Source organism: Chiloscyllium plagiosum, unplaced genomic scaffold (assembly GCF_037043375.1).
Source record: "Chiloscyllium plagiosum isolate Xiang-an unplaced genomic scaffold, Cpla_swu_hap1 HiC_scaffold_7, whole genome shotgun sequence".
In the NCBI taxonomy this organism is placed as follows: domain Eukaryota; kingdom Metazoa; phylum Chordata; class Chondrichthyes; order Orectolobiformes; family Hemiscylliidae; genus Chiloscyllium; species Chiloscyllium plagiosum.
The window spans coordinates 13226139-13370317 of record NW_028270145.1 but is presented as its reverse complement, the minus strand read 5'-3'; the positions used below and the strand labels follow the sequence as shown (position 1 = coordinate 13370317).

The window sequence follows — 144179 nt, the reverse complement described above, 5'->3', positions numbered from 1 at the left end:
AACTCCATTGGTTGTGGGATTGTTTCGCTGTGTCACATGTTGTTTCTGCTCCTTAGCATACATGTATTCTTGTTTTGTAGCTGCATTGCATTATCATCTCAGTTTTAGATAATGCCTGACATTGTTTCTCACATTTCTGCATCGCTCACTGAGTTGGTTTCCCCTTAACCAGTTGCTCAGCAATGGCTTGTGTCTGCGCTGGTTGTTCTCAAAGAATGAATCAATTGCCTTCTGTTAATTTAAGGATGTTGAGATTAGGACACACATGCAGTCTCAAAAATGAGGAGCATTCATTGGCAATTATATAGCCATTTTCAATTCTCTTATGCTCTTTGTATTGCAATATTAGCCATAGCATACCTGTGCACTTGAGAATTATTCCATCTGCAACATTTAGGCTCGAAGTTCTGTTTCTTAAGACATGGTATTTGTTAGAACACTGACACTGAAACTTGATCAAACCTAAAATTAATGGGATATCCAATAACATAAGCAAGCTCTGTGAAGCCTATTTTGGATCCTTTCTTCCCCCAGGTGTGTCTTTGATATCTTTTCTTATGGGCATATCTTGTCTAATGTGGGTAACTTTCTGAATGGAGGTTGCTCAACTGCATTTCAGTGAGTGAGCATTTGGCTTTTTGCTTCTCTGAAATGTGTCCTACTTGTGCACAACTTGTGAAAGTGTCCAATAGTATTACATGTTTAGTATTCTTTTGGTCATTGCTGGGCATTGCCCATACCTGTGAGGCTTTGTTGCTCCAGAGATCTGATGCTGATTCTGAAATACATACTCTTTAGCTTACTATTTATCTTGTATACTCATGTGCTTCTTTAGAAAGTCCAATCCTTATAAAGTAAATAGATTTTATTGCTCTCCAGAGGTAGGTTTATTCTTCTCCTTTCAGGATCTGTCTGTGAGTCATTCTGCTTCTATTTCCAGTATGATTTGAATAGCTTTTTCTGAAGTCAAATCCTTGTTTATGTAGGAAATTTGACAAAGACTTATTAATTATTCCAATAACAGCGTTGCGTCTTACAAATTCCATAGTTATAACTTTCTACTAATATGTGAATACCAAAAGTCAAATTATCTATAGATACACATGGATGCTGAACTCTTCTGTTTAATATTTCACTTGCAAGATTTTTTTTTGTTCTTAGATTGAAGTGATTATCATAAATTATTAGAATCTCTTCAAGGTTTGTGTGTCTTCTTCAACGTTTTTAGTAATTATAAGATCATCTACACTAAGATGCACTGAATAAAATGATGAATCAACTTATGCACCTTTGATTGAATTCTGAAATAATTCTATAATTTGAGAAATGTTTTCTCCAAGATATCCAATCCTATGTTTTGCTTGGACCATCTACAACACATTGAATCTTCTTAGGACAATTATATCACCTTACATTCCTTCTTAATGTGTTTCTATATTAAAGCTATGAGTTTAGAAGATTAAGGGGAGATCTAATAGAAACTTACAAGATAATACATGGCTTGGTAAGGGTGGATGCTAGGAAATTGTTTCCGTTAGGTGAGGAGACTCGGACCCGTGGACACAGCCTTAGAATTAGAGGGGGTAAATTCAGAACAGAAATGCGGAGACATTTCTTCAGCCAGAGAGTGGTGGGCCTGTGGAATTCGTTGCCGCAGAGTGCAGTGGAGGACGGGCTTCAAGGCAGAGATTGATAAATTCTTGATGTCACCACGAATTAAGGGCTACGGGGAGAATGATGGTAAGTGGAGTTGAAATGCCCATCAGCCATGATTGAATGGTGGAGTGGACTCGATGGGCCGAATGGCCTTACTTCTACTCCTATGTCTTATGGTCTTATGGTCTTAAATCTAAAACATCTCAGTGCTGTTTCAATTCTGTTGGCTGAGAAGCTGATTACTTTTATTCTTTCACAATATTGTGGTACTTTCTTTGTCTACAAACTCTTGTATTTTATATTATGGCAATACCATATAAAATTCTTTAAATGAATTTTCAAATTTAGTGAAATAGGGAAATTATTATATTACTGTTTCAAGATTTAAATTGTATTAAATAGTAATATGATATCCCTGTACTGCTCACTGCGGTTGCAAAATGGCGATTTTTGCACCTTCTGGTATGTTCTAATGGCTTCTGCAGCCCTGATGGATTTTTTCTGCTTTTAGATAGGGAAAATGGAAGCTTTCACATCTTTAACTGCTTAAGACACAATACATGTCCCCGTGTACAATTTAACAGAAAAGAAAATCTTCTACAGCTATGGTCTGTATAAATCTTCCCACCAAAAATTATTTGCTTCAACAATAAGTATTTTTTGACCGTATAAAAACCCTAAGATTCTTCAAACTTTCTTCTTCTGTTGGACTGTTGCTTCAAATCTTTTAAATTTACTTTCTGTTCCCCATTTGAATAAACTTTACCTGTTTTCCAATGCTGTGGTCTCAGTGTAAATTGATTTTCTGGTACTAGATATGTCAAATGTAGCTATGCATTGTGCAGCCTTCACACAATGGTGACAGTGTTCATTTTAAAGGCTATGTTCTCCTTTCTGTTCTTTTCTTCCCAGCCTGGAAATGTTGGATCACCACTGCCAGAGAGATGAACGGGTCGGCAAATGTGTCCATCCCTGACATGCATGTTATGCTGTAATACATGGCACTTGATAGGCACCAAATGCCAGTGGCACTGAAGTTCATTGCTATGTTTAATTTCTGTACATCCAGCTTATCCCAGGGATCAACAAATCCCTGCAAATATCCCAGACACCTTCCCACCACTGTTGTATAAAGTGATGGAAATAAAAGGATTAACCTGAGCTAAACTGAAACTCTGTCCATTCTGATATAGTACACAGCCACCAGATGGAGCATCAGGTAGATTGAGGAATTCAAACAAACATTTGGTTGACTCTACATGATCTCCCCATGGAGGCACCCATGTTTCTTTCTCCTTCTTGTTACTAACATTAAAATGCCTAAGAATTGATGTAACCAGTATGAAGTCACTGATATGTAGTAAACAACATCTGATCATCTGAGACAAAAGCCTCTCCTATTTTGATTTATTTGTGGTCCCTCTTCCACTACAGGTTAAGGAATAGCTCTTTAAAGCTAGTATAGGAAGGAGTATTCTCGACATGGTAACTCAGTGGTTAGCACTGCTGCTTCACAGCACCAAGGACCCCGGTTTGATTCCAGCCTCGGGCGACTGCCTGTGTGGAGTTTGCAAATTCTCTCCGTGTTTGTGTGGGTTTCCTCCGGGTGCTCTGGTTTCCTCCCACAGTCCAAAGAAGTGCAGGTCAGGTGAATTGGCCATGCTAAATTGCCCATAGTGTTAGGTGCATTACTCAGAGGGAAATGGGTCTGGGTGGGTTACTCTTTGGAGGGTCGGTGTGGACTTGTTGGGCTGAAGGGCCTGTTTCCACACTGTAGGAAATCAAATCTAATGTTTGAGAGCAGAACTATATCCAAACCACAAAGTACCAGTGATTGGCATGCAAATATCATATCATAATACGGCATCACCAATAGACTTTTTATCACTGTTTAGCAACCCCATGCATTACAACATTGACTGATTCCCTTGTTGGAGTGGGATAGAGAGTTTGTACCTAAGCACTGATCTGTGTCATGCTTGTAACAAGGCCAGCCAGGTGGACCTCATAGAATATGAGGTCCCCAATTGGGGCTGTTACTCTGCTCCAATCAGGGAGCCCTGGCTGACAGATACAAACAGAAGTATCAGATGTTCTGTTCATTCTAAGACCTGGCTCTGAGGGAGCTGGATTAGTATCAAGGACTTCTCACATGGAAATAAAGGGTGACTTGGTGACTGGATACTGGCCTGTGTGGAGTTATTTCAACAGCAATGAGAGTGAAGCATATTCCTAAAGAAACTTGTTTGCAACAGTCATCTTTGAGTAGGGGCAAGCATTTCTGGCATCACGCTGTTATCGAGGAAGCTTGACTTGTTTGACCCTGCTATTGAAGTGTGGGCCTGTATGTGGAAAGAATGCATTGGTTTTTTTTTCTGGGCAGATGACATTGGGGCAGATAAAAAGCAACAAGTAATTCTTCTAAATAAAACCTGAGAAAACTGTAGATGCTGTTTCACTTCTGAGAAAGAGTCACCAGACCTGAAATGTTATCTCTGATTTATCTTCACAGATGCTACCAGACCTGCTGAGCTTTTCCAGCAACCTCTGTTTTTGTTTGTGAGTACTTCTCCTGGCAGCTTATGAACGTAGTTTTTTTTTGGTTATTAGGAGCTTAACTTTCCCTGAGGCACCAGATACTAAAACCTTTCAAGAGTTGATGGATTTCGTTAAGGAATATTATGACACCAAGCCTTCTCTAACTTTGAGAAACTGTCATTTCAGTCAGCAATTCAAGAACTGAGGAATCTGTATCAGGATGTTTGAGTAGTTTAAGATGATTGGCAGAGGCATGTGACTTTGGTTTAACCCTCAACTTGATGCTGAGAGAATGTTTGATATCTGGGATTAATGATATAACCATGCAAAAGTGCCAACTAGCTAAAGTCCCAACTGAACTTCAAACAGGCACTACAACTGGCTTTATAGAACATAGAACATAGAAGAATACAGCGCAGTACAGGCCCTTTGGCCCTCGATGTTGCGCCGATCCAAGCCCACCTAACCTACACTAGCCCACTATCCTCCATATGCCTATCCAATGCCCACTTAAATGCCCATAAAGAGGGAGAGTCCACCACTGCTACTGGCAGGGCATTCCATGAACTCACGACTCGCTGAGTAAAGAACCTACCCCTAACACCTGTCCTATACCTACCACCCCTTAATTTAAAGCTATGCCCCCTCGTAATAGCTGACTCCATACATGGAAAAAGGTTCTCACGGTCAACCCTATCTAAACCACTAATCATCTTGTACACCTCTATCAAGTCACCCCTAAACCTTCTTTTCTCCAATGAAAACAACCCCAAGTGCCTCAGCCTTTTCTCATACGATCTTCCTACCATACCAGGCAACATCCTGGTAAACCTCCTCTGCACCCGTTCTAGTGCCTCCACATCCTTCCTATAGTATGGCGACCAAAACTGCACACAATACTCCAGGTGCGGCCGCACCAGAGTCTTATACAACTGCAACATGATCTCAGGACTCCGGAACTCAATTCCTCTACCAATAAAAGCCAGTACGCCATATGCCTTCTTCACCGCACTATTTACCTGGGTGGCAACTTTCAAAGATCTGTGTACATGGACACCAAGATCCCTCTGCTCATCCACACTACCAAGTATCCGACCATTAGCCCAGTACCCCATCTTTTTGTTACTCTTATCATTGGAGGATGTGGCAACTGGAGCAAATAAATTGCAGGGTATTCCAAAGGAAGTGGCCACCCTCACCAATCTGACTGAGCTTGCTGAACACCACATGAGTGAAGGCAATTGCACAGCCTCACCCAGGACATATCGTGAACAGAGGGACTCTCGGGAAGCTCATAGCAAAACCCCAAAACAAAACCAAGCCTCAGCCAAACGGTTAACATCTCCTTCAGAATCTGGGCCAGCAAGCCATTGTAGTTGCTGCTGGTATACAGACAGGCTTTGAGGAGTCAGAGGTATTCCTCTGATCTGATCTTATAGAACATAGAACATTACAGCGCAGTACAGGCCCTTTGGCCCTCGATGTTGCGCCGACCTGTCATACCAATCTGTAGCCCATCTAACCTACACTATTCCATGTACGTCCATATGCTTGTCCAATGACAACTTTAGTATACTTAAAGTTGGCGAATCTACTACCATTGCAGACAAAGCATTCCATATCCTTACCACTCTCTGAGTAAAGAAATTGCCCTGACATCTGTCTTATATCTATCACCCCTCAATTTAAAGCTATATCCCCTCATGCTCGCCGTCACCATACTTGGAAAAAGGCTCTCCCTGTCCACCCTATCTAACCCTCTGATTATCTTATATGTCTCTATTAAGTCACCTCTCAACCTTCTTCTCTCTAACGAAAACAGCCTCAAGTCCCTCAGCCTTTCCTTGTAAGAGCTTCCCTCCATACCAGGCAACATCCTAGTAAATCTCCTCTGCACCCTTTCCAAAGCTTCCACATCCTTCTTATCATGTGGTACTCCAGAACTGTACACAATACTCCAAGTGCAGCCGCACAGAGTTTTGTACAGCTGTAGCATAACCTCATGGTTCCGCAACTCGATCCCTCTATTAATAAAAGCTAAAACACTGTATGCCTTCTTAACAACCCTGTTAACCTGGGTGGCAACTTTCATGGATCTGTGTACCTGGACGCCGAGATCTCTCTGCTCATCTACACTATCAAGAATCTTACCATTAGCCCAGTACTTCGCATTCCGGTTACTCCGACCAAAGTGAATCACCTCACACTTGTCTGCATTAAACTCCATTTGCCACCTATCAGCCCAGCTCTGCAGCTTATCTATGTTTCTCTGTAACCTACAACATCCTTCGTCACTATCCACAACTCCACCGACCTTAGTGTCGTCTGCAAATTTACTAACCCACCCTTCTACACCCTCATCCAGGTCGTTTATAAAAATGACGAACAGCAGTGGACCCAACACCGACCCTTGTGGTGCACCACTGGTAACTGGACTCCAGGATGAATATTTCCCATCAACCACCACCCTCTGTCTTCCAAACTGATATATCTTCCACAATCCCATTCTTCCGCATTTTGTACAATAGCCTACTGTGGGGAACCTTATTGAACGCCTTGCTGAAATCCATATACACCACATCAACCGGTTTACTCTCATCTACCTGTTTGGTCACCTTCTCAAAGAACTCAATAAGGTTTGTGAGGCACGACCTACCCTTCACAAAACTGTGCTGACTATCCCTAATCAAATTATTCTTTTCTAGATGATTATAAATCCTATCTCTGATAACCTTTTCCAACATTTTACCAACAACTGAAGTAAGGCTCACTGGTCTATAGTCACACTGGTCTTGTAGTCACTGTGTTTATGTGGCAAGTCCAGTTGAGTTTCTGGTCAATGTTAACCCCCAGGATGTTGATAATGGGGGATTCAGTGATTGTAACACCATTGAATGTCAAATGATGGTGGTTAGATTGTCTCTTATTGGAGACGGTCATTGTCTGGCATTTGTGTGGCATGAATGTTACTTGTACTTGTCAGCTCAAGCCTGGATGTTGTCTAGATCTTGTTACATTTGAACATAGGCTGTTTCAAAGGAGCAGATGTTCCTTTGATAAGGGACTCACTTCAACATAACATTCCGAGCATCATGTAATATAACTCACAAAGAAAGCGTACATAAAGATCAGGAGACAGTTTTTTTAAGTTCAGAACTCACAGGCTAGTGTCTAAAGCAGTTAAGTTTGAATACCTTGGGTCTGCAAGAATCCAGGTCTTCTTTTGTCATAATAGTTTTTATATTATTTATGTCTGAGTAACATACTTGCATTTGAACAATATCCTTAAGCTTGTATCATAAGAGATTATTTAACCCTTGCTGATTGGCTGTTGTGTTGTATTGGTGGCTGTTTCAGTATCTGAGGAGTTGCAAATGGTGCCGCACATTCCTATTTCTGACATTATGATGGAGGACAGGTCATTGATGAAGCAGCTGAAGATGGTTGGGCCTAGGATACTACCCCAAGGAACTCCTGCAGAGATATCCTGGAGCTAAGGTGACTGATCTCCAACAAACACAACCATCTTCCTATGTCCCAGCTATGGCTCCAACCAGTGAAGTGTTTGCCCCTAATATCAGTTGATTCCAGTTTTGCTAATGTTACTTGATGCCATTCTTGGTTGAATGCAGCCTTGATATCAAGATATCATGTCCCTCTCACCTCACCTCTGGAATTCAGCTCTTTTGGTTATGTTTGAACCAAGGTTGCAATAACACCAGGAGCTGAGTGGCCCTGGCAGAACCCAAACTGGGCTAGTTATTGCTGAGCAGATGCTGCTTGATAGCACTGTTGATGACACCTTCCATCACTTTACTGATGATCGAGAGTAGATTAATGGGCAGTGATTGGACAGGTTAGATTTCTTTTTATGTATAGGACATACCTAGGCAATGTTCCACATTGATGGGCAAATGCCAGTGTTGTAACAGTATTGGAAGAACTTGATTAGGGGAATGGAAAGTTCTGGAGCACAAGTCTTCAGTAGTATTGACAAATGTTGCTGGGGCCCATAACCTTTGCAATATCCAGTATCTCTAACCGTTTCTTGATATCACATGGAGTGAATCGAATTGGCTGAAGACTGGCATCTGAAACATTGGGGACCATTGGGGGAGGCCAAGATGGATCATCCAGTTAGCATTTCTGGATGAAATTTGCTGCAAATTCTTCAGCAGACTCCAGAAGATACTGCCAGATTCAGAGGAATTACGTTAATGAACACAGTATTCCTGTCAATTCTACCACATTGTTTCTCGTCTACTATGTAGAAAATAGCACTTAACTGATTCACCTTCCTGACTTGGAACAATATTGTCATTCCTTCACTGTTGCTGAATTAAATTCCTGGCATTCACTTCTGAGCAGAACTAAATGTGTCCTTACACCTCAATGACTGAAGCAGTTCAAGAGGCAGTTCACCATTATTTCAAGATCAAGTAGATGTAGGCAATAAATGCTGCCATGAATAAATAAAAATAAAGATCCTTTTATTCATTACAATTTGATTTTGAAATTATTTCTCATCTTTTTGGTTGTTTATTCACTATTCTCTGCATGTCATTTTCCCACATTCACTGTGAAACACCCAGGAGTTTTTAATTGGGAGGATACAATAGATTTCTGTTAGAATTTACCTGAGTCCCATCAACCCAGGTCACATCTCAACTTGATGTTCATAAATTGTACATAGCAATTAGTCAGAACAACAGAAATAGCAACCAAGTGAAACTCAATATAGTCCACTCTCTTAGAAGAGGGAGACGATTGGTGGTGAATTTAACCATAGGGTAATCACATTTCAAAGTTGAAAAGGCATGGTCTTTATGGAGACCTCAGCCGGTACATAAAATGAACTTGTTCCAAAAATAGAAATTGCTCGAAAAACTCAGCAGGTCTGGCAGCACTGTAGAGGTAAAGGTTCGATTCCAGTGACCTTTGTCATAACAGAGCTTGGTGTTCCAAAATTACCTCAACACCTCATGTCCTTTACCCACACCACACCCCAGACCCTGTCATGACATGGATTGTTTTCAACATAGTCAGTCCATTTTCACCTCCTTGTGGTCCCCATTATCAGTGTTTTTCCTTCCCTGACCTACCACCATCTATCCCTTCATCTGGGATCTTGAATTTCTCTCTCTAGGCTGTGTTTCCAACTATTTGCCTACTGCTCCATCCCACCCTAGGTCTTCAGCATGTATACCACCTTTTCTAAGCTACTATCAGTTCTGATGAAGGGTTACTGAACTCAAAAAGTTAATTCTGCTTTTTCTCCACAATTGCTGCCAGACTTGCTGAGTTTCTCCAGTAATTTCAGTTTTTGTTTTGGATTTCCAGTGTCTGCAGTTCTTTAGTTTCGTTGTTTAATGAATGTGTTCTGTTGGTGTCACTCGGCATGGTAATCTAAACATCCAGCCAACTGAACTAACGAACCATCAAGTTAGCAACCTGCAGAGACATGTTAGCTCCATCCCAATACTGTGTTGAGTATTGGTCAGAACAGTGAAGAAGACAATTAATATTACTTAACCATGTGGAATTATCTTGGCCATCCCATTCCTTTTCTGGTCGGCATGGAACAGTTGGACTGAAGGGTCTGTTTCCATGCTGTCCATCTCTATGACTCTATTAACTGCTTAACAGTAAAGCTATCAATAAGGTCTTCTTGTCAAGTCAAGAGGCTGGATGTTCCTTTGATAAGGGACTCACTTCAACATAACATTCTGAGCATCATGTAATATAACTCACAAAGAAAGCGTACATAAAGATCAGGAGACAGTTTTTTTTAAGTTCAGAACTCACAGGCCAACACTAGTGTCTAAAGCAGTTAAGTTTGAATACCTTGGGTCTGCAAGAATCCAGGTCTTCTTTTGTCATAATAGTTTTTATATTATTTATGTCTGAGTAACATACTTGCATTTGAACAATATCCTTAAGCTTGTATCATAAGAGATTATTTAACCCTTGCTCATTGGCCGTTGTGTTGTACTGGCGGTTCTCTTCACTGCTGAGATGGTATGTCAGGATTATGCAGTATGGATTTCTATCAAATGACATTACTTTAGTATTTCTTTTAGTGGCATCAGTGGGAAATATGACTTTAATAGATACACCCTGAGAAAGTTCGGCTTATAATGAGTCCTCTTTCTGAAATAAATCAGCATTGCAACTTTACTTATGAGCTGAGGAAACCATTGTCAAGCAAAAGGCAAGCAAGTGCCAGATAAAAGAACATCAAATGAGCTGCTCTAGTGTGAAAATGGGTACGATAGCATCCTGTTGAAGAAAATTTGATTTGTTCAGTTATGCTTAACCATTGTTGTGTTTATGTTAGCAATATTAAAAAAAAAATCTGCTCGTATTACGGATAAAAATTTAAGTGAATTTTTTCACAGTTGATTATTTGTGGCTCAATGGACGAAATACATGGTTTTATATTTTTGTGATAGCTGATTAAATGACCTTTGATGAATATCATGAATTCATTTTCATGGACAATTATGATTCAACCAAATAATTAATAGAAAAACAATTTTATACTTATGTAGATAATTGTGTAATTTTACAGCTAATTATTTTGCTAAGGTAGACAAGCAGGAGGCCGAGAGAATACAGCAAACCAGACAGCATCGGGAGGTGGAGACATCAATGTATCAGGTGTAACCCTTCTTCAGGAGTGTGTGGGGGACGGGGTGTAGGGGGACCTGCAAATAAAAGGTGGGGGGTGTGAAGGGTGGTGAGATGTGGATAGGTGGAGACAGGTAGAGGTACAACCTGGGTTGGTCAATGGGACAGATGAATATGGTAGGTGGCTGGGAGAAGTGGAAGGGAGGGGGAGGGGGCTAGGAAGGGAGTCAGGAGATTGGAAGGGAGGTTATTTGAAATTGGAGAACTCAATGTTGAGTCCTCCGGGCTTTAAGCTGCCTCTACGGAAGTGGAGGTGCTGTTCTCCAATTTGCGTTTTTGTTCATTGTGACAATGGAGGAAAGGGAATGGGAAAGGAAATTAAAATGGGCACTGACTGGGAGGTCCAGTCAGCCCCTGCAGGCCTGGCTGAGATGGCTCGGCCAAACATTCCGTTAGTTTACATTTGTTCTTCCCAATGTAGAGGAGACCACATTGGGTGCACTGGATACAGTAAACTAGGTTGGAGGAGAGGCAGGTTTGGGGCCCTGGATGGATGTGAGAGGGGTGGTATGCTGGGAGGTTTTGCATCTTTTCTGGTTGCAGGGGACGGTACCTGGGGGTTCAGGGGGAGTTGGTGGGGAGAGTGGCACAAACCAAGGATGAGTGATGGGAGCGATTCTTGTGGAAGTCGATGACTGCATCGGTGCTGCATCCTGCACCCAGGCTGAACTGGAGCAGTTGATCGACTTCGCCCACAACTTCCACCCCGCCCTCAAATTCACTTGGTCCATCTTGGACACCTCCCTCCCTTCTCTTGATGTCTCCATTTTCATCTGCAGCAACAGTCTCCAGACGAACGTTTACTATAAACCCACAGACTCTCACAACTACCTGGATGACACCTCCTCCCATCCAATATCCTGCAAGAACTCCATCCCTGTCTCCCAATACCTGCGCCTCATCTGATTGTTCTGACGAGGAGACATTCCATTCCCAAGCATCCCAGAGTTCAATAGATTCGGGGTCGGTTCCTGAGGATTGGAGGGTGGCAAATGTTATACCACTTTTTAAGAAGGGTGGGCGAGAGAAAGCAGGTAATTATAGACCAGTTAGTCTGACCTCAGTGGTGGGAAAGATGCTGGAGTCTATTATAAAGGATGAAATTACTGCACATCTGGATAGTAGTAACAGGATAGGACAGAGTCAGCATGGATTTATGAAGGGGAAATCATGCTTGACTAATCTTCTTGAATTTTTTGAGGATGTAACTATGAAGTTGGACGAGGGAAATCCAGTAGATGTAGTGTACCTGGACTTTCAGAAAGCTTTTGATAAAGTCCCACACAGGAGGTTAGTGAGTAAAATTAGGGTGCATGGTATTAGGGGCAAAGTACTAGATTGGATTGAGAATTGGTTGGCTAATAGGAAACAAAGGGTAGTGATAAACGGTTCCATTTCAGAATGGCAGGCAGTGACCAGTGGGGTACCGCAGGGATCCGTGCTGGGACCACAGCTTTTTACAATATATGTTAATGATATAGAAGATGGTATCAGCAATAACATTAGCAAATTTGCTGATGATACAAAGCTGGGTGGCAGGGTGAAAAGTGATGAGGATGTTAGAGATTACAGGGTGACCTGTACAAGTTAGGTGAGTGGGCAGATGCATGGCAGATGCAGTTTAATGTGGATAAATGTATGGTTATCCACTTTGGTAGCAAGAACAGGAAGGCAGACTACTACCTCAATGGAATCAATTTATGTAAAGGGGCAGTACAGAGGGATCTGGGTGTTCTTGTACACTAGTCAATGAAGGCAAGCATGCAGGTTCAGCAGGTAGTGAAGAAGGCTAATAGCATGCTGGCCTTCATAACAAGAGGAATTGAGTATAGAAGCAAAGAGGTGCTTCTGCAGCTGTACAGGGCCACCACCACTGAGGTCAGACTAACTGGTCTATAATTACCTGCTTTCTCTCGCCCACCTGGAGTACTGTGTGCAGTTCTGGTCTCCAAATTTGAGAAAAGACATTCTGGCTATTGAGGGAGTGCAGCATAGGTTCACGAGGTCAATTCCTGGAATGGCGGGATTACCTTACACTGAAAGACTGAAGCGACTGGGCTTGTACACCCTTGAGTTTCGAAGCTTGAGAGGGGATCTGATTGAGACGTATAAGATTATGAAAGGATTGGACACTCTGGCAGTAGGAAACATATTTCCACTGATGGGTGAGTGCCGAACCTGAGGACACAGCTTAAAAATACGGGGTAGACCATTTAGGACAGAGCTCAGGAGAAACTTCTTCACCCAGAGAGTGGTGGCTGTGTGGAATGCTCTGCCCCAGAGGGCAGTGGAGGCCCACTCTCTGGATTCATTTAAGAAGGAGTTGGATAGAGCTCTCAAAGATAGTGGAATCAAGGGTTATGGAGATAAGGCAGGAACAGGATACTGATTAGGAATGATCAGCCATGATTATATTGAATGGCGGTGCAGGCTCGAAGGGCTGAATGGCCTACTCCTGCACCTATTGTCTATTGTCATGTCCACCTGTTATGAACAATGTGCTTTCCCCCTCTCTGTCGTCCAGACAGCCCTCCACCGCACTGCCTCCATTCCCCACTCCACTGTTCTAAACCTCCTCCCACCATACAGAATAAAGACAGGGTTCCCCTTGCCCTCACCCATCACCCCATCAGTCTACACATCCAACACATCATCCTTAAACACTTCCACATCTTACCACCAAGAACACCTTCCCCTCCCCACCCTTCTCTGCCTTCCACAAGGACCATTCCCTTCGACAGTCCTTGATTTGCACCACTCACCCACCAACCCCCTGAAACCCCAGGTACCTTACACTGCATCCAGAAAAGATGCAAAACCTGCTGGTACACTAAACCCCCTCTCCTCCATCCAGGGCCTCAAACACTCTTTCCAGGTGAGACAGAGATTCGGCTGCCTCTCCTCTAACCTAGTTTACTGTATCCAGTGCTCCCGATGTGGTCTTCCCTACATCGGGGATAAAAAATGTAAACTAACGGAACGTTTGGTCGAGCATCTCAGCCGGGCCTGCAGGGACCAACTGGACCTCCCAGTCAGTGCCCATTTTAATTCCCCTTCTCAATCCCTTTCCGACATGACCATCCTTGGCCTCCTCCATTGCCACAGCACATCAGAACACAATTTGGAGAAACCATACCTCATCTTCCGATTGGTCAGCCTGCAGCCCGGAGGACTCAACATTGAGCTCTCCAATTCCAAATAACCTCCCTTCCCATCCCCTGACTCTCTTCCCAGCCCCTCCTCCTCCCTTCCATTTCTCTCAGACACCTACCGGATTCATTCCTCCCATTGACCAACCAGATCGCACCCTCTACCTGTCTTCACCTATCCCCAACTCACCAGCCTGCGTGCCCGCCCACCCCCTTTATCTGCAGCTCCCCTTACAATCCCCCACCCCCTCCGCCACTAGTCCTGAATCAGAATTATGCCCAAAACATTGACTTCTCCACAACCTCTGGATCTCAGTGATGGTAAGGAGACAGGAACCTAGTAAAGATTTATCTGTCAATAAATTAGTTATTGAATGTATGGAGTACATGTGTCTAAGATGAGGTGCCTGGTTTGCTGTGTCCTCCCAGCCTCCTGCTTGTCTACCTTGGATTCCAGCATCTACAGTCTTTTTATCTCTAACTGAGTGTTTTAAGTTAGGTAGCTGATCAGTGCAAGTGATTACATTTCACAAAAGCATTTCACAAAATGATGGTCTGCTCTGCAGCCCAATTATCTGCGGCTCCTATGGCAGCACTGATTTTTGAATAGTGATTTTTCTCCCCTCTCTCCTCCAAAATGTGCCAAATGAAAGTGATTACTTGCAGAATGTATTGGTTCTTCTGAGCACGGACGCTCAATCACTCGTGACTATGCGTATGTTCAGCCTCCAGAGAGACCACTGCAGAGCAAAGCAAAATACTGATTACTGGCTATTTGGAATTGCACTGCAGTAGGCAGCATCCCATTGGACCATCACAAAAGAACATGATGCCCTAGCCTGTTCCATTGCCTTGCTGAGCTAACCTGATCTTGCACACATACTCCATACAAATTCAGTAGTTAATTTATTGACAGGTAAATTTTTATGAGGCTCCTGCCTCCTTAGCATCACTGAGATCCAGAGGTTGTGGAATATTTGCACTTCGTGTTCTTTCTTCATTACTTTAATTGTTTTCTTTTCTTTATTCAGAAGATGTGGGCTCCGCTGGCTGACCGCGTGTTTATTGCCCATTGAAAATTTGGTGGTGAGGTGCCTTCATGAACTGCTGCAGTCCACGTGCTATGGGTTGACTCACAAAGCCATTACAGATTTTGACAGAATTTTGACCCAGTGACAGAGAATGAGCCGCGATATATTTCTAAATGTAGGTGGTGAGTAGCTTAGAGTGGAAGCTGTAGCTGGCAGTGTTCTCATGTATCTGCTCCCCTTGTCCTTCTGGATGGAAGTGGTGGTGGCTTTGGAAGTTGCTATCTAAGGAGCTTTGGCGAAGTACTGCGATACAGTAGGGCTATCACTCTCGCCTCAACTCTGGAATTCAGCTCTATTGTCCATGTTTAAACTAAGGCTGTAATGAAGTGAGGAGCTGAATGGTCTTAGTAGAATCTAAACTGGGTGTGACTCAGCAGGTTATTGCTGAATAGATGCTGCTTGATAGCACTGTTGAAGACACTTTCCATCACTTTACTGATGATCAAGAGTAGACTGATGGCAAGGGGTATTTGACTGGATTGCATTTGGGCAAAAGTGAGGACTGCAGATGCTGGAAACCAGAGTTTAGATCAGAATGGTGCTGGAAAAGCACAGCAGGTCAGGCAGCATCTGAGGAGCAGGAAAATCGACGTTTCAGGCAAAAGCCCTTCATCGGGAATATAGGCAGGAAACCTCCAGGGTGGAGAGATAACTGGGGCGGGGAGGGGGGGGGGGGGTTGGAGCTGGGGAGAAGGTAGCAAAGAGTACAATGGGTGAATGGGGGTGGGGATAGAGGTGATAGGTCAGAGGGGAGGGTGAAGCGGATAGGTGGGAAGGGAGATTGGCAGGTAGGACAGGTCATGGGGACGGTGCTGAGCTGGGAGGTTGGAACTGGGGTAAGGTGGGAGGAGGGGAAATGAGGAAACTGGTGAAATCCACATTGATGCCCTAGGGTTGAAGTGTTCCGAGGCGGAAGATGATGCATTCTTCCTCCGGGCGTCGGGTGGTGAGGAAGCAGAGGTGGATGAGGTCCATGACCTGCAGGTCCTTGGAAGAGTGGGAGGAGGAATTAAAATGTTGGACCACAGGGCGGTGTGGTTGATTGGTGCGGGTGTCCCAGAGATGTTCCCTGAAGTGCTCTGCGAGGAGGCGTCCAGTCTCCCCAATGTAGAGGAGACCGCATCAGGAGCAACGGATACAATAAATGATATTGGTGGATGTGCAGATGAAACTTTGATGGATGTGGAAGGCTCCTTTGGGGCCTTGGATGGTGGTGAGAGAGAAGGTGTGGGCACAGGTTTTGCAATCCCTGCGGTGGCAGGGGAGGGTGCCAGGATGGGAGGGTGGTTTGTTGGGGGGCATGGACCTGACCAGGTGATCACGGAGGGAACGGTCTTTGCGGAAGGCAGAAAGGGGTGGGGAGAGAAATATATCCCTGGTGGTGGGGTCCGTTTGGAGGTGGCGGAAATGTCGGTGGATGATATGGTTAATGCGAAGGTTGGTAGGCTGGAAGGTGAGGATCAGGGGGTTCTGTCCTTGTTATGGTTGGAGGGGTGGGGTTTGAGGGCAGAGGTGCAGGATGTGAATGAGATGCATTGGAGGGCATCTTCAATTATGTGAGATGGGAAATTGCGATCTCTAACGAAGGAGGCCATTTGGTGTGTTCTGTGGTGGAACTGGTCCTCCTGGGAGCAGATATGGCAGAGGCGGAGGAATTGGGAATACGGGATAGCATTTTTGCAGGAGGTGGAGTGGGAAGAGGTGTAGTCCAGGTAGCTGTGGGAGTCGGTGTGTTTGTAAAAAATGTCAATGTCAAGTTGGACATCAGGAAGGGGAGGGAGGTGTCAGAGATTGGTCCAGGTGAATTTAAGGTCGAGGTGGAATGTGTTGGTGAAGTTAATGAACTGCTCAACTGCCTCACGGGAGAATGAGGTGGCGCTGATGCAGTCATCAGTGTAGCGGAGGAAGAGGTGGGGAGTGGTGCCGGTGTAACTATGGAAGATGGACTGTTCTACGTAGCCGACAAAGAGACAGACATAGCTGGGGCCCATGCAGGTGCCCATGTCTACCCCTTTGGTCTGGAGGAAGTGGGAGGATTCAAAGGAGAAATTGTTCATGGAGATTAAAGCACATCTCAAGTATTGTGTGCAATTTTGGTTTCCTTATCTGAGGAAGGATGTTTTGGTTATGGACAGAGTGCAACAAAGGAATGATTCCTGGAACGCCAAGACTGACATGCGAAGAGAGATTGGATCAGTTAGGACTATATTCACTGGAGTTCCTAAGAATTAGGCCAATCTCATAGAAACCTATAAAATTCTAAGGGGACTAGACAAGAAGGATGTTCCCAATGACTAGGAATTCCAGAAGAAGAGCTTCAGTCTAAAGAATGAGATAGGGCATTTAAGACTGAGATGAGGAGAAATTTCTTCACACAGAGAGTTTTGAGTCAATGGAATTACCTGCTATAAAAAAAAACTGAGGCTAAAACAATAAATGTTTACAAGAAAGAGTTAGATATAGTTCTTAGGGCTCAAGGTATCAAATGGTATGGAAGAAAATGGGAATAGGGTACTGAGTTTTATGATTGATTGTGATCTTATTGAATGGCAGAGCAAGTCTCAGAGGGCTGAATGGCCTACTCCTGTTTCTGTGTTTTATATATATTTAACAATCTCGTGGTGATATCTATGCAGCACAGATCAGGAACAAAGTGATTTTGGATGCTGTGCAAAGAGGAGGCAAGTCAAAAGGTATGTTCAGTCATTTCTACATCTACCAAAGTACATTAATAAATATTTATTGCATTCCTCTCTCTAAAATTGATTAATTTATTTCTATGGTGCAATGTGTGATAGAAAGTGCTTTTGCAACTTTCAGCTTGAATAATTTTGAAAGTACAAATGATAAGTGTCACATGAAAGGATCATTCAGAAACGTTTAGTACAGAACAGTTTAAACCCACAAGCTTCAGCTTTAACACCACTTTTGAAATATAGCATTAAATCAGATTTTCCAGAGGTTCAACTTTTGTTCAATGATTGCCATTTCCAGCATCATTGACACAGTGTTAACAACATTATCATCATAATTATGCACTTTTAGATTAATTCTGTCGTATTTTGTTTTCTGTCGACTTCTATTATGTATTATTGAAGCTTAAAGTAAACAAGGACTTCATCAGTGCAATCAATTTAAAAAGAATAAATCAGCATCTATTTAATTCATTACAAATCACAGAGATTAGATTAGATTCGCTACAGTGTGGAAACAGACCCTTCGGCCCAACAAGTCCACACTGACCGTCCGAAGAGTAGCCCACCCAGTCTCATTTCCCTCTGACTAATGCACCTAACACTATGGGCAATTTAGCATGGCCAATTCACCTGTCCTGCACATCTTTGGATTGTGGGAGGAAACCAGAGCACCCGGAGGAAACCCACGCAGACAGGGGGAGAATGTGCAAACTCCACACAGACAGTCAACCAAGGCTGGAATCAAACCTGAGACCCTGGTGCTGTGAGGCAGCAGTGCTAACCACAGAGCCACCATACTGCCCTTATATTAATAAGCTGAATATATATTGTAAATATATGATGACATCTATTAATAAACAGAATATGTATATAAAAGTCTCAAAGAAGATTTAAACATGGCAATAAATAAATAAAAGGAATTGATGAAAGGTTCTGAAAGCTTGATCAACATGATGAATTTTAAAATAATATTTAATTGTTCGATGAGCAAGGTTGAGTACTTAATGGTTGTAGCATTGCTTTACCCTTTTGTACCTACAGCAAATACAAGGTAAGGCATAAACCAAAAGCCAGAGTTGAATGACATGGGTGGTGAAATAAGGCAAGAGTTATTCTTAAAATTTAGTGGATGTTGCGTGGATTTAAAGATGAGGATCGGAGTATAGCATGTGTGGGAAATCAAAGTTAATCTAGAACGCAGCCACAAGCTTCAACACCTGATTTTCCTGCATGTTTTTTCTGCTGACCCATTCGAACATGTACATAACAGCAGATTAAAAAAAACAGCTCATGGAGTTTCACTGTGATAGAAGCATGGATACGGGTTTTGATACCTGTAGTGAGATGACTTGCGAAGAACTGGGCAGCTTCATAGACGGGGAAGTTTATGAAGAACAATGTTATATTGTCAATCTTTGCTGTGCTCCTAGAAATACTACCTGTCTCATTTATGTGTCACTAATTAAATTATTATATGTTGTTCCTTTTGTACTACTTCACTGCTTACCATGAATAGACCATAAGGCACTGGCATGGTGGTGCTCAGGGATCTCCACAAAAGCTCACTACCATCACTTTGGAAACTCAAATTGAGCGGTCAATGATTGTGTCAGAAAACCATGTTAATGTGAGGACTGATGTTTTGCTGGAAAACTGAATGAAATGATATCGTTTCAAGAGGCACAGGATGTGAGGTGCTGGCATCGTTGGCAGAGAACCAGTGGTTGCGGCGTTGGTGGCACAATGACGTTGGTGAGCCCAGCTCAAGACTCATGGCAGAGGTGGCGAGGGTGACATGGTCATTTTCTTTTCCTTTTCTTTCTGTTCCTTTAACTTTGGCTCTTGTTTTTAAATCTTCCTATTGTATTCTAAGATGGTGCTGAGAAGTGGTGACTCTAGACTTTTCATGGCCCTCCTGCACTCTTGTACTCAGGTACATCAAAACTAATCTAATCTAATTTAGCTTCTCAAAACATACTTCATGTCTCACTGCTAGGCTTTGTGCCTTCTCTTTGACAATATCATAAAAAGAGTTGAGCATTTATAATACTGCATCTAAGTAAGTGCTGTCAGGTTGAGGACCTCTCTTGTCTTGACTTTAGATAATGAATCCAATCACACGTCAACTGGTCCAGTTCGTACTTCTTTATTTCCCAATGATTATTTCAGCTGGCAGTATAAACCTTTCAAAAATATCTTTAAAATAAATGGTCATAGACAGTAATTTTTGTCAGTTGTCACAATTATGTCTTGATAGTTGCAACTTGTTTTTGACAGGCAATCACAACAGACTTTTCAGAAGATAAATCTGTTGACTGACCTGGGCTACTCTCCTGCTTCTAATTTATTACAGAAGGAACATTCCATTTTTATTTGGTGGAACACTTAATGAAGGCTCCCCTCAATAGTATGGATCAAAATCAGGGATACAGGTGTCCCCCATATCCATGGGTGATACATTCCCAGACTTACTGTGGATACCCGATACCATGGATAGTAGTGAACCTGATCATTTAAATGGGAAATTTACCTCCCTTGCAGCCCCCTGGAATTATTTCTGGAAAGTTCCACGTAATATTTTTGGGCTGTGGTAAACCACGGATAACTGAAACTGCAAACTAAATTCACAGATACGAGGGTTCTACTGTAACTGTCTTGGTAGAAATCCATCAAAATCCTCTTCCATCTCAACTTGCCATTAAGTACTGAAATATTCCAGCAAACTTATAAAATACAGACACATAAATTAAGAGTAAGAGTCTTTGGCAATTTGAGCTTGCTCCACCTTTGATCAGATCATGGTTGATCTGATTGTTTCTGTAAGTCCACCTTTCCTGCATAACCCCTATACTCTCAGGTTCCCTCATTCATGAAGCACCTTTCTAATGCTGCCTTAAAACTGTTCAAGAACCCTGCCTCCACCACGCTCCAGGGAATGAAGGTTTGAAATCAGAAAGTCTTTGCGCTTCTGTTCTTTTGATACACCAATTGCAATGAGTAAATGTTTAATAAATTCCCCATCAAACCATTTGTAGACATTTAGCATATCTTACTTCTCGAACATCATCATGCCTATAAAGTGTAAACAGAAATACACAGCAACAAGTTGTTGGGCAGTGTTACTTACAGATTACAAATGCTTAGAATTGATTTAATGATGACGTCTTCTTTTGAAAATTGTAGTTTTGAGATTTTGTGCCCAGTGAACATGAGTGGGTAATATAAGTCCAAAGCAGACTTCAACAGTTTGCATCGTGATTGGATTCAGATATTCTGAACTTTATCCATTGGCTAGTATGGTAGATAATACCATATTATCTATCATATGATAATATGGTACCAGTCATATTTACTGTTATATGTGTGTATATCAGTCATACTCAGTATAATTCAGTAGCAGTCAGTGATATATTAAGATAGGGATGTTACTCTGAATCTTCATGAATCCCTGGAATGGCCACATTGTATTGCATCCAGTTCTGAACCCAACGCTTTAGGAAGAATCTAAAGGTCTTTGACAGTGTGCAGAGAAGATAAATCAGTATAATTCCAGCAATGAGGGATGTTAGAAGCAATGTTTAGTTGGAAAATCTAGAGTTCTTCTCTACAACAAACCAGACTAAAAAAGTAACGTGAATACACAAAAAGGGCATCTTAACTAACTATAAGATCAGAGCTTGCTATATCTATGATTGCCAAGTATAGCAACATTATGCATTAATCTGTAATAAATATTGCTACTTTGTGGCCTATGTCTGAAGACATTTCCCGACTTTGCCTTCTCTACGAATAGTCTGTCTTGAACCCAAACTCACAGCGTATTATCAAATCACACAATGAAGACAGTCAACAAGCTGAATTATCTCCTTATTTGCTGCAATTATTATGTGACTCTTTTTGAATGTTAGATGTGAGTCCGAAGGGACAGTTGATGCTACTGAGTGATTGATAGTGGTCTGCTGCAGTAAGAGGGTGGTGGTATGACGAGTTGGAAATACATTCACTAACTTTGATGATCCACATGTGGCCATTAGACTTTGTACGGCAATCTTGCCAGGTCTTTCAATCCAGAGTCCAAGAATTGACCTTCCTACTGCTCCCAAATTCTTTTGAGGGTTGTCCCATTGCACTCTGAGGAAATATGATACCTACTGACTACCTCCACTACTAATATCTCTAATATTGCATCCATTACTCTGGAACCCTCAACTGTCCTAAGCTCAGTTTTTTTGATAGTTTAAAGGACAATAATATTCTTCAGTGTAATCTTCCCTTTGAGGGGAGGCTGGCTCAACCATATGATTTCTAAACAATGCTTTCTAGCCCTCCTGCAGAGGAGCCAAACGCCATTCCGGTGAGGAAGGTTATGCAGGTTCTATTTAGCCCAAAGGTGCAATCATTGAGATGAGATAGGGACACCAAATTTGCATATTGCACATCTATGTCTGAAAGGTCAAGGACAGGCCATGAATCACAGCCATAGCGCCCGATTATACATGACTATCCAAGTTCTACCCCAATAGCCTTGAAATGATGTGATGATCTCCTTATCTCCTGGCAGATAATCATGAATGGGTAATCATGGAAATGGTCCAAAGGGCACATTTTTGTTGCTTTACATCCATTTGTCTAGGCTTCATGCCGATACCATGCCACGCAAAAATGGTCATGATATGATAGAATATTATATTTAGTTTGGGAGTGATTTAGCGAATCACAAAATGTGGATCTCAAATTCATAAGAAATAGGAGAAGGAGTAGGCCATTCATCCATTTGAAACTGTTCCACTATTCAGTCGGGTGATGTTTAATCTTCAATACCATTTTCCTTCATTATCCCTGTATCCCCTGATAGTTTTAACAAATGGAAGTCAATTGATCTCTATCAGAACATACTCAAGGACTAAGCTTCCAATGTCCTCTGGGGCAAAGAATTCCAAATTTTCACTGCACTCTGCATAAAGTACATCCTCCTTACCTCAGTCCAAAATGATGCGGCCCTTATTCTGAGATTTTATTCCCAGGTTCTAGACCCCACTCCTCAATTCAGCTCTTTAATCTGAATAATCTGACGTCAGGAAAATTTGGGCCATTATTTTGCATCTGCCTCCAATAGAGAAAATAATTTTGCAACTTTATAGAAAAGTAGGAGGCGGAGGAGAAGTTTGATGCAATAAAACTGAATAAAAAACACTGAGGCAATTTGGAAAACTGAAAGCAGAAAGCGAATGCAATGTGAACAGATTTACTTGGTTGCTTGTTTAAAAATGTAAATGGGTAATGTGTGAAGGCTCTGACCAAAATATTTCACTCTGCCACTTACACATTGCTAGAGTGTTAGAAAATTCTATTGTTCGAAGGTGTGAAGAAAGTTAAAGTTGCCAATAACCTGACACGATTATTTGCCACTGGGTTAGTGAATGACAGATAAAACAAATTTGTTGAAGACAAATTATGTTTAGCTTGCTTAGTTGAGTTGTCATTTGAAATAATGGATAGTACATGGTTTTTCAAAGCACAAATTGTATGAAACTCTGAAAGGTTGTGAATCTTGACGAGAACAGTACAAAACTTCTGGTGTAAACGGACAGCCTGATGTTGACCATGCAATGGTCATTGTAAAAATCTATCTGACTCACTAATGTCCTTTGAGGAAGGAAATCTGTCTTCCTTCCATAGATTGGCTGATATATACCTCCAGACCCACACTTAGCTCCTAACCATCTTCTAAGCAATTAGAGATCAGCCAGAAATGTTGGTCTATCCAGTGACACCCATATCCCATGAACAAATTTTTTAAAAGTTCAGTAGAACATCAATGGTCTGTTTAAGTGGCACACACAAGGTGAGTCGATGTTACACAATGGGAAGTAATTTAATTTGAAAGTGCAATGGGGAGAATCAATATAAGTAAACAGAACACCTTTTAAGTGGATGTCAAAACAGAGGGAAAAGACAAAGAGGTTTACACACATAACTTTTAAAGGTCACAAGATAAATCCACAACGCTTTTTGAAACGTACGCATGGTCTTTGACTTTCTAACCATTTTCCTTAACTCCGTTGACTTGGCTTGATCTCTTAATGATAAAATAGCTTTTTCTCACGGAAACTGAACAAACTCACTTCTGAATTTTCTTTGAATTCGCCACAACGGCTCTTGAATTGAAGAACCACTTTCTAATATCACCTCTGAATGGACTGTCTCTGCTCATTACTCTGGATGCCTTTGTAAGGATGTGCTTTTATCTTTCACAAGCATTCTTTACTATGATCATTTCAGACACCAAGCCTAGACCATCCATTAATCTTGAATAGACAGCATAATTTTGGTCTATGCAATAATTTCTTGTAATTTTATCTTTCTTGCCTCCGTATAGTTCTGGTGAATTAAACTGCACCCACTGCAAAGATAAAATAACCTTCCTAAGGAGAAGTGCACAGAGCTTAACACAGTATTCTAAATTACATTCAACTAGAGACCTGTGCAAATGAATCATAACCTTCTCCCCTATCAGTTTACTTCAGCGCTCAAGCTAAAAGCTACCATTTCATGAAAAGTTTAACTTACTCTGTATCTTTACATTAGATACTAGTGATTTCTGGACATTGGACTATCTCTCCTCATTTACAGATCTTGGCATCTCGTCATTGATGATAATATTATTTACTTCATTAACAAAATGGATGATTCAATTTGATTTATTATTGTTGTCACATGTACCGAGATACAGTGAAAAGTGTAGCTTTGCATGCAACACATGTAGGTGCATCGGGGTAACAGTACAGAGTGCAGCATACAGCGTTACAGCTGCAGAGAAGGTGCAGGGAGATAGGTCAACATTAACATTTGAGAGGTCCTTTCAAAAGTCTGATAACAGCAGGAAAGAAGATGTTTTTGAGTCTATTCATATGGCTATTCAAACTTTTATATCTTTTGCCCAATGGAAGAGGGTGGAAGAGCGTATACCAGGGATGGGGAAAGTGGATCCTTGATTATGTTGGTTGCTTTCCTGAGGCAATGGGAAGTATGGATGGAGTCAATGGATGGAAGGCTGGTTTGCATGATGATCTGGGCTATGTTCACAACCCTCTGTAGTTTCTTGCAGTCTTTGGCAGAGCAGTTGCCTTACTATGATACATCCAATTAGGATGCTTTCTATGATGCATTTATAAAAATTGGTAAAAGTCTTTATGGACATATCGAATTTGCTTCGCTTCCAGAGGAAGTAGACGCTTTATTGTGCTTTCTTGACTGTTGCATCGAGTGGGTGGACCAAGGCAGATTGTTAGTGACCATCACTCCCAAGAACTTGATGCTCTTGACCATCTCCACTTCAGCACCATTGATGCAGCCAGGGGCATGTGCTCCACTCTGCTTCCTGAAGTCAATGACCAGCTCCTTCATTTTGCTGAAGTTGACGGAGAGATTGTTATCTTTACGCCATGCCGCTAAGCACTCCATCTCTTTCCTGTACTCTGTCTAGTCGTTGTTTGATATCCGACATACAACAGAAAACTTGTAAATGAGTTGGTGCAAAGTTTGGCCACACAATCATGAGTGTATAAGAAATTCAGTAGAGGGCTGAGTACGCAGCCTGCAGGGCACTGGTGTTAAGGATTATTGTGGAGGAGGTGCTGTTGCCTCTGCTTACCTACTGCTGTCTGTTGGTCAGGAAGTTGAAGATCCAGTTACAGAGAGGGGGAGCAGAGACTCCGGTCCTGAGTTTGGAGATGTGTTTGTTTGGAATTATGGTGTTGAAGGCAGAACTGTAAACAATAAGTAGGAGCCTGATGTAGGTAACCGTGTTCTCCAGATGTTCCAGGGATGACTGTAGAGCCAGGGAGATGGCATCTGCCATTGGCCTGTGGCAAAAGTAGATGAATTGTAGGTGAATATCTTTTCAAAATATCAAGTGCCCTTCAATATTCAGGTCCACAGCATAGCCACCTTACAAGCATGTCTTTATAATGGCTATCAGGATATTACTTTGCATTTCTCTCCGAGCTAACAATTTATTTATTTCCTGTCTTTTTACCATTTATGCAAATGCTGGCTTTTCTTAGCTGGTACATTCTTAAGTTTGCATGTTCCATTCCATCCAAAGCTCTGTCTATCATTACCCAAATTACAAACCTGCTTTATTCCCTCATTGTCTTCCTTCGACTTATGACATCTATTCTTGCATGATCCATTTCCTCCACTATTCAATTTAAAGCCTATCTACCCACATTGTTATGTGACTTCCCGGAGCACTGATTCCAGCGCAGTTCATGTGAAGACCATCCCAATGGTACACACCCTACTTTAATGTGTACTGGTGCCAACGCCCCATGAGAAATGAAAGGCTATCCTTCCACACCAGGGTATGAGCCTCTGACACCAGTCTTATTCGCCTTATGTCAATTTGTTCATGCTCAGGTAAAAATACAGAGATTACACCCTTTGTGGTTCTCTTTTTTCTTTTAGTATCTATAGAAATTAGTAGCACAGTTGTGTAATTAAATTAATGGAGCAAGACAATATTCAGGTCCTCTGCATGGCCACCTTACAAGCATGTCTTTATAATGGCTATCAGGACATAACTTTGTATTTCTCTCTGAGCTAACAATTTATCTATTTCCTTATGGATGCTGGATGCATTTAGATACGCAGCAGTTTTGGGAAACCTGTAATCCTATGGTATGCATGGGACCATACCCACATCTTTACAGGTGATATGTCCAAGTAAATGAACTCCAGGTCCTGACTAATTTGCCTCTGTTACCCTGTGAATGCATTGTGTGCAGCCCTCTGTAAAATGCTGTACAAGACAGCATTACCTGACTGAAATGGTCTGTGTAAAAAAAATTCCACTGAAAAGATATTGTAGCATTTGGAGCTTGGCTTCAGGTTATCCTGCAAGTGACCTTCAGAGTATTGCATCTCTGCTGAAAAATCGTAACTCAAAATACAACTCCTTGTGTACAATTTCAATTGATATTCTCTCTATACACTCTCTGGGCAGATAGTTGACCTGTCTGCTCATCAGGTGAGCATGGTGCCTGACTCTTCTGGAAGATTTGGGCCAATAATACAGAAGACTTTCTGTCTTGTTAGCATTAATGCAGGTGTCTGTAGAACAGGAGTTGGTGCCAGGACTGCAAAAGACATGGAACTGTGAATCACAGCAGAGTTACTAGTTCAGCAGGGTAAGCTTTCTGGGAGCATGGATTGGAATAGGCTCAGTTTGGAAATACAACAGTGATGTAAGTATTTCAGATGGTGGGGATAATCAGCCATTCTAACATTGCTTTAAATATTATTACTGCCTTAGCTTTACTGCAACTTAGAACTAGATCTTTCAATGCCACTGCTCATGAAGTCTCTTCCAACCTCACAATATTGTCTATTTTGCTCAAGATTTTCCAATCCCAACTGAAATAGAAATATGAGTCAAAACAGGGGAAAGTGCCTGTTTTCACAGCAGCTGCTGTACTCAGTACTGCCCTGACACACTCAGCTAATAAATCAGGGCCCCTTCATGTTGAACACCACTTGGAGGAATCACTGAGGGAGGCAAAGGTATACAATGTACTCTAGGTGGAGACTGCAATATCCATCACCTGGAGTTATGCAGCATCAGTACTCACTGAGCTGGTCACGTCCTGAAGAATATAACTTCTAGATTGTATCTGTCACAGGTGTGGGCGGAATCAACCAGAAGGAAAGATTTGCTGATCTCATCCTCCCCTATCTGCTTGCTGAAGATACTCCATGACAATATTGGCAAGAGTGACCACCACCAATTGTGGAGAGTATTTCTGAACTTTGAGGATACTCTCCATTGGATTGAGTGGCACAACGAACATGCAAAACAGGGTTGATTTCAAGTAAATCTAGCAACTCAATGCTGGGTATCCACGTGGTGTGGGGGGGGGGGGGGGGGGGGGGGGGGGCATCAGCAGCAGAAGAATTTTATCTGACTACAAACTGCAATTTTGTATCCTGGCAAATACTCCACTCTACCAGTACCATCAACCAAGTAGGTTGACACTTATTCAATAAAGAGTGCAAGAAGCCATGCCAGGATTAGCATCCTTAAAAATGAGGTGTCAATTTTGTGAAACTAAAAGACAGGATTACTTGTGTGACAAGCAGAAAAAGCAACAAGAAATGGACAAGGCTAAGTGATTCCACAACCAACAAATCAGATCTAAGCTGTGCAGTCCTGTCACATCCAATCATCAGTAGTGATGGACAATTAATCAACTCACTGGAGGAAATACTTACATTACTGTCGTATTTCCAAACCCACTGCAGAAGTAACATCATCCGCATTGAAGGGGGAGCCCAGCACATCAGTGTAAAAGACAAGGCTGAAGCATTTGCAAATACCTCCAGCCAACTGTGCCAAGTGGATGATCCATCTTAACCTACTCCAGAAGTCGCAATATCACAGATACCATTCTTCAGCTAGTCGATTCACTCTACACAATATCAAAAAGTGGCAGGAGTTTCTGGAAATACTGCGAATACTTTTGCAACAGGAGTGAAAAGTTATGCTGCAGAATTTGCTGCTCCCTGGACAAGCTGTCTCTGAACAGTTACTATGCTGGTGTCTACCTGCCAATGTGAAAAGTGCTAAGGTATGTCTTGCACATAAACGGATAAGTCCAACCTAATATGAACCCATCAGATTACTCTCAATTGTCAGTATAGTGATGGCAGGGATCATCAACAGTACAGTCAAGCAGACTTTAGCAATAATCTGGTAACTAGTGCACAGTCTGGTATCTCAGGGTCACTGGGGAGGCATTGGCCTCACACTGTTATCACCAGACTAGTAATCCAGGGACTCAGCTAATGTTCCAAGGATCCAGGTTCGAATCCCGCCATAGCAGATGGTGGAATTTGAATTCAATGAAATAAAATATCTGAAACTAAGATCTACTGGTGATGATTGAACCATTGCCAATTGTTGGAAAAACCCACCTGGATCACTAATGTCCTTCAGGGAAGGAAATCTGCCATCCTCACTAAATCTGGCCTACATGTGACTCCAGACTCACAGCAATGTGATTGATTCTCAATTGCTGTCTGAAATGGCAAGTCACTCATTTGTATCAATCGCCACAAAGAATCAACAAAGAAATGAAATTGGATGAACCACCTGGCATTAAACTAGACACCAGAAAAATCAACAGAAGAAACAAACCTGTTGACCCTGCAAAGTCCTCCTTATGAACATCTGAGGGCTGGTGCCAAAATCGGGAGAGTTATTTCATAGACTAATCAAGTAACAGTCTTCCATAGTTATACTGACTGAATCATATCTTACAGACAATGTCCCACACACCGCCATCATCATCCTGTGTATGCCCTGTCCTACCATCAGAGGTGACAGCATGGTGGTATAAGTCAAGAGGGCATGCAGGTGCAGCACCAAGCATACCTAAAAATGAGTGAAACTACCAGATAGGACTACTTGCATGCCAAACAGCATAAGCAGCAAGTGATAGACAGAGCTAAGTGATCCTGCAATCAATGGATCTAATCTAACCTCTGCAGTACTGCCATATCCAGTTGAGAATGGTGGTGGACAATTAAGCAACTCACTGGAGAAGGAAGCTTCATAAATATCCTCATCCTCCATCATGGAAGAGACTAACACATCAGTGCAGAAGATAAAACTAATGCATTCACAGCAACCTTCAGCCAGAAGTGCCAAGTGGATGATCCATCTCAACCTCCTCCTCAGTCACTACCAGTACAGAATTTGATTCATTCCATGTGAAATCAAGAAAAAGTTAGAGTGACTGGTTACTGAAAAGGCTATTGGCCCTGACAGCATGTTAGCAATAATACTGAAAATTTGTGCTATGGAATTCACCCCTCCATGAGCTAAGCTGTTCCTGTACAATGTGGAAGATGTCTCAGGTATGTTCTGTACACAAATATCAGGACAAATTCAACCCAGACAATTAACCCCGATCAGTCTATTATCCATCATCATCAGTACAGTCATGGAAGGTGTCATCAACAATGCTATCAAGCAGCACCGGCTCAGCAGGGGTTCTGCCAGGGGCATTTAGCTCCTGACCTCATTAAAGCCTTGGTTCAAACATGAACAAAGATCAGAGGTGAGGTGAGAGTGATACTCCTTGACATCAAGGCCACATTCAATTGAGTGTGGCATCAAGCAGCTCTTGCAAAATTGGAATCAATGGGTATCAGGAGAAAATTGTTCACTGGTTGGAGTCATACCTGGCACAAAGGAAGATGGTCATGGTTGTTGAAGGTCAATCATCTTAGTGCCAGGACATCCCTGCATGAGTTCCTCAGGGTAGTATCCTATGCCCAAACATCCTCAGTTACTTCATCAATGACCTTCCCTCCATCATGAGGTCAGTTGTTGGGTTACTTGTTGGGTGTTTGCACAGTGTCCAGCACCAATCCACTGATATGAATGTAGAAGATATGATCAATAAGTTTACGAATGACATAAAAATTGGTGGTGCGACAAATACTCAGGAAGAAAGCCTTGGAATACAGGATGATATAGACATACTGGTCAGATGGGCTGAACAGTAGTTATGACTCCAACCAGCAGAGAGTTTGCCACCTGAAAACCATTGATTTCAGTTTTGCTAGGGCTCTTTGATACGACACTTGATCAAAAGCTGATTTCAATGGCAGTCAACCTCATACCTCCTCTTGAGTTCAGCTCTTTTGTCCATATTTAGACCAAAACTGCAATGAGATGTTGAGTGGAGCTGAGTGGCCCTGGTGGAACCCAAACTGGATGTCAATGAGTGGATTGTTGTTGAGCAAGTGCCTCATGTTAATATTGTCAGCAATATCTATCCATTGCTTTGTTAACGATTGAAATTAGATTGAAGGGGCAGTGAATGGCTTGATTAAATTTGTCCTGCTTTTTGTGTACAGGACACGCCTGGCCAATTTTCCACATTGGTGGGGAAATGTCTGAGCTGGATTAGCTTGGTTCAGGATGCAGCTAATTCTTGAACACAAAATTTCAGTACTATTGGCATATTTTGTCAGTGTCATACCCTTTGCAATATCCAGTGTCTTCAGCCATGTCTTAATATCACATAGAGTGAATTGAATTGGTTGAAGACTGGCATCTGTGAAGCTGGGGATTTCATGGGGAGGCCTAGATGGATCAACCATTTGGCATATCTGGATAATGGTTGTTTCAATTGTTTTCTCTTTTGTACTGATGTGCTTGGCTTCCAATCTCAATGATAGAGATATTTGTGTAGCCTCCTCCTCCTCCTCCTCCTCTAATGTTGTTTAATTCTCTATTAACATCCATGACTGGATATGATAGGGCTGCAGGAGTTAGATCTGCTCCATTGGCTGAGGCTTTGGTTTGCTTTGTCTCTTGCATGCTGCTTATAATTATCAACATGCAACCAATGTAGTAATTTCATCATGTTGGCACCTTATTGTTAGGCATGCCTGGTGCTAATCTTTGGTTTGCTCTTTTGCACTCTTCTTTGAACCAGGGTTGATCCTTCAGATTGCTGGTATTCTAGAGTTGAGAATATGCCAGGCCATAAAGTGATAGATTGTGATTAAGTGCAATTCTGGTGCTGTCAATGGCCCACAGACTTGAGTTGGTGGATCTGTTTAAAGTCTACCCCAGTTAGCAGGGTAGTAGTGCCTTACAACACAAACGATACCCTCAATGTGAAGTTGTCTTCACTAGGACCAGATGACCTAGAATTCTTGTCCTAAACCTTTCTAACACTCAGCCATTTCTGACACTTATTAAAACCATCACAGTCCAAACATATCCTCATGTGATTTGTTGTCAAATTTTGTCCAAAGACCATCTTGATAACTGACTTGGACAATTGTACTACATCAAAGTAGCACAATTAATGTGAATTGTTGTTGAAATAGCACAGTATATATAGACATGAATACAATGGCTAACTATACAACCAGACCTGATCTGTCCCTCAGGCTTGAATCAATTGCTGTACAGCCTAAGTACTGTAAAATCCGCAGCTATGTTAAGGATGCTTTGAGCATTTATTTCAGTTGTTTAGTAACTTCTGTTTGGACTTACATAAATGAAAATGATTGCAAATGTATGGGATGTTTTGTTCCATTTTTGTTTGCGAAGGAAATTGCACTCACAGAAATTGTACATTTACAACCTAACAATGGTAAAATACTGGGGATGCTGGAAATATTAAAAGTACAAGGTGGTCGAGAAATTCAGCAGGTCCAGAGGCATTCCTGTAGCCAGCAACACAGTTAACAATATGACTCTTCTTTGGAACAGAGAGGTGAAACGTGATGAGTTTTACTCTGTGGAAAAAAAATGGAAAGGGACAGATGGGACAGGGGAAAAGTTGGAGAAGTTTAGAAGGCGAGGGGTAGTGGAGATTACAGATGTCACAGAGCAAAAGGTGAAGCGAATCATACTGGTTGTAGGGGAAGGATAGTTGATGTTAATAACAGAATATAGGCCAGCTCAGTTGAAAGCAAAATCAGAAAATCCTGACAACGGGGATGTGAGAAGGAGTGATTGAGAAAGACAGAGGAAACAAACAAAAGACAGTTCATGGTCTTAAGCTGTTGAACACAATGTTCAATCCGGGTGCTTTAAAGTACCCAAATGGAAACTGAGGTGCTGTTCTCCAGCTTGAGTTGTGTTTCCCTGGAACACTGCAGTAGACCTTGTTCAGAAGTATGCGCATGAGAGCAGGATGGTGTATCGAAATAACAAGTGGTTGGAAGGTTTGATCATGCTTGCAGACTGAGTGGAGGTGTTCTGCAAATCTGTCAGCCACTTTGCATTTGGTCTCCCCTGTACAGAAGAGACTGTATTGACAGCAGTGAATACAAGAAACTAGATTGAAAGAAGTGCAAGTAAAATGCTGCTTCACCTGGAAAATGTGTTCGGCACATTGGATTGTGAGAAAGGAGGGGGAAAAGGTGCAAATGTTACACCTCACCTGATTGCTAAAGAAGGTGCCATGCAGGTGTGGGGATGAGAATTTGGAAGTGTAGGAAGAATAGACCAGATCATTACATAAGGAACAGTTCCTTTGAAATGCTAACTGGGAAGGGAGCAGGAGATGTATTTGATGATGGCATCATGCTGCAGATGGTGGAAATGTTGGAGAGTCAGAGTCAATAAAGTGTGGTGCTGGAAAAAGCACAGCAGGTCAGGCAGCATCCAAGGAGCAAGAGAGTCGATATTTCGGACATGACCCTTCATCAGAACTGATGGTAGTCAGTAAGGTGGTCTTTGGTTTGGAAAAAAAAGGCAAACATGTCAAAAGCATTCCTGTGAAAGGTAACGTGATCAGAATAGATGGGACAGCTATAGAAAAGTTGGGAGAATGAAATGCAATCCACACAGGACATTAGGAGGTGCAGTCAAGGTAGCTGTGGGAGTGGGTGGATTTGCAGTGGATATTCATTGTCAGCCAACCCCCAGATAAAGAAACAGAGAAGTTAAGGAAGAGAAGGCAAGAGTCAGAGGTGAACCAATGAGAGAAGAGTGGAAGCATCGATTGAGAAAAATCAGAGTTAATGTTTTGGGTCCAGTGACCCTTCTTCAGAACTATTGGTAACTAGGAGAACGTTGGTATGTATGCAAAGGTTAGGGTAGGGTCAAGGGGTAAGAAGTAAATAATAGATAGAAATTGAGCCCAAAGAGAGAGAAAAAATAGTTGGACAGACAAAGAAATGAGTAAAAGTCAGTCTGGGGAATGAATAACTACTAATGGGGACTATTAGTAGTTGACAGTGTATTGTGTGGAGCAGCAGCTCATGTGATAAAACGGCCTGGTGTGCAGGATTTGGGGAAAGACATTGGGGAAGCTCCTAAATCCCTGAAATTGTTGAACTCGATAATGAGTCCTGAAGGCTGAGGATCTCCAAGTGGAAAATGAGTTGTTGTTCTTCCAGTTTAAGCTGAGCTTTGCTGGAGCACTGCAGCAAGCCTGAGACAGAGATGTTAGCCAAGGAATAGGGTGGTGCGTTAAAGTGGCAGGCAATGGGAAGCTCAGGGTCTTGTCTGGCAGGCAGAATGTCGGTGTTTATTAGATTAGATTACATTACAGCGTGGAAACAGGCCCTTCGGCCCAACAAGTCCACACCGACCCGCCGAAGCGTAACCCACCCATACCCCTACATTTACCCCTTACCTAACACTATGGGCAATTTAGCATGGCCAATTCACCTAACCTGCATGTCTTTGAACCGTGGGAGGAAACCGGAGCACTCGGAGGAAACCCACGCAGACACGGTGAGAACGTGCAAACTCCACACAGTCAGTCACCTGAGGCAGGAATTGAACTCTGGCGCTGTGAGGTAGCAGTGCTAACCACTGTGCCACCATGCCGCGAAGTGGGTCACCCAACCTATGTTTCGTTTCCGCAATGTAGAGGGGATGATATTGTGAGCAGCGAATACCATAGGTTGGATTGAGTGGAGTGCAGGTAAATTGTTGGTCCACCTGGAAGGTATTTCTGGGTCCTTGGAGGATGGAGGGAAGTAGGGGCGACACAGTGGCTCAGTGGTTAGCACTATTGCCTCACAGCGCCGGGGACCACGGTTCGATTTCAGTCTCGGGTGACTGTCTGTGTGGAGTTTGCACATTCTCCCTGTGTCTGCGTGGGTTTTCTCCAGGCGCTCTAGTTTCCTCCCACAGTCCAAAGATGTGCAGGTCAGGTGAATTGTCCATAGTGATAGGTGCATTAGTAGGGAGTAGGTGAATGGTCTGGGTGTGTTACTCTTCAGAGGATGGGTGTAGACTTGTTGGGCTGAAGGGCCTGTTTCTGCACTGTAGGGAATCTAAATCTAAACGGACAGGTATTATACCTTCTGCGATTGCATATGAAGGTGCTGTGGGATGTAGGGACATATTGGGAATGGAGAAAGAATGAACCAGGGTGTCCCAAAGGGAGCAATCCCTGTGGAAGGTTGACAAAGAAAGGGAGGGAAGTATTTGTCTGGTGGTGGCATACTGGTGGAAATAGTGCCTACGATCCTCTGGGTGTCGATGCTGATGGGATGATAGGTGAAGACGAGGGGCACCCTATCACGATTGTGACAGAGAAGGAGGGATGAGGGCCAAAGTGTGGGAGATGGGTCAGAACTGATTGAAGACCCTGTCAACAATGGTGCTGGGGAATCCTCAGTTGAGAAAAATGGTAGACACTCCAGCTTCCAGCATTCGCAGTTTTTGTTTTGGTTTATGTGAGCAGAATGGAATTTGGAATCAAACTTGATTAATCCGTCCACAAAACCCACATCTGTTCATTCACCTGGTTTGACAATTTTAGTAATGGGCTTTAAATTTAATGCAAAAGAGTAGCATTTTTGAACAGGGGGCTGTAGGTTTATTATTACCTGCTGGCTCTACTGAAGAATTATTTAATTCTCTCTCTTCTCCACACTATTTCCTTCTTAGCTTGAGTAATGTCTTGCTTCATACAGGAGATGGCACTGTGGTAAATACAGTCAACAGCTTCTCTTGCTTTCCATGTTACCCAATGAATGATGAGAGAGCCGGGTCCTCACTTTACATTTCCCACTGTGTGGAGCGGATGAGTTTGGACTATCTGCTTTTCAATGCGTTTTCCAACACTGGCTTTATCCCACAAAGACTGACCGCTCTCACCCTCGGAAACTCTAAGAAGAAATATTAGAAATCCAGAGTTAGGTTGACAGAGGAAAGCTTTCAAACTTTTTGTTTGGGGGGGGGGGGAGGATTGAGCTAAGCAGGATCTCAGATCTCTTGCTAGGCTCCGTAAACTCTTTCAGCTCCATCAACGGAATACTGGGAATGTTCTGGAGAGAGGTCAGCCACCCCTGGTAGTGGTGAGGGGGGAATGCAAACGATTCCCGCTGTTGAGCTGTAAAGTCCACCCCAGTCTACCCCTTTGCTTATCGTCACAACTTGACTCATACCCTATCTGCAAGGTTTTGGAAGTGCTGGGAAGGAATGAGAGGAGGTCTGTGTGGGTGATAGACAGTGACTGGGACTGAATAAAGCTTCAGTATTTCTGACCCGCGAGGCGCTCTTGGTCGCTGCAGGATGAGGGGGCGGTCTGCACTGAGAGCCCTCGGAGTGATGTGCTGCTACTTTGGGCTAAATACACAGGTAAGGACCAGGACTAGTGCCTCTTGAGTGTGGTGCAGTCCGGGCAGGAAGCACTATCAGGAGCAAGTGAGGACTGCAGATGCTCGAGATTCGCACTATCAGCATCACGTAACATCCTCAATTCTAGTTGTGTTGGCCGTGATATACTTGGTGCTGACTGGAATGTCAAAATGTGCATTACCAACTTTAAATTTGTTCTTTTAAGTTGCGTCAGGTATATCTCTGAAAAGCCTTTGTTCTGTTTCTGTTTTACAGCATCTACAGTTCTTTCAGATTTTATTTAGCCTTTGTTTTCAGTTAGAATGGTTCAAATTTGTAATACAAATAATGCCAAAATGCGTTAATAGCGACTTCTAAGTCAATCACAGAAACGAAACTTTGATTATCTGTTTGCAGTAGACTTTTTTAAACAAACCGTAGCCGCGTTGATTGTTCCATACCTGAAGGTTTCAGAGGAACCTGACCGATATTTATGAAATCGGAAGAATTTGCTTCTCTTTATAGTTTAATTACCCGTGTGGTAGTGCAATTAAAGCAACTAGAATTTCTTGTTTATCTCAAGGCACCGCCATCGCTGCAAATAAAGTTGATCTTAATTTCTGAAGTGTTAAAAGAGGAACGTTGGCACCTCAGTTAAAAAAAAACATTTTCTTCCGGGGACCCCAGGTGCCCTGTTCCTGTATCACTGTGCCTTGCTTATATTTACATAATTTTTGAGAAAGGGCAGCTGTGGAGGGAAAGGGATGGAAACTGCATTAAAAGAAAAACCAGATCATATGTGGAATCCTTAGGCTAGCGCAGGCTTGCGTCTGTCACAAACATCGTTTTTAACGAATATAAACCTTCATCCGTTTCGATAATTGAATTTGAGAGGTGGGCAATGTGCGAGACAACAGCAGTGAAGTGAAATTGATTGCACAGATATGACGGGCTGAACTACTTCCTGCATTTCTGTGTGATTCTGTGATTAAGCACGCAGTTTGATAATGTGTGGGGGACTTGTATATTCCTTTAATTCTGTGTTTATGCTCATCCGCTCTGCCGGTCCAATAGAGGTACCTGGGGTGGAGGATCAGCTAGAGCAATATACTCCATACGTTCAGAAAGTGCTGGAGAAACTTAGCACGTCTGGCCTCATCCATGGAGAGAGAAACAAGAGTTAACCTTTCAAGCCCAAACTGACTCCTAACGTTAACACTTATTTCTGTCACTACAGATGCTGCTGAGTTTCACCAGCACTTTTTTTTTCACTTGGGATTTCCAGCACTTTAAATTTCCACTACACCAGACATTCGGTAAGGTGCAGTTCTAGGAAGGAGTTGTTGACATATGCCCGTTGTAAACAGTTGGGGAGATTGTGTTTAAATTCGCAGATTTTGTTTTAGTTTATCAAAGTACAAGTGTTGTAGCCTTGTCTGTCAGGTATCCCTTCCATTTACTCCAGGGGATGCAGTTCTCTTGAGAATGGAAGTTCTTTGCGAGCATTTGCAATAGTTTCCTCAGGGATTCACCTCTAAAGCATTGACAATAAATTTCAGACGCGGGAGAATTAAAGCTGAAGGGCACATAAGCTCTCATTTCCCAGTTTTATCATTGTTATTTATTTAAATGAGTCCATGGTGTTTAAACTTTAGGTGCAAAACTTAATTCCAGCCAAACCTCAGTTACGTAAAGGAGTGCTGAGTAGAATACAACAGCAATCCTAAAGATTGATTTCCTTGAGATTTTCTTCAGAATCTTTGACAAGGATTTATTTTGCAATGGCACGGATACACCAAAAGGAGAAAGGACAGTACGTAAGAGAGGAAGAAATATGTTGTTAAAATAAGATGAAATAAGGTAGGGGGCTTATGTGCAGCAAAATCACTCGTATGGTCAGTTTGGATGAATGGACTGTTTCTGTGCTGTAAATTGAACAATTCTTGAGAATTGGGAGGCTGTTAGTGATGTGTCAGCCTCTTGTGGGTTTGGCACTGTGCTCCAACGTTTGATGCTTTGCTGCGGTACTGAGGTTATTGTAGGTTCAGTAAGGACAAAGGTCTGTCGACAGTATTTTGAAAACGAGCGTCAAGTTGGATAGTGAATTCTAATTTCCTGAATGACATTTTTCCCTCAACCAACACCACCGAAATGATTATCTAATCATTCATCTCTTGACGTTCAAGTGCTGACGGTTTTATTTGTTTGTAGGATATGAACATCGTATCCCAATTAATGGGTTACAGGAAGCACGTTGGATGATCACAAGGTTACAGGAAATAGGAGCAGATTTAGGTTATTAATCCCATCAAGCCTGCTCCATCACTCAATAAGATCATGGTTAATCTAATTGTAACCTTACTATCATTTTCCTGCCTGCCCGTCATTATTATTGACTCCCCTGTAGATCAAACATATATCCAGCTCAGCCTCAAAATATTCAATGGTCTGGCCTCCACTGCTTTCTGGGGAAAATGATAGCAAAGAGCCCTGACCCTCCAAGAGAAGTGATTCCTCATTATTTCCCTCTTAAGTGTGAGTGTCGTTATTTTTGAAATTGTGTCCTCCAACTATATTCACCATGAGCTGATGTATCCTCTCACCATTTACCCTGTCAAAGCTTCCTTGGAATCTTACATTTTTTCAATAAGATCACTTCTCATTCTTTTAAATCCCAATGAAAATAGGCCCAACTAACTCACTATTTCCTCATAAAACAGTTCCTCTGTTCCAGAAATCAGCTTAGTGATCCTTCTATAAACTGCTTTCAATGCCCCTTAAGTAAAGAGATCAAACCTGTGCAGAGTACTCAAGCTGTAGCCTGACCAATGTACTATACCATTGTAGCAAGATGTCTGAGTAGTATAAAGCATTCCCCTAGCAATAAAGGCCAACATTCCATTTTTTGTATCTGTATGCTGATTTTTTTTGTGACTCACATGCAAGAACACCCAAACTCTTGCACTACAACATTCTTCCTTTGAATAATATTCTGCTTTTTCCATTCTTCCTGTCAAAGTGGATATTATATTTTCCTGTAGTATCCTACATCTGTCAAATCTTTGGTCAAACCTTTCCTTTGTAAATGTTTTGTATCCTTTTCATAAATTGATTTTCTATCTTTGTATCATCAGCACATTTGGCCACAATATATTCAGTCTCCTCATCTAAAGTCAAAAATAAATTTTAAGTAGACTCCTGAATCCTGTGCAGTCCTCTCATTGCAGTTTGTCAAGGTGAAAGTGATCAATTTATCTTTACTTTGTCTACTTTGTAGCCCCTCCTGTGTCCTTCCTACTGTATTGCCCCAACATCATAAGTTCTTAATTTCTGCAGTGGCATTTTGTCAAATATCTTTTGGAAATATAAATACACATTCTCCACAGATACCCTTTTTGCCACTCTGCTGGTTACTTTCTCAAAGAATGCTAATATATTGACAACAATAATTTTCTCTTTCCCAAAACCAAATTAACTGTCTGGTTGCATTATGTTAAAAATCACACGACACCAGGTTATAGTCCAGCAGGTTTATTTGGAAGCGCTAGCTTTTTGAGCACTGCTCCTTCATCAGGTGGAGCAGCGCTCCAAAAACTACTGCTTCCAAATAAACCTGCTGGACTATAACCTGGTGTCGTGTGATTTTTAACTTTGTACACCCCAGTCCAACACCGGCATCTCCAAATCATGATTGTATGATAATCTTCTAAATACCATAGACATCAACTATAGCAATCAATGGCTGAATATATAGGTCAATCATATCACACCATCCAAGAATGACTATAAAATTCAATATTGAGCTCACAATTCAATGAAAGATTATTGTACATGATAACATTAAATGTTAGAACGACTATTGCACAAAGGAATTTATTCGAAGTTCTTATACAAATTCTACCTTTGACCTCAATTTATATATATAACTAGCAAATCACAACAGATCAAAAAAGACACCAAATTGAGACTCAGTAACTTTGAGGCAAAAAAATGTTCATTCTGTTATCATGGTTATTTGGTTCACGGAGCCTTTTCAATTACCTTTAGACTATAAATATGGTGGCCCAAACAATATCTCCCCAAAGCCTCAAGACATGGATGAATACCTTCACATTGTTCTTCACTTTCTCAGCTTTGCATTAGATCAGCTTCACAAAGCATTCTTGTTCAACAAAGCGGAAAGCTGTTTTATTCAGAACATGCTGATTCCCCAGACATGAGTTACACTGGCAGTATGAACCTACATTTCCATTCTGATAAATCACTATAGGATATGGATGAATCAGAAGTAATTCAAAATGTGTGGCCAGTGAAATTATGTGGCAAATATAAGATCAGTTTCTGCTAACTTACATGTAACTCAATTTATCCTCAATAATAATGATTAAAATCAACATGAGATGGGGAATAATGAACTTAAAGGTGCAAAACTGACTTTGATTAGATAGAAATGTATATCAAAACATAACCAACAGCTGGGCTAAATGCTGAGACCAAACTCCTCACATCCTTTTATGAATATTGAGGGCAACCCTGCCTCCCTTAGGCTGGCTCACCCTTACTTAAACTAGCTAATGTAACTTTGATATTTAAAAAAAGGAGGGAAACAAAAAGCCAAACAATTCAGGCCAGTTGGCTTAACAGGGAAGATATTAGAAGCTATTATTAAAGACATTTTAGAGCTCTGCACCTGGATAGGTTCAGTGTAATCAGGCAGAATCAACACAGTTTTGTGACAGGGAAATCATGTTTAACCATATTAATGGAGTTCTTTGAGAAGGCATGATGTGCTGTGAATTAATGTGATCCAGTGGGCTTAGATATCCAGAGACAATTGAAAAGGTTGTAATTAAAGTTATTGTCATTATTGTGGGAAACAAAAGGTCACAGCATCAGGAGTAACATGTTGACATGGATAGAAAATTGACAAAATAGCAGGAAACTGAGAATGGGCAGAAATTGATTTTGTTTTCTGTTTCACAAGATGTAACGAGTGCTGTGCCGCAGGGATCACTGCTGTGCCTCAACTTTTTATAATTAATATAAATGACTTAGATGTAGGGCCCAAAGCCATGGTTGCTAAATTTTTAGAAGACACAATGATACATGGGAAAGCAGGTTGCAAAGAGGACATAAGAAAATGAAACAGGGTTGTATGGACTATATGTGGGAAAGTGTGAACTTTTCCATTTTAGTGTGTGGGAAGAAAAGCATATTATGTAAATGGTATCCTAGTGAATAGACCGCAAAAGGGAAGCATACAGGGTAAACAAGTACTCTGAAGAAGGGCTTATGCCTGAAACGTCGATTCTCCTGCTCCTTGGATGCTGCCTGACTTGCTACGCTTTTCCAGCAACACATTTTTCAGCTCTGATCTCCAGCATCTGCAGTCCTTACTTTCTCCCCTAAACAAGTAATTAGGAAAGCTAATAGAATGCGAACATTGATTGAGAGGGGATTTCCGTATAAATGTAGAGTCATTTGAGTCATACAGGACATTTATGAGAGAACATTGAGTAAATTGTTGAAAACAATTCAGAAAACATATACCAGACTAATACCTGAAATGAGAGGGCTGTGTTATGAGGAATGCTTGAATCAGCTAGTCTTGTATCCACTGGAGTTCAGAAAAGGAAGAGGAGACTTGATTGAAACATATACGATCCTGAGGGATCTTGACAAGGTGGATGTGGAAAGGATGTTTACTCTTGTGAGACAACCTAAAATTAGGAGCCAATGTTAAAAGTAAAGAGTTTCCCATTTCTGACAGAGTTAAGGAGCATTTTTTTTTTCTCACAGAGCATCATGAGTCTTTGAAACATTTTTCTTCAAATGGCAATGGAAGTGAGTCTGAATATTTTCTCAGCAAACATTGATAAATCCTTGGTAAGCAAGGGGATGAAACATAATCAAGGGTAGATGGTAATGTAGAATAATTAGATCAGTTATGATTTCATTGAATGGTGTAGCAAACTGAAGAGGTGAGGAGCCTACTCCTGCTCCTAATTCTTATGTTTGTAATTTTTTATTTCATGAGCCTTTAATTATTGTGGGTCAAAACCTCCATCCTTCTCTTGGAGGTCATGTGTCACAGAGCAGCAGCCCGTTGAAGACTGGTGGTGTCTCTGTACCATCAGTTGTCACTAAGAGCAGTGGTCACTGCCAATACTGCAGGAGAAAGAAAACACATGAATGCCCCATAAAGCAGGTAAGTCTGTGATCTTGCCAGCATACCCTGGTGAAGGCAATGCTGAGCATGCTGGACATGGCAGCTGAGGAGTGTGTACACGCAAAGAGACAACTGTGAGAGCCTCTTCTGATTGGCATTTCAGTTCCCTGGAAAAGATGCAACTCCTTCTTTCACTGGTCAGCAGGCTGCAATGTCAAATTTGCCAGGTTGCAATTGGGCACAGGCCATTCCACTAATTGTTCATTCTACCTGGCAGCGAGATGAGACCTGTAGGTAGATATTAATTTCCATAAAGCGGAGGTGTTCACTGATGATTGCACAATGTTCATCATCATTTGTGACTCCTCAGATACTGAAGCAGTCCATGTTCAAATGCAACAAGATCTAGACAATATGCAGGCTTGGGCTGACAATGCCAAGTAACACTCATGCCACACAAATGCCAGGCTATGATCATCATTAATAGGAGACATTATAACCACCACCCCTCAACATTCAACGGTGTTACCATCACTGAATCCCCACATCAAAATCCTGGGGGTTACAGAAACTCAACTGCACTGGCCACACAAACACAGTATCTACAAAAGCAAATCAGAGGCTAGGAATACTGCGGCGAGTAACTCACCTCCTAACTCTCCAAAACCTGTCCTCCATCTATAAGGCACAAGTCAGGATTGTGATGGAATGCTCCCAGCTTGTGTAGATAGATGCAGCTCCAACAATACTCAAACGTTTGACACCATCCAGGACAAAGCAGCCACTGATTGGCATCATATCCACTCCCTCAACCATCAACGGTCAATAACAGCAGTGTGTACTATCTACAAGATTCACTGCAGAACTTCACCAAAGCTCCTCAGACAGCACCTTCCTATCCAGGGTTGTTTCACCTGGATTTAGAAGAGTGAGAAGTGACATAATGGAAGATTCTAAGATTCTAAATGGTTTCAGTTACTTCCATCTAGAAGGACAAGGGCAGCAGGTATGTATGGGAACACCACCACCTGCCAGTTCCCCTCCAAGCTGTTCACCATCCGGACTTGCAACTATATTGCAGTTCCTTCACTGAAATTAGATCAAAATCCTGGAATTCCCTCCATAATGACGTTGTGGATCAACCTACCGTAGGTGGATTGCAGCAGTTAAAGAAGGCAGTTCACCACCACCTTCTGAAGGGCAACTATGGACAGGCAATAAATGCTGGATGGTGTCAGCCACAAATAATTTTTTAAAAATTGCTTCATCAAAGGAAAAGAACAACCAATTCATTCGAGTTCTTTGAAGAAGTAACTTGCACTGTGGATAAAGGGGAGCCTAAAGATGTACTGTTCTTGGATTTCTAGAATGCAGTTGATGAGATTTATATTTTAGGAAGGTAACATATTGATATGGATAGAAGATTGGTTGTCTGGCAGAAAACACAGAGTTTGCATACATAGGTCTTTGTCTTGTCTTAGCAGGATATGATAAGTGGAGTGTCACAGAGATCTGTGCTGGGGCCTCAACATTTCTCAATTTTATATCAATGACAAAGATAAGGGGAGTAAAGGCATGGTAGCTAAACTTGCAGGCAACATCAAAATAGGAGAAAGCTACAAGTGCTGGAGATCAGAATCAAGACTGTGGTGCTGGAAAAGCACAGCAGGTCAGGCAACATCCGAGGAGCAGGAGAATCAATGTTTTGGGCATAAGCCCGTCATCAGGAGTGAGGAATGAACTGCTTATGCCCAGAAACTCGATTCTCCTGCTTCTCGGATGCTGCCTGACCTCCTGTGCTTGTCCAGCACCATATTCTCGACCCCCAACATCAAGATAGGTCAGGAAGTATGTTGTGGAGAAGAATTAAGGAGTTTTCAGACAAAAATAGAGTGAGTTAACAGGCAAAAATCTGGCACTTGGAGTACAAAATTGGAATATATGAAGTTACGCGTTTTGGTAGGAAGAATAAAAAATCAGATACTTACTAAAATGGAGAATAACTGCAGAATTCTGAGGTGCAGGGGACTTAGTTGTTCTGGTGTACATGAGTCATAAATAGTTAGTATGTAGGTGCAGCACATAATCAGGAAGTCTATTGGGGTGCTATCCTGTATTAGGATAAAGATTGTATTTAAAACTAATGTTTATGCTTCAGCTAAACAGAGTATTAGTGGGACCACATCTTGAATATTGTGTACAGTTTTGGTCTCCTGATTTCAGGAAGGAAGTAAATACATTAGAGGTGGTTTACATGAGGTTTACCAAATTTCTGGCTGGGTTGTTTCCCCTAGTATTAGAAGAGTGAGAGGTGACTTAATGGAAGATTGTATGATTCTAAATGGTTTTGAGAAAGATGTTTCCTCTTGTAAATCTGTCTGGAACTAGGGGGCACTACTTTAAATTTAGAGGTGCCCTTTTAGGTTAGAGTTGAGAGGATTTTTTTTCTCTCAGAACATTGTACAACTTGAACTTTGTGTCTCAGAAAGCAGTGGAGGCAAGGTTATTAAATATTGTTATTGAGAAAGTACATAAAACAGGGAATGTCACCTTAATGGGACTAGATGAGAATGTCACATTTAAAAACTAATGGATACGTTAGAGCCTGGGTATCCTTGGAGAAGGAGCGTGCGGTCTCCACTAACACCCTGGAGTTGTTCAGGGAGAGGTGGGTGCCTCAGGGAGTGGAGTGCATTATTTCCCCCTCCAACTCTATTTTGATTTAATCCCTGCCCTCCCCTTCAATGTTTGTTCACGCAGCATTGCCCTTTTTTATGAAGGGCACTGCTTGTCAACTGGCCACTTGGGTGTTTCCTTTCTTCCTGGTAGTGGAAATTGAATAAAGATTCGTACACCTTGTGTCTCTCACTGTGTCTCACACCTGCACACACACAACATGGGCGCTGGGGGAAAGGAAAAAAAATAGATACAAGGAGTATCAGACATGCTGTTCACTCGGAGAATAAAAAATAAACATGAGTGTCAGAGACCCCATTTACTCTGAGAGCTGCCTCTGAGGGAGCTGGATTAGATAGAAAGAAAAAATAAACTAATGGATCAGCTATAGTCTTATTAAATGGCAGAACAGTTTTGAAGGGCTGAATAGCCCATTGCTGCTCCTATTTTGTATGTTTGTATGGTTTTATTGAATGGCATAGAAGGACCAGGTACTCCCATTTCTTATGTTCCTGTTCTATACTTTCCATATTCAATGCCATGGAAAATACAGAACCATAACTCCTGTGTAAAAATTATCTCACTACTCAAAACTCACTTAACATTTTAGTCTTTGCTTCTTAGCCACTCTGCGATGCTCCATTGACCTTCACATCCTCCTGTACTGTTAATCCCCATCCCTTCCTTCTCGCATCCCTCCAATTTCCTTTCACTATTGTGATATCTGACATTGCTGCTCACATTGTCCTTGCTGCTATTCTCTCTGCCATCATTACCTTAGTATATGCACTGTTGTTTGAACTTTGAAAATCTGGAAGTCATAATCACTGTCCTTTAATATTTCTAGATCTGGAGGACTTGTCCTTCCTCAATTCAATCCACAAATCCATAAGCAACATTCTCCTATCCCTCAGGCCCAATAAGTTTAAAGACTAGAGTCATAGAGTCATAGAAACATACAGCACAGAATCAGACCCATTGGTCCAAACAGTCCATGCCAAACATAATCCCACCTGCCTGCTCCTGGCCCGTATCACTGTAAACTTTTCCCATTCATGTACTTATCCAAATGTCTTTTAAATGTTGTAATTATGCCTGCATCCATCAATTCCTCAGGAAGTTCATTCCAAACTCGAACCACCCTTTGTGTAAAAAAATTTGCCCCTCGTGCTTTTCCTTAATCTCTGCTCTCTCACCTTAAAACTCCCCCTAGTCTTGAAATCCCCCATCCTAGGGAAAATACACCTACCATTAACCCTACCTATATCCCTCAATATTTTATAAACTTCTAAAAGGTCACCTTCAATGTTCTATGGTCCAGTGAAAAAAGTCCCAGCCTATCCAGCCTTCTTTATAACTCAAACCATCCATACCCAGCAATACCCTGGTAAATCTCTTCTGAAGATTAATAGTGTCCTTCCTAAAACTGGGCGACCAAAACTGGACACAGTATTCCAGAAGAGGTTTGACCAGTGTCCTGTACAACCTGGACTAGTGTTTCTTCTCTTCTGTTAGTGATGTAGTTTCCCAAGTCAAGGGGATAAGTTTGAGAAAATTCCACATTCCGCAATCCTGACCTCAGAGAACTTGACCTGGGTGTTCTCAAGTGGAGAGAAAGAATGCTCCTGCTGCTTGTGGAAACCGTGTGGAGGCAGTCACAGGGCCTGCCCTGTGTGGAAATGCGTTGTGTGAAAGGCACCCATGTTACACCAGAACTTTAAAATGTAAAAAGAAACCCTTTAGATCTCATCCTAGAAACACCCTCGCAATCCCCCCACCCCTACCCCCACCACACAACTTCATTATGCTCCATCCATGCCTACACATGCTAGCCTAAGCTCTTACCTAGCCACCAAGTCTTTTCATAACCTCCATGCAAACCAATGCCATTTCATCCACTTCGATAGATTCTCAGTAGGCTCCATTGTAACTGATGCCCCTTTATCAACACCATGGCTCTCTGTTGCAAACTCAGGCCAATCCATTTTTCCCCATCCACCAACGTTTGCCCTTACACACTCCATCCTAACTCATTCAGTGTTCACCAATGGTATACCTTAGGACACATGCTGAGATTAAATCAATAAAGCTCTACATTTCTGTTAATGAGTTCACAATTTTGCAAAAAAAACCTCATTGATAGAATCCCATTCACTACGTCGAAATTCCTTCAATTATTTAAACCCTTAGAAAAAAACATTAGTTTTCATAGCCCTACATCAAAGCTTTTCTAATCAGTTGGAACTCTCAAACCACAGTGTGCTTTTGGATACTGTACTTAAGAAAATTGCATTTAGTTGAAATTAGCTGTTCTTTAACCTATGCAGCTACTTCCAAAAACTAAAGCACAACCCCCACGCCACCCCCTACCTCAGCCCCATGACCTTTCCCCCTGCCTATTTTCTCCCTGTTAAAAATGTTGGATGCTGTGTTTGGGGGCATGAATTCCAGAATCAGGGCTCTGGCACCATTTTAGTTCAACCAGAGACCCTGTCCACTGCCTCATTGTGAAACCCAGGGCCATTGCCTATTTTTGTCACTGTGATTTGTTATGCAATTTACTGACATTCACACACTTGGTCGCTTGCCAAAAAGTTAAAGCATACATTCCTTCCATCCTGTGACTTCAAATAGCTTTGTTGGCAACATAAGTAATATATTTCAATAATGGTTCCAATGAACAAAAATATATCTCACGTGTGCAAACACGATCTCTACCAATTACAACATGGAGTGGCCACTTCAAGCATTTCATCTCATCAAAAGAATTGTGCGACTGTTTAGAATATAAATACATATTTTACCTTTCTATTGGCGCATTGAGGTTGTCATATTAAGATGAGCTGTTTTTGGAAGATGCTTGAGATGAAAGGTTGCAGTGAAGGAGAACATGCTAAAAGTGAAATGAAACACATGGCACATTTTGAGATTAGGAAGAGATTTTTGTGAAATTCTTCAAAGCATGATTATCTCAAAATTAAAAATTTATGGGAATTGATTCATCTTCACTGTTCAATAAATAACCATTTGATTGTGATGCTGCAGCGTGGTCCTATTCAAAAAAGAGAAATTAGGTGCACAGCCATCCCAGGATTATTTTTCTTCCGATTTCCAAAGAATTTATGTTTGAGCTTACTGTGAATATATTTTAGCAGCATGGACCATTTATACTTGAGTCTGGACAGATTGCCTCTATTAATTAAAGCAAATTATTTAAACAGAATTTTTATGTAGTAATGTTTCTCAAGTGCTGCCTAATGGAGTCAGAAGCATTAGAAATTTATCAACATCTCACAGTTGCTCAGCTAATTACAGTGCAATGCAATTTCCCTTTATACAGTATATTTTTGCTCTTGAATCCTATTGCTTAAAAAAAGATGAGCAAGTGTTATCTACAGGCAACCAGCAAGTCATGACAACTGGGAAGATCTCACAGATTCGCTGCTTAATCTGTCCTGAGAATATGCTATTGTTATAACAATGTTACAGTTGGCCAAGCAGCCTTGGTCCTCAGAGGCAACATTTCAGTGAGGAACTTCACTCATGATTGCAATCCACAATATTTGCTGAAAGTGCACTATAGTTCAGGTAGGATTGAGCTTGAACCTTTTTTTTAATGCAACCAATTTTTCCCAAATCAACTTGTTCAGAGATGCTGTGACCCACCTCTGGAGCAGATGGGACTTGAATTTAAGCCTCCCTATCCAGGAGTTAGACATGTGCTCACTGTACCACAAGACGCCCAACTACAAGCTTGACTGTTGCTTGTACTTGAATTGCCCATCAACATTCCTGTATGATCAATGGATCACTGAGGCAAGGTATTGGAGGATGCCTGGCAACCCTGATTCCACAAGAAGACAGAATATTCTTGAAATATTAAGCAGGCAAGCATCTACAGACAAAGGATCTTACTTTTTCAGTTCAAAAACCATTCATCAGAACTGGAAAAGGTGAGAGGCGTAATATTGGTTTTAAGCAAGTACAAAACAAGTGGGGGAAGAAAGATCAAAAGGGAAGGTTTGTGATAGTTTGGAAAGTAGAAGAAATCAAATGACAAAAGGGTTGATGGCACAAGGCAAATGTGAAAAAAAAGTTAAATGATTGGTAGAGAATAAGAGTAAACATCAGAAAATGATTGCTGGGCTTCTTGCTGAGATATTTGTATCATCGATAGTCACAAGTGAGGTGCCGGAAGACTGGAGGTTGGCAAACGTGGTGCCACTGTTTAAGAAGCACGGTAAAGACAAGCCAGGGAACTACAGACCAGTAAGCCTGACCTTAGTGGTGGGCAAGTTGTTGGAGGGAATCATGAGGGACAGGATGTACATGTATTTGAAAAGGCAAGGACTGATTCGGGATAGTCAACATGGCTTTGTGCGTGGGAAATCATGTCTCACAAACTTGATTGAGTTTTTTGAAGAAGTAACAAAGAGGATGGATGTGGGCAGAGCAGTAGATGTGATCTATATGGACTTCGGTAAGGCATTCGACAAGGTTCCCCATGGGAGACTGAATAGAAAGGTTAGACCTCATGGAATACAGGGAGAACTAGCCATTTGGATGCAGAACTGGCTCAAAGGTAGAAGACAGAGGGTGGTGGTGGAGGGTTGTTTTTCAGACTGGAGGCCTTTGACCAGTGGAGTGCCACAAGGATCGGTGCTGGGTCCTCTACTTTTTGTCATTTACATAAATGACTTGGATGCGAGTATAAGAGGTACAGTTAGTAAGTTTGCAGATGACACCAAAATTGGAGGTGTAGTGGACAGCGAGGAGGGAGATTACAATAGGGTCTGGACCAGATGGGCCAATGGGCTGAGAAGTGGCAGATGGAGTTTAATTCAGATAAATGCGAGGTGCTGCATTTTGGGAAAGCAAACCTTAGCAGGACTTATACACTTAATGGTAAGGTCCTAGGGAGTGTTGCTGAACAAAAAGACCTTGGAGTGCAGGTTCATAGCTCCTTGAAAGTGGAGTTCCAGGTAGATAGGATAGTGAAGAAGGCGTTTGGTATGCTTTCCTTTATTAGTCAGAGTATTGAGTACAGGAGTTGGGAGGTCATGTTGCGGCTGTACAGGACATTGGTTAGGCCACTGTTGGAATATTGCATGCAATTCTGGTCTCCTTCCTATTGGAAAGATGTTGTGAAACTTGAAAGGGTTCAGAAAAGATTTACAAGGATGTTGCCAGGGTTGGAGGATTTGAGCTATACGGAGAGGCTGAACAGGTTAGGGCTGTTTTCCCTGAAGTGTCGGAGGCTGAGGGGTGACCTTATAGACGTTTACAAAATTATGAGGGGCATGGATAGGATAAAGAGACAAAGTCTTTTTCCTGGGGTCGGGGAGTCCAGAACTAGAGGGCATAGGTTTAGGGTGAGAGGGGAAAGATATAAAAGAGACCTAAGGGGCAACGTTTTCACACAGAGGGTGGTAGATGTATGGAATGAGCTGCCAGAGGATGTGGTGGAGCCTGGTACAATTGCAATATTGAAGAGGCATTTGGATGGGTATATGAATAGGAAGGGTTTGGTTGGATATGGGCCGGGTGCTGGCAGGTGGGACTAGATTGGTTGGGATATCTGGTCGGCATGGACAGGTTGGACCGCAGGGTCTGTTTCCGTGCTGTACATCTCTATGACTCTAAATGGGGTCCGAAGATATGATCTGAAGTTGTTGAGTCTGAAGAACCTTAAAATATTGAATCAAAATATGAAGCTCCCACTCCCAATCTTACATTAAGCTTCATTGAAAAGGTGAGGGAGGCTGAGGAAAGAGATGTCAGAATAGAACTGAGGCCGACAATTGAAATGACAGAATGGAATGACAGAATGGAAGGTCTGTGACATGCTTTTCACAAAGCAAGCCAGCAGTTTGTCGAAGAGGCTACACTGTCAGCAATGAATATAGTGCACTAAATCAGAATAATTTCATGGAAAACCAGTTTCACTCTGAAGAAGGGTGTGGGGCCGTGGAGGGTAAGAAAGTGGAGGTAAAAAATAATTGCATCTTCTATAATTGCATTGTGTGGTGTCATGGCTGATGTTATATATGGTACTGGTTCTAAAGGGATTGATGTTCATGTTATTTTGGTTCCACCAATTCTACTGCTATCTCTAGTTTTTTGAGTAAGTGGATGTATCTGTACTAGTTCTGTAAGGTTCTAATGGTTATGCCTGACCAAAATTGTTGTACTTATTGCTATCATGTAGTAAGACTTCTTATTTTCTAAGAACAGTGTATCTATCTTTTTTATTTCTCTTTTTTTTATTTACCCACACACTACCGCCAAACTGCGGTAGTGCTTATTTTTTCCCCAACACCCATGTTGTGTGTGTGCAGGTATGAGACACAGGGAGAGACACAAGGTCCACGAATCTTTATTCAATTTTCCACCACCAGGAAGAAAGGAAACACCCGAGTGGCCTTCACATCAAAGGGCAATGCTGTGTGATCAAACAGTGAAGGGGAGGGCATGGCAGGGATTAAATCAAAATAGAATTGGACGAGGAAATAATACACTCCACTCCCTGCGGCACCCACCTCTCCCTGAACAACTCCAGGGTGTTGGTGGACACTGCGTGCTCCTTCTCCAGAGGCACCCGGGCTCTAACGTAAAGAAGAATGTGTCTATTGTGGTTCATCCTCTATCACTAATTACTAGATCAATCAAGACAAAGCAATGATGAATGAGGATTGTTGATTGTGAACTAACTCAAACAACTTGTACCCAGCACCACCTGCTGGTAGAGGCGCCAAATACCACAAGGTGTCAGCAGTGGCCATCTAGAAAAGATATCACAGATGAGGGTAATGGCGGTGATTAAAGAGTTGGCCAATGTGTTGTAGAAGGAACAATTCCTTAGGACTGCTGGAAGAGGAGGGAAACATCTATTTTGAATGGCATCAAGGTGGAGCTGAAGGAAATATCAAAGAATAACTTAATGAATGTGTTTACTAGTGGAGCAGAAACTGAGGATCACACAAGCCCATTCTGGTTCTGGCAAGACTGGTGAGGGGTGAGTGTAGAAGTCAGTTCTGTTCCGTTTCCCACTGTACAGCTCCCACTGCTTTCCCTCCCTCCCAAAAACCATGATAGGATCCCTTGTCCTCATCTTCCACTGCATCAGCCCTCACATTTAATGGATCAACCTGCACAATTTCCAGCACTTCCAACTTGATGGCACCAGCAAACACCAAACACATCTTCCAACATTCCACAGAGACTGAAATCTCCATGACACCCCAGTCAACTCCTCAGTGACTGCCAACAGGCCTTCCCATTCCTAGGTCATTACCATGAGGAAGTACAGAAAATGCAACGCCTTTGTTTTTCAAAGTCCTCTCTTCCTACTGCCCAAGGCCACAACTGTCCTTTCAACTGAAATAACAGTTTGCTTACACTCGTTCAACTTTGTTTCCTGTGTTCGCTGCTGCTGATGAGGTTTCATATACACTGGTGAAACTGATCCCAGATTTGGTGTCTCCTTTGTTGCACATTGTCATTCAGCCCAGAGTCACGACTCTTAGATTCTGGGTTCCCAGTCATGTTCATTCTTTGCTCCACTCCCTCCCTGACCTTTCTGTCCTCAGCTGTTCCATTGTAAACTCAGGGGAGTTTGTGGAACAACACTTCATGTTTTGTTCAGATATATTCCAGCATCCTGAACTCAGCATTGAGCTCAACAATTTCTGATCATATTATATACATGAATGCTATTTTTTATAACCTTGGATGTTTCCATTCTGCTCAATTGAACTTTGAGACACATGTTATCTTTACTTCTTTACTTGCCCCTTTGCTTTTGCCTTGCAGTCTTTGAGCTTTCATTTTTATTACCTTCTACCAAGACATGGCTTTCTCCTTGCATTCCTTTTTTCCCTGCGTCTCTCCCTCTTACTTTTCCATCTCTACACTTGTTACATTTTTTATAGTGAAAGAGTATCAACTTGAAATAAGAATATGAGCAGGAGTGGGCAATTCAGCCCCTCAAACATCCTCTGCTATTTGATACAATCGCCTCTGCCTCTACTCCACTTTCCTGCTCGCTCTTCAACCCATTACTATTTGTAAATCTGTCTATCTCCTGCTTAAATGTACTCCATGTACCAGTATCCACTGCACTATGGGTTAGTGAATTCCACAGATTGATGACCCTTTAATTTCTCCTTACACTGTTTTAAATCTGCTACCCCTTACCCTGAAACTATAACCTATAAAATTTTTCTGTTTCTTTCTCTCTTTGCAAATGCTGCCAGATCTATTGTGTACGTTTTATATTCCCCTGTTTTTATTACAGATTAGCAGCCCCTCTTCAGTGTTTTCATTTTGGTCAAACTGGGTCAAAGATCCAGAGCTCTCTCCCTAGGTTACCTGCACAATATAGTCTATAGCATTTTACAAAGACAGCTCACCGCTATCTTCTGAGAGCTAGTTAGGGTTGGGCAGCACTTGCTGGCTTTGATAACCACCCTCACATACCCAGAACAAATTTTCAAAATGTACAGAAGTCATGGCTTCAGGAGGATACGGGAAGAAAAGAAAATTGATGTCGAAAGAAAACATTTTGAGAGAAAAAGTTTTTACTTATTTAGTCAGCAAGTGAGTCCTCATATGTTGCATTCCCAAGTCTGGGTTGGACCTATAGCAATGCTGTCTTGGTGATTGTTATAGTTTTGGAAAGAAAAGGCAGGAAGTCAGGAAGTGGTTCCAATTCATGTCATCCTTATACATGCTGCAAAATAATTAAAAATAATTGCTCATTAAACAGAGAAAAGTGAGGTCTTCCCAAAATGTTAATGAAACAAGAGCATCACCTCTTACTTCCTGTCTGATTGAATAGTCTGCATTTCTGTGACTAATTTCTCACTCCTCAGGGGTGATGTACAGTGGCAGTAAGGACAGATGGCACCCCTGTTTACACACTGATGAAAATCGCCTCCAGTCTTAAAAAGATCTTTCCATTCACATGCTAAAAATACCGATAGTTGCAGAACAGTGACTTTAGTTGGTATTCACATTTTGTAATCTTCCTGTAGCAGGGTTAAGGAACAAAACCTTATATACAACTTAGCATTTTACCTTGGACTTTATAAGAAATCATAATTTGTTCAAATCTTCATGCTCAAAAGATTACTAGTGATGTTACTAATAGATAATCAGAAGTTGTTTCATACAGTTTTAATTAATAGACATATTTGTCTTTGATCACAAAGAATTGATTCAAAATTGTAAAATTCAAGTAATGTTGAGAACAATTTTTCCATTTGTGTATGAGATTCTAGTTGCAACAAAACTGTCTCAGTATTGTCACTTTGATTTCTTTATCATGAAAATCTTGTGTGTTTTCTAGATTAATGTTGGTGGTGTAATTACTAAAGAAGAACAGATATACCTCCTTATTGCGGAAAAGGCAAACTGTGATCTACATATATTGAATCAAACTGAAAAAGGTAGGACTTTGCTACAGCATCACATTTGTTTCTCTATCAAGGAGTGACATCAACTTTGAGTTGAATTTTTACCTTTGCAGGCCAGTTTGATAGTGCTAAACCAGCAGGATTCTGGGGACCTGGAGGTAATTCTAGAGAAACAAACTACAGAGCCCAGAGAACTTGGAGAGATAGGCAGCACTTAAGCAGTAAGTAATAAGGTATGAGATGGGGGCAGACTAAGACAGAAGTAATGAAGTCTACATTATGTTTGCTGTCTATGTACGTGAATGAGTGGCATCTGGCAAATAAGGTCTTTGAGTTGCAAGTGCAGGTAGCTACACGGAAATATGAAATTGTAGCTGAACAAAGGTGAGGATCAGGTCCTAAATATTGGTGTTCAGGAAAAATAGCGAAAGAAAGGATGAGGGCTAGCCATATTCATTAAGGAGAGCATTAGAGGGGAGGAAAAACAGGATATCCTGATGTTCAAAGAAAGAAACTACTTAGCTTGAGCTAAGCAACAATAGACTTTACCTTTACATTACTGAGTACATTCTGTGGGCTGCCAACTGATGGGAAATGTAGTGAGAAATAAATTTGAAAGAAAAATGCAGAGAGGTGCAACAACTAAAGACTAATTTTCAAAGAGACTTTGACTATCCAATTGTGGACTAGGATGGAATAAAGGGCAGAGAGGGGCAAATGTTTCTTGAATGTGTTCAGGGTGATTTTCTCCATTAGTTTGTTTTCAGTCCACTGAGGATGGAGGCATTGGTGGATTTGGTTCTGGGGAGAGAGGTTTGTTATGTAGATCTAGTATCAGATTAGGGGGCAATGATCATAATAACACAATGGTATGGTTAGGTACAGAATATAACAAAGAATAATTCCGAATATAAAAATACTTAGTTGGGGTGGGGGGTGGTCAACTGTGATTAGCTGAGAAAAGATCTGACACAGATACGTTGGAATCAAAGATTGACCGGCAGAATTGGAACAGAATAATGGGCTCTGTTTAAAGAAGAGACAGTTTGAGTATGGTCAGGTACATTCCAACGTAGGGGAAAGATCTGGCAAACAAATACAGAGCTAGCTGGATGATGAAAGCTATAGGGAGTAAACAGAATACCAATATATTTGGTATGTCAGGTAGATAACACTTTGAGAACCATATTCAATATGGAATGTTCGAGAGGGAAAGTGAAAAAAAGCAAATAAGAGTATTAAAGTGAGAGAATGAGGAAAGTTTCCAGAAGTCTTCTGTCAGCAGGGATAAAACTGAAACAAGGGTCTATTATAGACCCAAAAATGAATTTATGCATGGAGACTGTGACTTGACTAAGTTAATAAAATGAGTCTTTCCAAAGGAGGAAGAATCAGTTTGAGTCATTGTGAAAGAGGTAACTGAAACACTGGGTAGACTAAACATTTGTATAGTGGTGATTTGAATTGGTTGATTGTCCTTAAAGTTGATTTGGCACCAGGGCTGGAAGAGATGCATCTAAAGAGCTTAAGGGAAATGAAAATAGAAATTGAAGAGGCATCATAAACTTGTAATCCAATGTACACATAGGGGTGTGATCTGGGATCTGGAGAATTGCAAATATTACATCCTCGTTCAATAAGGATGCAAAGATAAGCCAAATAATTACAAATCAGTTAGTTCAATCTTGATAATGCAGAAGCCCTTAGAAAGACCAATTGGGACAAAATTAATGGTCCCTTCGGATATTTGAATTAATTACGATATATCCTCATGTAAAAGTCAAATTCTTTAGATTACGTTTTAAGGTTACATTTATGGTGTCAACTATTACATGGTACATGGATACTACTTTTGAAGGGCTGAAATTCATGCCAGTCAAAATACATACTGTACTATTAGAAGCCCAGTTGATCTCTAAATAAATAAAGAAAAAGACACAATGAATTACAGTAATTATTCACTTTATTATAAAAGAAAACTTATCTTGGAGCGGTAATAACATCATCAGTGCAGCTGAGGGCTAGACTGGAATCCCAGAATGGAACGGGATAGCCAGAGGTGTGGAGTCCCGGAAAGGAGAGGGACGGCTGGCAGTCCGGAGTCCCGGAGCGGAGAGGGACGACTGACAGAATGGAGCCCCGGAGCGGATCAGAACAGCTATACAAAAAGTGACAGAGCGGATTAGTGAGGGCAATGCAGTTGATGCCATGTACATGAACTATCAAAACATATTTGACAAGATGCCAGTCAACAGACTTGTGAGTAAAATTAGATCTTGTGGAATAAAAAGGGACATTAGCCATGTGGATACAAAATTGGCTGAGTGACGGGGATGAGAGAGTATTAGCGAACAGTTGTTTTTCAGACCAGAGAAAGGGGTTCACCAACTGTTCTTATTAAGACACTGCTTTTCTTGCTTTATTTAAATAGCTAGTCTTGAGTGTTCATTGCATAATTTCAAAACTTGCAGGTGACAAAACAAACTTGCAAATATTATGAAATATGAGAAGGATAATTCTAAACTACAAAAGGACAGTCATGCAGTCAAGCAATTAGCAGATGAAATTGAATGCAGGGAAGAGTCATTTGATAAATTTTGGTGGGAAGAATGAGCAGAGGCAATTTAAAATGAAGGTTGTAATTCTAAAGGGAGCACAGGACCTAGACACAAAACATTGAAGGTGTCAGGGGGGTGGCATAGTGGCTCAGTGGCTAATAGTGCTGCCTCACAGCAACAGGGATCCAGGTTCAATTCCCACCTCAGCCGACTGTCTTTGTAGAGTTTGCACATTCGCCCCATGTTTGCATGAGTTTCCCTTGGGTGCTCTGGTTTTCTCCCATCATCCAAAAATGTGCAGGTTAGATGAATTGGCCATGCTAAATTGCCCATAGTATAGGGTTAGGTGCATTAGTCAGGGGCAAATGTAGAGTAATAGGCTAGGGGAATGGGTATGCTGTGGGGTTGGAGGATCCTGAGGCAGAAGATGAGGCATTCTTCCTCCAGGCGCGATGTAAGGCAATGGCGATGGACTAGGCCCAGGACCTGCATGTCCTTGGCGGAGTGGGGAGGGGGAGTTAAAGTGTTCGGCCATGGGGTGGTGGGGTTGGTTGGTGCCGGTTTCCCAGAAATGTTCTATGAAATGATCCACACATTGGCGTCCTGTCTCCCCTTTAGAGGAGACCACATCGGATGCAACGGCTACAGTAGACGATGTGTGTGGAAGTTCAGGTATATTTCTGTTGTATGTGGAAGGATACCTGGTTGAGCCCTGGTTAATGAGCCCTAGTTGCAACAGCACTGGGAATGGGCCTAAATCTTGTGTTACCACCAGCATCACCAGCAATCTCCAGCTTGTTACCTTGAGACAGTTTTTATTCATGATTTTACAAGTTTTAATTTTTCTGTATTTTTGATTGAGGGCTGAAATGGGAAAAGAACTGCTTAAAAGAAAATGAGGAAAACTGCACTTTTCAAAGCAAGTGAGCTGACACTCATTGTCATTGCTGCTCCCACAGTTTGTTCGGGCAGTAGTGGAAGGCTAGTTTGCAGATGCCAAGCTAGAGTGGTATGTATGATGGGAGATTTGGCTGACAATAAATAGTTAGGTAAAAACAATGACTGCAGATGCTGGAAATCAGATTCTGGATTAGTGGTGCTGGAAAAGCACAGCAGTTCAGGCAGCATCCGAGGAGCAGTAAAATCGACGTTTCGGGCAAAAGCCCTTCATCTCTCCACCCTTCAGGCACTCTTCATGTATTCCTGATGAAAGGCTTTTGCCCGAAACGTCGATTTTACTGCTCCTCAGATGCTGCCTGAACTGCTGTGCTTTTCCAGCACCACTAATCCAGAAAATGACAACAAATAGTTGATTGGTCTATTGATGTGTGGCCAATTAGCAATGACAGAAGTCTTCTACATGCTTATAGTTCTGCGATTGGTTCCTGTCAGTTTGGATGAAATAAGCAGAAACCATTGGATCTCCAGAATGCTGGGGGCTAATTCTTCTCTTTGCAGTAAGAACCATCTTAAGCCTGAGGGAAGCCAATTTATTAATCCCTTAGGAGCTCCTACAAAATATGGCTCTAAACCAGTAAAATTTAGAAATTTTAAAAGAGGGAACCAGCCACCTTGTGCCTCCTGCATGCAAGTGAAAGTAGCTGGAGAAGAAGGATCATGAAGCAAGGTCCTGACCATCTCTGGAAACCCCATGAACTGGGACCATTGAATGATCTTCACAGTCTTTCACTCTGCCCTCTGATCTGGATATATCTTTAGTGAGGCTACACAATTGCCCAAGCTCAGTCAAACTGGCCAACGGTGTCCACTTCCATTGGAATACCCGACAACTCATCTGCTCCATTTGCCACATTCACCAATGGTAAAGCCAGTTGTAGTGCCTGTTTGAAGTTCAGTTGGGCTCCAGCTAGTAGCTGGACATTCCTGAAGAAGGGCTTATGCCCGAAACGTCGATTCTCCTGTTCCCTGGATGATGCCTGACCTGCTGCGCTTTTCCAGCAAAACATTTTCAGCTCCAGCTAGTAGGCACTTTTGCATGGTTATATCACCCAGGGCCCTATCATTAACTATATAAGTCGTGCCCTGATTTGCCTTACCAAAATGAAACACCTCACATTTATCTAAATTAAACTCCAACTCCCATTAGCCAATATGACCAAGGACCCATTGTACTTTGACATTCCTGAAGAAGGGATCATGCCTGAAACGTTGATTCTCCTGCTCCTTGGATGCTGCCTGACCTGCTGCGCTTTTCCAGCAACACATTTTCAGCTCTGATCTCCAGCATCTGCAGTCCTCACTTTCTCCTACTTTGACATAGTGTCCACTTCCCCAATTTTGATGTCATCTGCAAATGTAATGACCAAACCTCCTATATTCACATCCAAATAATTTATATCAATGATGAAAAGCAGTGGCTTGTAGCACACTGCTGGTCATACATCTCCAGTCCGAAATACAACCCTCCATCAGTACCCTCTGTCTCCTACTTTCAAATCAATTTTGTTCCCAACTGGCCAGCTTTCCCTGGATTCCATGTGATTTAACCTTGCTAACCATATAGATCATGTCTACCTCTCTGCCTTCATCACTCTTCTTTGTCACTTCAATAACTCAATCAAGCTAGTGAGACACAAATTCCCAGTCAGAAAGCCATGTTAATTCTCACAAATCAAACCTTGCCTTTTCAAATTCATGTAAATCCTGCCCACCAGAATGCCCCCCAACAACTTCATAGAATTTTAATAGTAAGGAAGCAGGCCATTCGACCCAACAACTCCATAAGACCCGCTGAAGATTATCCCATCCAGATCCACAGCTAATCCATATATATTTTGACTGAGGCAGGAAACCAGAGCATCTGAAGGAAACACATGCAGACACAGGGAGAAGATGCAAACTCCACACACACAGCCACCCAAGGCAGGAATTGAACCTGGGTCCCTAGGGCTGTGAGGTAGCAGTGCTAACCACTGAGGCACTGTGCTGTCCCCTCACCCACCACTGACACCAGGCTCACTGGATTCTCTAGCTTTTCCTTACCATCTTTCTGAAATAATGGCACTACATTAGCCAACCTGCAGTCTTCTGGCACCTCACCTGTGGCTATCGATGATACAAATACCTCAGCAAGGGGCCAACAATCACTTCCCTAGCTTCCCACAAGGCTTTGAGATACACCTGATCAGGTCCTGGGGATTTATCCACCTTTATGCATTTTAAAATATCCAGCACCATGTCTTCTGTAATATGGACACTTTTCAAGATATCACGATTTATTTCCCCAAGTTCTGTAGTTTTCATATCCTTATCCACAGTAAGTTCTGACATGGAACACTCATTTAGTCTCTCACTCACCTCATGTAGTTGCACACATAGACAGCCTTGTTGATCTTTCACGAACCCTGTTTTCTCCCTAGTTACTCTTTTTCCCTTAATGTATTTGTAGAATCTCTTTAAAATCTCTTTAGCCTTATTTGCCAAAGCTATCTCATATCCCCATTTTGCCCTGTTGATTTCCCTCTTAAGTATACTCCTATGACCGTGTACTCTTTGAGGGTTTCACTCAATCCTAGCTGTCCATACCTGATGTATGTCTCCTTTTTCTTGATCAGAGCCTCAATTTCTCTAGTTATTAAGTATTCCCTACACCTACCAGCCTTCACACAAACAGAAACATATCTCTGTGAACTCTGATGGTTGTTAATTATTTATCTGTAGTTTTAATTTATTTATTTGTCACAAATAGTAATCCATGTTCATTAGAGAAGCCTGGTCCATGCTTGTTGTCAACTGTGTCTAAAAGGTACGGAGTGTTATTGGGGAATTCTGCATGTGCGTTAAATCTTTAATTTTTCTGATGCCTCCAGGAAAATACTCTATTTTCAGTAAACGTAACAAAGTAATTGACAATTAAAAATATTACTGTTTATATTACTTTGCATTAAAAGTTCTATAATTTTACATTTCCAGATTCTTTAAACTTACTCTCTACTTTTAATTCATGCTTAGAGCTTTGAGCCTTTGAGGAGTTGGCTGGGACATTGGAAAGGGGTTACAACAATGTTGAGTTGGAATGTGATGCTAGCATGCCTATTCTCTTCCCACTGTCATGGCATTTTTGTCAGAGATGATGAAGCCTCCCAATATGGAAGAGCCATTTCAATAGCCAATTAAGGGCCTTGCCCCATTGCCAGCGTCATTTTGGGACGGGGAGACCACATGGTGAATTTTTGTTTTAGAGCCATAGAGATGTACAGCATGGATACAGACCCTTCGGTCCAACCCGTCCATGCCGACCAGATATCCCAACCCAATCTAGTTCCACCTGCCAGCACCCGGCCTATATCCCTCCAAACCCTTCCCTTTCATATACCCATCCAAATGCCTCTTAAATGTTGCAATTGTACCAGCCTCCACCACTTCCTCTGGCAGCTCATTCCATACACGTACTACCCTCAATGTGGACAAAATTGCCCCGTAGGTCTCTTTTATATCTTTCCCCTCTCACCCTAAACCTATGCCCTCTAGTTCTGGACTCCCTGACTCCAGGGAAAAAACTTTGCCTATTTACCCTATCCACACCCCTCATAATTTTGTAAACCTCTATAAGGTCACCCCTCAGCCTCCAACGCTCCAGGGAAAACAGCCCCAGCCTATTCAGCCTCCCCCTATAGCTCAGATCCTCCAATCCTGGCAACATCCTTGTAAATCTTTTCTGAATTCATGGGTTGTGGGCATCGCTGGCTGTATGTATTGCCCATCCTAATTTGCCAGAAGACAGTTAAAAGTCAACCACATTGCTGTGGGTCTGGAGTCACACGTAGCTCCAGAAGGTCCCTGAAGGACATTGGTGAACTAGGTGGGATTTTCCAACAATTGACAATGGATTCATGGTCATCATTAGATCCCTAATTCCCGGATTATGTTTTGTTGAATTCAAATTCCACAATTTGTCATGGTGGGATTTGAACCCAAGGTAGGTACCCAGGAAAGTTATCTAGGCCTCTGGATTAGCAGACCAGCGATAATATCACCAGACCATCACCTCCCCAGTGTTCTTAAAGTCAGCAGTGTTATCTGAAACTGGCACACTGTGATCCACTGAGGCATCAGCTGGCAGCAAGGTCCATCCTGGTGGCAAGACTACTTCTTTGCACTCACCAACCAAGGACCTGCATGATCAACTGTGGTGACCTTGACTCCCTGCTCCTCTTCCTAGGCTGGTGTCCATGCCACTTTTCCCAGAGTAGGAGAATTTCCATTAGCAGCCATCAGCGCCAGCACTCTGATTGGCTAGAAGCTCTAAGAGACAATGTTTTGACCCTCAGGATGATGGGAGCTGTTTAACTGCTGGATGAGATGTAAGTGTTGACGTGGAGTTGCACCACACACCTGCACTCCACCTGTCTTCCAGCTTCCCGGCATACCCCTTTGCATGGTAAGATTCCAGCCCATACCTCTAGATTATTTGTCGATATCTGGATTATCACATTGCCATTACTGCAGTAACATAACCATTACATTACTGGGGTTAGAACTTATTAACAAGAACTAGTTGAAGTGAATTGTATAAATAAATTGAAGGAAAAATTAAATGAAACTGTGATAAAGAAAATAATAAAGCCAACTGAAGGGGTTAATTGAGAAAGGTGGTAAGAGACTCAGGTGGAGCATAAACACTGGCATCTGATTCAGTCAAGTGGCCTGTCTCTTTGTTGGAAATTCAATATGATTCGATGGAATTCCTATAGTGTTTACAAAATCTGTATTGTAAAAACAGTGTTACATTTGAGATTACTGTTTGATATTTCCATAACTAAAGGTTTGTAACGTTCACTTGCTAATATTCATAATACAGACACTCATTGCCACTTAACCTACTTTTCACCAAGGAAGGTCTTCATGGGGTATAGAAAGGAACTTGTCACTGTGTGAACATGAGACTGATTTTATTAGATAGTCTGAATATCTCATTTATTGTAAGAGCAACCCATCAATTATCAGAAAAATAATACGTAACCAATGGAATAAGGAGTAAAATTCTTGTCAGTGTATTCTGGGAGAGCACCAGTGTGTTGTGCTGAAATGTAGAATTTTGACACAGTTTGGTAATGTATTCTGCAACTGAGATGACTTGCGAATTGTGTTAGTAAGAAAACCATGGAAACTTACTTTTATTTATATTTAGTGAAGCTGTAAAAGACTCATTACTGTCCCATCTGTCTGCTGCTATTTTGTTATGTCTGTCATGGCTTCAAATGCTTTCACATTGAAGCAAGAATTGAGTCAAAGACCATACTGCAGTAATGGCAATGTGAAACACTCATTGATTTAACCATTTGCTGCATATTTAAACCACATTTATCAGCTGCAATGGCCATTAGTCATTCCTTTCTGTCTACCACTAAAAGCAAAATGCATCAAACATAAATGGAATTTTTTAAAGTCAACGTTTTACATTCCTCATATTCTTGACTCCAACAACCTTTTCTCCACTGTGCCTTACATACACCAATCTGGGCCACAGAAGATTCCAAGCTTTGGTTAAACACCCCCAAACATTTCATGAATGTTACCAGTCCAGCGAACTCTTCATGTTCCAAGGACCAACAGATAGAAAGAATACTAACTGTACAGTGTTTCATCACTTCAAAGACCTTAATAGTGAATGAAGTACCTTTGAAGAGTACACACCCTTGTAATAAGTTTGGAAATGTATGCGGTGAATTTGTCCACAGGAATGTGACACAAGCAGGAATGTGATAAGGTCCTTACCATTGTTTTAGGTGTTAGCTGAGCGATAAACGTACAGCAGGATATTGCATGGGTGGAAACCTCTGGCTCTTCTTCAAAACTGCCATCCAGCTGAGAGTTTTAACACCCATAGAAACCTAGAAGATCGAGTAAGGATTAAGCTACCTGACCCAATGAGACTGCTGTGCCATTCAATATGATCATGGCTGATCCTCTATCTCAGTTGCCTTCTTGATGATTTGAGTTATTGTCACATGCTGAAATACAGTGAAAAATGTTGTTTTGCATACTAGTCGGGCAGATCATACCTTCCATTAGTATACGAGGGCAATAGAACAGAATGCACAGCACAGTATTACAGCTACAGAGAAGGTGGAAAGAGAGAACGACTCTATTGTATGGGAAGTCCGTTCATAAGTCTGGTAACTGGAGAAGAAACTGTTCTTGAATCTGTTGGTCCATGTTTTCAAACTTCTGTATCTTCGGCCGATGGAAGAGGGTGGGAAAAAATGTAGAGGGCTGATGAAGGGCTTTTGCCCGAAATGTCGAATTTCCTACTCTTCGGATACTGCCTGACCTGCTGCGCTTTTCCAGCACCACTCTAATCTAGACTTTGATTTCCAGCATCTGCAGTCCTCACTTTTGCCTGGAAAAGAAAATAACCTGGTTGGGGAAGGGTCTTTGATTATGTTGGCTACTTTCCTGAGGCAAAAGGAAGTGTAGACAGAGTCAATGGATGGTAAACTGGTTTGCATGATGGACTTGGCTATGTTCATGCTGTCTGTTCTTTTGGTCTTGGACAGAGCAATTGCTATACCAAGCTGCGATGCATTTGGGTAGGATGCTTTCTAGCCTTCTAAGGAAATAGAGGTGTTGGGTTTGCTCTTTTTTTTAACTACAGCGTTGATGTGGATGCATCTTGACAGATTATTGGTGATCATCACTCTCGAACATCTCCAGCTCAGCACTGTTGATACAGACAGGGTCATGTTCTCCGCACTGCTTCCTGTTCTCTCCCCAGACCTGTAGAGATTGTAACAAGGTTAACCAGCTGGACCTCATAGAATATGAGTTCCCTCACTGGGGCTGTTTATCTGGTCTAATCAGGGAGCCCTGGGTGGCAGATAAAAAAAGTGAATGCCAGAGATGCTGACACCCTGGTACCTTACTCTATATGAGGCAGTAGTACACTAAAAGACTGTTCATGTGGAAATAAAGGATAACTTGGTGTCAGAGAGAACGAGCCTCTATGGAATTATTTCAATACCTTTGATGCATTTAAGCACCCAGAAATCTATCTATTTTATGAAACATGTGACTTGGTCTTCACAGCCTTGTGGTCTAGAATTCCATGGGTCTGCCATCTTCTTAGTGAACAAATGTATTCCTATCTCAGAACTAAATGGACATATTCTAAGATTGTGACCCATTGTTGTGGACCCCTTAGCCAGAGAAAACATCCAATCCATCTAACCCTGCCAGTGTTTATAGATTTCAGTGAAATCCCCTCTCATTCTGCTAAACTCAAGTATAGACCCAGTCAACCCAATCTGTCCTCATACCACAATCCCGCCATTTTCAAAACCAGTCAGATGAACGTTTGCTGCCCTCCCTTGGCAGCAAGTATATTCTTTCTTAGGTAAGGAGTGAAATTTCCATACAATATGTGTGGCCTCACTAAGGCCCTATATAACTGCTGTAAGACATCCTCGCTCTTGTACTCAAACCCTTTGGCGCAATTAAGGTCAACATACCATTTTCCTCCCAATCTGCTTACTGCATCTGTGTGCTTGCTTTCAGTGACCCACATACAAGGTCACCCGGGTCCCTTTGTACCTCACCATTTCTCTGTTAGGAATCTAGTATGATTTAAATAACACTCTGCCATTCTCTTTCCCTATCAAAGTGGATAATTTGGACTTAGCCACATTATACTGGATCTGCCATGCCTTCGCCCACTCACTCAACCTGTCCAATTCGCTTTGAAGCTTTATTTACATCCCACACTATCAACATCAACAGATGCTGTCTGATCTATTGAGTGGTTCCAACATTTTCTGCAAGGTAGATAGATCACAAATAAAGCAGCAAAGAGAATTTTCTTTGTAGTTACCATGTCCTGTCTCCACAGTTAAGCATTTTTTTAAAATGATCTGAGACTGATGATCCAGTGGTAGGACCTAAAGCAGGAGAGGAGCTTGCTTAGTCTGGCTGTGGTTGACAGATTCCCAATTGTGTCTGATCTGGTGATTGCTATGGGGACTGCTACCCCAATAACAGAGCCAGTAGCCCAGGAGTGCCATTGGTAATGACGGCAACTGCTGGGGGTGCACATACAACATGAGTGTGCATTAATAACCATACATACCATACTCTGAAGACAGTTAAGTTCAGGCTGGGGGTGTGGAGCCAGGTATATCTGGGGGTTCAGGATTGAGGTTCAACATTGCCACGCTATTGTTGTTGATAGGGCCAGGAAATGTCCAAAAAAGAGGAAATATTTCCAGAGTCCCCTGGAAGGCCCTCAGTTTTATTGTACAGTCTCCCCACACAGTGTCAAGCCTCCCGTTGAGGGCAGAATGCTTGCAGAGGTGAGAACTGGTCACTGAGTGGTATTCATTGATAATGGCCTCTTAAGTGTCTCAACTGAGCCTGCAGTAGTTGACCTTCCCTGCTGCTCATGAAATAGCAAGATGGCAGAAAGACTTCAGGCATGCCGCCCAACAACATTTTCAACTCTTTTGACCTCCCAATCCATCCCCAAATTACTGGCAAAGTTTAGTCCAAATCTATGTCCTCAATCAACTTATTTTTAACATTTATTGCCATACCTTCCCCAAAATAGACCTCAAACTCTTTGATCAATCTTCTGACCTTTTTTCCACACTATGGATTTAATTTGTTTTCCTTTAGTCCCCAAGCACCTCTCCAATAGATTGGTGGAAGACTTGTACCTGGTGTCTCTGCAATTTCCTTTCTTGGTCCTTTAAGGATCCTCAGATGTATCTTAACAGACCTGTGTAATTTACCACCTTAGGTTTTGAATGTACCAATTAAATACTTTACTGGGACCAGCAGGAGGACTACCACTATTCCGAGGTATGCAACAATAAAATTTCTGGGCCCTGTTTTTTTAGTGGTTTCCAGCAATTCTTGACAGTTTGGCCTTTCAGCATCCAGGACAATGCGAGTTCTATTCATTTTATCTGAATTTTCCCTTTGGTGTCATACAACTCGACTAAGAACACAATTTATAATTTTAAGGAACCCAATGCCTCTTTGGTGTGGACACCTTGGCATCCAATGTTGTCTGAGTCTAAATTCAAGTACAGCAGTTGTTTTGCAGATTATGAGGTCCAACATTGACATTAGGTGCAAAAAACAGATGGTTGTGAAATGAGTTTCTCCCCCTTTGAGGATGAATTCCAAGCACATTTCCTGTCTTAGTTCAATTGTTCAGTTTCTCATGTCACAATTTCAGCATTGTATTTGAAATCCAACAGTGCAGCATATGAATTTTATACTGATACATTGATTTTACTGAAAAATAATTTTGTTTACTTCTTTCTGAGAAATCTTTCCTTCATTTTCTGGGACAAGAAATAACAGAAATTTACCTGTTTGTGAATTATTTTGAGACTTGCAGTTTGGTTTTGGACCTTTCAATACAAACCAATGCTGTCTGCCTTTCTAAGTAATTTGAGTGGTCAATAATCCTGTCCAACAGCTTTGAAATGACAGTGATGATGTGCAATGATAAATGCTATTGAATAGTAAGTTTGCAACGTAGGACTGAACATTTTTTCTCTGTAACATGCAATATTCTACATTGAAATATGTAGAGGATACAACATAGAAATATGGCATTCATCAGACCAATCTATATTAAAACTGGTCTACTCACCTCTATTCCCCACCATGAAAGCAAATAGTATTCCAACTTATGTGTCCCTATATCCCTTCAACCTTCTTTTCTTTCGGCACCATTTAGTGTCGTCTTGAATGAGCTGGAAGTCAAGCCCTGCTACTTTCAGAGTCATTACAAAAATTAAAGATTTATAAAAGTATGCAAGTACCTCCAATTTCCCATCTGATAGACTCAGGTTAACAGAAAACACAGGATAGGTTTCTGTGTTAAGAATTATTAAGAATTACTAGTTATTATGAATAAATAGATTCCAAGGACATCACAACAATGAACTCCCTCCCTAAGGATATTGTGGGTCTACTTACAGCACATGGACTGCAGCGGTTCAAGAAGGCAACCTACTTCCATCTTCTCAAGGGCAACTAGGGATGAGCAATAAAAGTGTTGGTCAGCCAGCAATGCCCAAGAACATGAATGAATAAAGAAAAGATCTGTCAAAGTATAGTTCTAACAATTAAAAAACTCTAATTCCTTTGTAAGTCCCACTTACATACACACACAGACAGGCAAAAGACGTTGGTAGATGGGTGAAGGGGAAGAGGAAGCAGGTTAGTAACATTTGTCCTCAGGATTTGATGGAAGGGTTTTTTTCTGTTTCCCCAGTCCTTCAGTTCTTTCATTTCTCCATAGGAGACACACAGCGATTGGTTTACAAGTTATAAAGAGTCTGACTTATCGATTAAAAGCAACAACTTACAGCAACTAATGAGAGAAAATAAATTGGCTCCCTTCAGGCTTTAAGTACTTTACTGCCGTTTCAGCAGTCTGAAAGCTTCTGTCAGTATTATTCTCATCCACAAACTGTTCAGCTACTCAGGAATCAGATAGCTGTTGTCAGGGTGATGGCCTTTGGCATCTACAACTTGGCACAACTCCAGAACCAATCAGTAGTTTGTTGCTGGCCAAATCTCACTTTGTACAAGACCACGAAGCCCAATGTTTACAAACTTCATTCCCCCCACTGCTTGAACAAAGCATTGGGTTTCATTAATTTGTTTTATTCAAAGCATAGCATTTCCTTGCAGGCTACACACATCATACCACCCATTTTGTTGTTTTCCAGGCTGTTATCATGGAATAAGAGCAAGCCAGGTATTACAGGAGATGAAATCAGATGACACAGGTATTATTGTCACTGCACGTGGGGATGTTAAAGGGATATAGGGACAGATAAGTTGGAATACTATTTGCTTTCATGGTGGGGAGTGGGGATGGAGCAGGCAAATTTTGATATGGATTGGTGTGACAAATGCCCTATTTCTACATTGTAACCTTTACATATTTCATTGCATGTCACAGAGAGAAAATGTCAAGACTTATGTTGCAAACTTACTATTTAATAGCATTTATCATTGTGCAGTATCATTGTCACTTCAAAGCTATTGGACAGGATTACTGAGTAGGTAGCTCAGAGGGTGTGCACTGTTAATGGTGTCATGGGTCACATGGGTGAGAGCAATTATAAAGATGTTGCAGGTGATAATAAGAGTGGTAGAATATGTGCCTTAATGGGAATTGGCAGTAGCAGAGATAGGGTAAGTGTGGGCTGTTGGTGGCATTTGAGTGAGTGGAGTGAAGAAGGTTATTGACTTTTTTCTTACAGTGTTGAGCATTCCTTCCAGATGACTGAGACAGTATTAATCTGTGTATCAGCTATGGGCAAGACCGGCATGGTCCAGTGTTGTGGTCCCTACAGCTAGCTCTTGGGGCAGGCGATGTCCCATCTCAGCACCATCCCATCCAGCAGAACCTTCAGAACCCTGCCTGGGAGGTACTGCTCTGATATCCCCTGTTGGCTATGTATTAGGTAACTGCCAGCACCCATGCAGGGCAGCTGCAGACTGGGAGTGCTTGCCTGCGTGCCCAAAGCTTTTAAAGGTACTACAGATACAGTGGACTCAATTTAATTCTCTAATTCATCTCATCATTTGATAATTTAAAAACTTTCATCATATCCTGTCCCGTATGAAGTCTGAAGCTAATAGGTCAATTACTATGAGACCTGAAGCTAAATATCAGGTATGCTTTGAGTTTAAGGAGCCCAGAGTAGGAAATATTCCCTCCAGTCTATGTTACAAGATCAAACAAAACTCCCTGCTCCCCATACTATTTTTTTAAGGTGTTCTTAGTGTTTCTCATTCCAGGTAGGCTCATAGTATACTGGACTATGCCCTTCTCTAAAACCTCAAAATCCTGTTCTAACATCCTTTCAGCTCACCACACCCCTTGGTTTCTACTGTACCCTGTGTGATTAAAATCTATCACTCCATCAGCTTTTTTAATAACCTCATCAACATGACGCATGGCCTTTAATGTCTCATAAAAATAAACCCCAGGTTCCTCCACTCTTCCAAAGTCCTCAACTTACTTTCAGTAAAATGTAGAGAACGCTGGAAACCTCAGCAGGTCTGGCAGCATCTGTGGAGATAAATCAGAGTTAACGTTTTGGGTCCAGTGAACCCTTCCTCAAAACTGTTGGTAACTGGATAAATGTTTTTTATGCAGAAGATAGGATGGGGAGGGGTAAGGAGTAAACAGTAGGTGGAGCTAGAGCCCCAAGAGAGAAGGGCACTGGACAGACAAAGGATTGGATAATAGAACATAGAACATAGAACATAGAATAGAACATCGAAGAATACAGCGCAGTACAGGCCCTTCGGCCCTCGATGTTGCGCCGATCCAAGCCCACCCAACCTACACTAGCCTATTATCCTCCATATGCCTATCCAATGCCCGCTTAAATGCCCATAATGAGGGAGAGTCCACCACTGCTACTGGCAGGGCATTCCATGAACTCACGACTCGCTGAGTAAAGAACCTACCCCTAACATCTGTCCTATACCTACCCCCCCCTTAATTTAAAGCTATGCCCCCTTGTAATAGCTGACTCCATACGTGGAAAAAGATTCTCACTGTCGACCCTATCTAAACCTCTAATCATCTTGTACACCTCTATCGTCACCTCTAAACCTTCGTTTCTCCAATGAAAACAACCCCAAGTGCCTCAGCCTTTCCTCATACAGTCTTTCTACCATACCAGGCAACATCCTGGTAAACCTCCTCTGCACCCGTTCCAGTGCCTCCACATCCTTCCTATAGTATGGTGACCAAACCTGCACACAATACTCCAGATGCGGCCGCACCAGAGTCTTATACAACTGCAACATGACCTCAGTACTCCGGAACTCAATTCCTCTACCAATAAAAGCCAGTACGCCATATGCCTTCTTCACCGCACTATTTACCTGGGTGGCAACTTTCAAAGATCTGTGTACATGGACACCAAGATCCCTCTGCTCATCCACACTACCAAGTATCCGACCATTAGCCCAGTACCCCATCAGGCTAGGAAATGATCAGGCTAGGAAAATGAAGGCTATTAACTGGGACTGTTAGTGGCTAATAATGGGCTGTGTGCATTAGCAGACCTTATGATAATAAGGCCTGGGGTGTGGGAGTTGGGTTAAGGGCGAGGGAAAATCTTAAGCCAAAAAGTTGTTGAACTCAATATTGAGTTCAGAAAACTATATAGTTCCCAAGCAGAAAATGAGGTGCTGTTCTTCCAGCTTGCGCTGAGCTTTGGAGCACTGCAGGAAGCCTGAGTCAGAGATGTTGGCCAGGGAACACGATGATGTGTTGAAATAGCAGGCAATGGGAAGCTCAGGGTCATTTTTGCAGACAGAGTGCAAGAGTTCTGTGAAGTAATCATCCAGTTTATGCTTCATTTCCCCAGTGTAGAGGAGACCAGATTGTGAGCAGCGAATACAGTAAATTAGATCGAGCGAAGTGCAGGTAAAGGGACATTTCAGCCAGAAAATGTGTTTGGACCCTTGGATACTGAAGAGGGAGGAAGTAAACAGACACTATTTGGGTTGTGGGTGTTGTTTTTGGGAGTGATCTAGGGCGACCTGGAGGGAACAGTCTTATGGAAGGCTGACAAGGAAGGGAAGGGGAATATGTATCTGATGGTGACATCTCGCTGGAGGTGGAGAAGATGGTGACTAATGATCCTTTGAATGTGGATGCTAGTGGGATGGTAAGTGAGGACCATGGGAACTCTATCAGTATTATGGGAGGGAAGAGAGGGAGTGAGAGTCGAAGTGCGGGTGTTGATTCAGACATGGCTGAGGACCCTGTCAACTAAGGTGCTGAGAAATTCTCGGTTGAGGAAGATGGTGGACATTTCGGAGGTTCCCTTGTTGAATTTGGCATCATTGGAATAAATGATATGGAGATGGAGGAATTGGGAAAATGGCAGAGTTTTTAAAGGAAGGAGGTAGTCAAGGTAACTGTGGGAGTCAGTAGGTTTGTAGTGGATCTGAAGGTTTTAATTCTAGTTGTTATGGGCCTTTAGCTTTCTGCCATCACCACCAGTTGTTGCAGTTTTGATAGGACTGGATCTTTCTGTGTCCAAAGCCTGATATTGTCAGCTGTGACTGCGAGTGTGTCCAGGAAATTGAATACCACTACAGACTTTTCCATTTGTGGTACCACCAGTGATGTATCTGCTAATGGGAGATGGCTCAATGTATCCACATGTGTTACTTGGACTCCAGGGTGATGGTGATCTAATTTGTAATTATATGCACTTAGTATTACAGTCCACTGCTGGATATGACCTCAACCTATGGCCGGCACTGCTTTGTCCTCTTTAAGCAGACCTAGTGGGGGTTCATGGCCCTGGAAAAATGTCTTAGGACTATGACAAAGTTCTCTAAGTGTTCTTTATTTGTCAACCCTGTTAATAAAACATCATCTAAATAAATGGCAGTCTGGGGTAGACCTTACAAAATGTTTTCCATCATTCGCTGAAAAATTGTACAGGCTGACAATAGCCCAAATGGCAGTCTTGTATATTGGTACAAACCTTTATAAGTTTTAATTGTAGCCTACTTCTGGGAATCTTCATTTAATGGCAATTGCGGTCTGCATGCTCATTTCCAGCTTCATGAATGACAGCCACCTTACTAGCATTGTGCATAAATCCTCTATGCGAGGGATTGGGTATTTATCTAGCTGTGAAAAGTGTTTTACCCTTTGTTTAAAATCCCCACAAAGGTTTCCCAACCCGTCAGCCTTTATGATCAGTATGCCTAGTGCTGTCTCATTTGGCAAACAGCACTGGTTTGAGGATTCCTTTGTTTTCCAGCCTCCTGATTTCTGCCTCTACTTTTGCCCATAAATGGCACTGGGTGAACCTTGCAGAATCATAGAATTGTTGCCTGGTCAACATGCAGGGTGGCCTTGGCTCCTTTGATAGTCCTTAGACATTCCTTGAAGACTTCTGGGTGCTTAATTAGGACTTCACTCAGGCAGCCGTTTTCTAATTGAAAAATGTTGAGCCAATCAAGGTGAATCTCTCTCAACCAATTTCCTCCCATCAAGCTTGGGCCTGGTCCTTTTATTGTTATCAGCTCGTAACTGAACCAACTGCTTTTCATATGAGACTGGAACCTAAATCATGCCCTTAATCTGTACAGGTTCCCCAGTATAGGTTCTTAGCCAAGCTAAAGTCTTGGCTCAAACATAAGGGTTGGAGTCCAAAGTGAATTTTGTTAAAAACTAGTGCCAGGAAAGAGGACCTTCCAATTGAGGACCTCAAGTGGATAATTATTGCCCCAAGCCTCTTCCTGGGTGTATTACCAGCAGCAACTAGCTCTCCCTTGGTGGCATTGCATACAATGCCAGCTGCCAGCTGGGAAGGCTCACTGATGCCTAGTTTAGTACCCATGAGACACCTAATGCAGCAGGTCTTGCTGAAAAGAAGTGACAAGGAGCTCCAACTGACCAGCAAGAGACCCACCACTTTATTCCATCAGAGTACAAGTAGATGACAAGAGTCTACTTTAAATTGAGGAATGAGGCTCCTTCTGGATTCAGGTAAATACCCTGCATTCCCAATTAAAATAGGATTAGGCCTCACCTGAAAGACAGCAGTGAAGCACTCTATCAGTTTTACTCAGGAATGCCAGCCAAGATTCTGGGCTCAGGGTCCTGCAGTGGGACTTAAATATGTTACTTCCTCTCTCAAATGCAAGAATGCTAATACTGAACCATCACTGCTGCTTTGTGTGTTCTCCTAATATGTGCTCAAGTCCTGCTTAACAGACTGTGTTTAATTTGTTGGATTCAATAAATTCAATGGATTCAATTCTCAGCTAAACAAGAGAGCTTTAATAAGCTGTGGTGCCATCACTGTTGGTGCACTCAATGTTCCTTGGACTCAACCGTTCCTTTCTATGCCATAATAATGTCCTGTACTTTTTCAGATGGATTCTGTATTCCGGAATGGGATGGCTTAACATGCTGGCCAAGCGGATTCCCAGGAGAGCTCACTGCTGTTCGGTGCCCGAATTATATTTATGATTTTAATCATAAAGGTACTGTGCTTTGTTCGTTCATTATTGCCAACTCTACACCTTTCAATGGCAAAAGGTTAATTGGTCCAGAGTGATTTCTTAAAATATCAGCATGGCGTTTCTTTTCCTTCAGGGTTCGCCTATCGCCAGTGCGATAATGATGGAATGTGGAAGTTTGTTGAAGATCTGAACCGAACGTGGACAAACTACACAGAATGCCTCACTTTTCTGCAGCCGGACAATAACGATAGACAAGTAAAAGTTGAAATCTTTCTTTGTTGACAGTCTCTAGGATGGGGGTTGGTTTGAGTGGGGGACTTTATCATGGGAGTCTGATCTCATCCCAAATACTTAGTAATGATCTTTTCAGATTCATTTATAGCTATATATTAGTAAAGATGAAATTCAAACTATTTTTTTACTGAACAGTAATGCTTTTTTAACTTTGGATGATACGTTGTATTTTTAAACAGGAGTTCTTTGAACGGGTATATGTAATGTATACCATTGGATATTCCGTGTCTCTCTGCTCATTGATCATAGCGATTGTAATTATAGGATATTTCAAGTAAGTGAAAAAGATTTGTGTTTCTTTTGTCCATTGCGATTTTAATAATGAGAAGAATAGAACTGGGTACTCTTTGTTTTACAATTTAGCTAGGACAGAACTGGGTGTGACAGAAACAAAAGTAAATGGATGGAAAATCAGGAATGGGCATGGAGGACAGCAGGAATGCTCCCTGTTACTAACAGAACTTGGTCAAAAGCCTGAGCTGTCTCCTGTGAACCTTAATCCGACAAACGTTGCTGAACTTAACCAAACGAAGTTGGCTACCAATCGTGGTCAGAGAGAAGTGGGGAAAGTATTGAAAATCCTGACACATGCTTGAATTATATGAAGCTTAGATTTGGCAGCAGTAAATTGAAAAATAAATGTACCTTATGTGTGGGAGGAAGAAATTATTAATCTAACTGTTGAGTGGATAATGTTGACACCAGGGAGAGCATTAAATCAACTAAAACAGAAAGGGCCCAGCCTGGGCTAACTTAGCTGAGCTCAGCAGGGCAGCTATTAGAGCACCATAATTATCATAGGGATGCTGGTTCAAATCACAACGTCTTCTGATTAATGTCCATATGCAGATGTCAGCTGAAGACGCCTCCTTGTGTTTAGAAGACAAGTTGGAGAAAATGATTATCTCTTCTTCTTTCCCTGAATCCCTTATATTTTGTTCACTATTTAGGAGCAAAGCAGAGGAAGATCAATGGCTCAGGATGTGATGTATTACCATTCTTCACAGTTCATACTGGAATGGTTACATCACACAACTTGGTCATATACATGCAGCTTTTAAATAACAACTCTACAAGTTAAATGAATAAGATATGTGGCATTTAAAACACTGTAAGAACTGACACTTATTGAAACTGATGCTGCATTAGGTTTCTGGAAGAACTAATTCACCAGCCACACATTCTACATTACAAACACAGACTATCTGCAAGTCAAAGCAAAGCTAACTATTGGGACATCCTTCTGTCCTATGGAATCGTCCTCTACAAGTATACTGCTTACATCTATCTAATAAATGAAGAAGATGTAATCTATATCGTGCACCGAATGTTGAATTTGTCAGTATATTGCTCACATTCGTAAGACATATGCTTAAGAACAGTGTTAAAATAAGAGATTCAGTACTACTAACATTGATATGGGCTTTGCAGTGACTTAGAGAAAGGACTGGGAGTTTATTTGAAATGTTTCAACTTGTTTTGCAATATTGTATTGTGCAATGTTTCTGACTGTCAGGCAGTTAGCATGGAAGTCAGTCCCAAGGGCTAGTTTGGGTTAATATGTGACAATATAGGGCAATCAATCAATTGGAAACAAGTGTTTCAACTTATTTTCAGTTGTTGTGGTACTTACCCATCCCATTAAATAGTCTTCCTGGTTACTTTATCTACTCAGGCCAGCCTTTGCTCTCTCCAGCACACCTGTGTTTTTACATGTAACCTTCATTCTATTCCACATTCTGCTAGGGCCGCATTCCATTTCCTTCATGTTGTAGAGCTCTTAACCCTCCCAACTGGTCTTCAAGATACTAACAATAAGACTATCCAGCATACCTTACAAAGCCAGACTGCATCTCTTGTAGTGTCTGAAATGTGGAAGTGCAAATAAGAAGTTTGGTACTGGATTTGATATGGGACCTAAACTCATCTTAGAGTTACGGAAGTTGCATCTCACTGGGTTCCATGGTAATGAACAGCTAGAGACGGAAACTGTCAAACTCTTAAAAACAGCTGTCTTAAACTTGAATGTTATGTAAGACAGTACAATGCACAAAACACTCGGGTACTTCTCTCAGATATTGTGAAGCTGAAGAGGCTATAATTATGAAGAAAGATGTGAGCAATTGGAGAAATTTCCTGTACATTCAAGGAGATGATGAAACATTCAAGCATGTGTCGGGATTTTCAAGAGTTTCCCCACTTCTCTATCTCTGACCACTATTGGTAGCCAACTTCCTTTGGCTAAGTTCAGCAATGTTTGTTGGATTGAGGTTTGCAGGAGACAGCTCACTGCCTGCTAGTAAAAGGGAGTGTTCCTGCTATCCTCCGTGCTCTTTTTTTTTTCAGCACAGTGAAGGTTTATAATAGGGAAAATGTGCAGATTGTTTCAGTTGATCTGTGAAATGTTAAGAACAAGAAAAGGTTGAAGAATTAGGAGATGGTTGAAGAAAACTCTATTGTTAAAGCAGCATCCACAAAATTACAACAAAAATAGCTTAAATATATATAGAATCATTAACATTCCACACCCCTTCAGAGCAGGGTGAGAAACAACATTCAACATTAATCACCTAGAGATAGTTGACTCATCATTGAAAGCTTGTCCAAAGAGAGAGGTTTTAAAGAGCATCCTGAAAAAGGGAACAGGGATGTAAATGTTTAAGGAGGGAATTCTGAAATTCGGGACCTAGGCATCTAAAGGTTACCAAGAATGGAACAATTAAATTCAGAGTCGTGTGAGCAAGTATTGAAAGAGTGCAGTGATCTTCTTGCAGAAGCAAGCAACAGAGATAGGGAGGGAGCAAACCATAGAGAATTTTTAAAACAAGAATCAGAATTTAAAACTTGGAATTTTGTCAGAGTGGGATAAAATGTGGGCTAATGAATGCAGGTTGGCTGAGTGAAAGCAATTTGGGATATGGGCAGCAAATATACGAAAGACAAACAGAATTTGACTGTTTGGATCTTTCAATTTGATCCATCATTCAATGAGATCATGGCTGATTTGACATTTTTTGAATTCCACATTCCCATCTTTCCATACCTGAGAACACTGGATTTCCCTGCCTAACAAAAATCCCTTTACCTCTATCTTAATATTTAATGACTCTGCCTTCTGAAGCAGAGAGCTCCAAAGTATCACAACCATTTGAGAGGAAAATCTTCGCCCCCCCCCCCGCCCCCACACCAATTTCTATCCTAAATGGATGACTCAACTTTTAAAGAGTGCCTCCTAGTTCTGCACTGACCCAGAAGAGGAAATGTCCTTCCCACGTTGACCTTGTCAAAATAATTCAAGATTTTGTACATTTCAATTAAATCACCTCTTACTCAGATTCTATGGAAATAGCCAAGTCTGTCCAACCTTTCCTGATAAGACAACCCACTCATTCCAGGTATCAATCAAGTAAACATCTTCTAAACTGCATCCGATGCATTTACATCCTTCCTTAAATGAGGAGACCAATTGCAAAAGGTATTCAAAATGTGGTTTCTCGAATGCCCTGTATAACTAAGTATAACCTCCTTAATTTTTTTGCTCAATTTCCCTTGTAATAAAGAATAGCATTCCATTGGCCTTGTTGATTTCATGTTGTACCATACTAATGTTTGGTGACTCATACTCCAGAACAGTTAAATCCCTTTGTACCTTGAAATTCTGCACTTAGTCCCTGTTTATGTAATATTCTAGTTTTCATTTTTACCTGCCAAAGTAAACAATTTCACATTTTACCACATTATATTCCACATGCCAGATTTTTGTCGACTCTCTCAACCAAGCCATAACCATCAGTAGGTTCCTTTTTTCTTCACAACACATTTTCTGATCTGTTGGCTACCCTCCTCTATGTCATTGTGAATTGTAAAAACTTGTGTACCCAGTACAGATCCCTGTGGGACTCCATTATCTGCCAATCAAAGACCCATTTATTCATGATCTCTTTTTTTACTGCCAGCCAGCCAATCTTTCAACCATCTGAAATATTACCCCAACTCTATGAACTTTGAGTTTATGCAATAGCCTTTTTATTGGCATCTTATCAAATTCTTTCTGGAGATCCAAGTACAAAATATCTCCAAGCTCTCTTATATTCACAGCACATGTTATTCCTTCAACAAACTCCAATGAATTGAGTATACATGATTTCCCTTCAGGAGAAAGTGAGGACTGCAGATGTTGGAGATCAGAGTCAAGAGTATGTTACTGGAAAAGCACAGTAGGTCAGGCAGCATCCAAGCAGCAGGAGAATCGACATTTTGGGCACGAGTCCTTCATCAGGAATGATTTCCCTTCAGCAAAGCCATCCTGACTACTTTGGGTTTTTTCTCAGCACACAGTTATAATCTCTTCTATGATTAATTCTAACACCGTTCCCAAGATGGATATCAGGCTAATTGCCTATAATTTCCCATTTTCTGTTTCCCTCCCTTCATGAATAAAGAGGTCATATTCACTTCTTTTCAGTCTGAAGGAACTTTGCCTGAATCAATGGAATTTTGGAAAATTAACACATTCTGTCACATTAGCAATTTCTTAAAGGACCTATGGTTAAAATCTATCTAGACTTGGAGACATGTCAGCCTTCACCTCCATTAGTTTGTTTCGTACTATTTCTTTTGTGATTATAATTTTGGCAAATTCCTCTTTGCCTTCAAACGTTTATCTTCTACAGTGAAGGCAGAACCAAGTCAAATAAATTATGTTCTCTGTTTGGTTCCAAAACCTGCTTCTCTAAGAAACCAGCTCAAAAGTCTTCTATGAGCTCCTCATCTAAGCTACAACAGCTAATCTGATTTTTTCCATTCTATTTATAGTTAAACCACAACTGTTGCCATTCCTTTATCATAATCACCCAATATTTCTTCCTGTCTACTTTTCTCCTACATTGTGTTACAGGTAGGAGGCCTGTAGACCACACTAACTTGTGATTTCTTTCCTTCACTGTCCTTCATCTCCACCCAAACCAATGCTGCACCTTGATCTCTCGAATATTGTACAAATGCTATCCTTGAGTGCTCCTCTCTACCTTTTTTCATTCTTCAATATTCAATATTCAGGCGAAAGTGAGGATTGCAGATGCTAGAGATCAGAGTCAAAAAGTGTGGTGTTGGAAAAGCACAGCAGGTCAGGCAGCATCCAAGGAGCAGGATAATCGACATTTTGTTTTCCTGCTCCTTGGATACTGCCTGATCACCTGTGCTTTTCCAGCACCACATGTTTTGACCCTCAATATTCAGGACCCAATCATTTTCATTCCGCAGAGATATCTTCGCAATAGCTATTAGATTGTATTTATTTACTTCAGTGTTTGTTAACCTTGTTATCAGTGATGCACTCATTCAGATACAGACACTTTTTGTCTTTTTCTAGATTTTTGTAACATCTAGTCTTAGTTGATGTTTTCACAGGGTTTCTTTTTCTGTCCTCCCCTCCTCACCATCTTCTGACCTTCGTTTCCCATGATCTTCATTTCCTCCTTTACCCTGGCTCTATTCTTTGATATATCACATATTTCCACATTTGATTCCTTGCTCCCACTATTTAGTTGTGCATCAGCTAAAATTTAATTAGCGTGGTAATGGGAAGATACACAGGAAAGCATTGGAATAGTTATGTCTAAAGATAAGAAATTAATAGAAAAATGTTTCAGCCGCAGATGAGCTGAGGCAGGGGTATAGCTGGATAATGCTTCAAAAGGGGAAATAGGTGTCTTGGTCGTGTAGCCACTATGTCACAGGGTATCTGTCTCAATGTCAAACACAACACCATGTTTGTGAACAATCTAGTTGCAGTTTGTTGCTGGGAGACAGATGGAGTCAGTAGCTAGGGAGCAGAGTTTGTGGTAGGAATCAAAGAGAGTGGCTTCAGTTTGCCGAATATTTAGTTTGAGGGAATTTCTGCTCATCCAGTACTCCATATTGAACTCCCAGTCTGACAGATCAGAGTCAATAGAGGGTCTAACTGAGATGGTGGTAAGCTAGAGCTGAGTGTTGTCAGCATAAAAGTGGAACCTGTCCTGGGTTTAGGGATGATGTTATCGTGAGGTAGCATGTAGCTGGGAAATAGAAGGGGCCAAGAATAAAACTGTGGGGAACACAAAAGGTCATGGTGCTGGATCAGGAACAGGAACCATTGCAGGTGATTCTCTAGTTGAGAAGGATAGAACCAGCAAAGGCAGATCAGTTCAGATGATGAAGAATGAAAGACATGATTGGAGGCTGGTGCCAAAGGCTGCAAACAATTTGAGAAAGTTGAAGAAAAACAGTTTACTCTTGTGACATTCACATATCTTCTGTAACTTTAATAAAACTCTAATCAACAATGCGACAGGGGTAACCCAATCAGAGGGATTCAATCATAGAGTTAATGGTCAGAAATAACTCAAATTTTGAAAACAGCACATTCAAGAGGAATGGGAGGTTTTCGCCAAGAAACGAGCAGGAGAGTGGAAACAGACTAGGAAACTCATAGTGAGAAACTAGTGTGAAGAATTAGAACTGTGATTTTTTTTTTCTTCTGTGCTTCTCATGAGCTGATGATTGGTAGTGGGGGTATGGAGGTGTGTGAAATCAGTGAAAAGCAATAAAGGCCACCTTCTCCAAAGAAATCACATAATTTCTCTATGCACATCAATCCACCATTTCAGACAGACACTAATGAGAAGTGAAGCTTCCTCTCCGAAGGTAGGGTAATAGTGGGCTAGATTTTCTGTCTCTGAATGATGGAGGGAAAGTTAGGAAAATTTGGTGAGAGTGAAAAACAGCTTCTCAACATCAGGAAAAGAAAACTCAGTTTTCCACATGAATGTTTTAACCACTAAATAAAAAGTCCACGAATGAGCACTGAGGAGACCATTTACGTGTATTAGCATATTATTACCTAATCTCACTTCATTTATATGCCAGTTGCTATTTTCCCAGGTAGTGGAGAGAAGCTAAACAGAGCAAATTTGGAGCAGTTGCTTGGCAGCAACAGCACGCAAGTATCCTCTGTGGGCATTCATCATAGCCAGCATACCTCAACATCTCAGAGAATGCCCTATGGACAGAGACCACGCTCCATCTCTAGAGGCTGGCAGCAACAAAGCACCAGCATCACCATCTCAGGCATTTCTTAGACTCAGTTATACAGTTCGGCACTTCAGTCCTACATTTCGGAACTCGCTGACATCTTGCGGTGTAACGCTGCTTTGCATGCTGGGTCAAGAACACTACAAAGTCCCAGCATTAGTGAACACAACAATGACACTGTCAAAGTGGGGTGTATACCTAATTAGGATGCAGCGTGAAATTGAGTGAGAAAAACCACAAGGGGTCATGGACGGAGATCCACGAACTGTCTCTGAAATGACCATTTAGCCAAATTTCGGGGCAGTTCAAACCATTGTTACAATCCTTCAATTTTTGACTGAAGCCTTATTTAATTTCTGCAATAGCCCTGTCTTTTGACTATTCATATGTACAGGGACCGGCTGCTGCCTCCCCACTATAATAAGCACAGTAACAATATAAGGTATGGCAGGTATTAAACCCACAACTCATATCGCTCATTATGTGGTTATAGGGTATGACCATTTTTGTACAATTCTATTAAATGCAAAAGTTGGGACATGCTTGTGAACTTTATTGTCGCAACCTGTAAAGTAATGTTAAATTGTTATGTTAAGTAACGTTAAAGGATGGTCCAGGGATATGATGGTGATATTAGGAAAACCCAGTAGCATTCAAGACCAAATCAGACTTAAAGGGTTGAGTCCTCCCAACTACTGAAAGCTGTACGCAATGCCAGAACAATACGGCGAGATCAACAGAAATTAGATTCTTGCTGTCGAGAAAAGATGTCCAGTTCTTCTATCAAGTTGTTATGCTCATTGGGACAGTCTTCATTGGAATCAGGCACTGGAGCTGTGATAGTCTCTGTGGCTGCTGCACTAAGAGCCATGATATGAATGGATGAGAGACACAAAGCATCCGCAAGTCCAGGGCCAGTATCTGACGTGGAGTTGTCCCCTACTGCAGAGCTTCCAGTCCTTGGTGCCATCATGATGCAGTAAGGATGTATGAAAGCCGCAGTCACTCATCTTCGTTCAAATGCCACTAACATCCTTTAGGAAAGGAGACTGCCATCCTTACCTGGTCTGGTCTGGTCTACATGTGACTCTACACCCACATTAATCGCCCTTTGAGCAATTAGGGATGGGCAACACATGCTACCTATCCAGTGATGCCCTCAGCCCTTGAATAAATAAAGAAAAAAATAAGTGATAAAGGTGAAGTATTATGATATTCTCCCCAGCAGTGGAGGTCAGAATGCCTTTTCAGGTTGTCCAATGTTTCTGCAAAGCAATATCTTCTTCCACTTGGGTCACTGAGGGTCAGAGGTTGATGCATCAACACAAACATTCCATGCAGGTCATGCCTGAAGCTTTGTACCAGTGCTAGCCAGACAGGATGTAACTCGATCTTCAGAATCCCTGCTCCAAATAACTAGAGGCCACACCAAACATATTGGATGGGGACAATGAGGATCCGTGAGATCTGCATCATTGTGACAAGTAAGGTGAAGAGAGAAACAAAGTTAACATTTTGAGTCCACTGTAACTATTCTTCAGATCTGAGAGAGGTTGGGAAATGGGTAACCTTGGCAAAAAGTGAGGACTGCAGATGCTGGAGATCAGAGGCAAGACTAGAGTGGTGTTGGAAAAGCACAGCAGGTCAGGCAGCATCTGAGGAGCAGGAAAATCGACATTTCGGGCAGAGTCCTTCATCAGGAATGAGGCTGGGAGCCTCCATGGTAGAGAGATAACTGGGAGTGGGTTGGGGCTGGGGATAAGGTAGCTAAGAGTGCAATAGATGGATAGAGGTGGGGATAAAGGTGATAGGTCGGAGACGAGGGTGGAGCGGATAGGTGGGAAGGAAGATTGGCAGGTAGGACAGGTCGTGAGGATGGTGCTTCCTCATGCTCCCAATTCTTCCTCACTCTCGCATGACATCTTCTCATATAGTTGCAGAAGGTGTAACACTTGCCCTGAAACCTCCACCCTCCTCACTGTGCAAGGCCCCAACATACCTTCCTGGTGAATCGTGTTATAACTTGTACTTTCAATCTGCTTTACTGTTTTTTGCTCCTTACAGAGCAGTCTCCTTTACATTGGTGAGACTAAGTATGAGTTAGCTGACTGGTTTGCAGAATGCCTCCAATGTGTCTATAGTAAAGACCTTGATTGCTTGGTTGTTTGTCAACTCATTAAATCGCCTTGCTCTCACGCTAACATTTCTGTGCTGGGTCTATTGCAATGTTCTAATGGAGCACAATGCAAGCTCAATTGCAACACCTCACTTTGTGATTAGGCAATTCACAGCCTCATGGTCTCAATATTGAATTCCACAACTGGAGAGTCTGACTGCATGTTGTCTGTTCTCCATATTTGTTACATTGTTCCCCACCTAACCCTCCTCACAGCTTTGTCTTGTTTGTAGCTTGCTTAGCGAGGACCTATTCCCTATCTTTCGCACCTTAATTTATATCCATTTCACATCACTTTTTCTCTTTCACCACGATTAAAAACCCTTTGTCATTTGCACATGGCCACCACACCATCTAAAAGACATTTGGATGGGTATATGAATAGGAAGGGTTTGGAGGAATATGGGCAGGGTGCTGGCAGGTGGGACTAGATTGGGTTGGGATAATTGGTCGGCGTGGATGGGTTGGACCGAAGTGTCTGTTTCCATGCTGTACATCTCTATGACACTATGTTCCCCTCAATCCTCCTCCACCTCTTTCAAAAGTATTTTAAAAATTGTTCGATCCCTTACAATTCTGAAGTCAAATCTGTCTCAAAGTGTTAACTCTGTTTCTCTCTCCAAAGATGCTGCCTGAACTGCTGAATTTCTCCAGCATTTTCTGTGTTTTCAGCATCTGCAGTAGTTTGCTTTTAAAAGAAAATTGAGGGGTTCTTCAGAACAAACAGCATCTTACAACACAACAGAGTTGGCCAAAGTAATACAGGCAGGACTTCTTTGTGAATGTTCTTCAATGGAACTAAGCTGCATGAAGCTGTCTTCCATTAACTGCATAAATCTTGATGTTGAGGTCAGTATTTCCCGTATAATGCTAACTGCAAGGGCAGCTTAACACTTTGATTTTTCGATGCTGTTCACGTTATTTAATGAAAGTTAAGATTACATACAGACGGAAGCCTTTGCAACATTGGATGCTCCCTCATTCAATCCTAACAAAGTTTCACGTTAGACTGGGCGTTATGAAAATTGTAGCTATCATCCAGGCAGGGTTGGAACATCACAAGGTGCTAAGCCTGGCCAGCCTCTGTACATTCCTTCCTGTAGTTGCAGCTAAAGTGGCAATCATTCACAAAGCTGATGATTTAAAGTAAATATATGTTTACAAACATGATAATGTCACCCATGCCACCTCATAAGGTTCTTTTCTTCCTTTCCCTCATACCCAGTTCAGTGCAAACCTAGGTCCACAGATGGGGTGGAGGGAGGCCTCCATGTAGTGGAGCCTGTTAGAGTTTAGTTGGAAAACCCTGGGTCATTTGAGGCTAGACGATCCAGAGGCAGGTTCACCTTCCTCAGCTTGAACTCTCACAGGGTTGAGGGTGGCAGGCTGGGTGAAGGTGGAAGGTCCTTGTGGATGCTTTGTGTTTCTCATCCATTCATGTCATAGCTTTTAGAGACCACAGAGACCATCACAGCAAAAATCTAATTTCTGTTGATCTCACCATATTTTTGGAGTGGTCTGACTTTTGAGGAGGTTGTTTCTCCATGGGTGGGGTGTATGTGGCACCATCCAATCTCCTTGTGAGGAAGCAGTACCTGGTGTGAAATCATGGTTTCCTCTTGCCCCTGTTACTGTGCCATTAGTCTGAGTACCAATGGTTACAGCAACTGCGTGCAGGTATGAACATCAAATGGTACAAATAGCAAACGTGCCTGCTGCTCCTGTGTCAGCCTTTGCATTTAGAATGGTGTTCCTGATGACCAATACCATTGAGTGCTCTCCTGTCCGAGACTGAGGCATCTCTCCTTTGACTGGCTGTGGAGACAGAGCAGTGAAGCGCTCACCAAAAGGTGCACCCAACTGTACTCTCATTAAAGTACCCAACGAGGTGTCAGTTGCTCTCGGAGCTGGTGGAAGGTGCAGGAGGCAGCCTTGATGGTTCTTCCTTTGAGACCTCTGTGGCCTCATCCTCAGAGGTGGAGAGGGTGGTGATGTTTCGTGAGGCCAGTATTTTAAGGGCAGAGACTGTGTGCAGGGAGCTGTGGGTGTGGGAGCAGAAGAGCGAATGAGCTGCGAAATATGTTTGGGCATGTTAAGAATGCATTCACTGTGATGTTAATGGGAGAGCAGCACAATGATTCTTACTTGGTTACCAGGACATGGAGGTTTTTATCGTCACAGGTCACTCTCCCTGATGCAAGGATTCCTACCTTGTAGGGGATGAGTGGATAGATGTTAGGCAGCCCGTCAGCAATCTTGGTTCTCTCTGTATTATTGTGGGCTGGAATGAGAGTACAGGAGGGTACAGGAGGGATTGAGTGAGATGAAAGTGGCTGGCACACAACTGTTGGTGCTGATGCAGGTTGAGGAAAGGTGGTGAGGCATCCTGAGAGAGTGAAAAGGCAGCACAGAAGGCATGCAGGGTTAGTGGTGTTGGGGGTTCGGCTGGGTGAGAGCAAGTGAGGAAAAATGCTGCATGCAATAGTGAGAGCGGTGGTGTATGAGCCTTGGTGGCAGAGTCAGAATGAGTGTGAGTTAGCAGAGAGAAGACGGTGGTGCTTACTCGTGTGGAGTGCTGAAAGTCTCTAACCCTCTTGCAGCATCACTGTATGGGCCAGGGACACCTGGATGGCAACTTCGGACCAAGCTGACAAGATTTGGTGCCTTGGTCTCCTCTGGTGGTGGTCCTGAGGAACGTGGAGGATTCTCCTCTACAACACCTAGCCCACCAAGGCCACCAGGTCCCGGTTGGTGAAGTAGGAGCTAACATCTCATTCGCAGCCATCTCCAGAGCAATTATTCACAGAAACCATGAAGGGCAGATCCAGATTGACAAGGGTGCACACCATGTTTGAAAAATGTCAATGGTACTGGGAACTTTAGCAGATCCTGCCAGTGCCTGGTACCTCTACCACTGGCAAATGCACGATTGCAGAGGCATAGAGGTGTAATTCACTACCTTAAGTACTCAGAAGGAACCAAAAGGTTAAGTTTCAAATAATTCTTTCTGACTGTTTTTCACATATTTGCAGCTATACTTACTGAAGCATTGAGCATTGGGGATTTGTGTCAGCAGTGTGTATTGTAGATTTGAGTTTGCACTGAAGTCAACTGCCATGTTCTAATTTGCATCAAGCATTTCCTGATTAACAATCACTTTTGTGCTTGCTTGCCAAGCAATGCCTCAATTTTAAATTTCACAGTTTCATATCTTTCCAGAGCCTCATTCTTCCCATCTTCAAAACTCCCATCACACTCCAAATCTCTGGGCACCTCCAATTCTGGCCTCCTCAACATCTCTGATTTTAATCATTGATGAAATCTGCTTGTCTGTTGGGGACTGCTTGAATTAGTGTCCCACTAACATTCCATTCTGAACAGTGTAATTCACCGTGTTCCCTAAGGAGCCATTTATCTAAACCCACGGAATAGTTTGGAAGAATTAAGTTCTCAACCTCAAGAAATAAAAGTCTGTTTCAACATCTCGGTTTTGAATGGCAAGATAAGAATCTCACTAGTGAATAGCAAAAGCCCATTTCCACATATTAGCATGCCATTAGTATCTAACCTCCTCAGACTGATATACAGTTTCCCAGTGTACTGCATGCCAGATATAAACTGGTTAGTAATAATTCACAACATGAAAATCAGAGCAAGTACCTGGTAGCTCCAGTTCCAACTGCTATGTGCCTCCATCTTGGCCAGCAGTCTACAATCTCAAGGCTTACTCCACGAAAATGCCTGCAATATGCACAGAATTGCAATTTAACAGGGAGCAGCCTCATCACATCATCAGGGCACAACTCCAACTCCTTAGAATATAGTTCACCATTTCAATGCTGTATTTTGGAGCACACCAACACCTTACCTTGTAAAGCTGCTGGCAAGACAGTACGCACATCCATCTCATGTATTGGACCAGTCTGCACCTTAGGAATCCTAACTTGATGTCTTGGTGTTCGCTTGTCTTGAGTCTATTTGGATGCTCACAGCATTTCCGCATTGCCTTTTTGCACTTTGCTGCCTCATTCAGAACCTACACGCTGACAGCAGCTCAGCTTTGCCTTGTTCCTTATGGCAGACTCAAAGCCAGGCAGTTTGCTATAATTGTCAGCAATGATCAGTCAAGTGACATAGTTATGTTGCTAGTTGGCTCCGTACTCTATCAGTGGTACACCTGAACCATATACCAACAGCATTTGCTTTAACCAAATGACCATGTCTCAAAGCCTACGGGGAGTAGTCAACTTGGTCAACAGGGGCTATCGTCAGTCAGGGGTTCCCAGATCAGTCAGTCAAGAGCAGCATCTGATCTCATTCCAAGTACTCGAATATGGTCAATGAGCTGCTTGGGGCAGTCAGAATCAGTGGTTCTTTATTACCACAGTCATTTCAGAGGTCCCGTGTAACCTGGCCAGGGATTGGCAGTAAGTCAGTCAGGGAAATGCATAGAGAGCAGTGAGGCATCTGTTCACTCCATCAGTTGGGGCAGTTGACTGAATTGATCATGGGTTTGGGCCATTGTTAATCTGGGTGTTTGTTCATTGAAAGTCAAGCTGGAGGTTGAGGGGAAGTCATTAAGAGCCATTACTGTGTTAGGGAAGATGGCAAAATCAATTCTGGGGATTAACAGCAGCATGTTGCTGAGGGAACCATAATTGTGAAGGGGGAGGGCAACTCAACATATAAGATTGAAATACAATAGTGCATTGGATGACATGGGTTATTGGGGGAGTGGGGCAGGGGATTAATGGTCATAACCATCCTGGCTTTGCTGGGGTGAAAGTGCAACACAGTATTGAAATGGGTTTAGCTATAGGCCTAGGGATCGGGGGTTATATTAGGAGATGAAGTCACAAATGAAAGAGTTTGACGGTAAGCTCAGTAATGATGGGGTCAATAGGGAGTGCAATGAAAAGATAATGTTGAAGATTCTGGGGACTCTCCTTGTTTACCAGACTGGGTCTGCAACCACTCTGCCAGGGATGACCTGTATTACCTTTGTTAGAGGCCTCATTGATTTTTCATTATTTTTATTTAATTATTTTATCAATTTTTGGTTTGGAGCTGTCAGCTGAGAAAGTAGAGCTAAAGATGACTTTTATACTGTAGGTACTGGGTTGTGTTGAAAGGAAAACAGATCAAATAAGCCTTTGTTTATTCATAAGGCCAGGCCTGAAGTTAATTGCTGGTTGGTTCTTCGTCAAAAGATTCTGCAGAGAAGACCATTTTGTTTAAACAGAGAGCAGAAATTGGCTATTAACAAGATCAGTACCTGGGAATTGGCTCCAGCAAGTCTGGAAAAAAAACTTTATGTTCAAGCAGATGGCAGATGCTGTATGGCAAAAGTGGAGACGAGTGGTCAGTGTTTCAATTGGGTTTTGGACTGTGTTTTCTGTAAAGAAAGAATTTGTCTATTGATGCTACAGCATGAAGATTTAAAAAGCTCCCTGCCTAACTTCTTGGAAGTTCAGAGAACAGAAAGCTAAGTGATCAATATTACTTCCTTTATCTGAGTGGACTATAAATGTGATTCTGATTGACACCTTCAGAAAATCAATCAAGAAACCATCATCAATGTCTGTGGAACAAAGCATCATGAAAACCATTTAAGTAATTTGGCCAATTTTGTTATTTTCTTTTTGTTATCTCTTAACTGTTTGTCTGTCTGTCTTTTAAGCGCTTGGGGCAGAAAACCAAGATTTTTGGGTTAAAAGCAGAGACCAGTCAGATTACTTTGTTTAATTTTAGTCTACTGACGTATTGTATTGTCAATGAATTGTGAAATCTTTTATTTAAGATACAAACCCAGAATAAATTATTAGTAGACTTTGAGATTGGTTATTCAAAGTCTGTTTAGGAACCATTGGAGTCATGTTTGAGGGCCTTTGAGGCTTGAATTTTTACCATGTTGTGAATAGAAAGGTGGAAAGGCTGATTTGGTTCTGCTGTGTGTCTCTATGTTATAACACATTCCAAACTCATGCAAATCATGAATGTGCAATGGAAATGGAAAATGTCTGCAAACACGCCTGGTGTTTTCTTTCTTTTGTTTAAGGACCCCGGCTTTACTTGTGAATGACTTAAGGCCCTTAAAGGAGCAGTTAGATTAATCAGGCATTTACAGACTACAGGTTGAAATTACTATAATCATGGCATCCTGCACATGAAATACACAAAGTATTAGCGATTTTTGAGAAGATTTTTAGCTCAGGTTGATGATAAGAATTACATTAGCTCACTGAGCTTGAAGGTTTGTTTTCAGATGTTTCGTCACCATGACGAAGTAACATCATCAGTGAGAGTCTCCAGTGAAGTGCTGGTGGTATGTCCCGCCTCTCTATTTATAGGTCTTGGTCTCTTAAGGTGGGTGATGTCATTTCTGGGTTTTTTTGTCAAGTGAAGGTAGATTGATTTAGATCCTATGTGTTTATTGATGGAATTCTGGTTAGAATGCCATGCCTCTAAGAATTCTCGTGCGTGTCTTTGTTTCAGCTGTCCTAGGATGTGTGTTTTGTCCCAGTCAAAGTGGTGTCCTTCTTTGTCTGTATGTATAGAAACTATTGATAGTGGGTTGTGTCTTTTGGTGGCCAGTTGGTGTTCATGTATCCTGGTGACAGGTTTCTGCTAATTTGTCCAATGTAGTGTTTTTTACAGTTCTTGCATGGTATCTTGTAAATGACCTTAGTTTTGCTGGTAGTATCTCATGGATACTTTAGGTTCATTAGTCCCTGTTTAAGTGTGTTGGTTGGTTTGAGGGCTACCATGATGCCAAGGGGTCTGAGTAGTCTGGAATTCATTTCTGATATGTCTTTGATGTAAGGTAATGTGACTATAGTTTTTGGTTCATTGTGTCTGCTTGTTTGGGTATGTTTCTGAGTAATTAGCGGATTGTGTTTATTGAGTACCCATTTTTCTTGAAAACGTCTAGATATTTTTCTTCTGCTTTTTGTAGTTCTTGGGTGCTGCGGTGTGATGTAGCACTTTGATGCAGCTCCATTTGTGGATTTTGGGATGATTGCTTCTGAAGAATTTGTTCTGTGTGTGTTTGTTTTTTCTGTAGATGCTAGTTTGAAGCTCTCTGTTAACTGTACGTTCAACTGTCACGTCTAGGAATGGAAGTCTGTTGTTTTACTCCTCCTCATTTGTGAATTTTATGCCTGTCAGGATACTGTTGATGGTGTTGTATGTTTCCTCTAATTTGTTCCGTTTGGTGATGACAAAGGTGTCATCTACAAAGCGGACCCAAAGTTTGGGTTGGATAGATGGGAGGGCAGCTTATTCAAGTCTCTGCATTACTGCTTCCACTATGAACTCTGATATTGGTGATCCCATAGGTGTTCCATTGTCTTGTTTGTAGGTTTTGTTATTGATACACAGAGTATTCATACATTGTGCTGATACAAATCCAGATCAGAAGCAATCTTAGCAGGCTGAGCTAGTGGGAAAATGCATGAAGATGCAGTATGATGTGGGTAAATGTGAAGTTATCTACTTTGGTAGCAAATATAGGAAGGCAAATTATTATTTGAATGGCTGTAAATTGAGGGAGAAGAATGATCAAGGAGACCTAGGTGTCCTTGCACACCAGTCGCTGAAAGTAATCTAGTTTGGCTATGCTTTTAACCCAAAAATCTTTGTTTTCAGCCCCATTCACATAAAAGACAGACAAACAAACACAGTTAAGGGATAAGTAAAATAAAATTACAAAATTGTCCAAATTACTTACGTGGGTTTCATGATGTATTGTTGCACAGACATAGATAATGGTTTCTTGGACGATTTTCTGAAGGGTGTCGACAAGCATCACATTTACAGTTGACTCAGATAAAGGCAGTAATATTGATCACTTAGTTTTCTTAATCCTTGAACTTCCAAGAGGTTAGGCAGGGAGCTTTTCAAATCTTCATGGTGTGGCATCAATAGACAAACTCCTTCTTTTCAGAAAACACAGTCCAAAACCCAATTCAAATACTGACCACTCCCTGACACACTATCATCTCCACATTTACCATTCAACATCTGCCATCTGCTTGAGCATGACATTTTTTCCCAAACTTGCTGGAACCAATTCCCAGGTACTGACCTTGTTAATAGCATATTTCTGCTTTCTGTTTAAATGCAATGGTCTTTTCTGGTAACAAAGCATCAGTGGAATCTTTTGATCAAGAGCCAACCCACAATTAACTTCCAGACCTGACCCCATGAATAAACAAAGGATTATTTGATTCATTTCCCTTTTAACAAAAGCTATTATCTACAATCCGCAAGTCATCTTTCGCTTACAGTTCTCAGCTCTGCGACAATACTGCTCCTTTAACAAAGTTAGACTGATTTGTACTGACCCAAATATTTTCTAAGTGTCAGTGGTTACTGATTTTTACTGACCTGAAAAAATTCTAAATGTCAGTGGTTTTTGTTAAAACACTTGTACAATGAAAGGGAAGTGGCCAGTTGTCCCAGTTCAAGGATTTTTCTGGTTTGGTTTAGTTTTAGCTGGGGACCTAGAGACTCAGCTGCTGTTTAAGCAAGTGATCCCTGGCTGATCCTCTCTGTCTCTCTGACATCTCTCCTGTAAGAACCTGTGTTTGAACTTACTTTTTTTTGCCAAGGGTCTTATGGAGATGTTGCAAGAAATTGGAACAACTCCTTTGTTACATTACAGGGGATATCGTGTCTGATGGGTTTTCGGGTGCTAATTTAATTTCTGTTTTCTTTGGTTTGTGTTTCATTTGGTAGTATGTAAATAAATTCTGTTTCACTTGAAACCAAGTTGTTTGATCAGCTGCATCACTCCTGGGATATCCACCTCACATCTGCCTGAAACAACTAGAAAAATTAGGGCCTGGGCTTCTTTCTAAAAATGTTTTGAGGGGGTCTGGCCTGGTCCATAACAGCTCACAGCTCCAAATCAAAATTGATAAAATAATAAAATAAAGATAATGGAAAATCAGTGAGATCTCTAACAAAGGCCACGACCAGCAGAGTGACTGCAGATTCCAGTCTGGTAATCAAAGAGTATCCCTTGAAATCTCTATTTCTTCATTGCACTCCCCATAATTACTGAGCTTAATCACATTGTTCCATCAAAATTTTTCATTTGGGTTTTCATCTCATTTGCTGAAAAATGTTGTTGATTCTCCTGCTCCTTTGATGCTGCCTGACCTGCTGCGCTTTTCCAGCAACACATTTTTCAGCTCTGATCTCCAGCATCTGCAGTCCTCACTTTCCCCTCTTTTCATCTTATTTGTCTGTTCATTACCTGACCCTTAACCCTACAGTTTCACCATATCAAAATTGTGTTGCACTATGCAAAGCCAAGATGGCCGTGACCATCGACCACCTGTCCCATTCCCACAGTAACCCATAGCCTCCAATCCACTATTGCCTCTCACCCTTATATATGGAGTTGCAGGTGCAGAAGGCAGTAAGGAAGGCAAATTGTATGTTGGCTTTTCATAGCGAGAGAATTTGCGTACAGGAGCAAGGATGTTCTGCAGGACATTGGTGAAGCCTCAGCTGGAATATTGTGTTTGTTTTCATCTCCTTATCTAAGGAAGGATGTTCTTGCTTTAGAGAGAACGCAGTGAAGATTTACTAAATTGGCTCCGGGGATGGCAGGACTGACATATGAGGAGAGAGTAAGTTGGTTAGGATCGTATTTACTGGAGTTCAGAAGAATGAAGAGGTTTGCATAGAAACCTATAAAATTCTAACAGGAGTAGACAGGTTAGTTACAGGTAGGATGTTCCCAATCTGTTATGGACCAGGCCAGACCCCCTCAAAACATTTCAAGAAAGTAGCCCGCACCCTAACTTTGCTCGTTGTTTTAAGCAGGAGTATAGTGGATATTCCAGGAGGGATGCAGCTGATCAAACTACTTAGTTTCAAACAAAAAAGAATTTATTTACAAGATTACTGAATGAGACACAAACAAAAGAGAACAGAATACTGAATAACTTAACCAATCCGAAAACCCAACAAATTATCCCAACTTAATGATGCAGCTCCAAATACTTGCAACAATCCCCGTAAACACCTCTTGGCACAAAAGATAAAATCAAACACAGGGTCTGACAGGAGAGATGTCAAAGAGAAGGATCAGAGGCCTTTCAGTGAATAACCAGACCAAACCAGAGAAAAGCTGAGCTGGGAGAACTGGCCACACCCCTTTCATAGTACAAGTGTTTTTTTTTAACTTAAAAGCCTTTTGCCTTAGGCAGTATCTGTTAGCTATACTCAAATTGGCCCTAAATCCCATCCAACCCCAGACTTTTTGGAACCTGTGTTTTCACGACTTCCTGCAAAAAAAAGGATAACATAACCTTATTAAAGGAGTAGCATTATCATTCCTATGGTGGAGGAATCTAGAACCAGGGGTCACAGTTAAAGGATAAGGGGACTGAGGTAAGGAGAAATTAATTTACCCAGAAAGTGGTGAGCCTGTGGAATTCAATGCCACAGAAAGTGGTTGAGGCCAAAATATTGGGTTTTCAAGAAGTGGGTAGATGCAACTATTATGGCAAAAGAGATCATGGATATGGGGTGGGACCGAGGATGCAGAATTACAATATTAAATTTGATGATCCGCCATGAATGTATTGAATAGTGGAGCATGGTCAAGGGGTGGAATGGCCTACACCTGTTGTTATCTTTTAGTTTCCATTTCTCTATGTCTATGGGCATTACCGATTTGTCAAAGCCATCTCTGTGAAGTGGAATTGATTACAGGTGAACTTGAAAATCTCACCGCCAGGACACAATTCAGAATTGGCTGCACATGGAGCTGTTTTCCTCTCAACAGGAACTCTAAGAATTTTCTGATGTTCTCTTCTCTGAAATACTGCTGTTCTAGGATGATGTGGGTCTTGCAAAGGATATGGGCTGGAACATTCACCATCTCCTGGTGTATTTGTGTGATACGCCTTAATCAGAATAAGGGTGTTATGTCATGATTTGGAGACACCGGTGTTGGACTATGAGGTACAAAGTTAAAAATCGCACAACATCGGATTATAGTCCAACAGGTTAATTTGGAAGCACTAGCTTTTCGAGCGCTGCTCCTTCATCAGGTGATTGTGGAGAATAAGATTGTAAGACACAGAATTTATAGCAAAAGTTTACGTTGTGATGTAACTGAAATTATTTATTGAAAACGACCTGGATTGTTTATTAAATCTCTCATCTTTTAAAATGACCATGTTGGTTTCAGTTCTTTCATATGTAAATCGCAAAGCTTTTTTTTAAAAAAGTTACATTCTCAAGTCAACTTTAACAATTGGTGTCATGTCAGCCCAGATAATGCATTGAAGGTTTTAGCTCCCTGTGTGAATCCGTCTGTGCCATAATGGTCAGACTGATTCTAATCTAAAAAAAACAGATCTAAAAAAAAGTGTTCCCTTCCAGTCGGAGAACACTTCAGCGGTCCAGAACATTCAACCTCGGACCTTCGGGTGACCGTCTTCCATGGCGGACTTTGGGACATGCAACAACGAAAAGTGACCAAGCAGAGGCTGATAGCCAAGTTCGGTACCCATGGGATGGCCTCAACTAGGACCTTGGGTTCATGTCACACTACAGGTGACCCCATTGCACTATACACACACACAGACACACAGACAGTCTGACACACACACTCTCACGCAGACCCTTTCTCATACACTCGCACATACACTCCCACACACCCTCTCACAGATTTAAACCCCTTTACACTCATCACACACATACACACACCCTCTCACAGACACTATTAACCACCCCCCTCCCCATGCGCGCACACACACACACTCTCACGCAGACCCTCTCTCATACACTTGCACATACACTCCCACACACCCTCTCACAGACTTAAACCCCTTTACACTCATCACACACATACACACACCCTCTCACAGACACTATTAACCACCACCCCCCCTCCCATGCGCACACACACACAGCCACATGCACACATACACATATAAGTTTTGTGGAGTAAATTTGTACTTGCAGAATTACATTTTACTTTGTTCAAAAACTGCATGAATCCATGTAAGATTCCGTAAATCCATTTTTTAGATTAGAATCAGTCTGACCATTGTGGCACAAACAGCCTCACACAGGGAACTAAAACCTTCAATACATTATCTGGGCTGACATGACACCAATTGTTAAAGTTGACTTGAGAATGTAACTTTTTTAAAAAAAGCTTTGCGATTTACATATGAAAGAACTGAAATCAACATGGTCATTTTAAAAGGTTAGAGACTAAACAAACAATCCAGGTCTTTTTCAATATATAATTTCAGTTACATCATACTATGAACTTTTGCTATAAATTCTGTGTCTTACAATCTTATTCTCCACAATCGCCTGATGAAGGAGCAGTACTCTGAAGGCTAGTGCATCCAGATAAACCTGTTGGACTATAACCTGGTATTGTGTGATTTTTAACAGTGTTATGTCAAGATCATATTCCATGATCTTCCTTGTGGACTTCTCCTTGCCCCACTGTGTTGAAGAAGATGCCAAGCCATCATTTGTGAGTGATGCAAATGCTGACTGCTGACATCATTGCTCTGTTTCTGTTATTCCCCACGCAAGTTCATTGGAACGGAACCAATGTACTCAGCCAAAGCATGGGTTATCATCCTCGTGAGTGCACTGCTGTGGTCACTCAATGACTGTAAACTTGTTGTTGCTTGAAAGGCAAGTGATCCTTGTTCGTTCCCAGAAGCAGCTATTATTTTGCCTGTTTTTTTTTTGTTCTTCTTTGCTTTTGCTATTGTTGAATAAAAGTGAACATTTTCAATGGTTTGAAGGTTTTGCAGCAAGTCATCCCCCACAATGAACAAAGAGAATCCGCCAAGTTAGGCATTAGGCAAAGAGTAGCACTTCCGTGGACAGGGTTATAAGATGGAATGGCACTGAGGACAGATAGCTTAGATGGCTTGATGTTTGTAATTGAAGTTACAATGACGGTCAACCATGATGAAAATAGCAATACGTTTACAAACATAAACTTGTAATGAAGAGCCACCTGTCCACCTCTATGTCCTCAGAATCTTACCTCTTCCATTCCCCTCCTACTACTATGGGCAACTCCAGGCTGGCAGCACTTGACCTGCATTTTAAATGTTGCCCTACGTGAGGAATCCCAGGGGTTTCTGGTAAGGAGGAGTGTTTCCATTATTACTAAGCAGACAATAGCTTCACCAGGACATCATAGAGATATACTACATACATAGTGAGGCGGGTTGTGAATAATTCTTTGAGAAAATTCACTGGAGCTCATGGAGAGAAACCATTTTCGAAACTCCTTGAAATTGAAACATTATCACATACGTTAGCTATGAAGAAAGCACTGTGGGCTAATGTTATTTCGTGGAGTTAACAGCAAAGTCTAGACACCAATGTAACGACTTAAAAAAATCAATCCATCCAACAAGGATAAACTATCACATAAAAAGGTAACACTATCAAATATGGGTGCTGTAACAAGCCTACATGACACAAGGAGTTTATGGATTTGAAAGCAGAATCACACAACATTTTGAAAATGTGGTATGAATATTTTTCAGTGTTTAGACAAGGTAATTGTTAGGAATAAATATTATTGCAGTATGGCAAGTGAGGTCTTTGGAAATAAATTACAATACTCTCAATCAACTGCATTTCAGTACAGTTTGAGGCGGTTAATAGAATGGCTGTATGATGTTTACTCTTAAAATAGAAGATATAGTTAAAACAAGGATTCATCTAAATTGTGTCATATTAATGATATTGTTAATATAAATAATTGAATATGAACAATTGCGAGGTTTCAATTTTTTTTAAAACTACCTCTATTTTGAAAATGTTGATTCTGCACGAGAGTATGATGCCAAATGATCATCATTTATGTGCGTCTTGGTAGTAAGTGTTTAAAAGCTGCAGGACAAACACAGCTGTGCTGAAGCATGTCCTTATCTCCATGCATGTGCATTTCTCGAAGGGGAAACTGGAGAGCGATCCCATCTGGGACTCCTTGAGGTATTCCCTTCCTTGAGGCCAATTATGGGAGCACATATCCTTGAGCACACATCAGAGATTGAATTGTTCTTTGGGTAATATGACTCGGACATTGACTAGATAATTTTACTGAGTTGATTGAACTACTGTGAAATTCCTAATGAATATTTAAGCAGCCTAGTTGTGTTTTTAAAATTACTTTTTTAGAATCATAGAGCCATTGAGTCATACAGCAAAGAAACAGATCCTTCAGTTGATGCCGACCAAGTTTCCTAAACTGAAGTGTTCCATTTGCCTGCTTTTGTCCCATATCCATCTAAACCTGTTCTATTCATGTACCTGTCCAATTGTGTTTTGAATGTTGTAATTGTACCCATCTCTACCACTTCCTCTGACAGCTCATTCCATACACAAATCACCGAAAAAGTTGCCCCTCAGGTCCCATTTAAATTTCTCCCCACTCACCTTACACCTATGCCCTCTGATTTTGGACTCCCCTACCCTTGGAAAAAGACTTCAGCTATTCACCTTACTTATACCCATCATGATTTTGTAAACCTCTATAAGGTCACCCTCAGCTTCTGATGCTCCAAGCATAATCGTCCCAGGCTTCCTTATAACTCAAACCTTGCAATCCAAGTAATATCTCTATAACGTTTTTGTACGCTTTCTAGTTTAACAGCATCTTTTCTATAGTAGTCAAGTCAAATACATGCAGGAACAAACGATTTCGGGTGAGCCATTGATGGCTTTCTAGGATTTATGGAGACGACTGAGCTCTTGACCATTTGCATGAGGGTGATTCTGACATTGAGTGATTACAATGATCTGGAGACACCAAGTAGACTGACCCTCTTTTCCTTCGGCAAAAAAGAAGGCTGAGAGTTCACATATTGGGCATTTTAACATTATGAATGAATTCAGTAGTGGAGATAAAGATGAAGGATTTCCTTTGGGCTAGTCCATAGCTAAGGGTCATAGATGTAAGATAGTCACTAGTAAATCCTAAAAAAGGAATGCAGGAGAAATGCATTTACTCAGGCAGTGTTAGGAATCTAGAACTCATTAGCACTTGGAGTGGTTAAAGTTACTAATATTAAAGGGCAAACTAGACTAATGTACGAGAGTGGAAATAATATATTGGTATTGTGAGATGGAATAAGGTGAGTGGAGGCTTGCATAGAGCAATAATGCCAATGCATGTTATGTAACAAGGCAAATAAACACCCAAATGCTTGGTAAAGAACAGGAAAGCATTGCTGAAAGCAACATTTCAGGGTATTTGTGAAGGCAACTTCTAAACTGGTTTTAAAATAAAGAACAAAAACATCAGTCCTAATGAGAGTGAAGGAGATGGGAAATCTGTCTTATTCGAGAGTCAGGGCAACAGAAGATGCAGATTGGCAGAGATCGCAGCAAAAGTTTACCCAAGTAAAGTGGGGCCAAACTGAGAAAGTATTTAGAAACAAAGAGAAAGATTGTAATGTTGATCCTTTAGGTTTCAGAGATACATTAGAGCTGGAGGAGGACTGATAATGAACACGTGGTACAATTTATTGAAGCGGATTGAATTTGTTCAAATCTAGAGAAATTCTATGGGATGTGCAGTGGCTATTTTGATGGCAGCACAAAATATAAGGTCTAAAAAAGTGTAGAATTGCAGAGAAACAAAATAGCGAAAGAACAAAATATAGGAGAGAAGAAAGTCACAAGGATAATTTCTTCTTACCACCCCATAAATTACAATGTTGGAGCCAAAAAAACTGTGCACATCAGTTCAGCTAAGAGCTGTATCAGGAACTAACTCCATAGGTTCATTTGAGACCTCTGCACAAAATGACAATTGCAGCCAGGCTTTTATAGTTAAAAATTCAATACAGCTGCTATCCTAAATTGTCAAAGTGTGTTTCAAAATTAGGTATCACTTAGCCCAGGTCTAGAGCATACTCTATGCATTATCCTTTTACTGAGATAATTGGCTTTTTAACTGTCTCAGCTATTAACGTGGGTTGCTCCCATTCTCTCTTGGTGAGGCTAGAAAGAGATATTCTCATCTACAAGGAAGCCATTCTCAAAGCCACTCTCTGTAGAAATAATTATTGAATTTCAAATGTCTCTTGTCACCTTTCTTAAAATAAATATAGCCTGGTTTCAATGGCAGCCAAATCTACAAGAGAAGTCAGATGATTTTTGGAGCTATGTTTAAGAGATCGTTTGTATCTATTATTAAAGAGGGTTTTCAGTTTTCAGAATATATAATACTATAACCATACGCTCATGAAGATCAAGAAAATAGAAAACAAACAGGATAGAAGACACAAGGAGGAAAAGATATGCAGTGAGCAGGAAAGTAAATATCACAGTCAATATTACATTACTAAGTAGGAATGCAGGAATAGAAATACGTAGTCTAATCCACTTTCTCTGTTTGGTCTGCTAAAACTTGCCAAAGTATGGAAAATATAGTCAGAACCCCAATGTGAAAGAACTGGTTGAACTGCTTCAAATTGACTCCTTGTTGAAGTCACCAGCACAGTTCATCTAGCAGCAAAAGAACATATTAATCCTCATGCTATTATTAGTTATTTGACTAAAATATACTAAAACAAAACCAAAAGAAAAATGTATATGTATATAGTATTTTTAACATAGTAAAGAATCCTAAGGCATTTCACTGGCATGTTTCAAACATAATTCAACATGAGCTCTTTAAGGAGATAATAGGAGAGTTGGTTGGAGGCTTAATCAGAGGTAGATCATAAAAAGCATCTTAAGAGAAGAAAGCAAGACAGAGAAGCTGAGATGTTTAGAAAGTGAATTCCAGAACTTGGTACCAAATCAGCTGAAGGTGGACAAACCTCAGTTGAGCAATTACAATCAGGACATGTAAGAGGCCAGAATTGGAGGATGCAGAGACCAAAAAGATTTTGAGGACTGAAGGAGATTACAAAGATAATAGGGGAGGGGTGAGACAACAGAATAATTTGAGACAAGAACAAATGTTTTAAAAATGAGACATTGACAGACTAATTGTCAATATATTCCAATAATATGGACTTATTAATTACAATACGTCTTATATAACTTTGGGTGAGTGCAGATCCAGAGAGTACATGATAAAAAATACTTTTCTAACATACATATTCAGTAAAAGAGATTTAGGTATACAGATCAAAACATGTACATCTTCGACTGTATGATCAGGATTCAAAACAGTAGAGTCCCTACAGTGCTGATAGAGGCCAGTTGGCCCAATAAATCTGCACTAGACCTCTGAAGACCAACCCCCCCACAACCACCCCTCCCCAGACCTTATTGTTTTAAGTCTGCATTTACTGTGGTTAATGCCTACATATCCCTGGACATTATGGGGCAATGTAGCATGGTCAATCCACATAACCTGCACATCTTTGTGATTGTGGCAGGAAACCCATGCAGACACAGGGAGAACTTGCAAACTCCACACAAACAGTCACCCAAGATTGGAATGAAACCCAGGTCCCTGGTTCTGTGAGGCAGCATATTCTCGAATATTGCAACTTCTTTTAAATTGACAATTTTAAGATCTATTTCATATTCATTGAAACGTAACAAAAACCAGAAGTGAAAAGAACTACAAATACCAGAAAATGGTACCACAAACAAGCCTACGCTTACCCAATGTTCAGTACACTGGCCTGTACCTCCATACCATTACTTCACACAAATTGACACAAATTATGGTCCAGAAGTAGGCATTTCTGAATTAAGCTATGGCTTACTGTAGAAATTTAACAACTTATGCCTCAAAAAGACAAATAAATCAATAATTGGAGCTTGCTAAAAAAATTGTAAATAGTTATGTGAATTTACAATTGTTACAGTTTCTTTATTGCAGAATAGATAAGTGATTGAAGGATATTGATTGTAAGACACCTCACATTCAATTTCTTTCTTCCTAACAGAAGACTCCATTGCACTAGGAATTATATCCACATGCACTTGTTTGTCTCCTTCATACTGAGGGCACTCAGTATTTTCATCAAAGACAATGTTGTGCATTCTGATTTCAAAATGCAGGAATATGATTCTCTTTCAGTGGATGATCTGACAACCGTCACAGTCGCCCCTACAATAGAGAAGTTCCGTTATGTAAGTACATTTCTATCAGTTCTGATGAAAGATTTGATCTGAAATGTCAAACAGTCTCTTTGCTTTTCAAAAAGCTTAAAAATACAAGAGCCTGATTTTCATCTTTTGGAGTATATCAATTCTACATGGTTAGGAATTGCTACTAATCCCAATGGAATGTTAAAGCTCAATTTTCCTGGGTCATCCACTTCGACTGATTGATCATAGAATGTATGCAAATCTGGGCAGGTATGTAGTGGGTGGGAACTGGTTTTGAAAGTGAATGAAATATATTAGGGAGCAGACAATTTAAAGGATCTGTCATGTTTGGTGACAAAATTGCTGAAGACAGCAAATGGTTAGAAAGATGATCATAATCTGTGCTGCTCCACGGCACCATCTTCATGGCTCTGCACTGGAAAGTTCCCACAAGTAGGTGAGGCCAGGCTTGAGGCTACAGCTGGATTAGAGTGGTGCTGGAAAAGCACAGCAGTTCAGACAGCATCCGAGGATCAGGAAAATCGATGTTTCGGGCATAAGCCCTTCATCAGGAATACAGGCAGAGTGCCTGTATTCCTATGAAGGACTTTTGCCTGAAACGTCAATTTTCCTGCTCCTCGGTTGCTGCCTGAACTGCTGTGTTTTTTCAGCACCACTCCAATCCAGAATCTGGTTTCCAGCATCTGCAGTGCATGTTTTTAGCTATCTTGAGGCTACAGCTGAGCTGTACTGCAGTGTGACCTCTTCCATAATGTAGTGACCACCGCTGGTTGAAGAGTTGGATTGAAGGCAGCACGTACAGCTGGGTGGCACAGAATAAATGCGTGTACCTGTTGCCAAGATAGAGAACAACATTCCAAACTTGCATTCAAGGATTGGAGTCACTTGTGGTTCTGTACATCTTCCTGTTGAAGTGTGACACATGGAAAACATTTAGTCAATTTTCATTGGCACTTGCACCATTGAGTAGCTCACCACTATGTTAAAGTCACCTTCTGCTTCTGTCTGCTTAGGGATGTAGTAGTACAACAGACAGAGATGCTGGCATTATCTCTTCAGCCTCAAAGAACCCTGAAGCTTAGAAATTGAAGGTCATAGTGATCTTTACAGCTACTTGCAGCACCAACCTCACCCCACTTTATAGCTACATGCTTGCTTGGTGGAGGTGCTATCGTTTACTCCCCTTGGTGAGGTCTTTTCTGAAATATTGTGTCCAGTTCTGCTTGCCCAGTTATAGGAAGGATATTATTAAGCTAAAGAGGGTTGAGAAGAGCTTTAACACGATGTTGCCAGATTTGGAAGGTTTGAGTTATAAAGAGAGGCTGGATAGGCTGGGACTTTTTTCACTGGAGCGTAGGAGGTTGAGAGGTTACCTTATAGAGATTTATAAAATCATGAGGGGTATGGAAAGGGTCAGGGTAGATGTCTTTTTCCTAGGGTAGGGAATTTCAAAACTCGGAGCACATTTTTAAGATGATATGAGAGAGATTTAAAAAAGACATGAAGGGCAATTTTTTATCCTAGAGGGTGTTTCGCATTGGAATGAGGAAATTGTGGATGTGGGCACAATTACAACATTTAATAGAAACTGGAATAAGAATATAAATAACAGAGGTTTGGAGAGATATGGGCCAGGAGCAGGCAGGTGGAACTGGTTTAGTTTGGCATTATGTTCAGCATGGACTGGTTGGACCGAATGGTCTGTTTCTGTGCTGTATGACTCTATATGTCAAGAACAACTGTGAATAATCTCTATTTAGAACATAGAAGAATACAGCGCAGTACAGGCCCTTCGACCCTCGATGTTGCGCCGATCCAAGCCCATCTAACCTACACTAGCCCACTATCCTCCATATGCCTATCCAATGCCCGCTTAAATGCCCATAATGAGGGAGAGTCCACCACTGCTACTGGCATCTGTCCTATACCTACCCCCCCTTAATTTAAAGCTATGCCCCCTTGTAATAGCTGACTCCATACGAGGAAAAAGATTCTCACTGTCGACCTTGGTTTAGCATACTAGGTAGATCATACTATTTGATGCTCTATTGTTTCATTATATTAGCTGCTCATCAACAGAACCATGACAATACTGAGCTTCTATTCAATCCATTATCACGGTAATTAAACTGTTCCAGAAAGAAATAAAATTTAACATTTCAGAAAAGGAGCATGTGTTTTAATGCACAGAAGAAATTCCAACCCCCAACACTAGATGAACAAAAATTTCTTCCAATTAGACAGTTCAAAAACTAGATAATTGCTTTTGGACACTGCTGCAAATTTTATTCCCTAAGTACAGGGACAATCCTTCTTCCTGACACCTATCTCAGACTAAATTAGAAATGAAAACAGAAAGGGCTCAGATATTACTCTTCTTCAGAACTCAGTGTTATTGGACTTCAAATGTTAATTCTGTTTTTCTCTCCACGGTTGTTGCCAGACCTGTTGAGTTTCTCCAGCACTATTTTTATTTCGGATTTCCACCATCTACAGTATTTTGATTTTATTTAAGAGTGAACCAGTCTGTTCTGAACCTTGCTTTTGTACTTCTTCTGGTTCACCATTGTGCTTTGGGGCAGGAATTCAGCCATCTTTATCTGGTATATGGCTCCAGCAATAAAGTTGACTATTAATAGTCCTCAGTTCAAGCGCAATCAACAACTGGCAACAAATGCTAGCCTTGACAACAATGTCCCCATCCCTGAAAGAATCAAGGAAAAAAGAAAGATCCTAAGATAAACTGCACACCACTTATTCACACCATCACAAAGACCAAATATTTCCCCCCTCAGTAACATCAACTGACAACCCCAGTCTTAAATCATCTGCTGTTGAAACCCTCATGCCTATCTTTTTTATTTCTACATTTAACTATTCAATTGTACTCCAGTCTGATCTTCTACAGTCTATCCTCTGTGAACATGAGGTCATCCAAAATTCTGCTGCTCAGGCCCTAACATGCACCAAGTCCTGTACACCTAAGAAACTGTGAGGGGAAGGCAAGAGAATGGGTTTGAGAAATATAGGAACCATAATCAAATGCCAGAGCAGACATGATGGTCCAAATGGCCTAACTCTACTCCTATATCTTATGGTCTAACCTGTGCTCCTTGACCTATTGGTTCTTGGGTAAGCAACATCTTGACTTTAAAACTCTCATTCTTTTGTTTAGGTCCCTCAAAGGTGTCAACACTCCCTATCTCTGTAAAGTCCTTCAGCTTTGCAACCCTTCAAGTTGTCTTCACTCATCTAATCCTGGCCCCCTGAGCACTTTAATCTTAATCACCCTTCTTCTGGAAGCTGCTGCAGTATTCAATGCTTCATTTGTTCTGCATTTGATTGTGTTAGCCTATTCACTGATCTGTGTTAACTGTACTTGATTGTTTAAGCCTACGGGTGGAGCTAGAGAGTTGAGTACTGACCTCAGATAGAGAGATCCAAAAAGGATCTGGGCTTTGAGTAATGACACTGTTTGTTTAAACTCTTCTAAATTCTGAGATATTTTAAAGTTCTGTGAATAAACTGTTTCAAATTAGAATCAACTGTGCATTTCTCTGAGATAAATAAGATATACAGCAAATAAATTAAAACAAAACAGCTACCACTTTGAATGCTTTTGGCCCAGAGCTTTTCTCCTTTTTTATGCTTCTTAACCCCACCTCTGATCACATTTTTGTTACACATTTTATATGTAGTATTCTATTGTGTTCGGTCTGAATTGGTTTTGAGTTAATAACTTTTTTTTCCAGTGTGTCTGAAGTTCATAATTAACTTGTGAGTATTTATACAACCATGAAGATATGAAAACTTTTTGAGGCTTGATTTCAGTGTGTATAGGTTTTGTGTACCAGAAATGAAATTTTGTTTATTTTTGATTGTTTTGCGACCCAGCAAGTTAAGTAATGAAACCTCTCTTGTTAGAGATTGCTGGAACATTTTTATTCGCTTAAGTGAAACACCCATTGCTTAGAGAAGGAGACTTTTAGTTTTACTTCTGGCTTTGATTAGAGCAGTCCTGTGAAGCCCTTGGAATAGAATGGCTGTATAGACTGATGCTCCTGAGAAGGGAAGGACATTTGTGAAATAGGTTACCTTGAAGTGAGGAGTCATTGTGTACTGTTACAACACAACAGTGAACACCTCTGTTAATTAAACTAAACACCCAGAAAAGCTCACCTTGCCTCATAATCTGTTAATATATGAGTGAAAGAGTGGAATTTTGGAGTTCTATTTGAAGAAAATAATATCAATTTATTCTTTAACCCTAAAAGTAAACATTAAACTATTCACAACTCTAAGCCTTCCTTTGTCTTAACTGCTTATTACCTGCCTCTAACTCTGTAACAATACACTGCTCCAATAAAACACTTATTAAAATCACATCCAATTAATTTCAAAACCATACAGCGGCTATCATCCTTCAGCGTCTTTCTTCTTCCGGCTGAAGTTTGCCCTGGGTTGTCATCTTTCTTTATACTGCAAATGTGTTTCATATGAATAGGTACCTTTGATAGAGAGTGTTTCAATATCTCTCTCTCTCTCTCTCTCTCTTTCTCTGTCTTAAAGGTCGAGTACAAACCTTCAACTTCATAACAGTGCTCCAATAAGAAGCTATCTGCAATTCTAATCTAAAGGTTGAAGTCACAAGTGGTTAAAACTGCTAAGTTGGTAGATACAGTGACTCTAGTGTGTTGTTGAAGTGGTATTTTGAGTACTATATCGGGGTGTGTTCTGGATGCTATATAAATACTCTTTTCTTTCTTTTCAGTTTATAAAGGAATGTTTTGGAATAATTGGGTTATATATTTACTGTGTGTTTAAGAATCCCTGAATTTGTAGTAGATTGGATTATTCTTGATCTCGTTTGTTTAAAGCAAAGTCTACAACATTGCAAGCTTATGCTTCAGTGAGCCTACTTTGTTAAAACCAAAAAAAAACAAAGCATTATATGTATATCAAGCAAAGTTTCTGTCTGGGATCCGAATTGTCCAGCAATAACATCAGGTGGACTTATAACACCTCCCTGGCTCTTACATCTTCCATGATAACTCATTTCATAATGATACAATTGTAACCATTAGAAAAATGTTAGTTCAAACAATATTAGGTAATCAAATGCTGGATCAGTTAAAGTGATCATGTTTAAGTCAGTAATATTCCTAAAGAAAATAATCCTTATACAGACTGCCTTAAATATGATTAGGATTCCATATCAATGTGGTTGATCCCTCTGAAGTAACCCAGCAAGCCACTAAGTTGTATCATTTTCACTATAAATACCATGCAGCCTACCATCTCATGGGGGTAACGGCAAATGGGAAATGATATCGATGACCACACTCCAACAATAAAATTTTATGGAATTGACAATGGTTGGGAATTCCTTGGAATTAATCCCCAGTTCACTTCACTGAAATTGTGGCAGAAATCTTACAAACTCTGACAACACTCTGGCTTGTAAGGTTACATGAAGATTTAAAACAAAGTGTACAGTCTGTAAAGTGTAATGTGAATTCCTTGAAGTGAACATTATCTCTAATATTAACATGTTCATATTTAACAGGTAGGATGCAAGATTGCTGTCATAGTGTTTCTGTATTTCTTGGCTACAAACTACTACTGGATTCTAGTAGAAGGCCTTTATTTGCACTGTCTCATATTGATGGCCTTCCTGTCTGACAGAAAATATCTGTGGACTTTTACTTTCATCGGATGGGGTAAGGCACAAAGATCTTCTATTTAAACAAAAATATAAAAGCAAGGAAGGAGGTGGCGCTGAAGATATCATCATCACTTTGTATTTTGATCTTTCCCTTTTGGGGAAGCAAATGTCACTTACGTGACAGGGAGTAATATTTAATTATTCTGTAGAGTTTAAATACATAGCATGATGTAGTATGTCAGTTTTGTCTCATCAATCGTGGAGTTTAGACATTGCTGATGAGACCAACATTCATTGTCCATTGCTAATTGCCCTTGAGAAGGTGATGGGAGAAAGTGCGGACTGCAGATACTGGAGATCAGAGGCAAAATGTGCAGTGCTGAAAAAGCACAGCCAGTCAGGAAGCATTCAAGGAGCAGGAGAGTTGGCATTTCGAGCATAAGCTCTTCATCAGGAATGTGTGGGGTGGGCAGCATGGCCGAGAGATAAATGGGAGTAGGGTCGGGCTGGGGGGAAGGTAGTTGGAAATGTGATAGGTAGATGAAGGTGGGGGGGTGATGTTGATAGGTCAGAGTGGAGGGTAGAGCGGATGGGTGGGAAGGAAAATGGGCAAGTAGGACAGTTCAAGAGGGTGGTGCTGAGTTGGAGGGTTGGATCTGGGATAAGGTCAGGGAAGGAGAGGTGAGGAAACTGGTGAAATCGACATTGATCCCGTGTGGTTGGAGGTCCCAAGACAGAAGATGAGGTGTTCTTCTTCCAGGTGTTGGGTGGCTGGAGTTTGGTGGTGGAGGAGGCCCAGGACTTGCATGTCCTTGGCGGACTGGGAGGGGGAGTTAAAGTGTTCGGCCAGAAGGTGGTGGGGTTGTTCAGTACGTGTGTCCCAGAGAAGGTGGTGGTGACCCCCATGCTGTTTTGGTTCACCCATAATGTTGTAAGGAAGGACATTCAGCATTTGACCCAGTGACTGTAAAGGAGTGTTGACATATTTAGAAGTCAGAATTCTGTGTGGCTAGAACAGGAACTTTCAAATTGTTTTGCTGTTGCCCTGTATTTTTGGATAGTTGACATTATATATTTAGAATACACAGTTGAAGATGCATTGCCAAGTTGCTGTAGTGCATCTTTTATATGATTTACACTGTAGACCAATGGGTTTGTTGTATAATGTGTGAATATTTAAGTGGTGAATGGACTCATTTTTAAATGCTGATTAATCTCAAGCATGTTGCTTAGTCCAGGATAGTGCCAAGCTTCTTGAGTGTTATTGGAGTTGCGTTCATTGAGAAAAATGGGGAATATTCCATGATGGTCCTGACTTGTGTCCTGGAAATAAGTGCAGAAGTTTCACAGAATCAGGAAGTCAGATTCTCACAGCATACTTCCTGAGTTTGAGTTTCCCCCATGGGACTTGCCATGCCCCAATTTCCCTACCAGTGAAATTAGGATCAGTTTCTGGATATGGATCCCAGGTCCATTTGCAGGGATCCATGGCATCTCCGTGACTGTAAAGATCTAAATCAAAGTGTCCGTGAAATTCTGTTGATTTTGAAAGAAAAACATGGCATCTATGTTCTTTAAAATTAGCCATTTTTCATCAAATCTTTGAAAGTATATTCCATTTATTTCAATAATAAAAAGGCCCTGGTTCAAAGGCTAATGACTTAATGATAAACAACATGCATTGGGAAATGATGAGGAAATAATCAAGCTCATTCCAATATAAATGGCGCGTTCTGTTTCCATTGCAGGAGTTCCAGCAGTCTTTGTTGTAGCTTGGGCCATTGTGAGAGCAGTATGGGCTGATGAAAGGTGACTAAATCACTTTTATTTTTCTGTTTCTCATTGCTTTCTTTAAAAAAAATCCTCTGATAGAGTAATGCATTTCAGTACGAGTTCAGCATAGTTCGATTTTCTTGTCACAGTTACCAATACCTGGAGAAAATTTGACATCAGGCAGCATTACTGCTTTTCACCATGAAGAGTGATGTTACCATTTCCTATCCTTTCAATTTATGAACCTCAATACTAGCACAAAAATAAATCCCACCATATTTAATGCAGAATCAAAATACTGTTCCATGTTTTAGATCGATTTATCGGTGACTTGAGAGTTTGAGCAGGGTGGCTGCCCAGTTGTGTTTTAAGATGCTGTTAAAATCACTCATTCACCAATTATAGAAACATAGAAACTAGGAGCAGGAATTGGCCATTCCAATCCCTGGAGGCTGCTTCATGTTTCAATATGACCATAGCTGATCTTCAAATTCAAACCTTTTTGTGCCGTGTACCCTACTATATTCCTTGATCCCTTTAGCCACAAGAGCAGTATGTACCTCCTTTTTAAGAATATATAATGTTTTGGCCTCAACCACTTTCTGTGGTAGTGAATTCCACAGGCTCACCATTGGCTGGGTGAAGAATTTTCTAGTCATCTCAGTCCTGAAAAGTTTACCACGTAATCTGAAACTATAACCCCTGGTTCTGGACTCCACCATCATCAGTAACACCCTTCCTGTATTTACCCTGTCCAGCCCTGTTAGAATTTATAGATTTCTTTGAGATTCCCCCTCATTCTTATAACAATCAATTTCTAAGTATTTTGGCAATCTTGTTTTTAAGATGAAAAACAAGGTAGCAATTCAATGAATGATCTAATACAGCAATTATATTCTTCTAATAATGTAACTAGTCTCTAGAGTATAAACTTACCAAGCTCCTAATTAGCTTGCTGTTGTAGACATTAAATAATTGTGTTTCTCATTATCAGCTCTTCGTTTAATAGATTTAAATTGAAGTTTCAAATAAAAGTGACAATATGTTTTGGTGGTAAATGTTCAAGGGTCATTTTTATGCACTACTTAAAATGTTATCGCTCAGTAAATGGTGAACTACATTATCTCAAGGGCATACTTCTTAAAGGAAAGAATGCTCAGTGTGAACTACTTCTCATGATGCTCTTTTCAGTAGCTAGGCTTAGTATTGCCATAATAGTTACAGCAATATTCTAAGTACTGTGAAGTCTGTCAGATTGCGTCTTGTTGGTAATCATAGCCATCAGCTATAAGCTGGCTGACAATTAGAACAAAGAAAATCCAGACAACCAGCATCCATGAGCCCTGGCTGGATATCAGGAACATAACAAAAATGTACTTGAGCTCTATTTAGTGCCATCTGCACTGCCGGAAATGAAGAACTTGTGCAAATGCAAACACTCATTTGCCCAATGCATGGGCAGGTAAGTTAGCTGTGGGGAATGTAGAAAACAAGGAGATCATGTAAGAGCTTGTTGTCAAAATGGATTGGAATAGAAGGAGATACCTGAGGTTATACATGCGGCCAAGTGGGCACCTTTAGTTTTCTTAGTTATTGTTTATTCTCTTAGGTTCTGGTGTATCAGTTCAATACTTGTTATTATCTCTAGTTCAACTACATGTAAAGCTGGGTAACCAAATGACCAGTTATAGTCTTTTGCTACACTGTGAAGAAATTCAGGCACAATCAGAAACCAAGAATTAAAACTTTGCTTGCATTAAAATATTTTTTTTCTTTCTTTCTGTGGCAAAGCTGCTGGGATCTAAACGTGGGCAACTTCAATTGGATTTATCAAACACCAATTTTAATAGCTATTGTGGTAAGTGTGCACTCTGAAGCTTTCCTGTCATAGGTTTGACAGATCAGAGGAATCTAAGGGGAGGTGATGGCCTGGGGACATTATCTCTAAGCTATTAATCCAGCAACCGTGTTCTGGAAACCCAGGTTCAAATCCTGTAATTGCAGATGGTGGAATTTGAACTCAATAACTATTTGTAATTAGGAGGCTATTGATGGCCGTGAAACCATTGCTGATTGTCAGGAAAAAATGTATGATTCATTGATGTCCTTTAGAGAAGGAAACTGGTCTGGCCTACATGTGACTGCAGACCCACAGCAATGTGGTTGACATTTAACTGTCCTCTGGGCAGTGAGGGATGACCTGGCCAGTGCTGCCCACATTGTGTAAATGAATTTAAGTTTGTTAGAATGAGATATTGTCAAATAAGCAATGTAGATTTGTTTTAATGTTCTTGAAAATACACTCTATCATTGCTATTCTATTGTTGTGATCTAATAAAAATATGATTTGTGTATCGGAAAAGAGGAATTACTTTCTTTGCTTTGATTTAATGCTGAGTTGGATAGAGTAGAAAGTAATTCATTCATGTTACCTGATAAGGGGTGTATGGAAATATACTTTACATGGAATATAATAAAGATGTACCCCTACCTCTGAGCTATGAGGTCTGAGTTGAAGTCCTACAAGCTCCAGAGGAGTGTAATAATATTCCACATCAAGTTTATTAGAATATTAGATTAGATTAGATTACTTAAGTGTGGAAACAGGCCCTTCAGCCCAACAAGTCCACACCGACCCGCCGAAGCGTATACCACCCTGACCCATACTCCTACATTTACCCCTTCACCTAATACTACGGACAATTTAGCATGGTCAATTCACCTAACCTGCACATTTTTGGATTGTGGGAGGAAACCAGAGCACCTGGAGGAAACCCACGCAGACACAGGGAGAATGTGCAAACTCCACACAGTCAGTCGCCTGAGTCGGGAATTGAACCAGGGTCTCTAGCGCTGTGTCACCGTGCCACCGTGCCGCCCATATATGTAGTAATGGTTAACAGGTCAAGTTGCCTTATTACAGGAGTGAAGGAACATAAAACGATGAGGAAAGAACAAAATAAATGAACAGATATTGAGCATCAATTTTATTTCAACAGTGTTAGTTTGTTGAATTCAGAAGAGTATTTTTCTGCAATCAGTATTTCACTCATTTTTCCCTGGCAACAACATTCATTTTACATGATTATTATCTGACACAGCATTTCCTGCCACTGGCTTTCTTTGTCACCTTAACAATCATAGAATTGTGATTAACCATTATTCTGGTGTTGTGCCAATGTGTGCAGTTTTTTTTAAGAATTGCTCTTGATCGCTGGGGAAGGAAGTGTAGGTGAATTGCTCGTCTGATCAACATCTCGTTGAACTACTGTGAAAGGTGCTGTTAAAGTAGCATTTTGCAGCATTCCAAGCAATTATGTTTGCTTTCCTATCTCACTAAAGTGGTTCCTGAACCTGAGTATATTCCTTCTATGTAATAGTATTTGGCGTTTCCATAGCAAGAGCTATTTTTTGATCTTTAAAATTCTGGAGGGAGCACATTATTTTAAGCAAAGAAAAGCTGATGGTTTATCTCCTGAACTTACAGTGTGTTTTTTTAAGTGTAGGTATACTGAAGAACTTGAGTATTTCATAAATAGCTCATTGTTATTTAAGCTCCTGCTCATGTAGAACATTTTAATTTTCAATGTATTACCCAAGAGCCATATCCAACATTGAGCACACAGTTGGAGGCTTGTGTTGGATGTTCTATATTGGCCCAGAAATCTACCTTAGGATATTCATGCTTGTTGTTCATTCAAAGACCAAGACCTGTGTTGAAAGCAATTAAAAGCAGAATTAAAAGCTATATTTGCCTCACGACCTATTTTTAACCCCTCCATCCACACACCAAGTACCCCACCCATCCAATAATACAAGAACAATGAAGTTATGAGTTACTCCAATTTTCAAACATATGTAAATATTTACAAAAAACTCTTGTGGCGCAGAGGTAATGTCTCTATATCTGGGTTAGAAGGTCTGGGTTTGGGTCCCACTTACCCCAGACCTGGCTATAACATATCTGAATGGGTTCATTATAAATATCTACAATCAATCTCTCGATTTTTAAAATCATATTTGCACTAATATTCAATGCGCTTAAAGACTGAGGACAAATAAATAGATCAAGGCGGAAACGTGTAGATATTTTCTATTCAACCAATCAAAGATGTTATTACAGATGGGACTTGTACCCAGGCCTCCTTGCTCAGATGTCAGGACACTACCACCACCCCACAAGAACCCAAGGCTGCAACTTCTGCATTAAGATATTTAATAACATGCAGCTGGTAGGGGTTAACTGGAATTAATTTGTGCTCCTATAAATCAACTCAGACTAAAATTGTAGTTGGGTTGAAAGGTGGTGCCTAACATGTAAAACTATAAGCAGATGGAAAGATTAGCTCCAATTGTTTCCTTCACCAACTGGCTCGTTGAAATATAACTAATCTATTAATTAACTTTGTACTAACTAATACTGACTTCATTTGATGTAGACACTGCGCAGGGTAGGCCTTGTCACATTACAGAAGTTCCAAGTGTTAATTTGATGCTAAATAAATGGATTTGTCGGTCTTGAAAGCAGTATGCTACCAGATGGAAAGGAGAGGTGATGTGAAGAGAGATTTTGAGATTTTGTGGACACCATGAAATTGTTCAAAGTCCAGACAAAGTATGACATTGAAGAATCTACCATTAAAAAGTGATTGAAACAAGAAAATCCTGGAGATCACAGTGGGTCAGAAGGCATCCATGGCGAGAGCGTAAACTAACTTTTTGAGTCCAGATGATTCTTCATCAGAGCTGATGTGAAGTGTGGAAGGGGACAACATTTATGCCATAGTCGGGGGGGGGGGGGGGGGGGCGGGCATATGGAGTGCTAGGGAAGAAAGGATGTTGATAGTTCTTATTAAGTGATTGGAAAAGATTTACAAGGATGTTGCCAGTGTTGGAGAGTTTGAGCTGTGATGAGAAGCTGAATAGGCTGGGGCTGTTTTCCTTGGAGTGTAGAGGCTGAGGGGTGACCTTATAGAAATTTACAAATTCCTGAAAGACATGGATAGGGTAAATAGAGAAGGTCTTTTCCCTGGGGTGGGGAATCCAGAACTGGATGACATCGGTTTAGTGTGAAAGGGGAAAGATTTAAAAGGGACCTAAGGCGAAACTTTTTCACGCAGAGGGTGGTGCATGTATGGAATGAGTTGCCAGAGGAAGTGGTGGAGGCTGGTACAATTACAACATTTAAAAGGCATCTGGATGACTATATGAATAGGAAGGGATTAGAGGGACTAAGTGCTACAAAAGACACTACATTAGTTTAGGATATCTAGTCGGCATGGACAAATTGAACCAAAGGGTCTGTTTCTGTGCTGTAAATCTCTATGACTGTATGTGAGAATGGCAGAACAATGCCAACTGGAAACAACAAACAATCCCACTCCTATTCCTTCCCTTTCTTTTAGCTTTATTTGTTACTTTCTCTGTCAACATGTTCTCTCATCCCTCCCCCCACCCCAGTAGAACTGTCTGTTTATTCCACAAGGTAAAAACAATGACTGCAGATGCTGGAAACCAGATTCTGGATCAATGGTGCTGGAAGAGCACAGCAATTCAGGCAGCATCCGAGGAGCTTCAGCAAAATCGACGTTTCGGGCAAAAGCCCTTCATCAGGAATAAAGGCAGAGAGCCTGAAGCGTGGAGAGATAAGCTAGAGGAGGGTGGGGTGGGGAGAGAGTAGCATATAGTACAATGGGTGAGTGGGGGAGGGGATGAAGGTGATAGGTCAGGGAGGAGAGGGTGGAGTGGATAGGTGGAAAAGGAGCTAGGCAGGTCGGACAAGTCCGGACAAGTCAAGGGGACTGGAAGTTTGAAACTAGGATGAGGTGGAGGAAGGGGAAATGAGGAAGCTGTTGAAGTCCACATTGATGCCCTGGGGTTGAAGTGTTCCGAGGCGGAAGATGAAGCGTTCTTCCTCCAGGCGTCTGGTGGTGAGGGAGCGGTGGTGAAGGAGGCCCAGCACCTCCATGTCCTCGGCAGAGTGGGAGGGGGAGTTGAAATGTTGGGCCACAGGGCGGTTTGGTTGATTGTGCGGGTGTCTCGGAGATGTTCCCTAAAGCGCTCTGCTAGGAGGTGCCCAGTCTCCCCAATGTAGAGGAGACTGCATCGGGAGCAACGGATACAATAAATGATATTAGTGGATGTGCAGGTAAAATTTTGATGGATATGGAAGGCTCCTTTAGGGCCTTGGATAGAGGTGAGGGAGGAGGTGTGGGCACAGGTTTTACAGTTCCTGCGGTGGCAGGGGAAAGTACCAGGATGTGAGGGTGGGTCGTAGGGGGGCGTGGACCTGACCAGGTAGTCACGGAGGGAACGGTCTTTGCGGAAGGCAGAAAGGGGTGGGGAGGGTAATATATCCCTGGTGGTGGGGTCTTTTTGGAGGTGGCGGAAATGTCGGCGGATGATTTGGTTTATGTGGAGGTTTGTAGGGTGGAAGGTGAGCACCAGGGGCGTTCTATCCTTGTTACGGTTGGAGGGGTTGGGTCTGAGGGCGGAGGTGTGGGATGTGGACGAGATGCATTGGAGGGCACCTTTAACCACGTGGGAAGGGAAATTGCGGTCTCTAAAGAAGGAGGCCATCTGGTGTGTTCTGTGGTGGAAATGGTCCTCCTGGGAGCAGATACGGCAGAGGTGGAGGGTCTGTTTACACCATTGTTCTGCTACTCTCACATTCCAATCACTTAATCTGAACTATCAACAACCTTTTTCCCCAAGCACTCCACACTCCCAACCGCCCCCTTGCACCTCAGCTTCTGCCACCCCCCACTATAACATAAATGCTGCCCCGTCCACACTTCACTTCAGCTCTGATGAAGAGTCATCTATACTTGAAATGTTAGCCTGCTCTCTTTCTATTGATACTGTCAGGCTCACTGTGATCACCAACATTTGTTGTTTTCAGTACAGCTTCCAGTATCTGCAGTAATTTGCTCCGACACTAAAAAGTGATTGGTGACTGAATGAGGTTTAAGAGTTTGCTACTTTTATTCTTTTTGTTCCTCCTTTTGGATAATATTGAGAAGTAATAGAAGGATGTAAAAACTGAGAATCAGGCAGTGAAGTGAATATTCTTTCCAGGATGCTATGCATCGTGATATCAGCTGTTAGTATGGTTACATGGTATGGGGCTTTGTGGGCTCCACAATCCAGAGAAGTGTGAGAGGCATACACTTGGGGAAGTCTATCAAGGCAATGCAATCCACAATAAGCAGTAGGATTAGATTAGATTCCCTACAGTGTGGAAAAGGCCCTTCAGCCCAATAAGTCCACACCGACCCTCCAAAGAGTAACCCACAGTCCCATTTCCCTCTGACGAATGCACCTAACACTATGGGCAATTTAGCATGGCAAATTCACCCGACCTGCTCATCTTTGGACTGTGGGAGGAAGCCGGAGCACCCGGAGGAAACCCACACAGACACGGGGAGAATGTGCAAACTCCACACAGACAGTCACCTGAGGCTGGAATCGATCCTGGGACCCTGGTGCTGTGAGGCAGCAGTGCTAACCACTGACCCACCGTGTCACCCTGAGGTAGGGTAGCGTACTGAGTAATTAAGCAAAACAAGAGGACCTTGATGTACATGTCTCCAAGTCCCTGAAAGTGGCTAGGTTGGTAGCATACAGGGCATACAGGATGCCAACTTTTATTAGCTGACGCATAAAATATAATAGATGTGAGCTTATGTTCAAATCATGTAAAATGCTGTTTAGACCACAGCTATGGTGCTGTGTGCAATTCTGGTCACTACACAAGGAAAGTTGTGATTGTACAAGAGCAGGTACAGAGGATTTGGTTTTTGAGGAAAGATTAAATAATGTTTTTATCTTCTTAGAAGCAGAGGAGGCTGAGAGGAGACAAAGTTAAACTTCATAATTACGATGGATCTTGCTGGAGTGGATGCAAGGCCCTAGTTCCCTTGGTTTAAAGATTCATAATCATAGTCATAGAGTCATAGAGATGTACAGCATGGAAACAGACCCTTCGGTCCAACCCATCCATGCTGACCAGATAGCCTAACCTATTCTGTCCCATTTGCCAGCACTTGGCCCACATCCCTCTAAACACTTCCTATTCATATATCCTACCAGCCTCCATCACTTCCTCTGGCAGCTCATTCCATACACATACCATCATCTGTGTGAAAAAGGTGTTCCATAGGTCCCTTTTATTATCTTTTCCCTCTCACCCTAAATCTATGCCCTCTAGTTCTGGACTCCCCCACCACAGGGAAAAGACATTGTCTATTTACCCTATCCATGCCCCTCATAATTTTATAAACCTCTATAAGGTCACTGCTCAGCCTGTGACTCTCCAGGGAAAATAGCCTCAGCCTATTCAGCCTCTCCATTTATCTTAAATCCTTCAACCCTGGCAGCATCCTTGTGAATATTTTCTGAACCCTTTCAAGTTTCACAACATCCTTCTGATAGGGAGAGCAGAAATGCATGCAATAATCCAAAAGTGGCCTAACCAATGTCCTGTACACTTGCAACATGACCTCCGACCTCCCATGCTTAATGCTCTGACCAATAAAGAAAAGCATACCAAATACCTTCTTCACTATCCTATTTACCTGTGACTGAACGTTCAAGGAACTATGAACTTGCACTCTTTGTTCAGCAACACTCTCCAGGACCTTACCAGAGCGCTTAGATTTAAGCAAAGAGAGAACAGGTTTAGATGGAATTCAAGCAGAATTGCTTTCATTCAGAGGTTGGTGGGAGGATGGAACTTACTATCTGAAATGGTAGAAATCACAAAACAGTTAATAAATACTGTGATGTACCTTTGAAGTGTCAAAACCACAAGGCTGTCGAGCAAGACCAGGCAAGTGGGATTAGACTGCATGGCTACTTAGATTAGATTACTTACAGTGTGGAAACAGGCCCTTCGGCCCAATGTGTCCACACCGACCCTCCGAAGCGCAACCCACCCAGACCCATTCCCCTACATTTATCCCTTCACCTAACACTCCGGGCAATTTAGTATGGCCAATTCACCTAACCTGCACATTTTTGGACTGTGGGAGGAAACCGGAGCACCCAGAGGAAACCCACGCAGACACGGGGAGAATGTGCAAACTCCACACAGACAGTCGCCTGAGGCGGGAATTGAACCTGGGTCTCTGGCACTGCGAGGCAGCAGTGCTAACCACTGAGCCACCGTGCCACCCACTTGCTGGCTGGTGGAGACTGTTCTCGTATGGGTTCATCTGTCTGGCAAGGTCAACCCAGTCTTCATGGTTGTTCTTCAAACAGTATTTATTAACTGTATCCATGAAGATATTACAGCAGGTATCTTTGCCTGGCGCTGTTCTAGTTCCGGTCTTCTTGTAGAGTCTTTATCGCATGACTGCTGGAAGTCACTGACTGGAGGTTAGAGTCTCATTGACATGGTCATTAAACTCTCTCACTGCAAGGACGGAATGGACCAAATGTCCTGCTTCCACACAGTTAAATTTTGAGTTCTTTCCATCTTGAGGCCAGCCGCATGCATTGGCTTGAGGATCACGCTGGCCATTAAATCAGAATTCCAAGCTACAGCTCAGCTTTCTATGCCCAGACAGTCTGGAGTGGTGTTGGAATATTACATCTTCCAACTCAGAAGTAGATACATTGCCACTGCATCAAAGTAACTCTCCAAGATGAAATGTTTTCAGTGACGGAAATGGAACACTCAGAATCAGATACTGGTGACAATTGTACATCTGGTGAAGTAGGGAGTAAGAATCATATTGGACTCAAAACAGTAACCCTGTTTCTCTCTCCACACATGCTGCCATACCTGCTGAGTTTCTCCATTACTTTCTGTTTTTATTTCCTACTTTCAGCATTCACAGTATTTTGCTTTTATGCTAGAGAGATAAGAATCTCTTTGTGTTTCAACCTCAAAGTCAGAATTCTGCTCAACCATTCAGAATCATTCTATTTCTCACATTCACTATTCTGTAGTTGTCTGAATGAATGTTATTAATGGTTTAGTAATTAGCACTGCCGGCTCGCAGTGCCAGGGACCCAGGTTTGATTCCGCCCTTGGGCAGCTGTCTGTGTGGAGTTTGCATGTCCTCCCTATGCCTGCGTAGGTTTTCTCTGACTGCTCTGGTTTCCTCCAATAGTCCAAAGGTGCACAGGTTAGGGAGATTGGCCTTGCTAAATTGGTCATTATGTCTGGGGAATTGTAGGTTAAGTGGACTAGCTATGGGAAATACAGGGATAGGACGAGTCTGGATGTAATGATCTTTGGAGAGTCGGTGTGGACTTGATGAGCTGAATGGCCTGCTTTCACGCTGTCGGGGTTCTAGATTCTGGCCTCCTGTGCACTTGTATCCTACAGCTGCTGGAGCATAGCTACAAAACAGCATAATATGATCAGTAACAATGCTTACTAATTTTGCTGCAATTAGATTACAAATGGTAATTCACATGAATCAATGCACAAAGATAAAGGCTTCTCAGCAACTTAAGAAGGATGGATGATTGCCATGTCAGTAAACTAATGGCTCTTTACTATCTCGTACCTTTCAGGTAAATTTTATCTTGTTTGTAAATATTGTTCGGGTTCTGGCTACCAAGCTTCGTGAAACAAATGCTGGGCGATATGATGCAAGAAAACAGTACAGGTAACTTCCTGTATCAACCCATTGTTAAATCTGGATGAACTTTGATTGATTTTGATATTGGAAGATGTTCAGTCAGTTGAGTCTGGGCCAATTTTAACCAACAGCAATCCAGTTAGCCTTGTTCCCGTGCTCTATTCCCATATCCCTGCAATATTTTCTCCTTCAAGTATTCACCTAATAACTTTTTGAAGCTGTGACTGAATTTATTTCCATTGCTGCAGTTGGCAGTGCATTTCAATCATAACCAGTCTTTGGTTAAATTGTCTCCTCACTTTGTTGCAGTCCTTTGCCAAACATCTTAAATCTCGTGTTGTAGCATCTTCAGTCATCGGAAACTGGGCTGAAATTTATCAGAAATTGGCTTCATGAACGATTTTTCTCCATGAGTTCTATTGTGTTTCCTCACGCTGTCCTCCACAGCTTGCCTCATTAGCTATGCATCCCATCTCTATGGTACCTGGCTCACGCTATCTTCATTTCAGTAATGGCAGAATTACTCACCATTGCTGAGGCCTTCCTGCTTAACGTCCTCCTTGACAGCTTATCATCTGTCATAGACAAGGTGCTGGAATCCATTGTTAAGGGTATTATTGGCATTTAGAAAATTGTATGTGATCAGGCTCAGACAACATGACATTGTGAAAGGCAAATCATCTTTCATTAGGTATTTTTTGACCTTTATTCAAGGTCCTTTATTCATGGTGAATAAAGGAGAACTAATAAATGTGGTGTACTTGGATTTCCAAAAGGCATTTGTGAAAGTGCCACATCAAAGGTTGCTGCGCAAGATAAGAACACAGGGTGAAAGGGGAAACATGCTAGCATGAATGAAACATTGATTAGTTAAACAGGAAGGATAGAGTAAGGTTAATGGGTCCTTTTTTGGGGATTGGTAAACTGTAGCTAATGCATTACCACAGGGATCAATGCTGGGTCTTATTTACAGTCTAAATAAATCATTTGAATGAGGGGTGTAAGTATTAGACAGCTAAATTTGCTGATGACACCAAGATGGATAGGAAATTAATTTGTATAGAGATTATGCAAAAGGGGTATAGGCAGGTTACACAGTAGGCAAAAACATTGGCAGATGAAGTACAATGTAGATAAATGTGGATTTGCCCAACTTGCTGAAAGGATAGAAAAACAGTGTACTGTTTAAATAGAGTGAGACTGCAGGACTCTATGATATAGAGGGATCTAATTATCCTGATACATGAATCACATGGAAAGTGATTAGGAATGTCAAATGGAGTGTTGTCATTTACTCTCAGAAAAATTAAATGTAAGGAGAAGGAAATGTTGCTTCTGTTATTCAGAGCTTAATATTCTGGAGTATTATATAGTTTTATCTTCTTATTTGAAAAAAAACTTAAGAAAATTTACAAGATTCATTTCAAGGATGAAGGACTTATTTCATGAAGAAAGGTTGTACAGACTGCATGTAGACCCAATATAGTTGGAAGAGTGAGAGGTGATCATATTGATACATAGAGGGAATGGTTAGAGTGGCTGTTGGGAAGATGTTTCCATTTGTATAGGAGATGAAAACTAGGGGAAATAGTTTAAGAGTATGATGTACCCTCTTTTAATACAAAGTTGAGGGGATTTTGCTTTTATCTCAAAGGATCATTAGAGTGTGGACACCTATTGACTGAAATGTATGAGATATGTGAATGAAAGAAAAGTTAGCTCTGTTTATCAAAATTATAGTTTGGAACTTTGTAGTGCGGTAAGAATGCATTCTCAACTTGCTGATATAAAGCCATCAGAGGAATCGTAATTGGAGGGCAGATTAGTTTAGATTGATTAAGGGGCAATATTGACTGAAATAGGGGAGCAGGTTGCACTTCTGCCCTCTTGAGAGAAGCGCATATGAAGCCAACATAGAAAGTGAGATAGGTGATCAATTTTTTAAGTAATGTTTTTATTAATAAATCCAGACAATATAAATGTTGTAGGTGCTGTGCTGTGAAAAACCTTCAGCTGATACTAATGTTGTGACGCCACGTGAAACCAGATTTGGAATCCTGAGATACAGTATTCTTTTTAAAGGACTGAATTAACGTCGGTTCGCTGGGTTCTGGGGCAAAAGTCAAAAAGAGTCAAAACTGGGTTTAGCGTCGTCTTGCAATAAAAAGAAATGAAAAGATCAGTGTTCATTATAAATAAATATAAGGATGATTGCACAGGAAGAAAGGAGTTTACTGTGGCTCATTTAGATAGGCCCAACCATGAATAAACTGACGTTTATTAAATTTCAAACAAAAACTCTTTTATTCATAAAAGTTCTTAAATGGGGAAGGTTAAGTTGTTTAATTGTATTTTAATTTGTTTTTACATTTATTTATTATTTAATGTATGGTACATGCACTTTTTTCTTCTTTCTTCATTGCATAAATCTGTGAACCTAAGCTCAATTTTATTCGCTTTCTTTCTATTTTGCTCTTTATTTTAAGTCCCTTCCTCGAGCAGATATTTTGTTGGTGTTCTTTAGCATTATTCTCTCTAATGGGATTATTGATTAATAACATATTAATAATTAGGAATTAATCATTTTTCAAAGTCCGCACCAAAACAACTCAAAATATTCTCTAATTTTAGGAATGTATTTAAAAGCACTTTTGGTGTTCCTGTGTTTTGTAGCATTTTCTGGACCCTAGGTTTCTCACACTTTGGGCTAGAATTTTCTGCAAAGCATGACAGCATTTCTTCTGTGCTCTCCATTATGAATGTGAAAATTGAACAACAATATCTGGTAATCAAGAGATGTGGATAGGGAATCACCAAAAACCAATAATCGATTCATACCTGTCTGCTGTTAACTTTACAAAAATGACTTCTCGCCTCCCCGAGATTTTCATGTAGATGTTCCGAAGCAGATTAATTACCTGGAATGCTCACTGGTAGGAAGAGTATATAGTTTTTTCAAGTGTGCTGATTTAAATGGGGGAAGACTTGGCCCCAATTTGTTCAGATTGGCAAACGCAGGAGAGTAGTTGGAGAGTTGAATTTGAATTGGCAGCACTGACTTCAAATCAGCCTTGTATACATCAGGTTACTCTGCATAAGACTAGTGGTCAATGGGTGCACACTCATGCTACCCCCTTGCTATTAGAAATAACTCTGCACATTTCTGACTATTTTCTGAGCCTTTTGCACCACATATTGATTTCAGGCAATACATGATCAATTTGACTTAACTGATCTCAAAATCCTAAAGGAATGGAAGCTTATCTTAAACCCAAGCTAAATCCAATGAAGCACAACAATTTGTGAAATCTTTCTCAGGCCTTGAGGAGTTGCATGCAATGATTTAATTGAGCAACCTTGCATTCCTGAAATCTGTGTGTGTGTGTGTGTGTGTGTATATAGAAAATGGTGTCAGAAATGTGTTCAGTCACTTCTGACAGGAAAGGGGAGGCTTGTGCATAGACCTGATGACCACTAGTCGCATACATAGCAAACTCTACCAAACCCCAGTATCTCATAGCATAATCCATTTAGTTACTTTGGTGAAGGTGGCTCACACCCACCTTCTCAAGTGCAATTAGCTATGGGCTATACACATTAGCCTTGCCATTGAAGCCCACATCCTTGTGGAGTTGAAAAACAAATAGAAAAGGAGGATGCCTGTCATGTCCGAGCAGTTTCTTTAAAAGAGCTTTCAAATTCTGTGAAAAAAATCACATGAACTCTGCTTTCCCTCCACAGAGGCTACCAGTCATGCTGGGTCTCTGGAGCAATTTCTGTTTTTGTTTCAGATTTCCAGTATCTGCAGTCGTTAATTTTGTCACAAAAAGTGAAGGCCTTGGTGTGTCAGCACTAGGATTAGCAAGGAGGTTTTTGGGTGAAACTTGGATTTGGGATGAGGAGTTTGATATGATAATGCTGAATGGAACAGAGAAAGGTGCTTTAAGGAGCACGATAAAGCAGAAGGTAAAACGAAATAGGTTGAGGTTGTATTTGGCAATAATAGCTATGCCACCATCTCAGTGCTTAAGGTGGGACCAATAGTTGATGTAACAGGCCATAACTGAACCTCTTTGAGGCAGAAGAAATCACCAGCTGTGACCATGCTATGACAATATAATGAGCCACTGTTAAACCGTGGACAGCAAAGACTTTTATTGACAAAGAAAACAAATATTCTAGCAAGATGTGGAGAAGGACAATGATTACAGTCCCACTACCAGGATCAGGGTGGCAACAGACTGATTTTCAAGTAATATTGCAATCATTTTATTAATGACAGCTATAATTTCTCTTTTTAAGAAAACTAGCCAAGTCCACCTTAGTGCTTGTGCTCGTGTTTGGAGTGCACTACATTGTATTTGTTGGTGTGCCACACACGTTCACTGGATTAGCATGGGAAATACGGATGCATTTTGAACTATTCTTCAACTCATTTCAGGTGAGGTTATTAATATCTTTTTAATAGACCAAACTAATAAGTGGTGAGTTATTGAGTTCCCGTCCCAGCTCAGTTAGATTATCAATCAGTAAAAGTACAGTAGCTGACCTCAGTGCATTTTTGTTGCTGAAGGAGATTTTTAAGATCTTGCATTTAACACAATAACTTTAATGGAGAAAAGTATCTAAGTGTTTGCAGAGATTTAAAACAAAAATTAGTAATCAGATTTGATTGGACATACCAGTATAAATCATGGGATTAGGTTACACTTATTCCAAATCAAGCAATGTAAATTTACGATATTCAGTGTAGTCACAAAACTGGAGCAGAGCGCAGAATGTTTTTCCCTAATTTCCACATCTTCAATTTGTCATTGTAAATACATATGAATGAGTAACTGACCAATACTTACTGCACGATAAAATAAAGCTATCGTTTCACTTCAGATGTGAATAAGAATTAAATTGAATTCAAATTTGTGTTAATTCTAATACAAAGCATCTAAGTATATTATATACTGGAAAGCCTTCCTGCCATTTGTGTGTATAAATGTGAAAATACATTCAGACAATATTGTACTGATTTGCATTTCCAATTATAGCTCATAGGATCATGATTCTGAGGGCAAAAGAAATTTTTAGCAGTACTCATGAACTCATTTTTTCAAAAAGCTATACTTCTTTCAACACTATACATGTAGATTCCAGAAGTTGCTTGATGGCAGAGGAATAATGAATGTAAACCGCATGACCTTAAGATATAGAAGCAGAATTAGGCCATTCAGCCCATTGATTCTGCGCAACCATTCGATCTTGACTGATATTTTTCTCAACCCCATGCTCCTGGCTTCTCCTGTAACAGTCGACTCCTTTACTAATTGGTTTTGCCACTATTACTAACAAAAACCCAGATCTATAAAGTTATCACATGGATATTCCCATTAGTTGACCGGGAGAAAAATGACTAAGACAAAATAATAATGTCTTTTAACATTTTTGTTGATTGGAAAATTGCAGAAAGGAAAAACAGGATGTTTGACTGTCTGAATCATTTGTAGCTGGGGAGGAGGTAGTGGGTGAATGAGAATTGGAGGGATAGGAAGTAATGAAATTGAAAACTCCAGTGATATGTACAACCAGACTTATCAATTCAATCCAAATATCATGTCCACCATACCATTCCTCATCATCCTGTTTTGAAAATGGATCCTCAAAACTCTGGAACCCTACCTTTCACGGTTTACAAAGTTTTAAATTACACAACACCAGGTTATAGTCCAATAGGTTTATTTGGAAGCTCTAGCTTTCGGAGCGCTGCTCCTTCACCGGATAGTTGTGGGACAATGCACCGAAAGCTAGTGCTTCCAAATAAACCTGTTGGACTATAACCTATTGTTATGTAATTTTTAACTTTGTCCACCCCAGTCCAACACTGGCTCCTCCAAATCTTTCCTGGTTTAAGCAGACGAAGGAATTTCAGATGTACATTAATGAACTGATTTTCAATTGGAAGTGTATGATTTTCAGGATTGTGTTTTGAGATGGAACCCACTCCTTTTCCTGAAAGTGAAACAGATGTCAACCAAATCTAATCTTACCTTAGGGGTATCGCAGTAGGTCCAACCTCACTGTCCCGCAAGAAAAGTCAAAGAGATATTGAAATGCAACGGTTTAGTCTTTCCTGGCTTTGTAACTTCTTCGCTTGGGTGAGAAAGTCAGAGTAGATTAACAACTGGAGCCAGCAACTGAAAGAACAGTGCAGGACACCATTAGACAATAATAGATTTTAAGAGACTCTGGCACATCAGGCAGATAACCTCCTCATTTCCTCAAAAGAGCATTCTTTTTGAGCAAATAGTGTGCGTTTGCCATGTACGCTGCTGGCGCATCTGAAAATGATGCAGTACTATGCTATAGATGTACCCACTCCCAAGACATTCACATGCACTATTTCCTACTGCCACAAGCCTGCTGTTTCCTCCTCTGCACTGAGGTACTAACTCTAAGACAAGAAATGGCTGATTGGCCCTGTGCAGTGAATTGTGTAATTGATGAGATGTAAATATATTCAAATTGGACTGATGGTGAGAATTTGACCTTTGCATGTAAGGAGGGATGGAGTTTTTCTCAACAGGGAAAGTCTGGTGTTTGGATTCTTACCCTATTAAGTCACAATGCTCACCATTGTCCTAGCTTCCCTGGGGAGACAATATTATGTCCAAAGTCTTCCTGATGGGATAAAAATTGACTTAAGACAATACAGCTCAATCAGAAAAATTATTTACAGTAGGGATCAGGAAATTACACCTGACATTGATGAGGTGCTAACAGAGAGCAATGTGATCTTTCAGCAAATGTGGCCAAATGATAAAAATAGCCATCATACAGGAAGGGAGAAGATAAAATATTTTATTTTCATTATGTCATCTCAAAATGTTGTTTTTGTTCAACACACACTGATATTAAGAAATTTTTAAAAATATGCAACTTCCTCTGAAAGTATTAGTCATATATATTTTGATTGTGTTTACATTAGCAACAAATGTGTAATCTTCCAAATCTCAGATGTTGATATTTGATAAGTCATGCTGTATTCTGGGAATTTATTTCAGTATATCATTTTATATTTTAATGTATACATTTTGTTTTATTTAAATGGAGAGGGTATAATATATTTTAACATCTGGAATTTGATTATATTGTCTCCACTACTGCCCTCACAGTTGGGAAGGTGAAAATAAAATTAGTACTACAAAAGCTGCTTGCATTTGTACACAGTGGCTGTACTCAGACCCAACAAGAATTAAATGTATTGGTAGACAAAAGCTCTATACATGAATGGTGATTGTTGCTATCATGGAAAATGTCAGTGAAAATTATATATGCTGCTTTGAGACATGTAAAGTCATCATTTGTCACAGAAATGGGAGATATACAGTAAGTAGAAAGTACTGTTTCTGGACTGTACTACATTAGAGAAAAGACTGCAAGAAACATACCCAGTATTGTGTTCAGATTGCTTTATCTGGTCTGAATATATCAGTTAATAATCTAATTTTATGTTCAAATATGCTATTTGTTTCACTCAACATGGACAAATGACTTACTCTGTGTACTATTCTGTAGCAATCTTATAAATGTGCTCATGATTACAAACAGGGGAAATTTTCCCTTTATGTCCTGTACACCAAACAAAATTCATAATTTTGGAGCCTTGAGACATGCTCTGAACAGGCCATAGAGATTGAGGAACCTTTAGTTGGGATTTCCTAGGAATATGCTTGCAATCCACTGCTTCACATTCACCAGAAATGTGGCATTTGGAATTGGAGTAGATCAATTGCTCCTTGACCTTGTTATTCCATTCAATTAGATCAAGCCTTATTGGATGCCATTTCTTGTGTCTATTTTTCCAAAAATTAATTCATTCAGAAAATTTGTGAATATTATACAAACATTTCAACTTGAGGATTTACAAGCAAATTTCACAAGTAGAATTGTAGCAGTCTTCATATTTGGGAAATATATCCCAAATCAGATATGCACTGGATACCCTTGTCTAAAAGCAGGTAGAGAACGACAATTGTCCTAGCTTTCATAGTACCTTAGGGGGACAGAATTCTGAATTTCCACTGGAGTGAGAAACAATTCCTGATTTTGCTCCTGAATGTACTACTTCTAATTTTCGGGTTTATTTCTCCCTATCCACATTAATGCAAATGATTAGGGTTTATTCCTTAAGGAAATAATGCTTGAGCAGGAGGATCTAATAAGAAAAAAGCCTTAGTTGAAGCCTTTTTTGCAGAGCATTCCAGAATTGATAGTCTGCTACTTCAATTGTCAAATAAGAAAGTACACCAGTTTAAATTTATCTGTTTTCTCGATGTTCTCATGCAGAAATTCCTGCAATTCTCGTTTGATAGAAATTTTCAATCAGTAGAAAGACAAAAAGTACCATAGGGCGTAGCATTTTATTGTCTTGCGAAAATATAAAACTATCATAATACCAAAGCAATGGCTGTGCATAGTTCAAATTTCCATAAATCTTGTTTTAAAATTGGATTTTTAAATTACTTTGCTGTTTTAATTTCTGATTGCCTTATCCATGTCACATATTTTATGTCTTTCCAAATATATCTGTTCCTTTCAGGGATTCTTTGTTGCGATTATCTACTGTTTCTGCAATGGAGAGGTAAGCCATTCTTCTACTTTGAAAAACTACCAACCAAGATTGAATTGCTCATATATTTTACAGCAGAAGTTCTTAGTTTCCCCACACCTACGCTTACAATGGAACCATCAAAGGTTCAACTTGCCTGACAATGTGCTTGAGCTTCACAAAACAGTCAGAAGAATAAGACCATCTCGTTCTAGCTTTTATCATTTGAAGTGACATTCCAGGGGATATTTGGCATAAATAGAACAGAAAGTTAGGAAGTTGCAACACAATGCCTGAAGTTACAGAGAGGCATATTTAAGGACTGGAATATTTGAAAATTGCTGTGTGCAAAAATCCAGGAAATGGGTTTCATGAACTGCAGAGACGAGAGTAGAGAGTGAGAATGGAAGCTTAGGTGCACAACAAAGTTCAAGGCTGGTCTAAAAGTAGTAAAGGTATTTAAGACAGGAGTTAAAATGAAATCAGCGAAGAGATTGCAACTCATGGTCGCTTGAAACCAAAGCTGCAGAAAGGCTGAAAGATATGCCCTATTAAATCTCAACAGCAGAAATTTTACTGCTAAAGTATTTCAAATGATCACAAAATGACTAAGGATCATTTGGCCTTCCATCTAGGAAGTGTCTTGCACCTTTCATTTAATCGTTTCCCAGGATTTCGGATTATTGCCTCACGTTCTATGCAAAAAGTATGTGGATCACTGTGCGAGGAACCATTCCAAAACTTACTTCTTATGTTTATAATCAGTTCCAACTATCGTGATTTGACCTGAAATATATCCTGTACTTAAAATGCTATATACATTTATAAGAATAAAATTATCCTTTTTCTGGAATTTAATGAGACACAAATAAACCTGAAGCTCGAAAGGGCAAAGGCTTTATCTACCGTAAAAGACAGCCTTAGTCAGCAGTAAAGGTACAAGACAACAGAAAACGATTTAAATAAACATATAAAATGCAAGAAAATCCCCGTAGATTCTGGTAAATTGAAATGATACAAAGAATATCAAAGCATGGCAGTAAGATAAGAGCTATAATAATGGAAAATGTAAAGAAATGCACAAGGGATATCAGAATCAATACCAAAGGTGACAATTATGTGAAGTCAAATAGGATGTTCAAGAGCAACATGATTCCCTTGGAAGCTGGCAACAGTGATATTAGTCCGAATCATATGATCTAAATCAGAAACCCTACTTCTGACACCGATCAGACAAAATATACTTACTTACCTCACTACAAATTCTCCATAGGCACTGCTTGTCTTCCTGAGTATTTCTAGTACTTCATTTTTATTTCAGATTTCCATAATTTGTCTCAGTAACACAAGTCTGTGGTTGTATTCAGTGGAGTTTTAAAAGTTAAGATGTGATTTGATTGAAGTTTTTGAGACATTAAAGAGTACAGATTAGGGTGCCTGGAAAATATCCCTCTCTGTTGCTTGGGAAATTTTAGCTGGAGGATTCTGCCATTTTATGAGTGAAGTTTAGAACCTCCCCTGAAATTGTAAAATACTATTGATACTGAAAGTATGAAATTAAGGCAAAATGCTTGAAAAACCCAGCAGGTCAGGCAGTACCAATGGAGAGAGAGGCACAGTTAATGTTTCACATCAAGAACCTTTTTGCAGTTATATGAAGTTAGGTCAGAGATCTACAATAAACTCATTAAATGGCAGAAGGGGCTAAATAGGTTAAGAGTTCCACTCCTGTTCCTATGTACATTTTATTATCTTACACAGCTGTTAAATTGCTGAGTTATTAATTTTAAGTCTATTTCTCAGGCAACTCCTTTCAATTCTGGAAGCGTACAATTTTCCTGTCTTTTTCTCCTAACTGAATCTGATAATCATGGAATGAGTCCAGTGGCTCTTCTCTGAATTGGTCACAATATTCATCTCCTTGGTGACTGAGTCCAATGTGTGGTCTACCCAGAGTATGGCACTGTTTCAGTGTGACTTCTGCAGAACTCTCTATTGTATGTATAAATTCAACATAATCTGTTTACTTCAATGATTGTGACTCCACCATGATTAGACACTTTGAATTTTGAAAGTATCTAAACCTCAAGATTTTTAAAAATATATTATTAGCTCATTCACTGCCAGTCATGAAGTCTTTACATTTTTCTTTTGTCTGCTGCTACATGTCATGCTCTGCCCATGTCTTTCTCACTTTGTAGGTGTTGAATAATGCAGTGCAACCCAATTCAAATGTCCTTCACAGGTTTGTATTCAAGGTGAATTTAATCAAAGAACAAAGAACAATGCATCACAGGAACAGGCCCTTCAGCCCACCAAGCCTGTGCCGATTCTTAATCCTTATTTGGACCCACTACTTATTCCCATATGCCGTTTCTATCCCTCTATTTGCCTCCCATTCATGTCTGTAAGATATGCCTTAAACATTGCTAATGTGCCTGCATCCACCACCTCTGCTGATAGTGCATTCCAGGCACCCACCACCCTCTATGTGATAAATTTTCCCTGCACTCCTCCCTTAAACTTTACTCCACACACCTTAAACCTGTGCCTTCTTGTAGTTGACCTTTCCACCCTAGGAAAAAAAGTTTCAGATTATCCACTCTATCCATGCCTCTCATAATTTTGTAGAAAGCCATCAGGTCACCCCTCAGCCTCTGCCTTTCCAGGGAAAACAATCCAAGTTCATCCACTCTCTTCTCATACTTAAAACCCTCCAGACCAGGCAACATCCTGGTAAACCTCTGCACCCCCTCCAAAGCATCCACATCCTTCTGGTAGTGTGACAACCAGAACTACACACAATATTCGAAATGTGGTCTCAATGAAGTTTTACACAGCTGTAACATAACTTGCCAATTTTTTATATTTTATGCCCCAGACGATGAAGGCAAGTTTTCTATCTTGACTGGCTTATTCACCAGTGTTACCACTTTCAGGGATCTGTGGACCTGTATGCCCAGATACCTCTGTATGTCAATGCGCCTAAAGGTTCTGCCATTTACTGTATAAATCGCATCTGAATTTAATCTCCCAAAACACATTACCTTGCATTTGTCCGGATTAAACTTCATTTATCATTTCTCTGCCGAAATCTGCAATCTATCTATATCTACTGTATCCTTCTCACTATCTGCAACTCCACCAATTTTTGTGTCATCTCCAAACTTACTAACCAGACCACCTATATTTTCCTCCAGATCATTTATAGATTTTACAAACAACAAAGGTCCCTGCACTGATCCCTGTCGAACTAGGTACTGATCTCCTTTCTGAAAAGTACCCTTCCAGCACTACTCTTTGTTTTCTATCACCAAGCCAGTTCTGTATCCATCAAACCAGCATAGGCCAGATCCCATGAGACTCTAACTTTTGTACCAGCCTGCCATGAGGTACCTTATCGACTGCCTTACTAAAGTCCATTTAGACAATATCCACTGCCCTTTCCTCATCAATCATTCTTGTCAACTCCTCAAACAATTCAGCCAAGTTGATGACATATGTCCTTCCTCACACAAACCTAGGGATAGGTGCCACCTAGGTTTGCTGCCTAGGTTTGCTGCCTAGGTTTGCTGGACTAACAAGTCCATTCTCTTCCAAATATGAATAAATCCTGTCTATCAGTGCCTTCTCCAACAGCTTCCCCACCACTGATGTCAGGCTAACCAGCCTATGGCTGCCTGGATTATCTCTGTTTCCCTTCTTAAACAGAGGAATAAAATTGGTATTCTCCAGTCCTCTGGAACTTTGCCCGAGGGCAAAGAGGATACAAAGGTATCTGCTAAGGCCCCAGCTATTTCTTGCCTTGCCTCCCACACTATCCAGGGATAGATCCTATCTGGCCTGGTGTCTTGTCTACCTTAATGACTTTAAGACATCCAATTCTTCCTCCTTCGTTATGTTGACCTGCCTGCAAATTTTCAGACACCTTTCTCTAATCTCAACATTCCTCATGTCCCTTTCTTTGGTGGATATCAGCATAAAGTATTCATTAAGGATCTCACCCATTTCCTCTAGCTCCACACACAACCTCCCTGCTTTACCCTTGAGTGGGCCTAATCTTTGAAGAGAAAGTGAGGACTGCAGATGCTGGAGATCAGAGCTGAAAATGTGCTGCTGGAAAAGCGTAGCAGACCAGGCAGCATCCAAGAACAGGAGAATCGACGTTTCGGGCATAAGCCCTTCTTCAGGAATCCTGAAGAAGGGCTTATGCCCGAAACGTTGATTCTCCTGTTCCTTGGATGCTGTCTGGCCTGCTGCGCTTTTCCAGCAACACATTTTCAGCTCTGGGCCTAATCTTTCCCTAGCTACTCTTTTTCTCTGAACATACGTACAAAATGTCTTGGGATTCTCCTTAACATTGCTGGCCAAGGACATTTCATGGGTCCTTTTAACCCTCTTAACTTCCCATTTGAGATCCTTCCTACTTTCTCTATATTCTTCAAGGATTTAATCTGTTTTTAGTTGCCCAGGCATTAGGTATGCTTTTGTTTTGATTGTGTTGATAATTTCCCCTGTTATCCAAGGCTCCCGAGTCCTGCCATTCCTGATTTTCATTTTCACAGGAACATACCTGTCCTGCATGCTAATCAACTGGTCTTTAAAAGATTCCCACATGTCAGATATGGATTTGCCTCAAATAGCTGCTCCCAATCCACATTCTCCAATTCTCACCTAATTTGGTTATAATTGGCCTTCCCTCAAGTTAACACCTTCATCAGAAGTCCTCTCTCATCGTTATTCATAAGTAACAAAAAATGTATGGAATTACGATTGCCATTCAGAAAATGCTCCCCCACTGAAACTTTGATCACTTGGCCGGGCTCATTTATCAATATAAGGTCCAGTATGGCCCCCTCTCTCATTGAACTATCCTCATGCTGTTTCAAAAACTCCTCCTGGACACACCTAACAAATTGTTCCCCATCCAAACCCACAGCACTAAGGGAGTCCTAGTCTGTGTGCGTGTGTGTGTGTAGGGGGGGGATTAACGTCAGCCACCACAAAAATCCTGTTATTTTCACATCTTTTCAGAATCTGACTACGTGGTTCTTCCTCTATCTCCCGCTTGCAGATGGAAGGTTTGTAGTACAATCCCAGCATTGTGAATGCACCCTTCCTATTCCTGTGCTCTGCCCATAATGCTTCACTGCACGATCTCTCTAGGGTGTCATCCCTCAGCACTACTGTGATATGCTCCTAACCACTAATGCAGATCTCCACCTCTTTTGCTTCCAAAATTAATTAAGTTTCTGAACCCAGATCCTGGATATAAATTGAAATCAGTACAAGTACAAATAACTTGTGTAATGATTCTGTGATGCATTCATCTCAATGTTACCACATAGCTGCATTATAAAATCAACATTCTTACAACTGTATCCAGATTATTGAAAGCTTTTTGTGCCTTTTATAGAGATTTTGAAGTTTTTCCAAATTACTATGATTGAAGGCTCCCATGTGCAATTAAAAAGTAGGAATTGATTTGGTTTTAATATTATTGAATATTATCTATTTAACTAAAGGTTCAAACTGAAATCAAAAAGACATGGACAAGGTGGCACCTTTCACTAGACTGGAATGGGAAGGCGAGCTGTGGGACTTACCGATATGCCTCAGCATTAACCAACCTGACCAACAGTACCGCCAGTCAGGCACAGGTCAATGCACGCACATCATTATTAACTCGAAAATTTCTTAAGAATGAGGTTAAACAGGAAAACAGCCATCTGATTCTACCTGGGTATGTAAGAAGCAACTCTGATCCAGAGAGCTTACAGCCGTCTATTCCTGAAGAACTCAATGAAAATGAGGAAAACCTTGATGATGTAATTTATCTTAAAGAATCATCAAAGGCTGTTCTTGAGGCAAACATTGAACATGAAGAAGCAGTTTAAAAGGACAATAAGGCTATAATGAAGTGAACATTTGCTCCATTGAAATTCTTGTACAAGAAATCTGTGTTCTTTGTGATGAAACAAAAGACTCGGATCCCAGGAACTTTGCATTCTAGCACTGCCACACTGTTCATTTATTTTCATTTACCTATGAAAGCTCTGCGGTCAATTAAGAATGTCAATACATATTGATTACTGTACAGTTCAAATTGTGTCTAATTAATATCTTGCCATACTGTATCTGACATGAACTGGGCTGCTTCTGATTTGTGTGGGAGACCAAAGTTAGATTTCAAGTTCCAGCCCTTTCCCCTGTATTTTGTAAAATAAAAACACAGATCCAAAGGCAATGAGTTTGGATCCTGCTGGAAATACAAATGCAGCTTCTTCATGAGAGCATTCTCTGGTTGAGAAAGAGATATTTTCATCTGAGAATTCCTAAGAAGTGAATGTTAGAAAATAACGTCAGCATGCAGTCCTTTTTCTGTTGGTATCATCTGCCGGATGTGGCCAGAAGTTTCGCTGCATCTTTCCTGGGGGGTAACTCGAGGATTCATGGGGGTTGGTATGGGGTTTGCATTTGTTGCAACTTGGGGTTTGCAGCACCAATGGCTTGATTTGCTAATTTAAAGGCAGACTCTGCCAGAAGCTAAGGCTGCTTGACAGGCCACCTAATGCAGCTAAACATCTCTCTATTCATCCCCATCTCATCTGTGACCTTAGATGAGCTGGAAAATGAACCATCTTTGACCCCTGGGCTGATTGCAATTTGTTTCTGCTCACATGACCCACCAGATGTTGATCCCTAAGTCTATTTAGATGCTCGGTGCAGGTAGTTGAAGTAGAGCAAGTGTCTGTTTTAACTTGCCCCATTTTAAATCATTCCACTTTGCGATGGGGTCAGATTTTGCTGGAACTGTCAAGAATTTCACTCCAGTGATGGTCTAATGCAGGATCACATGACTAGATTTTCACCTTTCGGAGTGGCCTCTCCCACATTTGCACATCGATCCTCCTTCCCCTCACTGATCCGTCCTCTCTCCCCTGCTGATGCTTGCTCTGTCTCACTGCTTCCTCTCCTCCCTTCTATCCTCCAACCAACCGACCCACCCTCTTACCAGCCATCCCATCTGACAGTCTCTTTCACCACCAACACACACAGCCTCACTCCCTGATCATTCAAACCCCCCTTAACATCAGCTGCTACTGATGTTCTCTCTAGCCACCTTTTCCAGCCAGCAATTTACCTCCACCCCGCAGCCCTGCAAAACTCTAAACTGGTATCGGTCTGAAGATGCTCTTCCTGCCCCTCGCTGCTCATCTCCCAAGCTAACACTCTCAGCGAAGTTTCAGGAGAGGGAAGAGCTGAGAATGGACCTGGAGGGTTGTGGGTGCAAAGTGGGCTGCAATTGCTGTTTCTTTTTTGCTGAGCACAATCAGGAATGAATGCAAGGGTCAGTGTGTGAGACAGATAGAAAACATATAGAACAAATTGGTATATTTCCTTTTATATTTTTAATTTTTAAAAACAAAAATCATCTTCAAGGAATTCAGCCCATGTGAAATATTTCAACTTACAGGCTATACTATGCGTTTCTGATTAGAAAGATCCTACAGACCTCACTTTAGCTTGTAAATTAGTTATGATGGAAAAATTGGATTCACTTAAAGTCATTTCACTTAAAGTTGCGCCTTTCAGGAAGACTATAATCTTTGGTAGGGACTTACCCAGTCTGAGCATCATTATCATGTGGCACAGGATCCCCATCTTCAGTTGCATTCTCGTATCCTCCGTGGGCTGCCACGGAAGGCAGTCCTTGAGTTTCTGAAAGCAGGAACTCAGAAGCGAGGTGAGATGGGGTGGAAAACAAGAGGTCTGAAGGTCACTCATCATGCCATCTAATGGGATATAAGGCTGCTTGGAGTTGAGACAAGTTACCAGACAGGAGAATGCTACCATCCTCCAAGTTGTCCGCGATGTCAGATTCCATCAGCCCCATCACAGTCAATCCCAAGAAGCGAAGAGCTCAGATGATATGGGCATCCTTGTATCCAACTGTGTTTCTTCCAAACTTGATCATTAAGAGACATTTGAAGGCAGAATGTCAGTGGTTGTGTGGTGCTGTGTTTGGGTGATGCCCCTGTCTTAGCTGAATACTCAGATATATACATAGAAATAGTGAGAGTGAGTTTTTAGAAGATTTGTAGCTCAAGTTGAGGTTCTGGATGTAGGTTTTCTCACTGAGCTGGAAGGTTAGTTTTTCAGACGTTTCGTCACCATACTAGGTAACATGAGGAAGGACACCACTTCAACTGGGAAAACACCTAGGACAAACCAAACGAAGACACATAGGAAAATTCTTAGCATGGCATTCCAACCAGAACTCTCTCAACAAATACACTGACTTGGATCCCATTTACCACCCTCTGAGAAAAAGAACAGGAAATGACATCACCATAGGAAATAATGTCACCACTGGAAATAATATTACCAACCCAAAGACATCCAAACACATAGATAGAAAGCAGACTACACCACCAGTGCTTCACCCGGAGGCTCACTGAAGATGTTACATAGTTTGGAGACAAAACATCTGAAAACGAACCTTCCAGCTCAGCAAGCAAACCTACATCGGGAGAAATAGTGAAAATTGGCTCTAGGGCTGGTAACCACCAGCAAAGCTTTGGAGTAGTCTAGAACTGCAAAAGTGTGGATGTTTGTATCAGCAGCTGATCTGTGTCAGACAATGTGATCAAGATAGAAGCAGAAAGTCATGTTAATGGTCCAGGTGTGTGGTTGGTACCTCATTGTATGGTCAAATATGACACAAATTTTGCAAACCAAAGTTTGGTTCAGCCGTAGACAGCTGCCATGGAAAAGGCTAAAAAATTAAGCTCATGGTGGGGACCAAGACAATGCCTTCACAATATTTAATTTCAGGAAATTTCTGCTCATCCACTTATCGAGCATCAGAATGAGAATTCACAGATAGTAGAGTAGTTGAGAGATAGGAGCAAGGCAAAGCTGTTGTGTGGTTACTTACATGCAAAAGCTGATACCATGTTATCAAATGTCATCACCAATAGGTACCTTGCAGATGAGAAACAGAAATGGGCTGAAGATCAATCATTGGCTGGAAGATTGAGAAGAAAAGCCATGCAGTTAATCCTCTGGTTAGAACTGGATAGATAGGAATGGAGCTAGGTGACAGCAGTACGATCCAGCTGGAAGACTTAAGGATGTGAAGGGATATCAGGACAAAAGGGTAACATAGTATTTGTTTTGTAGAAAAAAAACCCAGAAGTTTCTGGAAACGCTCAGCAGGTTTGGCAGCATCTGTGAAGAGAAACCAGTTAACGTTTTGGGTCCTGTGACCCTTCCTCAGAGAAGGTTGTAGTAATTGATCTGTCAGCAGGATGATCTGAGTTAGAATTGTGAAATGTGATCGAGGGAAGTTTAATAATTCAAACCCCAACAAGTGCACTGAGCAGGAAGGTATGTGAGAGAACAGGAGAGGACAGTTGGAACTGCTGCTTGTGAAAAGGCAACAAATGTTCTCAATGAGCCTCAGTAGTAAATGAATAACAGAGAAAAGACAGTAGCTGGCAGTCCAGAATTAAAGTCCGAGGTCTCACAGTGTACTGAAATTGATAGGGGGCAGAGGGCCTAGACTGGAGTATCATTGAATTGTGAGTGCAGATCATCATAACATTCAGACATGATGGAGAAATATACATCACCCGAGGAGAATGAATCATTGAGCAATAATGTCAAGCTGTGACCCACTCCCTGACCCAGGAACTCAAAAAGTATCCTATCTTTCCAATCCATCCCATTCTGCAGAAATTCTTCCCTTTTGGAAAAGGATCTCCCCATTTGTGACTTGATCCAAAATGAATACACAAGTATCTTTGGCATTACTAAAAACTAGACGGTGGCACAGTGGCACAGTGGTTAGCACTGCTGCCTCACAGCGCCAGAGACCCGGGTTCAGTTCCCGCCTCAGGCGACTGACTGTGTGGAGTTTGCACGTTCTCCCCGTGTCTGCGTGGGTTTCCTCCGGGTGCTCCGGTTTCCTCCCACAGTCCAAAGATGTGCCGGTCAGGTGAATTGGCCATACTAAATTGCCTGTAGTGTTAGGTAAGGGGTAAGTGTAAATGTAGGGGTAGGGGTAGGGGTATGGGTGGGTTGCACTTCAGTGGGTCGGTGTGGACTTGTTGGGCTGAAGGGCCTATTTCCACACTGTAATGTAGTCTAATCTAATCTAATCTAGACCACTGATAGTGGTTCTTGTCCTCTCACTAAGGCACTCATTACTTGCCCTGCCTAAAGTGCAAGACCATCAGCTCTAGGTTCCACTTTGACTTATCCTCTTAACCCTCCAGTAAGCCTTCACTTCCTACTACAGTTCTTCTATACAGTTCACATTTAGTACTACCGTCCTAAACCTTTGCTGTCTTCTCCACAAACATCTCTTTGCCATTCTCCTCACTATGGCACCAGTGTATTTTCATTCTCATTGTCTTGAAACTTCATCCAACTATCCCCTCCCCTGTTTTCTCTGTCTGCTCAACCTGCATCATCGTGTTTTTAAACATCTCTCTTGATGCAATTATCTTAACACACCTGGTTTACAATCACTGATAATGGTTCTTCAAATCACTTGAATATTATTGTCAAATGTGTCCCTCTGCCTACCAGAAATCCTTATATATGCCCTGAAAGAAAGCTCTCCAACATATCCCATCAATAACAGCGCTATTTGTTCAATTAATGTGCTCTACATTAGATTTGTTTCTGCTGACAATGATGTTATTTCCTTTAAATCCCTATTGATCTTTATTCATTCCTGTCATGCCACCACTTGAATATTAAATTCTATGAATTAAAATCTGAGATCTGAAAGCTTGAGCATATCAGCCATTTGATGGCTTTATCATTCACCACTCAATCTGATTTGGCTACTTAAATGAGTATTGTTACTCCTTCTTAACAGGTATTTCTTCAGGACAATTTTATACAGTGAGAAGAACCTCAAACATTTCCATCACAAACCATACAGTGTCTCTGTCTTTTCATCTTTTTCTTCAACGCAAAATGTGAGTAGCTCATGTAGTTTCCATCTCCAAAACTGAAATTTCTTTATAGAGTCAGAGAATCACAGAGATATATAGCACAGAAACATACCCTTTGATCCGACTCATCTGTGCAGACCAGATATCTCAACCCAATCTAATCCCACCGGCCAGCACCCAGCCCATAACACTCCAAACCCTTCCTATTCATATACCCATTCAGATGCCTTTTAAATGTTGCAATTGTACCAGCCTCCACCACTTCCTCCGGCAGCTTATTTCATACATGTACCATCCTCTGCGTGAAAATGTTGCCCCTTAGGTCTTTTTTATATCTTTCCCCTCTCACCCTAAAACTATGCCCTCTAGTTCTGGACTCCCCCAACCCAGGGAAGAGACTTTGTCTATTTATCCTATCCATACCCCTCATGATTTTAGAGAACTCTATAAGGTCACTTCTCAGCCTCCAACACTCCAGGGAATAGGCCCTAGCCTATTCAACCTCTCCCTGTAGCTCAAATCCTCTAATGCTGGCAACATTCTTGTAAATCTTTTCTGAACCCTTTCAAGTTTCACAACATCCTTCTGATAGAATTGCATGCAATATTCAAAAAGTGACCTAACCAATATCCTGTACAGATGCAACATGACCTCCCAACTCCTGTACTCAATACTCTGACCAAGAGAGGAAAGCATAACAAATGCCTTCTGCACTATTCTATCTACCTGCAACTCCACTTTCAAGGAGCTATGAACCTGCACTCCAAGATCTCTTTGTTCAGCAACACTCCCTCAGACCTTATCATTAAGTGTATAAGTCCTGCTAAGATTTGCTTTCTCAAAATGCAGCACCTCGCATTTATGTGAATTAAACTCCATCTGCCACTTCACAGCCCATTGGCCCATCTGGTCCAGATCCTGTTGTAATCTAAGGTAACCTTCGTCATTGTCCACTACACCTCCAATTTTGGTGTCATCAGCAAACTTACTAACTGTACCTCTTATGCTCTCATCCAAATCATTTATATAAATGATGAAAAGTAGTGGACCCAGCACCGATCCTTCTGGTACTCCACTGGTTAAAGGCCTCCAGTCTGAAAAACAACCCTCCACCACCACCCTCTGTCAGCGGGTTTGTGCCAGTTCTGTACTGAAATGGCTAGTCCTCCCTGTATTCCATGAGATCTAACCTTGCTAACCAGTCTTCCATGAGGAACCTTGTTGAATGCCTTACTGAAGTCCATAAAAATCACATCCACCGTTCTGCCCTCATTAACACTCTTTGTTACTTCTTCAAACAACTCAATAAAATTTGTGAGGTATGATTTCCCATGCACAAAGTCATGTTGACTATCCCTAATCAGTCCTTGCCTTTCCAAATACATGTACATCTTGTCCCTCAGGATTCCCTCCAACAACTTGCCCACCCCCGACATCAGGCTCACTGGTCTATAGTTCCCTGGCATGTCCTTACCACCCTTTTTAGCCAACCTCCAGTCTTCTGGCACCTCACCTGTGACTATTGATGATATAAATATCTCAGCAAGGGACCCAGCAATCACTTCCCTAGCTTCCCACAGAGTTCTAGGATACACCTGATCAGGTCCTGGGGGTTTATCCACTTATATCCGTTTCAAGACATCCAGCACTTCCTCCTCTGTAATATGGACATTTTTCAAGATGTCACCATCTATTTCCCTACATTCTACACCTTCCATGTCCTTTTCCACAGTAAACACTGCTGCAAAATACTCGTTTAGTATCTACCCCATCTCTTGCGGTTCCACGCAAAGGCTGTGTTGCAGTGTGAAGCCAACAATATTTTGTAGCACTTCCTTATAGATTATAAGATACAACAATTACTTTCATTACACCATTTGTAATTCAACTCTAAATTACTCCAATTTGGCCGAGTGAATAATAGCATTATTAGCTATTCTCATGCATTTAAAATTACAATTGCCATCTGCTATTCCCACTTTAAACTCCTTCATCCTTTCTGACACCATCTTGTCTGCAAAATTCTAATCGTCTCTACAAAAAAACACTTTGGCATCCAACTTTATCTCTTTTTCTCCAGCTCCACTTTATAGGTCAAGAACAGCAGCTACATGGGGATACCACGAGCTTCAAGTTCCCTTCCAGCTCACATCCCACATTGACATGGAAGTAAATGACCATTCTTTTATTGTCATTGTCTCAAAATCTCAGAATGCCTACGAACAGCAGTATGGGTGTATCTTCAACACAAACAGTATCAGTCCAAAGTCAGAAGTCATACAACACCAGGTTAGAGTCCAACAGGTTTCTTTGAAATCACTTGACGAAGTAGCTGTGCACCGAAAGCTTATGATTTCCAATAAACCTGTTGGACTCTAACTTGGCGTTATGTAACTTCTGACTTTGCCCACCCTAGCCCAATACCAACATCTCCACATCATGAAACCAGTCCTAATATGCGTTTACCACCACCTCAAGTAATTCGGAATGGGAGTAAAATATTTTCTTTGTACATTATATGTGTTTATGAAATCAATTTCATTGCAATATGTTGCTTGAAATATTAGGCCTTGTCAGTGATGAGGCAGCAATATATATAAATGTGAGAGTAATTATTTCCTGTAAAGCGGAAGACAATCAATGTTATTTTATTTTACCATGCCCTTAAGATCCTATTTAATGTTGATTCCTAACTATTCTGGAAACATGTTGTTAGACCATGGCACAAAGTATGAATATTTCTAAGAAAATGTTAGGTGGGAACAGCAGGGCTTTGCACCAGCAACAATGGAAAAATAGTAATCTATGTTTAAGTCAGGATGGCATTTGCTAAGAAACCACCGTGTATGTACCTTCAGCTATTTAGGCTCTGTGCTCTAGAGTTCATTCTTTAAAGCCCTCTATCTCTTTTTATTTCTTTAAGATGTTGCTTAAACCTATATCTTTGATCAAGTTGTTGGTCACCTGTCCAATGATCTCCTGACATGGCTGTGTGTCAAATTTTGTTTGATAATACTACTGTGAATGGGCTCTTGTCCCATCAAAGGTGCTATAAGAGGATGATAGTTGCCATAATATTAAAACCTTGTTGCTGCTATAGCCTGTCCAAAGGTATGAGGTGCTGTTAAAGTTGGAGATTTGTAGGAGTGCACCTTCTGAATAGTGAAATCACTGGTGATGCTGGGGTCGGATATTGCTTCTTGTGATTAGGAAATAGATCAATTATTCTTTTGAATACTTTTATGCTTCGTGCCTTGTGATGACTTTAGTAAGTACAGGAAAACATGCCATCCTGTATCTGGTTTGAGTTTTGTCGATCGGGCAGAGGAATGGTACTGGCAAATGTTATAAAGTAGTATTGCGCAAGTCATAATTTTACCACATACAACTCGTTCTTCTCACTTAACTCCTTCAGAAAAGGTTCTGCTAGTGTCATGTTAAAATAATACACATCCAGTCTCTTAACAGAAGACAATGCAGATATTGCGAGGTTGTAATACTTAATACAGGTAGACAATTCTTTATCCGAAATTCCAAAATCCGAAATTCCTTTTCCTGAAGTTTTTTTTCTTATTAACAAGGTTGTTTGGCAATGCAAACATTTAGCGCAACTTCACACCCACTCAACTCACATCACTCAGACGTTACGTAATGGCATGGCCCAGCACTGGCAGCTGGCAATTCTGTCTCAGTGCTCCTAGTAATCACAGGTGGGTGTGCTGTTTGGTAATTGAAAAAAAAATTTACTATGAAAATGTCATTTAATCCTTTATCCAAAAAATTCTGAAATCCAATAGCTGGTCCTGGAGGTTTCAGATAAAGGATTGCCTACCTGTAAAGGGTATGGAGTAATAATTAAAGTCAAGGTTAGAACCATAAGTAAAGGAGAAAAATAACAAGGCATAACAATTTCAAGAAGGCCAAAGTCCCCCTCACTCATCTCTCCCCATGTCTGTATGAGTCCACTCCAGTTTCCTCCCACAGTCCAATGATGTGCAGGTTAGATAGGTTGACCATGCTAAACTGCCCCATGACGTCCAAGGATATGCAGGCTAGGGTATCATTGATGGGAAATACAGGGTTACAGGGATAGGATAAGGCAGGTGGGTCTGAGTGGGATGCTCTTCAGAGGGTCCGTATGGACTTGAGCTGGATGGCCTGCTTCCACGTTGTAGCGATTCTATGATCTTGACTGCCCTCCTGATTGTAGCTGCTTGACACAGCTATCCTAGTGATCATCAGTATGAGCCTCCTTGTCAGAGACTGACGCTATCCCAAAGTGGTCAGCATCTCAATGGTCTGTCTAGGATCAGAGAGTTACAAGCAATTATATTGCATGAAAGCTCTTGGAAGCAGTTCATCCTTCCACCATTACAAGTGGACGCCAGTCAATTAATAGCCTGAAGACCCTAAAATAAGGTCATGTCTGACAAAGGCAGATTCCCCTGAAATCTCAGCCAATGTGTGAGGCCATTGTACCCCCCCCCAAAAAAAAATTGGAATTCCGAAGAAGGTGACTGGGGTTGTTAAAGTCTCTGAAGTCAGGTCGTGAAGAGGTTTGATAAAACCTACAATTTCCACTGACAGCTATTACTGGTCAGTCTATTTAGACATGTTATAAGGCCAGAATATATAAGAGCAGAAATTAGGCCATTCAGCCCAGCAAAACTGCTCTACCATTCAATCAAGGGCTGATAAATTTCTCAAACCCAATCTTCCACTTTGTCCCCATAACCCTTCATCCTCTTGATAAACAAGAACCTATCTATTTCTGTCTTAAATATACTCAATGACCTGGCTCCTAAGGGTGTTATGACACACCTTTGGAACGAGTGGGACTTGAAATTGGCCTTCTGGCTCAGAGGGAGGGAAGTTTAAATATATATACCTGTAGTCTTTATTCGCACCTTGCGTAATTCATTTATTCCAATATCTTTATCATTTTGCCTGACACCTCTGCAAGCAATAAGTTTCTGTAAAGATACACGAGCAGATTAATACCTTTTCTCCATTTGAAATAAGAAGATGAAAGATCAAACTTCACTTCTTTAGATAGAAGATGATTTTAAAAATGCTGAAATAAATGAGAAAACATATTATTTAAGTGCCTCTGCATACTTGAGAATCTGTATGTAGTTTTGCTCGCTGAGCTGAGCAGTCTCAGGTCAACAAGCAA

General features: G+C 41.2%; 1 protein-coding gene across 1 annotated transcript; it reads left to right on the top strand.

Annotated features, from left to right (window-relative positions):
• The first annotated feature begins 35820 nt into the window (after nucleotides 1-35820).
• pth2ra (parathyroid hormone 2 receptor a) lies at nucleotides 35821-134287 on the top strand. Its single transcript, XM_087988585.1, has 13 exons — nucleotides 35821-35956; nucleotides 54130-54229; nucleotides 73669-73779; nucleotides 73892-74013; nucleotides 74232-74326; nucleotides 101233-101419; nucleotides 106965-107118; nucleotides 108812-108872; nucleotides 110628-110694; nucleotides 119364-119458; nucleotides 123734-123872; nucleotides 128022-128063; nucleotides 133556-134287. Exons 1-13 carry the CDS (start codon nucleotides 35891-35893, stop codon nucleotides 133925-133927), a joined length of 1611 nt encoding a protein of 536 aa, XP_087844711.1. The 5' UTR covers nucleotides 35821-35890; the 3' UTR covers nucleotides 133928-134287.
• The last annotated feature ends 9892 nt before the right edge of the window (nucleotides 134288-144179 follow it).

What these genes read in the sequence shown, in the direction of transcription:
- pth2ra (XM_087988585.1), top strand. Translation starts at nt 35,891, where the DNA reads ATGAGGGGGCGGTCTGCACTGAGAGCCCTCGGAGTGATGTGCTGCTAC. An exon ending in ACTTTGGGCTAAATACACAG is followed by an intron (nt 35,957 to 54,129) that starts GTAAGGACCAGG and finishes TGTGTTTTCTAG; the next exon opens with ATTAATGTTGGTGGTGTAAT. An exon ending in ATTGAATCAAACTGAAAAAG is followed by an intron (nt 54,230 to 73,668) that starts GTAGGACTTTGC and finishes GTACTTTTTCAG; the next exon opens with ATGGATTCTGTATTCCGGAA.